This window comes from Anastrepha ludens, chromosome 5 (genome assembly GCF_028408465.1).
Source record: "Anastrepha ludens isolate Willacy chromosome 5, idAnaLude1.1, whole genome shotgun sequence".
Taxonomy (NCBI): Eukaryota; Metazoa; Arthropoda; class Insecta; order Diptera; family Tephritidae; genus Anastrepha; species Anastrepha ludens.
Window position 1 is genome coordinate 60,446,426 of NC_071501.1, and position 142,491 is coordinate 60,588,916.

General features: G+C 39.8%; 4 protein-coding genes and 1 long non-coding RNA gene across 9 annotated transcripts; 3 read left to right on the plus strand and 2 right to left on the minus strand.

Moving 5' to 3' along the window:
- Positions 1-5,303: 5,303 nt before the first annotated feature.
- LOC128865188 (uncharacterized) lies at positions 5,304-11,729 on the minus strand. Its single transcript, XR_008454768.1, has 3 exons — positions 11,279-11,729; positions 11,029-11,214; positions 5,304-5,494 (listed from the first exon to the last, which is right to left on the minus strand). It is a non-coding gene; the product is annotated as an uncharacterized LOC128865188 (long non-coding RNA).
- A 1,186-nt stretch (positions 11,730-12,915) lies between these two features.
- On the plus strand, positions 12,916-112,934 carry LOC128863599 (electroneutral sodium bicarbonate exchanger 1). Of its 3 annotated transcripts, none has more exons than XM_054102830.1 (12): positions 12,916-13,629; positions 35,646-35,749; positions 52,206-52,340; positions 55,419-55,895; positions 69,465-69,699; positions 69,766-70,576; positions 70,642-70,776; positions 70,843-71,345; positions 71,425-71,737; positions 87,480-87,788; positions 104,889-105,163; positions 112,553-112,934. In XM_054102830.1, exons 2-12 carry the CDS (start codon positions 35,656-35,658, stop codon positions 112,650-112,652), a joined length of 3,387 nt encoding a protein of 1,128 aa, XP_053958805.1. In that variant the 5' UTR covers positions 12,916-13,629; positions 35,646-35,655; the 3' UTR covers positions 112,653-112,934. The 3 variants fall into 3 exon arrangements, with proteins under 3 accessions (XP_053958805.1, XP_053958806.1, XP_053958808.1); XM_054102831.1 differs by having other exon boundaries at positions 87,480-87,722; XM_054102833.1 differs by lacking the exon at positions 104,889-105,163.
- Positions 112,935-127,495: 14,561 nt separating this feature from the next.
- Positions 127,496-128,517, minus strand: LOC128863240 (serine/threonine-protein kinase Nek7). 3 transcript variants are annotated; one of them, XM_054102314.1, is made up of 3 exons: positions 128,327-128,517; positions 128,163-128,265; positions 128,014-128,104 (listed from the first exon to the last, which is right to left on the minus strand). In XM_054102314.1, exons 1-3 carry the CDS (start codon positions 128,489-128,491, stop codon positions 128,040-128,042), a joined length of 333 nt encoding a protein of 110 aa, XP_053958289.1. In that variant the 5' UTR covers positions 128,492-128,517; the 3' UTR covers positions 128,014-128,039. The 3 variants fall into 3 exon arrangements, with proteins under 3 accessions (XP_053958288.1, XP_053958289.1, XP_053958290.1); XM_054102315.1 differs by having other exon boundaries at positions 128,016-128,104; positions 128,185-128,265; XM_054102313.1 differs by having other exon boundaries at positions 127,496-128,265; positions 128,327-128,515.
- Positions 128,518-130,059: 1,542 nt separating this feature from the next.
- On the plus strand, positions 130,060-132,340 carry LOC128864118 (protein MCM10 homolog). The gene is made up of 3 exons (XM_054103627.1): positions 130,060-131,012; positions 131,230-131,514; positions 131,577-132,340. The coding sequence occupies exons 1-3, from the start codon at positions 130,148-130,150 to the stop codon at positions 132,224-132,226; spliced, it is 1,800 nt and encodes a 599-aa protein (XP_053959602.1). The 5' UTR covers positions 130,060-130,147; the 3' UTR covers positions 132,227-132,340.
- A 3,107-nt stretch (positions 132,341-135,447) lies between these two features.
- On the plus strand, positions 135,448-138,640 carry LOC128863869 (receptor-type tyrosine-protein phosphatase kappa). Its single transcript, XM_054103248.1, has one exon. It carries the CDS (start codon positions 135,568-135,570, stop codon positions 137,596-137,598), a length of 2,031 nt encoding a protein of 676 aa, XP_053959223.1. The 5' UTR covers positions 135,448-135,567; the 3' UTR covers positions 137,599-138,640.
- The last annotated feature ends 3,851 nt before the right edge of the window (positions 138,641-142,491 follow it).

The following is a 142,491-nucleotide window of genomic DNA, read 5'->3' on the forward strand; positions in this document are numbered from 1 at the left end:
TGTTTCTGCGAATCATCGGTCTTATATTAACTTTAACAAAGCTAATTGGGCCGGCTTCGCGGAATTCACCGAAGACACCTTCGCCGCTCTTCCCATCCCTACTGATGTGCGCGTAGGCGAACGCGCATTCCGCAAGGTGCTCACAGCTGCTGCGGCTCGCTTCATCTCTGCTGAAAGGCTCTGGGACATACGTCCATTTTAGCCGACGGTTCACACTGCATGCTCCGGCCGACAGATCCAAGCGTCGTGCCACCAAACGGCTGCACACACCGACGAACGACAGTGCGCCACTTACGTTCTCCAGTGATGAGGTTCAGGGGGCCATCAACAAATCCAAATCATCAAAATCCATTGGCCCTGACGGACTGAACATACTGATTCTGAAGCACCTGGGACCTTTGGGAGTAGGATTTCTCTGTTCTTCGTCACTTTTATTATCGCTGACAAGTGGAAAGCAGGGAGAGTGGTTCCGCTACTGAAACCCGCCCACCAAGGCGAATCTTATCGGTCGACAACTCTCCTTTCCCCAGTAGTGAAGACACTTGAATTCCTCCCACTCCCACTCTTCACGAAATACCTGGCTCCAGCCCCACATCAGCATGGTCACAAGCACTGGAGCTGAACCAAAACCGCCCCTGCGAGAGGACTATCCTACTAGTAGTTTAACTTGAAGAAAGGAAAGGAGGTCAAACTGCAACTTACGGTAAAAGTCGATGATACACCAATTCGACCGTCAACAATCCCAACACTTTAGATGTACCCTTCGACAATTTGTCTGCGCATACAACCGCAATTGCCACTAAAGACCAAAATCGCAAAATGGTCCTCATGACAAAGCACTGTTGCTATCGATATTTAAGGCAATTGGCCGGCCGGTTCTAAACTATGCTGCGCCTGTCTGATCGCCTGGAACTAGTGACACACAGTGGATAAAGCTTCAGACTTGCCAAAACACTGCTATTCGGACAGCGACGGGTTGTCTCCTGATGTCCCCTCTTCAACACCTTCAAAATGCGGCACAAATGCTCCCTGTAATGGAGCATAATAAACTGCTCAGCAAGCAATTCCTGTTAGGGTGCTACTCCAGGTTTCACCCTCACAAAGACTTGCTTGAGTCAGAGCCGCTTCTCAGCCACGTTAGTAGATACCTCCTCAATTACGCCGACGAGATCCAGGATAAAACGAACGGACAACTACTGCAACAGACAGTGTTTATACAGGCTTCCTAAGCTCCCGACTACCGAATGCGGTAATCGGAGTCCAACCACCACCAACAGCAGATGAAGAGCTTCAGCTTCCCCGTGAGAGCCGGGTAACACTGGAACAATTGCGTTCTATGTATTGTAGCAGGTTAAACTCCTACTTATCCAGAATTGACCCCGACATACCAAACGTATGTCCTGCTTGTGAAGGCACGACAATCGGCACTAACCATCTTTTCACATGCCCCTCAAAACCCACTCATCTAACACCCCTTTCCCTCCATTCTACGATTATCGAGATTGAGCGGTGTCTGCAGCGAGAAATTAAGAACAGTAGGCCAAAGGAATTGCCTTATATTCCAGTCGATCGATTTAACACAACAATTCACTCTGTAACAAAAAGGAAACCCAGCGATATTTTTTTCAATAGCACAGAAACAATAAATTCTCAAGGTCAGACTGATTTCCAAAGTAGAGTCCACAAAGAAAAAATAATAAAAAAAGAAAAAATAATAATAATAGCATTTAATAAATAGAAATAATAAAATTGTGTAAATAGAAATACTAAAATTTAATAAATATAATAAAGTGTAATAGGCAAAATAATAATATTTAGTAAACCTTGCGCAATAACTTTTCGATAGGCGAAAACTAATCTGAAATATTTTAAATTTTTTCCAAATCATTATAAGACAGATTAATTTTTATAACGGGTGTAAGTGGCCTCAATGTCTACAATGACGACTCTCCTACGGTGATGATCGGACATGGGCGTGGTTGGATCCTGAATGTACACTTCAGGACACTATATGAATGGACACTAATTCAACAAAGCATTGAAGAAATTGAGCGAGTCAACGCAACTCGATATTAACAAAAAAGCTGTGCGAGCGGTGCTGCAATGTCACCTGAATCAAATAGAGCTTCGCCTAGATGAGCTACATATGAGTAGATCAAGAGTAACGCGCTCAATCGATTGGATTGGTTCAGCATTTGAGTGAATCGCTCGGCCCCCATAGGCAGCCGACTGGCACTACATTTTGCGAAGTATGAGCGATTTGGTAATCAACAACAACCATCGGTACCGCATCAACGAGAAAATATTTAATGATCAAAAAAGGGGGGTAGCTAACACGGTAAATATACTCACTATTTTAAATATGCTGGCATCGCCCTTCAGAAATGAGAAATAAACCTTTTAGGCGTTAAGAAACAGAAATAAAAATTTCATTGCATTTAATCTAAATAGATTTGGAAGCGGAATTAAATGGTAATTGTATAATTAATTTAGTTTTAGTTTTTCACTTAGAAAGGACCAATCGCCCTGCAGCCCCCAACTCTAATTTTTCAGGAGGTGTCCTGGTTGCTCGTTAAGTTACATATCGATGGTTTTCGAGAAAAGAGACACAACTCAAAATTAACTCAAATTCGGAGTTTTGCCGTTAAAAGCAAAAATCAACTGAGAGATGGCGTTAGTGTCGTTTTGTCGGGTGATCGAATTGGCGCGTCACTTATCTAGAAAACTGACCCAACTCAGTGTTTTGTATTTTTGAATTATGTCACTTTCTCGAAAACCATCGATATATCCTTTAGCAATACGAGAATTCGTAACTCAAGGAACAAAAACTCTGCTGTGAAACGGAATAATTAGACCATCTCCATCAGTGCATATTTAAATCTTCAGAAAATTATACGTTTCTAAAGAAAATAAATATAGACCAGTCATTGGAAATTGAGCGCTATCGCGAAATCCGACAAATACTACTAATTTGAAGTTAATCTCTGTTCTCGACCTGAAAAGTGTATTCCACCAGCTTCCCGTGAAGGAATCTAATATTAAGAAAACCGCTTTGCCAGTCAGCAATGGGAAGTGAGAGTTTACCAGACTCCCATTTGGTATTGGTAATTTCGCTCCACTGTTCCAGCGAGACTTATACGAGTATGTATACCTAAAATGCAAGTGCAATGCCCTTGCCCTTGAAATTGCTAATTTATAATTGCTTAAGCATAGGTATGTATAACCAAACATAATATCTACGCACATTTAATTTGTATTTCTTTGTTGCAAACACAGACACAGTATCGTTCAGCAGAATAGTTTCGCCAATTTTAACAGAAATAATTAGATGTGAACCTAACTGGTAAGTTCTAATCAGTGTGCGCATGTAAGTGCTTAACTCATGCAAGAATAAATTATTTTAGTCGAATCCTTGCACATTTACTTTATTTGATGTCTTGCACTAATAAAGCGCTATTAAATTTATACTTTGTTTTATTTGAAATGCTACCTCAACTGTTTCGTTTGAGGATGAGACTAACCTGATTCTGTATTTTCTTTATACAATTTTTATACATGTTTGTCAAGCTTTTTATCAAGCAAAAGCTTTATTGGTATTCTGTGGCAACCTTGATAAATTAAAAAGCTGCATAATTTCACCATAAGGTTAACAGTTAATAGTTATCAAATTTGAAAAAGATGGATGACGAAAAAGAGTAAGTTTACAAATTTCATTGAATTGTTAATGAATGTTAATTAAACACACAAGAAACTTCAGTATTATATTAATTCCAATATATGAAAAACATGAAGTTAATAAAATGTACGTATATATAATTAAGTGTTTGGCCGAGCTCCTCCTCCTCTTTGTGGCCTGCGTCTTGATATTGTTTCTTAAAATATGCTCACTGTTTTTTACGCTAACATTGCTTCGTTATTTTTTTTATATTTATATACATAGTTTGTACTATTCATATAAAGGGTGGTTAAGTTTCGAGGGCCGGTGTTGATTTTGAATGAAACACAATTTTTTTAGGAAATTATTATTATTTCTCTTTATTATGATAATATTGGTATGGCTCACACCTCCATCCGATGGTCCAAATTTTCGATGACGCTGAGGCAAAGAAAGAAGTCCAACGGTGTTGTTGACGTTTAGGTGTGGTTCACACTCAACATCGGTCCTTGTAATTTAACCACCCTTTATAACAAATACCGTGGAATTCAGAATTTCAAAGATTGTACGAAAAGTATAGAAAATCGGCATCTGAAAAATAAACCTGTCAAAGAGAATCTTTTTTATTTTTCATACATTTAAAGCATCAAAACATCGCTTTTTTGCTCTATCACCCTCCTTCGTATATTGTGAAGTTTGAGGTTGTCTGTAAAGTCAGTTTACTGACGATAGTTTAACGTGACAACGTCATAAGAAAATTCTGATGTAATGGTTGCAATTATCAAAATAAAATTTTAATTTTATTTGTTTGATAGATATTTTGTATGAATATAGAGAATGAGGTAAATGGAATCGCAATGGAATTGATCAAGTTACATTTACACAAACGTGAAAAATGACGAAACATTTATCATTTTCATGAAAGATATGTTCAATTTCGATTGTGCATCAGACGTTAATAAGTCAACAACACTAAGAGGCAACATCATCGATTTGACTTTTTCAAGACACTTTACACTCGAAACACTCCTTTTCATATTTCCTACTTTTCCTCTCATCGTCCTATTCTCAACAGAGAAATGGTTCATTACAATGCACACAGGAGGAAGGCATATGCAAATACAAGTATGTGAATTTATATACAAATGCGCATATACATCCATATACATACATATATATGCTCACTCAAGTAGGAGAGAGCCAGATGTAGAACGTTGCCGAACGCGGGGGCCGATTGTGCTCTTTGTCGTTCGTTCCGTGTTCTCGCTTGCAGTTCATGCAAGGTAACGACCATGAGCAAGGTAACGACGATTGAGCAAGGTAACGACACATTTTTTCGTGCATGCAGCCGGCTAAATCGAATTATAAGACGTTATCACGTCAGAAAACTAAATATTAATAAACTACGTTTTGAAGTATATGGGTTTTTTGTCGTCAATTTAATTTATTTTAAAGTAAACTAGGACTAAGTGTAATATAAATGATTAATTGCTTAACTTTTTATTAAAGTTTGTTACAAAATCAATGTTTCTTATTTTATTGTACACATGTAAATTATAATTTATAGAGGAGTACAACAGTATTATTGTTTCATACCAACAATGGTCTTTAAATTTCACTCTTTTGACCACTGTGCAGTTCGATTACTCTGTGCTCACCAACACACTGGCAAAGTCAATTTTGCCGACCTCTGATTTGGATTAGCAATTGCTGTTAATAACCATTGCGCGAGAGGAAAACCTTAGTCTCCTATCAACCAACTGTCATGCCTATTGTTTGATCTGGCAATATGACTACGCATGAGAAGAGAACGAATATCAGATGAACGAATATCGAAACCTAGAAAATAAAGGCATTATGATTAGTTACGGCTGTTACATCGATTCATCAATTAAATTCTTATAGCTTCTACATCGATACTGTAGAACCCTTTTCTGTTCACATATTATTGTTGTTTCATGTTCTTTATTTCATATTAAATTCTGATAACAGAAAGTACGACTATAACATAAGTTGTCAATTGGGAGTATAATATGTAAATAAAAAGATTCGTTTGATTAGTTAATTTTTTTTTGTTTCTTCAACATACTTATTCACAAGCTAACCCTAAAATAAAAATATTAATTTATCAGTGCACAACAAATAACAAGCGATTACGAGAATTAGCTCGTTGAGAATAAGCTCGCTGTATTTGGGCGATGGTTCTGCTGAGCCATGGTCTAACCGCCACCTTGACGACAAATCGAACTCAGCTGTCAGCCCGGCGAAAATTTCGTCAGAGGAGGATGGCGAGCTGGATCTTCGCCCGAGCATATCGAAGGGTTTGGCCAAGCCATCCTATAGCGAGAAGGCTCGCGGCCCACATCCAATGGCTGTGATCGGAAAACTGGGGCGTGACTATCAGCTGACTGATGAAAAAATTAAATACTGCAAAAGCCAGCTGATGAGTTGGGTTGTTGCCTCTAGCCCTGAAGCCTACGCGAAGGGCTATAAGACAAAGGACGGCACCATAAGGGTAACGTGTGCGTCTCTCGCCAACTTCGAGTGGAGCAGAACCGTTGTCATTAAGGTGCCCCCGATGGGGACCACTCGCTTCGGAAGAGCGTATCCCTCAAGGAGATCATCTACTGGACTCCGGATCCAGACTAGTCTACGGCGGATGTCCTGTCCTGCCTGCGTGCCCAGAATCGGGACATCACCACGAGGTTTTGGCGAATCCTCTCGCACACCAAGAGTAGCAACCGGGAAGGAAAGGAGGGGGCTTCTCTTGTGGTGCGAGTGGATAAGGCCAGTGTTGTTGTCATAAGCTCTCGGTACAGGAACCGTCTTCTTTGGAAGTGTCACCTTCCACGTCTATCCCAAATGAGTAGCTCAGACTGTGGTTCCTGTAGTTACCGTCCCCTGACCGTTACACAGATTAACTTGCAGCATTCCAAAACCGCTACTGCACTCTTAAGAAGACTGCTTACCCACCTCCTATAACAACAGTGCAAGAGCCCTGGGTCTTTAGGGGCCGCCTCTGTGGCTTAAGCGCGTTGAAAAGGGCCACGGTATTATATAACAGGAGTTCGAGTATACCTAGGACCGGTCTTATAAATATTAAGGTTAAATGAACTTATTATTTGTTAATGTTTTCGTTGATGTTGCTGTTGTTGTTGTGCATAAGAAATGCCTGGTATAAGGATTTTATTTGTATTTGTGCCAAGGTTTTTCTGGTGCTGTTCATTATTGTTTTGTTCTTGTGCAACGTGAATTTCGTACCTCATTCCGCATTGAACATGGTCAATGGCAACCAGGTGAACTGATTTTAATTTTCTGCTTGTGCTTTAGCTATTGCTCGTTTTATCTCACCGCGTAATTGAGCAATCTATTTGTCCATGGTTTCCCTTTCCAAATTTACTATTATACAGTTATCTTCAAATTAATTTCGGCAAATTAACAGTTTGTTTCTGATGTGGCTTCTCGTGTGTCGCTTCTACGTCGATTTTTACAACAGGTATATTGAAAAAATTCCCACTAATGGACATCCCAGCGCTCTAAAACCTGTTGTCAAGAATGAGAAGTTCTATGTTCTCAAAGGAGATGCCACCTACGCAGACGTTAGCTCTACAGGATTCATCGGTCTTCATATTTACTGCTATTCCATTCAAGGAAATTCGACAGTCATCATATGGCATGGATGAATTTTGCTCAGAAGCCATTTCTTCAGAGCGCATACATCATTCCCTGTCCCGACCAACCCACAAAGCGTGACACCATTTTAGATTACTGTTTGCTTTTTGTAAAATTTCTGTCCGTTTGATGTTCGGAGTGTCTAATCGTTTGTGACCGAATTGGTTACATCCATTTTTACAGTCGTCGTACAAAATGCTTTTACTGATCACCATGTTCCTAATACCCTCGAAGACGTAGTGGCAAATCGAAAAGTTGTTAACGTTCCCTTGACTAGCAATATCAAGCATTCTATAGAGGTGTTTGCGGAAAGTCTCTTCCCGAATTTTATTGATTTCTGTCTATTTTTAATGTACATCACTGTTTGTTACACTTCGCATTGAACAAAAAGTTTCGCGGGTCCCGAAAGAAGCTTTCTGCAAAAACAAATTTTCGCATTTAGTTCCAACGGAACGGAATTGCATAAGCCTCGCATTCTTCGAGCCATGCTGCCACTGGCACATTACTTTTACCATAGAATTTTCTAGCCATGATTCCCCTATCGGTCATGGTAAACTTCGTAGTACTGGGATACCATCAATACCACACTTCACTTCGGCGTAGTCCTGTAATTTTAAGCCGACATGATTCACTGTACCAGTTTATTTTTTATTTTTTGTCGGGACAACTAGCAAATGCAGCATTCAGACATTAATTAAGTCCATTGTATTACACTTGGATTCCCTTTTGATTTTCTTTAAATCTACCCTATCTCCGAAGAAATCTGCGTAGATCTTGTGGTGCCAAGGAGCCAAGATGGTCGGTTCTTAACACATCAGTACCAAAGACCTCAAAACCTAATTCGAGCGAATGCGGGGCAGACACACAGGAAGTCGTCCGCCGTCTCATCCTCCTCTTCACAAGCTGGGCAGAGTACACTGTCTGAGATGCCCACCCTTTCCATGTGCTTCCCCACAGAAAGTGGCCCGTCACCAGTCCAACCAGCTGTTGCACTCCCTTCTACTTAATGACAGCAGGGTTTGCGAAAGTCGATCGGACATGACAGGTAATATCAGTTTATCCCATCTGCAGCCTCTCTCATCCTTCCAAGCTCGCTTGTGGGTTGTAATAACCCATTTGCTAACCGTGGCTTTGTGGACCGCAGAAGGGAGTGGCAAAACGGGCTCTGGGCCAAAGAAATTGGCCTCAGAGCCCATCTTAGCTAAGGAGTCAGAGGTCTCTTTTCCCACGATACCCACGTGTCCCGGGACCAATGTTAGCATCAGGCTGTTATGTCTACCGACATAGTTCAGCCTAAATTTACAGGACTCGACTACCCCTGATGTGGTTGGGGGGCTGTCTAAGGCCATGAGCGCAGCTTGGCTGTCGCTGCAGACACATATAGATCTGCCTCTCCATCAGTTTTCCACAACAAAGTTTATCGCTTCTTGAACTGCATACACCATGCTTGAAACACAGATGCATTCATTCCAAGAGCAAAGAGCAGTTGCTATTGTGTTCCGTACTAGTTCCTATTGTGTTGCAGCCTGCAGATGGTCTTCAAGGTCTCTCCTTGGATGAAGGCTCAAGTGGTGGTAAACCAATCAGAACATCTAATGCCGGGTCTGAAGTAGTCGGAAAAGCTCCGGTGCAACAGATGGCCACAGTGCGTTGTAGTCTCGATAAAGTCCTCCTCCCCAATTCACCAACACCCGGTCTACACCATGGGCAAGAACCCTCCCGTTGATGGCCTGCTCTATCCTAGCAACAAGGTTTTGCAGTGCCGACTCGCAGGATTTTCCGGTTTGATAGGCATAGGGCATGAAAGAGGTCATGCTGATAGGTCCAAAGCTTTTGGGGCTGGTGTAGTCATCTCTCCCAACCTTAGGGAGGAAAGCGACCCTCACCATCTTCCACGAGCGTGGTATATAAGCCAGTGCCAAACATGCAGTGAAGATTTTCTTCAGTGCTGCAGTCGCAGACTCTATGCCTTCCTTCAGCATGGTGGGATGAATGTCATCTGGCCCGGGAGACTTATAGCCGCTAAAAGATTCAATGGCAAATCGAATGCCGGCTTCATTCACCACAAATCTGGCAACGTACCAGTCACGCAGAGAAGGTGTAGCAGCTCTGACAGCAGCCTCTTTCGTTAAAGGCTGTTGCCGGCCAATGCTTATCTGATTGCTTGGAAAGTGGAAGTCGATCGGCAAGCTGAATGTCTCACTTTGTTTCTCCGTGAAGGAGCCATCAGGATTCCCAAGTGACCCCGGCTTTACGGTTGGATCCCTTTTCTGGATCCTAACTAATTTTGGCGTGTAACTCAGAGATTCAATACCGCCGCAGAACTCCCATTTTCGCCTCACGAATTAGCTTCTTGTAGTTCCTCTGAACATCACGGTATCGCTCCCAGTCCTCAGCAAGATTAGTCTTGAGGGCCCGGTTAAGAAGTTTTCTCGACTCACGCCTCAATGCTTGAAGCTCTCGGTTCTGATAAAAGAGAGGTCGAATTGGACAGGCTGACTCAAACCATTCAACTAAGGCAGCGCTGAGTTTCTCAACTGCCACCTCAATCCCCTATTCTCTCCGAAGTCTTGGTGGCGTCACGTCAAAGCCCCGCAACGCCCCCCTAAACTTCTGCCAGTCTGTTTTCCTGGGGTGTCTGGAGGGCAATGACATGTGTGCCTCCTCGCCACTCTGAAACTCAATATACCTGTGGTCCGAGCACGAGTCTTCGGCAAGGACTCTCCAGTTCCTGATTGATCACCCAAATTTTGAATTTGATAAGATGAGATCAATCACCTCCTTCCTTCTAGCAGTAACAAACATGGGCTGTCTGCCCTTGTTGTGTATGTTTAGGCAAGAGGAAACGATAAACTCGAATAGCCGAGAGCCCCGCTTATTGTATGCTGGGCATTAGCATCGCAGCAGAGGACGAGGCCCAGACTGCGCCGCTCAGAAAACTTTACGAGACTGGTAGCATCCCCAGGTGATGGCCCTTCCAGGGCATCATCAAGAAAATAAGCAGATGCAATCACAAATCTCAGCCATCCGCTTCTACCCTTATAACACACCTCAGCAGCTACCAGGTCCTGACAACAGAATTGTTTCAGACTCGTCACGGTGAGATCGGATGATACTCATCTGGGATAGACATGGAAAGTGACAGTCCCAAAGAAGAGACTCAGGCGATTCCAGTATCGAAAGCCCATGACATCAATACTGGCCTCATCCACTTGCACCACAAGATAAGCCCCTTCCTTTCCTTCCCGGTTGCTACTCTTGGTGTGCGCCAAAGCCTCGTGTTGATGCCCAAATTCTGGGAACGCAGGCAGGACAGGACATCCGCTGTGGACAGATCGGGATCCGGAATCCAGCAGATGGCCTTCCTGGAGGATACACTCTCCTCGCTGTAGACCGCGAAGCGAGTGGTCCCCATGGGGGGCACGTTGTTGGCACAAGGTGATTCATCGCGGTCCAAAATTTCACGAGCACTGCTCCAACTTCAACACCACCTGGTGGTAGATTGTCTGGTGACATGAAAATATACAGCCTGGTGAAACTAGGGTCTTCAATAAAATTTTAGTAGATATTGGTGGAGCAGTCGTTTATGCTTTAACTAATGTCATGAGTACTGAGGGAATTCACGATGAGTTAAGTAGATCGGCATTAGGTAAATATAATAATTCAAATGTGAATGAAAATTAATTAATTTTTATTCTTACCATACTGTAAAAATTAAAGTCAGCGTCGATCATAACATCGATGCTTCTGCGATTGTCTTACTCCATCACGCCTAGCAGTCTTATGAGCTGAGTACCTTGGCTATTATATGCCATATATTAGGACCCTAGCCAGATGGTTCTCCCTTCCAACTCCGTACTTATATGCACAGTATGTTGTCATCATCACTGTATTGAGTGATTTGAAAATTAGGAAGGTTATACTTAATAAGAATATAGGTTGTGGTCCTACCTGCGGCCGTTACCGCCACTTCCTGAGAGGCTTCAGAATTAACCATGCTTCTTGCTACCAAGGATTCATGGTTAAAAATAAGTTCATCAGCCATCTTGTATAGACGCAGAAAAAAAAAGTTGGATCTAAGCTGTGCCCAGATGCGACGCCTTTTCCCGTGCTGGTGTTTGGGGCTTTTTTGTTTTCGTTATTCATCATGAATCTGTTTCGTTAGCCCCTTACTTCGATAAGCTCTTTTCGTAGCAAGTCCTCCATTAATGCCGAAGGTGGACAGGTATCCGGGAGACCTCGTTAAAGTACAGTGTGACTGCAAACTATATAGTGGGTGTCTAAAGGCATGACGCCTTGGATTATGGGAAAGAGTAGATTTAACGCCTTCTCTCATTCCAAGGCGAATTGAGTATTGAAGGAAGCGCTGTTAAAAAACAGTTAATTTAATCTGACGTCAGCTCCCTTTGCAGTACAAAACAAACAGAAGTAAGAGAAATTGCATGTTTGTGAAAATTCAGTGAATAACTTGGTAATATTATGATTTGTGATATTAAAACTAAACAAACTAATGAAAACATTTGTGAAACAACATTAGGACGCACGCCACAAATAGGAGGAGGAGCTCGGAGCTCGGCCAAACACCGAAGAAGGGTGTACGCGTCAATTATACATATATATGTTCATATATAATGAAAACGAAGTGCCGCGTATTAAATTGTGAAAGCACAAATGAATATAAAACCTCCAAATGCAGTTTTTTGTGTTTTTATGCGGCAGACACCGTTGCTAGAAAGTGTGTGTACGTGAGTATAATTTCTTGTGTTTGGCTGTTTCCATTGCTTTCGCCTACTCTTCTTTTTCACAAAGAAGTAGTTCGCCTTCCTCTTCTTTGTTTATTGATGGACTCTTACGACACGGCGAATTTGGAAGGTGCCATTTTCTCCTCTATCATTCTTGCGTTCATTCACACTCTACTAGTCACTCAACCTGCTTACATCATTGGAAACAGAAAGGAAAGCCCAAACAAAGAAGTTTCCCGTGGCTCCTAAGTGGACATAGAGAAGCGCAAAAGTTTGATAAAAGTTTTCTAAAAAATATGAAATAACTGTTTACCTTACTTTTTAATATATTTTTTTAAATATTGTAACTTTTATCAAACTTTTGCGCTTCTCTATGTCCACTTAGGAGCCGCGGGAAAGTTCTTTGTTAACTTAATATCTCTTTTATAATATTACGACAAATTTTAAAATAAAGTCTTAGTTTCTTAAGAATTTTATTTTTTCTAGAAGTAGCATAAACGAGCATGAGGTTATGGCGCCATTTTTATTTTCAACAACACAACAGCGGCTCTCTCACATTAGTAAATGTAGAATAAAAAATTACGGAATTAACAAAAAGATAACAAGTACTTAATATTTATTATATGGCGGTACCGTTGTAAAATGAATGGCCAGAGATGCCAACGCATTCTGTATTACTGTTATACAATTGCCTTACACGCAACCAATTTATTGCTGGGGGGTGTAAAGTAGAAAACAAAACACGAATGTATCAATACACATATGTATGTATGTTAAGATATTGATATTATTATTTATGTTAGCGCCTGCGCGGTGTATAAGACAGTGGTCTTCTATCACTTTTGCAAAACTTTAATTAGTACAAAGAAATATTGTTTAAATTTTGTGGTTATAACATTTGCATAATAAATACATCGGCGTACTGTTATCTAATGTACATTACTGAAATATACACATAGTTACTATAGTTGAATATATATTACTATTGCGTTCTTATTTCGTCAGATGTATTCATGTGCAATATTGTTAACTCAATAAAATACGGTGGAATTTTGTTTAAGTAATTGTGGAATGAGCCATCAAATTAACTAATAATAAAAAAATTATTTAAAAAGTACAAATTTGTACAAGTCAAATGGCCAAAACGAGGCTGTTATAACGAATTAACCCCGCCATCCAAGAGTTTTACGAATCGATTTATACAACAAAAAAGATTTCTACTCGGCACGAATTTCAAATACTAACAAACCGTATACACAAACAGAAAAATTTTAACGGTATACTAAGACTTCATCAACCATTATGCATAATAGCACAGTGATACAGTGAAAACAAATCTCAGGAAATATATTTGTATATAAAAGCAACTTCACAACAATTTCAACTTCAGAAGTTGTACTTTTAATTAGTAGCTAATAACAAAATACCTGCCAAAAGTAAATATCTAACACAACAAATTTTACTCATCAGCCGGATGCCCGAGTAAATTTAATCTCAAATTTGTTGAAATCGGAACCAAATTTAGCAGTACATCTGGGTTTAAGCTTTGCTTATTTATACGTGAGTATAATCATTTTTATTTGGGGTTTATTAGAAAAATAAAGAAAACAAGTGCAAATATGTCTGCGTTTGTGCTAAATTTGTTACAACGACTTTTAAAGCCAAATTAAGATGAGGTCGGAAGCAATACAATTATGTAACACACGTTTGTGTGTGTAGCTTCAGCGCTTTTCAAAGTCGAAATTTGCGTTTAGACGTTCCCATCAGTGCAGTGGAATTTCGCTGATTTTGGCTGAAGAAGATATTTCGAAAATTGGTATTTAAAATTCGACTGAATTCATGTTCAAAATAAATGTATATAGATATATGTATTTACATACACATATCGATGGTTTTAGAGAAAAGTGACATAATTCAAAAATACAAAATACTGAGGTGGGTCAGTTTTCTAGATAATTGACGCGCCAATTCGATCACCTGGCAAAACGACACTAACGCCATCTCTCAGAATTGCTTCAAGATTTGCTTATAACGCTTTTCCAGAGAAAAATATATAAACTCTGTAGTTGATTTTTGCTTTTAACGGCAAAACTCCGAATTTGAGTTAATTTTGAGTTGTGTCGCTTTTCTCGAAAACCATCGATATATTAATCATTCCCATGATAAAGACCGTGTTTATGAGAAAAGATGTCCACACTATAATAGAGAAGAACTATTTAGAAAAATTATTTTGATTTTGATTTGATTTTATGTTTCCTACAGATTTTATATGTTCTTGTTAAAAGTATTTAGTTTTAAATGAAACTTATTTTGTTCAATGTTGATTTATATACAATGAGCTTTTGTCAAATTTATTCTTAGTAGATGACGGCGGCCGCCGTAGCCGAATGGGTTGGTGCGTGACTACCATTCAGAATCCACAGAGAGAACGTTGGTTCGCATCTCGGTGAAACACCAAAATTAAGAAAAACATTTTTCTAATAGCGATCACCCCTCGACAGGCAATGGCAAACTTCCGAGTGTATTTCTGCCATGTAAAAGCTCCTCATAAAAATATCTGCCGTTCGGAGTCGGCTTTAAACTGTAAGCCCCGCCATTTGTGGAACAACATCAAGACGCACACCACAAATAGGAGGAGGAGCTCGGCCAAACATTGAATCGTTGAAGAGGCGGCGATAAACAATACTGTGAAGTCGTAACCTTGGATTTAAAAAATGCTGTCTACTCAGCAGACTGAAGACATATTCTTACCGCACTTAAACAGCTAGCTATCCCAGCCTAGGTATATTTACAATATGGTCAGAAATTATCTGAGCAATCGAGTTTTGGAATATGAAACAGAAGATAGAATAAAGAAGTATGAGGTTACAGCAGGGCGTCACGCTATAGAACATTATGTACGGTGAAGTGTTTAGCCTGCCATTCAACCACAGATCATTGGCTTTGCGGATGACATATATATCTACATATGTACTATATATAATTGGCGTATCCACCCTTTTTGGGTGTTTGCCTGAGCTCCTCCTCTTATTTGTGGTGTGCGTCTTGATGTTGTTCCACAAATGGAGGGACCTACAGTTTTAAGCCGACTCCGAACGGGAAATATTTTTATGAGGAGCTTTTTCATGGCAGAAATACACTCGGAGGTTTGCCATTGCCTGCCGAGGGGCGATCGCTATTAGAAAAATGTTTTTCTTAATTTTGGTGTCTCACCGAGATTTGAACCTACGTTCTCTCTGTGAATTCCGAATATTTAAATATTTTGAAAAATAATTTAAAAGAAAGCGCTACGAAATTGGGCCTTGGAGGATCGTTTATCTTCCAGCAGGATAATGACCCCACGCGCACATCTAACATTGTACGAGAGTGGCTGTTATACAATGTGTGAAAACAGCTGAAAACACCGCCACAATCCCCGGATACCCCGGATACCAACCTTCAAGACGAATGGAATAAAATACCACCTGTAAATGAAAAATTGGTGAAATCAATGCCATCACGACTTAAAGCGATTGTAAAGTCTAATGGTTATTCTACCAAATACTAGGATTTGATTTTAATTATGTTTTTGATTTCACAAATTAATAATATGATGAAGTGTATACTTACTTTTGAGACATGAATTTAATAATTTAATAAAGTTTAATATAAAAAGCTATAATTTGTTCCTTTTTAAAATTTTGTCCTTATTTGGATTAAATATGATTTTTGTATATCATTCATGTAAATAAAACTTAGGTTGTTAGAAGGTAGCGAAGGTAGCAAATTGAAAACGTGTCCGGTGTATACTTACTTCTGTTACTAACTGTAGGTCCTTGCGACGTCTACAACAGCTGCCATGTAAATGAGCGCAAATTCGGTGTCGGATTTGTTGTGGGAGAGAGACTTCGTAGGCAAGTACTGTCGTTCACTCCGTAGGACGAGCGTCTCGTAATAATCCTTATCAGTGTGGCTTTAGAACTGGAAAGTGTAAAGTGGAAAGTGGAAAAGACGCAAGAAAGAAGAAACGACACTCAAAGCTGCATTCGACAGTACGAAAAGGGCTTACCTATATGCCGCTATGTCTGAACTTGGTATATCGTTGCTCAACACCAGCAGCGCCGTCAGAATTGGAAAGGACCTCTCCGAGCCGTTTGATACCAAACGAGGTTTCAGACAGAGTGACTCGCTGTTGTGTGACTTCTTTAACTTGATGTTGGAGAGGATCGTGCGAGCCGCAGAACTTAATCGCTCAGGCACAATATTTGGCGTATGCCGATGATATTGACATCATCGGCCTTAACAACCGCGCTGTTAGTTCTACCTTCTCCAAACTGGATAAAGGGGCAAAGCGAATGGGTCTGGTGGTGAACGAGGACAAGACGAAGTGCCTCCTGTCATCAAACAAACAATCGGCACCCATGTCACTGTTGACAACTATAACTTCGAGGTTGTAAAAGACTTCGCTTATTTAGGAACCAGCATTAACACCTATAACAATATGAGCCTAGAAATCCAACTAAGAATCTCTCTTGCCAACAAGTGCTACTTTGAACTGAGTAGTAAAGTCCTCTCTCGAAGGACGAAACTAAAACTCTGCAAGACTTTCATCATGCCCGTCCTAACGTATGGCGCAGAAGCGTGGACGATGGCAACATCTGATGAAGCGACGCTTGGAGTATTTGAGAGAAAGATTCTGCGTAAGATTTTTGGACCTTTGCACTTTGGCAATGGCGAATATCGCAGGCGATGGAATGATGAGCTGGAATGGATACAAACGATCCGGCTCTGAAAGTATTTGATGAGGTACCAACTGGTGGTAGTAGAGGAAGAGGAAGGCCTCCTCTGCGTTGGAAAGATCAGGTGGAGAAGGACTTGGCTTCACTTGGTGTGTCCATATAATAGTATGGCACCTACGACATCGTTGTGAATACCCGAATAGGGTAATTTTATTATGTAATATCTTTGGAGTTATTCATATTCACATGATTGTTTTAGTTACAACATTTATTTTAATTTTTAATTTAGGACATTTTAGTTTGATACCGGAAGTGAATAAATTCTTAAAGATTTTTTAAGTGGGGTGTTTTGCTAAGCAACTTGCCTTTTCCTCTGGAATTCGAGCCAAAAACCTTTATCTCTTGTTAGTGGCATTTTAGCGTCCACTGGTGGATTATAGCTTATATTCGCTTTCTATAGAGAACAGCGTTACGCTTTTATTTGAAACATTTTTAAGTATTGCTCCTATTTGCTTTTCAGAGCTTCCTTTAACTTATTATCCGCATTTCTATTTAAACTTTGCCGCAGGAGCTCTGAAGGTGTGCAATTCTATCCGAAATCTTCTTTCTTCAGTGACAAGACGCTCAATCTGACCGTAATAATATAATATATTTATGTACACATATAATTGCCGTTTTCACACTTTGTTGGCAATTGGGCCGAACTCCCCCTCTTATTTGTGATGCTCGTTTTAATATTTTTCCACAAACGGAGAGGCCTACAATTTTATGCCACCTCCGAACGGCAAATGATTTTTTATGAGGAGCTTTTTCACGGCAAAAATGCTCTCGGAGGCTTGATATTGCCCGCCGAGGAACGACAGCTATTAGAAAAAACTTTGTTTATCATTTGCAGCTTCGTGTCGGCGGTTTCGAACCCGTGTACTTTCGAATGGCATTCACGCACCTACTCATTCCGCTACGGCAGTCGTTAATAAAAAATAAAATAAAAACATAATGCACGAATATCATGGAACAAACCACATTAACCAGTTGACGATGATCGATATTAATTCTAGTTGATTTTATGCACAAATATTTTCTTCAAAAAATTACTCGTTAATTACAGTAAAGGTGTTAATACGGATAGTTAATGCGAATTAAAATATGATGGAAAATCACAAAATATAAAACTGGTGTTCAGCAAATATATCTCTGTGCCATAGTCTGCAATCAGCAAAGCAGTCGCGCACACCAGCTATTTAGTTTACATTTCGCTGTTAGTATTTAATTTTATTAGTCCAGGTATAAGTAAATATATACAATCACCACCCGAAATTATTATAAACACACCTTATATTGGCAAGTTTTAACTATTTACTTATTTATTTTTAATTTCAATAATTTTTGTTTTATAAAAATTTACATAGTTCAAAAATGTTGTACATTCGTTATGAGGAGTAAGTGCTAACGCTTTCAGGTGAAAGATTAACACGAATTTTGAGTTACTTCAGGTTCTACTTCTAATTTTATTATACCAACATTTGATGGGATACAAAACTGATTACCCAAATTTTTTTCCAAAAAAACTAATTAAAAAAAATTAGAATTTGTTGGAAATTTGAAGAATTTTTGTAAATCTTGTACAAAGCTTGAAAGACTAATGTAGTATTTTTATAAAAAAAACTAATTGAAATTAAAAAATAAAACGTAAATAGTCAAAACTTGTGGTACCTTTCTAATACTTTCAGGGGTGTATGAATATATCTATCAAACATTAAACTCTTCGTGAATAATAGGTTTTTGGTTGAATAACGAAGCAATTGGGATTGAAGGTACTGTTTTAAGTTTTAAGTAAGCACATATTAGTTGTATACTCGTATTTCATTTCTGTTAAAAGAGTATGCAGAATGAACTCTCACATAAGTTCTCGTATTCATCTCGATCATAAATCTTTTAACAAAATCGTGGCTAAAATTGTTTATGGTTTTTTTTAATAAAATGTACACAATGTGAACTCTCAAAGAAACATTTGACTTCTTTAATGAGTTCTAATTAAAACCTTTTGTGTATGTATTAATACCGTAATATTTACGAAAATATCCACATGTATAGTATATGTATACCGACCGCCGTAGCCGAATGGGTTGGTGCGTGACTACCATTTGGAATTCGGAGTACATTGGTTCGAATCTCCGTGAAACACCAAAATCAAGAAAAAGTTTTTTCTAATAGCGGTCGCCCCTCGGCAGGCAATGGCAAACCTTCAAGTGTATTTTTGACATGAAAAAGCTCCTCATGAAGCATCACAACATCAAAACGCACGCCACAAGTAGGAGGAGATCGGTCAAATACCTAAAAAAGGTGTAAGAGCCATTTATACATATATGTACATCGATCAATGTATGATTTGAAAACTGTCTATGTAAAGGGGTTTCCAATAAGAGGTGTTATTTTGATATTCAAAGAAAAATGCTATTTTTTAATATAAATCATCGGAGGTTTATTTCATTATAAAGAGGAAGGTATGCCGTTAATAGTGGGAAATAACATCAGGCAAATGACAACCACGCCCACGCTTACAGGACAATATCCTTTTCATGAAATTTTCCATAACCGAATTTCAAAGTGGCTGCCCTATGTTCTCGATAGCCTCACGAATTCCATCTTTGAGCACATGAACCGCCCCTGGGCTGTTGGCGCAGACCTTCTCTTCACGTGGTCCCAAAGAAAAAAGTCACAAGGTGTTAAATCACAAGATCTCGGTGGCCAATTGTGATCACCTCTTCGAGAGATAACACGGTCCGGAAAAAACAGACAAGAAATGCGCAATCAGAGAAGCAATAAGAACACATAAATTGCAAACTCCACCTCAACTCAACGAGTACTCCACTTCTTTTTCCACTGTAACTAAACGTTCTCTTTTTTATTCTCCTCTCCCTACTACAGCTACAAACTTTTTCTTCTTAATTGGCGCGATAACTACTTACGCGAATTTCGTGGAGTTTAACAAAGTGCGCCAGTCGTTCCTTTATCGTGCTAACCGGCGCCAATTGGACACACCAAGTGAATTCAAGTCATTCTCCACCTGATATTTCCAACGAAGAGTAGGCCTTCCTCTATCAGAAATCAAATACTGCAAAAGTCAACTGATGCGTCAGGTTATTGCCTACGGTCCTGAAGCCAACGCGAAGGGATATGAGACAAAGGACGGCACCATAAAGGTGACGTGCGCGTCTCTGGCCAACTTCGAGTGGATCAGAACCGAGGTCAATAATGTGCCCCCTATGGGGACCACTCGCTTCGCAGTCTACAGCGAGTGGAGTGTACCCCTCAGGAAGGCCATCTGCTGGATTCCGGATCCAGACTTGTCTACGGCGGACGTCCTATCCTGTCTACGTGCCTAGAATCCGGGCATCAACACGAGGCTTTGGCGAATCCTCTCGTACACCAAGAGCAATAACCGGGAAGGAAAGGAAGGGGCTGCTTTTGTGGTGCGAGTGGATGAGGCCAGTGTTGATGTCATGGGCTCACGGTACGGGAACCGTCTGAGCCTCTTCTTTGGGACGGCTTTCACGTCTTTCCCATATGATTGGCTTGGACGGTTCCTGTAGCTACCGTCCCTTGACGGTGACGCGGATTAACTTGCAGCATTCCAAAGCCGCTAGTGCACTACTAAGTAGAAGGCTTACCCAGCTGCACACATTACCCCACATAACAACAGTGCAAGAGCCCTGGGTCTCTAGAGGCCGTCTCTGTGGCTTAAGTGAGTTGAAAAGGGCCACGTTGTTATATGACAGGAGTTCGAGTAGACCTAGGACCGGGCTTTGACGGGTCTTAAGCAATTCTGTTGCCAAGACCTGGTAGCGGCTGAGGTGTGTTACAGAGGTAGACGCGGATGGTCGAAGTTTGTGATTGCATCGCTTATTTTCCTTACGCTGCTCTGGAAGGGCCACCACCCGGGAAGGCCACTAGTCTCGTGAGGTTCTGCGAAGGGCGCAATCTGGGCCTCATCCTATGTTCCGATGCCAATGCCCAGCATACAATCTGGTGCAGCAGCAAGTGCAATGGACGGGGCTCTCGACTATTCGAACTTATCGCGTCCTCTTGCCTAGATATACATAACAAGGGCTCACAGCCAACGTTTGTAACAGCTAGAAGGCAGGAGGTGATTGATCTCACCCTATCAAACTCAAAACTTGGGTGGTCAATCAAGAACTGGGGAGTCCTTGCCGAAGATTCGTACTCGGACCACAGGTATATTGAGTTTCAGTGTGGCTAGGAGGCACAATGCCATTGCCCTCCAGAAACCCCAGAAAAAAAGACTGGCAGAAGTTTAGGGAGGCGTTGCGGGACCTTGACGTTACGCCACCAAGACTTCGAAAAGAACAGGCCATTGAGGCGGCTGTTGAGAAGCTCAACGCTGCCCTAACTGAATGTTTTGAGTCAGCCTGTCCAATTCGACCTCTCCCTAACCGGACTCCCGTTACTTGGTGGAATCGAGAGCTCCAGATGTTGAGGCGTGAGTCGAGAAAACTTCTAAACCGGGCCCTCAAAACTAACCTTGCTGAGGACTGGGAGCGATACCGTGATGTTCAGAAGAACTACAAGAGGCTTATTCGGGAATCGAAAAGAGCCTCATATAGGGAATTCCGCAGCGGTATTGAATCTCTTAGTGACACCTCGAAATTGGTTAGGAGCCTAAAAAGGGACCCAACTGCAAAGCTGGGTCACTTAGGAAATCTGATGGCTCCTTCACGGAGCGGCAAAGTGAGACACTCAGCATGCTGATGGAATCTCACTTTCCTGGTAATCAAATAGGCGTCAGCCGGCAACAGCCCTTATTGATAGAGGCAGTTGTCAGAGCTGTTACACCTTCTCGGCATGACTGGTTCGTTGTCAGATCTGTGGTGAATGAGGCCGCCATTCGATTTGCCATCAAATCTTTTGGCGGCTACAAGTCGCCCGGTCCAGATGGCATATATCCTGCCATGCTGAAGGAAGGCGCAGAGTCCGTGACAGGAGCCCTGAGGAAAATCTTCTCGGCATGCCTGGCACTGGCCTACATACCACCCTCTTGGAGGATGGTGAGGGTCGCTTTCATCCCAAAGGTTGGAAGAGACGACTACACCAGCCCCAAAAGCTCTTTTATGCTGAAAAGTCTCGAACGACTAGTGGAATTGCGCATACGTCAGAAGTCGCTGAAGGCTCACCCTCTGTCTCCATTTCAGCATGCCTATCAGTGGGGAAAATCCTGCGAGTCGGCAAAACCTTGTTGCTAGGGTGGAGCTTGCCATCGACAGGAGGCACTACGCTATGGGCATCTTCTTAGACATAGAGGGGGCGTTTGATAATGCCACTTTTGACAGTATGATTAGCTCTGCTAGTAGCCACGGCGTAGACCGGGTGCTAGTAAATTGGATTCATTCGATGCTGGCCCAAAGAATCGTTTCGGTGCGAGCAGAGGAAGATCTGCTGGTGTCATCTGGGGTTAATAGAGGCGGCCCCCAAGGCGGTGTGCTGTCTACATTGCCCTGGTGCATGGTAATCGGTCCTCTACTCACCACCTTAAACAATTCGGGAGTCTACGCACAAGCATATGCGGACGATGTTGCTTGTTTGGTAATAGGCCCTTCGCTTATGAACATCTACAGGAAAGTGCAGAAAACTCTGGATCGGATTGACACTTGGTGCTGTGCGAATGGGCTATCGGCAAATCCCGCCAAGACTGGTATTGTCCTCTTCACCAGAAGGAGGAAGTTTGATGGACTCGTTCTGCCTAAGCTAAAAGAAGTCACAATCCAGATATCCAAGGAAATTAAATATCTTGGAGTAGTCCTCGACAGTAAGCTCCTATGGAAGTCAGACGTTGAAACAAAGACATCCAAGGCACTGACAGCTTTCTGGCAATGCAAAGGTGTCTTTGGGAAAACGTGGGGTCTTTCTCCTAGTAAGGTCCTATAGATCTACACGGCTATGATAAGACCTATTACCACCTATGCATCAGTGGTCTGGATGAGTAGACTCTCTCTAGTGGGAGTCAGGAGGGCCTTATCCAGACTACAACGCACTGTGGCCATCTGTTGTATCGGAACTTTTCCGACTACTTCAGGCCCGGCACTAGATGCTCTTATTGGCTTACCAAAACTTGATGCTTTCATCCAAGGAGAGGCCTTCAAGGCCATCTGCAGGCTGAAACACAATGGGAACTTGTACGGCCCCTGTCCGGCATTGGAACGCAGAGAAGGCATGGACGTCGATCCAGCGATTCTCTCTATGAATTGGGGTATTGGGATCTTCACATTCTCTCTGTTATGCGCAGCTGTCACAGGTTCGAGAGGTGTTTCCTCCATAATTTAAGTATGCTCTGGATGTCAGGCACCAGATCAAACAGCATCTTAGGTATTCAATATATAACACGAAAAATGTAACCCTCCTTGCTTCAGCCTTTAACAAAATTCAAAAAAAGCAATACCAAAGTGACAGAAAAACCTCAAGTAATCAGCAATAATACAAAGCTGTTTTCAAAATCTCTTTCCATGGTGACAAACAACAATGAAAACAATCAACAAATCTTCAACACAAACAACATTTCAAGCCTTAATACAGAAAGCAAAAGTCACGCTTATAATAGCCTTAACTTCTCAAATCAAGCTACACCACCAATAAATTCAGTCGATGACTTAAAATATTCGAACCCTTCTTCATACAATATTTCTATTGTACATTAAGTAAAACATCCCAATCCGATTATATATAAGATAATATCGCAAATAAGTTTATGAAATTTTTGCAATGGAATCTAAATGGACTACTAACCAATTATCCAGACCTTAACATTCGCATAAAAGGATTTTCTCCCGATATTATTGCTCTGCAGGAGGCACACTTTCACATAACAAAACAACTTTTTCCAAGTTCCAAACAAGTACAATATCTATTTCCACAAACTCCCCCAAAATTCCACATGCAAACAAAGAATTTCCCTTTTTGTAAAAAAAATCTTTCGCACATAATTCGCACTTCATCCACTATCTCCGCCTTAGCAGTTGAAATAGACATTGGCTTTAAATTGTCAATTATAACTTGCTATATTCCGCCCCATCAGGCTTTTAATAATAGGGAACTTCAAAATATCCTAATTTTATTTGCCTACATCTTTCCCGGTGATGTCAATGTCTGGAACCCACTTTGGGGTTATCCATCATCAGATCGTAGAGGCGAAATAATTGAAGATATCATCCTATTCAACAACCTCATCGTCCTTAACGACGGTTCACTAACTAACTTTTCCACTCAAGGTTCCTTCCTCCACCTCGATATTAGCGTAGATTCTGCTTCACTAGGACCCAAACTGTCATCCCACATACTTGACGAACTCCATAACAGATCACTTCCCTCTACTTGCTACAATCAACCTATTTAGAAGGTTTCGTTGCTCAATTCATGAACATTTATAAAAAATTTATTCCCGAACCGATGATGATGGAGAATTAATTATTTTTTTTTTAAATATAAGAAAGAACATTCGCTTCCAGCTTCCAACATTGCGTGTGGTAATTCGGTAACCTGACGGATTCTGTTTTACGAACAAATACAACAGCTCTGGATAATTCGCCAACTGTTGGTATACATGATTTTAATAAATGATATACAACGTTTTTATAGCAAATTTCATACCTTATAGACATTATATATCCATTGCGGGATAAAGGCGTTGAGACTTAGCAGCTTGTTTGCCACATATTTACGTATGGTAGTAGAATTTTCTAACTCACAGTCATAAATTAGTTTTTGCCCTATCGGCAGCTTTATTGCGATGAGGCAAATCTAAATCATATTAGGTGCGCAACTAAGTTATAATCTGTTTTTTGATGAAAATACAATTTTATTCTGAAAAAATAATGCAAGTGAATCATTGAAAGTATTGCCCATCGCTGGATACTAGCCTTCAACCTTTCTGGTAGATCTCGTATACCGTCGCGGTAAAACTGTTCATCTTTTGAGGCTATCCACGGATGAAGCCATTTTTTGATGTATTCATATGAATAGAACTGCTGGTCAGCTAGACCATGTGCCATCGATCGGAACAGGTGATAATTGGATGGCGCAATATCTGGAGAATATGGCGGTTAGGGTAGAATCTCCCAGTTCAGTGTTTCCAAGTAGGTTTTTGACAACTTGAGGCCCAGCGTTGTCATGCTGTACAATCACTTTTCATGCCTCTCCGCGTATTGCGGCTGTTTCTCGCGCATTGCTCGCATCAATTGAACACGGATCTCATGAGCAGTACCTCCAATTCAGCGTATTCGAAGGATTTAGGTCTTCCATCACGCGGACGGTCGTCAACATTAAAATCACCGTCTTTGAAGCGACGGAACCAACCTTACTTAAAGCAGCACCTCCATAAACTTTTTGTAGCTCTCGATGCGCTTCAGCCACCGTTTTTTTCGAATGAAAGAGGAAAATCAACACTTCTCGCAAATTGCCATTATACGGCACAAAATCAGACATTTTCTCAAAACCAAAAGTATATGATACCAAAACAAAATCACTAATGTGTCGAAGCAGTTTGTTTACCATATGTCTAAGCTTGGTTTATGACGTTTTGGTTATGTTACAATAGAATCGACTAGCACACGCACACACTACTAGCGGCATCTATTGACCTTAGTTCCGTACCTAATAGAAAAAATTCTATAGCAAAGAAAATGTTTGTATAAAAACTATTTATTCTCACCAGCCATGTCATTTACTTGTAACCACCATAAGCCCATGCTTCATTAGCGCCTTCCTCGGTAATGCGGCTTCCCCATTTATGAAGAGCTGATAATTCGAATCCAGTAATCCGGTCCAATGCAGCAGTATATAAACCACTGCCAGATAAAATTATTCCTAATTCTTGTGGACCTATGCTTCTACGTCTTTTCAATTATCAGCGAGTCGAACCAGTGCTTTATATGATTCACCTCGGTCTAGCAATCATACGCCACAATAAATTATACTCAAATTTTGAATGAATTAAATAAATAGATAACCACGAGTTAATCAATTGGCACACATGAATAAATGTTCCATTTGCTCAGCAAACGTACATAATATTGTATTATAATGTGCTGGCAAGTACCAAATAACCATTCACCCAATATAATATTGAACCAAAAAGGTCAATAAACTGTGAAATAAAAATAAATAAACCATTAATACGTAGAAGTATTTGCAAGCACACAAATGAAACACACGAATATGAACAAAACAAGTCATTTTGACGTTGTTCATTACTACGGCGAAAATGTCAGCTGGGTGAATGAAATCACTTATGTATAATAGATCCACCTTGATTTAACCGTTTTCGATTTGTAGCGGAGTAAGAATTTTCGTCTCACTTGTGGATCGGGCGAAAACGTAACACACTCGTGTAATATATTTACTTTATTAGCTACTTTGCTTGGTTTGAGGTTTTCTTTTTTTTAATGTAAATATGTGTTAGCTTATCCAGTTTAACTTGACGAAGCACTTTACTGTTTCTATCAGCTCAGTCCATAAGTTCGTGCGTTTTTTAAAGATGGTTTTAAAATTAATGAAAAAGATGTTTAATGTATTTATTATTCAATAATATATTTTCCTTCATTATTTACAATGTCTTCCCAACGTTTAGGCAAATTTTTAATTCCCTGCTCAAAAAATTGTTTTTCATTGGAGGCAAAATACGCTTCGATATCCCTTTTTATAGATTCTTTTGAGGAGTAATTCTTGTTACTCATATGGGAGTAAAGTCCACGAAAAAGGTGATAAACACAAGAAGCAATATCCGGAGAGCATGGCGGATGCGGCATTAGCTCCCATCCGAGCTCGTTCAGCTTACCTAATGTTTGCCTTGCGGTATGAGGTCTTGCGTTGTCGTGGTGAAACAAAACTTTGCGTCGATTCACTAAAGACGGTCGATTTTGTAAAGTGCCTCATTCAGGTTTGATAGCTAATGGGAATAATAATCAGCAGTTATCGTCTGGTTTAGTTCGAGAAGTTCATAATAAACAATACCGGCCATATCCCACCAAATAGACGGGAGAATCTTCTTGGGGTGAAGGCCATCTCTAGGGGTCGGTTCTGGTGTTTAATCTTTATCTAACCATTGGCGTTTGCGAACAGAATTATTGTAAAGGATCCATTTTTTATCACCAGTAACGATACGGTTCAAAAAACTTTCATTTTCAAGCCGTTGCAGCAGCTGAGAACACACATTCACTCTCTGCTGAAAGTTGGCGATGGAAAGTCTATGCGGAACCCATTTTCCCAGCTTTGAAACCTTTCCCAACTGAACCAGGTGCCTGTGAGCTGTTCCATGCGATGAATTTAACCTCTGAACTATCATATCAACTGCCAATTTGGCTCAGCTTCCACGAGATCGAGCAAGGCGTCGGACTTCAGGACAACCAACGGGCGGGGCATCCTCCAGTTGCAGTTACCACTTCGGAATTTTGAAAATCACTTTTGCGCAGTCCTTACACTCACGGTATCCTCTCCGTGAATAGTGTTTATTTCTGCAGCAGCAGTTGTTGCATTTTTACTACTTTTATAAAAAAAATACAAAATATACCTCTTATACGCGTTCGAAGATTCCATTTTATTTTTTAACAACACGTGCTTCTATCCGCGATTAAAATCACTTGTTGAATGCACAATATATCAAATAAAATATAAATAGTTGCGTTATATTTCGCGAATAATTTTTTGTATGCAAAAATCGTACAAAAGTGAAATTATTATTTTTTTTTTTTTTTTATTATTATTTACATTGTAACTAGTTAATAAATTATAAACTAACGAACAATTTGGATTTAATTTTGTACAATACAACTAAATTTAAAAATACTCTGCATCAGGCTTGCAGGGAGATGGGCTACTGCGTGAGTTGGTGCGGTTTTTTTCGTTTCAGCCTTTCTTTCCATTTAACGGGGTCAATTAGGGCTGAGGCTTCGCTATTTACATGGTGGCGTAGTCTTTCCATATGAGACTTAGCGTTGATGTTGATCGAAGTGGCAACTGATTCGATGCCAAGGTGTTACGGACGTACCAAGGTGCATTAACAGCGCATCGTAGTACCTTATTTTGGAATCTTTGTATGGATTTTATGTTGGTTGAGCTTGAGCAGCCCCATAGCTGGATCCCATATGTCCAAATTGGTTTAAGCACCTGCTTATATAAAAGAATTTTATTGTATAGGGATAAGGCTGATTGGTTGCCCATAAGCCAGTACATATTTCCAAATCTGATATCTAACTCTTCTCTTTTCTTTTTAACGTGAGCATTCCATCTAAGCTTGGTATCTAGTGTCATACCTAAGTATTTGGTGGTGTTGTGATGCGGGATTTGTACGCCGTTTATATGTAGTGGCAGATATTTGATTTTCTTCTGTGTGAAGTCTAAATGAACCGATTTTGTTTCGTTTAGTTTTATGCGCCATTTAATGGTCCACTCGGAGATTTTATTTAGATAAATTTGAAGGTTTTTGATTGAGTCAATCTGAGTTTCTCCTACCGATAAGATGGCTGTGTCGTCAGCAAAAGTTGCTGTGGAGCAATTTATGTCAATAGGTAGATCACACGTAAAAGGAATATAAAGAATGGGCCCCAGCACGCTGCCCTGTGGGACGCCAGCTTTAATTTCCTTAAGTTCGGAATATGTGTCTTCGTATTTTATTCGGAGAAAACGATCGGATAAGTACGATTTTAGAACATTAAAATATTGTATTGGTAGAAGCGCATTTATTTTGTTGAGGAGCCCAATGTGGCAAAACTTTGAAGTGAAATTATAGGTAAAATACGCACGGACTTATGGACTGACCTGATATGCAGTTTGCTATGAGTCTCTATCTCTTTTTAACAACACGTCCGATACGTATAGTGTAATAAATGTAAAATATTTAACCGTGCTTTTGCTATTTGTACTTGGCATGGTCGGTATCCGAGCATGGACTTCGTCTTCCACGCCTGAGAGACCAGGTTCTTCATTGTGTTCCTCCCACAATTTAAGATTAGTCAGAAGATCCACAATCTTAACGAGGTCATGATACACCAAATCATAGAAAAAATCTAACAGCGGTCGCCCCTAGGCAGGCAATGGCAATCCTCCGAGTGCATTTGTGTCATGCATAAAATCTCATAAAAAGGCGGCATAAAACTGTAGATATCTCCGTTCATAGAAAAGCATCAAGACGCACAAGCGTAAGCGCCAGTTATATACATATTGTTACGAATTTTCTTACGCTAAAATTCAAATAAATCTCCTACAATAATTCCTCTGAGTTCGATCAATAGACTGTCAAGTAAAAGTCTCAAATTAATGGAAAGATATTTGCTTTACTTTATTTCCAACATATTAGTATAAATGTACATGGGTCTCTTCAATCTTGGGAACAGGAAAAAGGCACAGGGGGCCACAACTGGTGAATACAGTGGCTCAGGCATGATAACGTTGTAGATTTTGGCCAAACAATCTCTCACAAGCCAAGATGAGTGAGCAAGTACATTATCATGATGCAAAAGCCATAGACTTTTTTTGAATAAAACGCGTGATTTCGTGAGAAAGAACAATTCGGTATTTTATTTGTAACGGCACAAGCAAGACTGATATGCAAAGCCTACTTGCATGCATAAGAGTGAGAAAAGACTTAAGGACAGAAGGTCTAAAGAGAATGAAATAAAGTTGCCATGTAACTAAAATATACAAATTATTTCAACACTCCCACTTTTTAGTTACATTTCATATTTATAATTAAAACAAAACAAACTTTCAGATACACAAAATTTGATTTCTTACATGAATCTCAAACCTAGTTGTTCCCTAAAATTAATAAATTTATCTTTTGGAAGCGCCTTTGTTAGGCCGTCCGCCAGTTGATCAGTTGACGCAACATATTGTAGTGCAAAAACTTGCTCCTCATACTTATCGCGTATGTAGTGGTAACGCACATCAATATGTTTTGTTCTTTTGTGAAACTCCGGATTCTTTATGAGTCGAATGGCGCTTTGGTTGTCAACACAAAACATTGTGAAGTCTGGACCACCAAGACCAAACCAAAAACGCTTGAGCCACACCAGCTCTTTTACTGCACCAGAAGCAGCAATGTACTCGGCCTCTGTAGTCGATAAAGATACGCACTTCTGACGTTCTGAGCACCAACTCACTATGCTATCGCCGACCATGAATACAAAACCTGACGTTGACCTTCGCGTTTGAATATCACCCGCGTAGTCTGCATCGCTATAACCACGTAATTCAAGATCGCTGCTATTTTTATAAAATATACCCATGTTCATCGTTCCATTGAGGTACTTCAGTATACGTTTCACTGCTTTAACGTGCGCTGCCGTCGGCTTTTCAATATACCGACTCACGTTTGACACAGCAAAGGCTATATCCGGCCTTGTACCCACCGCCAGATACATAAGACTCCCGACTGCCTCTCTATAGGGAAACTTTATTAGATCACCATCATTGTCAAAATCGCTCAAATTGGTAGAACTGTCAGCCGGAGTGACTGCAAAAGAAGAATCTTGCATATTAAACCTTGCAATTACCTTGTTGGCATAAGCATTTTGACCGATGAAAATTGAACCATCAGCGTCGCGGTGAATTTCAAGCCCTAAAAAGAACTTTGCCCCGAAGAATTGTACTTTAAATTCTTCCTGTAGATGCTTCATGGGCTCCGTAATGAGCTCGCTGTTTGTTGCTGCAACTAGACCATCATCAACGTAGATTACCAAAATCAAACACCCATCTTCAGTATTACGCGAAAAAACACATGGATCGTAATTTGACATCTTGAGCCCAAAATGTTGAAGAAAATCTGTAAATGTTTTATTCCAGCAGCGTGACGCTTGCTTAAGTCCGTATAAACTTTTTGCCAGTTTGCATACACGGCCACTTCCGTCGTCATACCCTTTCGGCTGTTGCATAAAAACGTTTTCGCTTAGATCGCCATACAAAAATGCCGTCTTTACGTCAAACTGCATAAGATGCATTTTACGAACTGCTGCCATAGCCAAAATGCATCGAATTGAAGTAAATCTTGCCACTGGACTAAAAGTTTCTTCGTAATCAACGCCATACTCTTGAGTAAAACCCCGTGCAACCAAACGTGCTTTGTAGCGTTCAACTTTCCCTTCAGTATCTTGTTTGAGTTTATAAACCCACTTGTTGTCAATGATTTTCTGATTTGAAGTTTTTTCAACCAGTGTCCACGCTCCATTTTCGATCAATGAGTCAAATTCATCATCCATGGCTTGCTGCCATTTCTCGCGTTCGTTAGACTGCATAGCCTCCGCAAATGATTTAGGCTCCTGACATATCATAATAGCCGCCGTATGTTGTGCAGTTGTTCTGCTGCGTAGACGACTAGCTATACCACTTCTATCGTTGTTATTTTTGTTGCTTACATTTACCGCGTCATCGTTGTCAACAAACCCAACGTCGTTATCTTGTGTGTCTTCTTCTTGACACTTCTCAGCGTCATGCAAGTTTTCAAAGCGTTCTTCTTGCATTTTATCTGTTTGCAATTTAAACGTCACTGTTTCCGGAAGGAATTGCACATCACATGAAATTTCAACTTTTTGATGTTTTGGGTTCCAAACTCTAATAGCTTTGTGATTGTCAGCATACCCGATGAAAATTCCCTTCCACGATTTTGCATCCAACTTGCGCCGCTTTTCCTTAGGTAAATGGACGTAAACTTCTTCACCAAAACTTCGCAAATGATTAAATTTTGCAGGCTGCCCATACCATAATTCATATGGCGTTTTCTGTGCCACCGTACTGGTTCCCGTACGATTCAAAACGTATACTGCCGTATTGACTGCTTCCGCCCAAAATTTAAGCTGAATTTCTTTTGCGTAAAGCATCGTCCGTGCTAGTTCCATCACTGTTCGCATTTCTCTCTCTCCACCACCATTCTGCTGCGGCGTGTACGGTACTGTGAGTTCATGTTTAACTCCAAACTGATTAAAAATCTTAGTCAACTTATCATTGACAAACTCAAGCCCATTGTCTGTCCGCATTCGCTTGATCATTTTTTGATCCATTTTCTCAGCTTGCATCAAAAAACTTTTGATAGCACCAGGTGCTTCTGATTTTTCTTTCATGAAATACACGAAACGTAGATGTGAATAGTCATCTTTAATAAGCAGAAAATATCTAGCCCCGCCGATCGATTTTTCTTGCATTGGACCGCATACATCCGCAAAACAGAGTTCTCCACAGCCTTTCGACTTCACTTCACGCGATTTAAAGCTGCCTCTATGTTGCTTGCCCAGTATGCACCCTTCACACGTAAATTCCTCTTCAATGAAATCTACATTGGAGCTCTTGAGGAACTGCCTAACATGTGTCGAATTCTGATGACCCAGTCGATTATGCCACGTACGCAAAGCTAACTTCTCACTTACCGAAATATTTGCCATGCTAATTTCCGGAACCTTGATCAGCATTTGAAACAATTTACCATGACGAACTCCCACTGCAACAGTACTTCCGTCTTTTCTAACGAATTTGCAGTTACCGCTATCCGATCGAAAATGAAAACCACGATCTAGCGCCTTTGTTTGTGAAAACAAATTATATGTAATGTCCGGCACGTAAAGCACATTTGTCAAAACTTTCTGCACCCATTCTTGACCGTCATTAACTAAAACATTGATGTCACCTTTTCCTGCTGCTTTAATAGCACGCCCATCGCCAACTTTGACAATATCATTGTACTGTTCAAACGTAGTGAACCAATCTCGCCGCTTGCTCATGTGATCGGTTGCACCCGAATCAAGTACCCAGCTGTCTTGCTTACCCGTTACACTTTCTCCACACACCAACGCTTCGACATTTTTACGTAGAGTCTCATTCTTTGCGGATTTTGCCATTTGCGGACAGTCCCGTTTAAAATGTTCTTTAGAACCACATTTAAAACATGCGCCTTTTGTTGTTGTTCTGCTGCTTTTACTTTGTTGCTTCTTCGTATTTTGCCGATTCTGATGCCTGACTACAAACGCCTCTACTTTATTTTTTTCTTGAGCGCTCAAACGAATTTCTTCAGCCATTAGCCTGGCTCTTAAGGTGTTCAAATTCTGATCAGATGAACGCACCGATTCCCAAGCACTATGGAAATGATTGTATTCCGCCGGCAACGAAATTAAAATTTTTGTCATAATCATCGAGTCTGATATGGTTTCGCCCTGATCACGAAGATGCTGTACAATTTCCATTAACTTTGACAGAAAAGTCGCAATATCATCTTCTGTATCTTTTGCATAACTGTAATACTTCTGCAGCAAAAACAAAACACTCGCTGTTGATGTTTGCTCGTATACACTTTTGAGTGTATCCCACATACTCTTCGCACAAACACAGTTAAGAATCTGCATAAGCGGTTGTTTTCCCAATGCTGTACTTATTGTCCGGCGAGCTCTAGCATCAATTTTACGCCAATTCTTTTGTTCTTGCTCACCTGTCCTGGGCAATAGCTCTTCTCCGTTGACCACACCATACATGTCACCAGCTTCCAAAATTTGTACCATTTGAAACTTCCATGTCAGCCACTGTGAGCTATCTTGCAGTTTTTCAATTTTGATGTCACTTTCCGAAGACATTATAATAAAATAATACGTTTTCTTTTTTGTTAATTATTAATATGAACCAATTATTGATATTTAGCAATTCGCGCAACCTGCGGGATCTGGGCCCATAACGTTTTGAATAAAACGCGTGATTTCGTGAGAAAGAACAATTCGGTATTTTATTTGTAACGGCACAAGCAAGACTGATATGCAAAGCCTACTTGCATGCATAAGAGTGAGAAAAGACTTAAGGACAGAAGGTCTAAAGAGAATGAAATAAAGTTGCCATGTAACTAAAATATACAAATTATTTCAACAACTTTTTTCCACAATTCCGTGTGTTTTTTCGTATTGCTTCACGCAAACGGCACATATATTCAAGGTAACACTCCTTATTCACCGTACGACCTTTTGGTAAGAACTTTTAGTGCGTTACGCCATGGTAATCGAAGAAACAGTCAGCAAAACCTTGACATTTGATCGAACTTGTCGTGCTTTTTTTGGTCTTGGCTCTCCTGGACTCTTCCATTGAGTCTATTGGGCTTTGGTGTCGATGCCATAGCTATATACCCATGATTCGACCCCAGTTATGACACTTTTAAGGGGTTAGGTGGGTTTCAGAGGTTGCAAAAAAGGAGGTTTTGACTATTTTTTTTTTAGTATATAAAATCATATATTTTATTTAAGCAATTCACTATATCTAAGATACATACATATATAAACAGTATTTTGTGAAATTTTTATTTAAAAATTTCGAAAACTCAGCCGTTGGTACCTCATTTTCCTTAACGTCTCAAAAAAAAATCTCTTGCTGTGGACAGCATAACTCAGTATTGGTTCATCTAAAATCAGAAAACCAAACGGATTTCGTTAGTACATGGATAAATCTCGTTGTTGTACGAAGCAAAAAACAAAATAATCAAAATTTGAATTTTTGACAGGCTTTGAACCAAAAAAACACATTTTTTAGTGAAATTTTCGACATACATACATTGGCTCAAAAAAAATAGTTGTAATTAAAAAAAAAAAATCCTTCGTTCAATAACTAGATAATGTTATTTCAAAGATTTGTAGAAAATTTGAATTAAATCGCTTCATAACTTTTCGAGATATCGTGTCCACCGACTTAAAAAATGGAGTTTTGAGATAAACACGTATACCTGCGAAGCGTTCAACTGACGTGGCCTAATGGGCGGAACTTCTGAAACGTCTATCTCTTAGAATTTTACTCGGATTGACTTAAAATTTTAGGAGAGTATTTTAAGCGTACTGTACTATTTAATGAGATAAAAAAAAATTCGATTTTTTGAAATTTTCAAACCCACCTAACCCCTTAAGCAAACTTGGATCATCGTTGTCATCATTCAAAAATTGTTTTTTGTGGCCAAAATTCAGCAATTGTGGAACGAACTTCGCTAAAACACGCTTCTTGCCTAAAATTTCCGAAAAGATTGCATGGCATAAGCCAACCGATATGCCGACATCCTCAGCAACTTCTCTAATTGTGATTCGATGATTCTCCATAACCATTTTCGTCACTTTCTCGACATTTCCATCGGTTGTCTCACGTCAATCTTCTCGAATTTGTGTGAACAACTTGTACAACTTGTACCACTTGTACCATTTTTTTGACTCAAAGTACTCTCAGAGAATGCCACTGCCATCATTTCAAATGGTTTGGGCACTTAATTCCATTTTTTACACAAAATTTGATGCAACTTCTTTGATGCTATCGCAAAAAATTGCTGAACACACAAAACACTTGTCTCATTTATGCCTCTCACAAACAAACTAAACATGCTACATATGTACATATATTGCTGTAACCGTATATATATCTTCGAGGCGAGTGTACCAACATAAAAAATAATAGGAATCGAAAGTCAAATGTACGTAGCCCGGGATATTTGAACATTTACCTTATTTTTTGAACACACCTCGTATATAATAATATAAATATATAATAAGATCTTAAATTTTATAAGGCTTATATATTTTTATGTTATAAAATTTGAATGGCTTTCCTTAATAAGTAGGTAGGTATATTACAAGATAGAAGGTAATTGTAAATTATAATTAAGAATCGACTTGGTTATAACACTTCACAGGTTTCTACTCTATTCAATTATTTATCAAAACATATGCACGACTTTTATCTTTTAAACATTTAAAATATGATAATGTGAAATTAAACACATAAAACGTATGAATTTAAGAAATTTCTAACTTTATGGAGTTCAGAAATATTTTATTATGCACCTTATTTTTATTGCAGATTAGGAACCATGCAGCCAACTATAGAACACGGCGAGGCGCCAAAGGATCCAAAGATTATTGGGAAAGATTTTTCACAGCATTTTACTGAACATGACTTCGAGGGTAAGGATGCCCTTATATAAATAATTTAATCGAATTAACATAATTCAATATAATTCAGCTTTGAAAAAGTTCGCGACTGTCAAAATATTAATTGTTTAATGGTCCGAGTTCATGTAACACTCGGACTCTAATTCGGTCATGAATCGTCACAAGTATATAGAAATCTTTTCGTAATCAAATACTTTACAAAAACTATTGGCATCTCAATTAATTGCAACAAAAATTAGCCTCTCACATACATCTGTCGGGAACGTATATATTCCTATATTTTCTCAAATAAAACGTCCCAATAAATTTTTCTGAGTTCGATCACTGGCTTGATAACTAAAACTCATAAACTAATGGCAATACCACTTTCTTGCTTTAAATAATTTCAATGTCTTAGGGGGCGTCCATAAATTACGTGAAATGTTTAAGGGGGGGGGGGGGGGGGGGGTCGAGTCAAATCTCATCTAATCTTACGTTGGAGAGTGGGGGGGTCTCGGCAAATATCACCCAATTTTTTTCTGATTGAAACAAAAAAATTGTACATGCTTAAGATTTAATCTCAAGTGTAATCGTAGTATGATTAAGATCACTCACTAATTCGTTCGAAAGAAAATAATTTCATTCATACTTCGACGTTATACATTACTACTGTCAAACCACCATATTTGTTTTATACCAAATAGCTCAATTTAATCTGAATTTGCGGTACAGTGTAGCCCGTCGGTTGTTTTCGCGCCACTATGAGCCGAACGCCCTATCACTCAGGTTCACGTTTGACAATTCCGGACTTTAAAGAACATGACGGAAAATCATTTGCTCCATTTCTAATACGCGTACCGATTGAACCGCTGAATGCCTTCATCAGCACGCCTATTGATCTCTATTGCCCAAGTATACGTGATGATTTAGAGAAAATATGCTGCAGTACATGCGGTATTTACTTCGCATCTATCACAAGAGCTGCAGAGCACAGGAGAACAGCTCACATTGCACCAGCTAAGCAAGCGCGTATGTTCCGCAATGTGCGACCCTCACGGATTGTCACAAGGCGAGCTAATGAGTTACTGTGCGCAAGCGTCAACGACTTAGAGTGGCTAGATTAGAACGAAGTTGAAGGAGCACATGATTTTACTGAAAATCATATGGACATGTTGGTCCCAATAGTCTCTCTAGAAATCGCGCATGATTCTCCATGGACTGAATTAGAGTAGATATTATTTTTTTAATCGCAGTAGTTACGATTTAAGTCTTCTATTGTTAAATTTTTATTACACTTATAACTCTCAGCAATATTGATTACTAGTCTTAACTAGTCGTAAATAAAAGCACGAAGCAAATTTTTTTTCTTTTTACAATAACAATCCAACGCGTTTACATAAGAAACCCACATTTTGAAAAATCTCACGTGAGATTGGGGGATGGGGGAGGGGGTTGAATAAAATCTCACGACATCTCACCAGGGGGGGAGGGAGTTTCAGAAAATAGAAAAAAACACCTCACGTAATTTATGGACACCCCCTTATGCTGGAAACAGTCAGGGACGTAAACGCAGTCCCCTATCAGCTGTTACGATCAAACTAATGAGAACCCCATGTAAATGAAAAATTACTTCCTTCCGTATCGTAGTATCGTAGATTTTATCCCAGGATTTTTGAAAATTCCCGTAGAACCCTGTCAGCTGATTGCTCTCTCACCACACAGTGTTGCCAAGCAGTGCATTTCGAAATCATTTACAAAATAAACTTAGATATATTATAATTTTTATTAAAATAACTTAAAAACACTGTTGAATAATGTTAATTATAGATAATTGAACTATTTGCATTTGTTGGTTTTTGCCTTTGGTTTATTAAACAATGAAAAATGGTAACTGATAACGCGGAAGTGTGGAAAAGTGTGTAAGCAAAAACATCAGTGGCAACATTGTGTAGATACAACCAAACACATACACACACAAACCGATGTATTGTGTAAATATGTAACTAAAAGAACGCAGTTGTTCTCTACGGGATGAGTTTTGCTCAGTTTTGGGCTCGTTTTGGGCTGCGGTAAGGGACTACGTATATCGGTCACTGTTTTCAGCATTATTTTATATTACTTTGTATGTTTACACATTCAACTTGAGACTGAATTCCTCGCGCTGTGAAAGATGGGTTTGAAATGGGTTTGGATTATGATATTTGGGTTGAATTTATAGTGTTTTTTTTTTACTTTGTGCTTAAACACGTTAACGGCAGCAAACCTAAAACTAAACTGTGGTGGAAACGTTATATTATTGTATATTAGGGCGGGTCGATTTAAAAATCGCTCATTGCTCTGTGAAAATCGTATTCTAGGGATCAAAATGAGAAACTTTGCCGAAGAAACCATACCTCTAAAACGAGTTCTGAGGTCCCCCAATTTGGGTCGAACGAAAAATCCCACTTTGACCCATTTAGAGTGCTCCAATCGAGTCCAAATTCATGACCTACCCCCACTAACTTTGGACGGCCGATCCACCCATGCCAGTGGCACACCCCCCGGAACTCCCCTGGGGGTTCCCCATACAATCATTTCAAAATATCACCATTTTTGGCCTTTACTTGAAAAAATCAGCTAAATGGCTATGTTTTTTCTTTATTTTTATTTATTTATAATAATATCTAATATATTTTTTCTCTTACGAAATTTATTTAGTCGGAACATATGTAAATGAAAAAATTAATTTAAGTGAGTTATAGAAAAGAAACTAAAAAGTTCGACCCAAATTGGGGGACAACAGAATTCGTTTTAGAGGTATGGTTCCTTCGGCAAAGTTTCTTATTTTGATCCCTAGAATATGATTTTCACAGAGCAATGGGCGATTTTTTTGCCTCCCCACAAATCGACCCGGCCTATTGTATATATATATATTAAGGTTGTATAAACTGCTTCATGCTGCTGGTGAAGTTCATCAAGTGGTTAATATAAAAGCCTGCTATATCAGCAGGCGTAGCAAGGAAGACAAGATACCTAAATCATAGCGAAAGCAAGACAGCTAAGGAAAAAATGCTCAAATATTTCCACCTCATCCTCCATACAGCTGTCAAAAAATTACTCGAATAAATGCACACTTCGCGCTTAATATCCTATGAGGGTACCCACAATATTCGAAAGTCGAGATTTTGTTAGCTTTAGCAGATCTTCGAGTGCCTCCTATCCACACTTGGCCAGAAAGATATCGGGATCTTACAAGTTTTTATATTCAGCTCTAGCTGAGTTGACGTAAAGCTCCCCATTCTAGGAGTAGCTCCAGGTAGTCAAGGGGATCTCAATCCTTTCCTTTGCGGGAACATAACGGGAACACGTACCGAGATGGGCCTTCATCAAAGAATTCAAAGAACGAAAGAGAAGAACCATCATCAAGCTCAAAGTCCGAATGCACTTCCGTGAGTGTTGTTACACAAGTGAGTATAGAATCAGCTTTTTTGTTTTTTTGTTTTTGTTTTTTTTGTAGAAGAGGAAAGCAGTGGGAATTTAACCCTAATTAAAACCCCCTCTTGCCTGAACGGTTGCTCCTCTCGGAACTTTGCCGTTAAGTAATACGTCAGAAGGCCGTTATGGAGTATGTTAAGTCAAATCAGTCAGTACGAGAATGTGTTCTGTGCTCGTCTTACAACGACTCTTCAGCATTTCTATGAGCCTGGAAACCAAGCTGTAGTTGGCGCAGGCTCGCCTTTCGGACCCATTCTTCCTCAGGCAGCGTTTTCATTATACGCGCTGCTACACCACTCGCTATAACGCTTGCCAAATTCCAGGTTTATCCCACATTTGCATAATAAGGTTTGCCTCAGTGAGATGTTCGACAAAAACCCTGCAAAGGGCTTCACTTTCGGTGTCAAAACGCGGGCACCGGAATAGCACATGTCTTGCACTCTCTGGTTTGTCAGGGCAGACCGGAAAAAAGAGCTCGTCTTCCAAATTAGAGCGGTGTAGAAATCGCTCAGCAGTTGCGTCACGTAGAAGCCAACTTCCCCGTGCTTCCTTCGATACCATTTCGCTGTCTGGTATCAGTTTGTGCGTCCAACCGCCTAATAACTTATACAACTTCTGCATCTCTTTCACCGAGAGGTCTATAGGGATTTTCATCGATATTACTGCTATGGCATCAACTGAAACCGTGCGATAAGCGCTTGCTACTCTAAGCGCACTGTGTGTGGTTCTTATTTCTTTCATACGCGATTTTTTCGCATTTGCCCAGATCGGCGCTGCGTATGTTTTCACGGATGTGGTGACAATTGAAAGCAGCTATCGGTTATCTTTCCGAGGTCCTCTTATATTTGGCACAAGTCTTAAAAGGGCATTGTGTTCTAGCTGCGCTTTTTTGCTGATCGTTGACCTTTAATCTTGAGTATGGCTTCAAGTATGGCTGAGACCGTATGGAGTGCTCGCCTACCATTATCACGATATCTCCACGTACCCTCCTTTTGCTTAGTAATACTACTTCCGTTTTCTGCGCTGCAAGTTCTGGTTTTGCTACTATCAACCATTTGCGTATACGTGAAATTGCGTCATTGCATACGGCTGTAAGTGGCTCGAGACGTTTGTCTACTACCACCAGCGCGATGTCTGCAGTGAACCCAATAAGTGTTTCTCCTGCGAGAAGGGCCATTTTAAGTACGCCATCGTACATTAGGTTCCATAGCGTTGGACCAAGTACTGAGCCTTCTGTTTTTTTTTTTTTTGGTATGCGGACCTGGGAGGTGGAATCTTCTAAAGATACGTATGAGCCGACTCATACGTATGTCCTATTCACATGCAATATTCCCCGGCTCTTGTTGAACTAAGTTTCGTAGTGCCTGCGAAATAAACCACCCCATCACATCGCTGTAGGTTATTACCAGTTCAGTTATTCCTTCGAGCAGGCAGGATGAATTTATTCACTCATTTGTCTGCGTTCATTATCATCCTGTCTCAGCCTTCGCAGAATTGTTGAGGCTACGTTACAACCATGGTTCCACGTTTCTTCAGATTCTAGCATATATTGTACTAGGCTAGCAGCTGTCATGCTCTCGCCGATATTAGAGTGCCACATGCTTCGTTCCCCATCAGTTCCAATGTTGTCCAATTGAGGTGTATATAAATGGAGTTAAAACTCCAAAAATAACCTTTTAAAAATCGATTTATCTTTAGCAACAGAACGTCATCGGAGAAGTGATGCTGTTGAATGTTCTGTTAGTGAATGTTGACTTCTTTCTGGATGGGTCATGAAATCTTAATAACCAGGCGACTAGGCGTAAGCAATGGGGGTACGACCTGATGCGGCTGATGATATCGAGAATGTAGTTTGTCTCCTTCATCATGGTAAGCGTCGTTTGGGCTTTTCCAAATAGATGACGTTTTCGTCGAGGTAAACTGGTGTTCGGCCATTTGATCTGATCGTAACGCAGAAAATCTTGACCGGAAAACCAATTCGACGCTTTGAGTCCTGATTTCTGGAATTCTCGAGATACAAGGACCGCAGTTAACACTTGTATATCAGATACTCTGTTTCCTACAAAAGTTGATAGCGTTATTGAATGCTGTCGAAGCCAATGCAGCACTAGTTGCGAAGTTGTCCAAAAGTAACTACTTAGATGTTGGCCAGTAAAAACATCCTTTATCTTTGCATAGAGAAATGCAAGAAGATGCGCAAAGTTCAAGTTTGGGAAGTGACTGCTTTTTAACTGGAGTGACTCTTGATTTTGATGTAAGTAAATGAACTGCGACATGTCTATCGAAGTATATAGAGCAGTCGTATACCCGAATTGATGCGTATCAAAACCCGTGTACAAGTGTGTTGCATACGGTTGACTACATGCAATCCAGCTTCAATAACCATAGCACTTGCAGAATAATCTTGGCAGCGATTATCAGCGGTGACAACAAACCAAGTGGATTGAACAGCGATGAGGCAATATACATTGTTTTTCGCTTTGTAACCGAATCATATTGTTGTTTCGGGCTAAAGCCGAACGAAAATACGTCGCTGAGTTGATGCCATGTTACTCCTAATGCATTATGTAGTCACAAATTCGTCGCTGATATGAAGCTCCTTTGTTGCTTCACCTTCCTTAAAGTCTGGGTGATTTGAGTGTCATTTCGATATTGGAAACTGTCCACGGCGGAGTACTTCAACACCTTTATGCTGTAGCGCCGTTCGAAAATTCTGTCATATGTTGGTCTGCCAGACAGTGTAGGCTGCGTATCGCGAGGTATGAAGCCGAAGATGTTCCATATGTCACAGTGTTCAGCTGGTAGGTGCGGAGATCTGAATCTGGGCAAGCTCGCCAAATTATATACTGGAATTGTCGTAAATTATTTTCTACGAGTATTTGCCTGTACATTTTATTTATAGCCGCTGTGATGGCGAATCGATACAGACAAAAACGTAGTAGAAGCATGTACTATATAACTCTTGTGGGCCCCACTAGCAAAATGGCGTTCAATGATGTTTGTGTAGAGGTGCCGCAGGAGGCATCAAACAGTACTCGCAGTATCGTTGATGTGCTGTTAGGTTTAAGCACGCGCTGATGTGGCATGTAATAGTGTAGTTCCTTCAAGTTGGGTTGTGCTAGCAAGGGTTTGTGATAGCAAATGACGAACTTTCATTCCGATTGCTTGCACTATTTTGCTTGCCAAACTCGAGTTTGCGCTGTAATGATGACTCGCATGAGTGTAGGAACTGGCAATGCCGTTCTACGACTCGAGTGCATTGTGAGAAAGTTGGAAGTGATTTGCGGTCCAAATACTCGTTCCATTTGTTTCTAGTTTGCTGATCACACTTGCTCCTCACAATGTAGATTAACATTGGTTGTGCGATGTTTGCAGATGTTCCGACTGACTCCAACGAACTAAAACTTGCCGATGGCTTGTCCACTAGGTTGCGTAGCTGTTGAGCGTTCAACTTCTCCCGTGCCGGTATTGTAAACAGTGAGGCAATTCCTTCCAAAAAAAACAAAATCAAAGCCTTCGGAGAACTTTCGCTAGTGACTTGGAACGCCTTAATAGTTTCTAGCGTAGGAACCTTAAAGCACGTTAAAAGATAATTAAATTTCTCGATGTTTGACAGCCTTGATGACGTTTCGGGGTAGTATACTCTAGTGTTGACGTCTTCTCCAAGTCTGCGCGACCGTTGTCAGTGGGATCTAAATCTTCAATATCAGTTTGGACGGACAAGGCCTGCTTAAAGTATGATTTAAATAAACCTAGCCGACACTGATGCTCAGCATTGGAGAGTTTATCATCTGACCCCCTTATCGCTTCGACTATCGATTTAATACACGAAATGTTGCGCTTTATGTTGGAACAAGAGACATGGCTGCTAAACAACAAAAATAACTACCTACTAGTTGCAGTGCAATGTACTTAAAGGTGTACCGAACTTTCAGAAAATCAAAACAAAAACTGTATATATTTTAATGATACATACATACGTTTCCAATGAGCAGTGTACCCTTTAGAGTGACGAGTTTTTTTGGTGTGCTTGCAAAAAATAAGAACCAAAAGAATCCACGGTGGGAAATAACTGCTAGCAAGAGGTTAAATACAGCAACAGTAAATGGAGGTGATGCATAGATGCGAATGGATTGATTGCAAAATTCGAATCCAGCCGTTGGATAATGACGAATTTCGCGTCTCACTTTATACAGGTTGGTCGCTAAAATGTTTGATCCAAGAAGTTTTTTTCTTGGAGGACGAAACCGAGAGGGGTGTATATCCAGTGCACAAAAGTGAAAATTGCCGAAATCCAAATAGATGTGTACATGCAAAACCTTTGACTTTTCTCAGGAAGAAGGATTTGCCTGAAAACCTTATGGTGCACTTGAAAGCTCTTGGCTGCCTTAAGTACGAAAACAACAAGATCTCTACAGCCTTGGTATATATGTTAGTATCTGTATATAATGTGCAGATTTCGCCAGTTGTGCAGGGATGATGCCATTGGAACCAGGCTGTCAAGCAAATAGATACAGAAACGAAATGGGTTTTTGGAGACTTCCCAGCTGGTGTTACTATATGCGTAGGTGGGATTCGTTGAAAAATGTCTGTTATAACACTTTAGTGACTCCTCATCATCCCACACCCTGATTTATCTCTCAAGTACCCCGAAGACGTCGCGCATCCCGAGAGAATTCGCCTGAACCTTGCAGACTCAGGTCAGCCTTCCATGACTCACTCTTAGTCTTCCTAACTTCGGACATAAAGATTCTTAGCTCCCATCTTGACTGAGACTTGATTAATCTAATCGCATTAAATAGGGATTAGTTAATTAATTGATTAATCTAATCCCACAAATCCTTAGTTCAGACAGCTCAGCTGTCTACCAAGGCGAGTTTTCCTTCTTAGCGAAGGAGCGTTCTAAGTGGGCAAGAAATTTTAAGAGCACTATTAAGAGCTGCGGTAAATATCGCCACAAATTCATCGACCGATCCTTCGGACACATCCCTGTTGTTGTTGTTGAACAAGTTTACTAAACCCTGCCCGTGCAGTGTAGTCACAGATCGTCATTGTCTAACACATCTCACGGTAAATCTAGGGAACGTACAACACAAACAGGTGGGCTTCTTATGGAGTTGGAGTTAAAAAAAGGGGGGAAGGTGATTCTACCGATTACCACAAAGCTTTCGAAAAGGCGCGTGAGAAAACCAGATAAAATAGCCATCAAAAGTGTCCGCCCTTCATTTGGATGCACATTTTACTCTAGGCTGAAGATGCTAAGAAGTTACTAGCGCTTGGATTTGTCAAGGTCGGCTGGGTAATGGAAGTTATATCGCCAAAAAGTGTTTTAAATGTTGGGAATATGACCATTCTGCGACAACATACAAGGAACCACATCGCACAAAGCTTTGCAAGCGATGCAGCAAGGATGGGAATCAGGCAGCAATTTGCGAAAACGCTGAAAAATGCGTACTATGCGAGGGATCACATGCGGCAAGTAACGCAAAATGCTCACGTTATCAAGAAGCAGTACGCAAAACAAGAGCATGATGATATAACAGCTAAACATCAAACGCTGTGAGGCAGCACATGACTTGCTAAGGCACACGGTTGGAGGAAACAAAGTAGATGTGGCTCTCCCCTGGGGAGTTTTCATAGGCATCAAGTCGCACAATTGGATGACCATTTTTGCCAAGTTAGCAACAATCTGGGTGGTGGGCAGTAAAACACCCCAGAATGGGATATCTGTTGCAAATTCCGGATTCACATGGGCGAAGCTAGATGGATTATATATTGCGTGAGCTGATATGCACCACCAGTGTGGAGTTCATAAGATTTTTAATACTTGATGACAGAACTGGAATTTGAGGAAAGAGGAAAGTGGCCGATTCTCATCGCAGGAGAGTTCAATACCTTGTTGAGGACATGAGGTAATCGGTACACAACTCCGAGAGGGCGATTATTAGAATAAATTATGGCAGCAATAGACCTTGTCGCACCAGCGGGCGATCAATAATCGACCTCGCCTATGCAGATTGCACTACAGCAAACCGCGCAAAATGGATGGTAGATGAAAATGTATACACTCACAGCGATCACTTGTTTATAGTGATTGAGATAAGCAACGCTATATAACTGATAGAAAAACAACAAAAATGGGTGAGGCTTCAAGCCTGTAGTTGAGTGCGAAGAAAAAGGCATGACATCGTCCAACATGGACAGTGATGCACGCCGAATACCGCGAACGGCTGAAAACAGTTATTAAACAGAGCAAAAATCGATGCTTTGAGGAAATGCGGACAATGATCCATGGGGCCTTGCCTACAGAACGGTTATTCAGAAAGTAAAAGGACCGCGAGCACTGCAACCTCCATGCCGTATCCTGCTCAGCCAAGTAGTAATTGAGCTTTTTCCCCAACAGGAGGAAACTAGTGAACGACATCAAATGGTGACTGGCAACGCCTACATTCCGCCAGTTACAACAGAAAAGATAGCAAAGCACCAGGCCCAGACGGCGTTCCGAATATCGCCTTTAAGGCAGCAGTGTAGGCGACGCCAGAAATCTTTGCGAATATGTATGAAGTATGTCTTAATGAAGGTGGAAATTGCAACGACTAGTCCTGTTACCCAAAGCAGACAAGCCCCTGTGAGTGCTTAGCTTAAATTGCCGAATAAAGCAACACTTGTAGGCTATGCCGATGACATCGCTCACGTGGCCACGCACAAGAAGCTGGACCACTTTCCGGAGGTGTAATGATGCAGCAGCTAGAGTCCAATTATAACGTTGCAAAGGGGTTAAAGTAGGCAGTACAAAAAACAGAAGCTGTCCTCCTAGCTCCGCGAAATACTGTCGCAAGAAGCAATTAAGTATCTAGGCGTAATGATTGATGCACGGCTCAGCTTTAAACAACATTTAGCAACGGTGTGTTCCAAAGCAGCGACAGGCATCGTTGCTGTCACAAGAATCCTTCCAAGCATAGACGGACCGCAAGACGCCAGACGGCACCTCCTGTCAAGGGGGGTGGATTCAGTCATCTTGTATGCTACTCCTATATGGGCAGGAGCTAAACCATCGAATGTTAAACCCGTAGCTCAGGTGCACCGACGAAATGCGCTAAGAGTCGCGTGCGCATACAAGACCGCATCAGATGATGCGGTTTGCGTCATCGCTGAAAAACTCCCAATAGATATACTTGTAGGACAACTTTATACAGGCAAGGGTTAAGGCCGACAACTGAAGAGAAATCTGCAGAAAGTCTGCATTCGTTAGAAAACTGGCAAATCGGATAGGATTTGTCTATTAACGCACGTTAGACCTATGGACTTATCCCAAAAATTAGCGAATGGGAGACCGTACTACACGGACACGTTGAACGCTATTTAACTTAAATATTGAGCGGTCACGAATGTTCTTGGAGTACCTCCATGGATTTAATATGGAATATTTTCCGTTCTGTCCAAAATGCAACAATGCAATAGAAAGCGTGGAGCACGTATTCTTCTTCTGCGATCGATTTAACGAAGAACTCCGAACGCTTGAGTTATCCTTGGGTGAACAGCTGAGCCCAGACATCTTAATCAATAACATGTGTGCATCAAATGAGGATACGACGAAATAATATTATCGCAACATCTTCCGATGCTTCTGTTTTGCTGCAGATGAAAGAGAAACTATCGATAGCGTATAACACCAATACGCCCATGTGAGAGTAACCTAGGAGCATGTCCCACATACCACTGGTATGAAGCCTATAGCATGAAGCTGGCTACAACTGTGGTGGCCCCAGACGTGGGTCAATAGTGTTGGTCCGTTTCATGGACGCCGTTCTGGGCCCTCCCGAAGTAATGCATAAAGTAGTTCCGGGAAGGGAGTCTCCCCAGTTCCAAGAAGAGGAGGAGGGATTGTTTTAGAGGCTACACGTCGCTATAAGTGCGAAGGCATTTTGAAACCTACCTCACCTACCAAAAAAAGGCGTAGAAAATGTGCTGTTTTGACAGATTGGGTCCAGAGAGCGAGGGGTGTTAAGTTAGAAGGTTTCAAAGGACATATGTTTAGGTGATTACTATCATTGGATGTGCCTTCACATGCCTGACAGCTACTACAATATCCCGAATGTAATTGAGCTGTATATATACGGTCTGATCCAGTAGTTGTGGTTTGTCCTGCATATCGTTTGTGTAGTTGAATAGATGCCTTCTGACATGTCTGGGATGTGGTTCAGTCTCTAGTAAATGCCTACTGCGGTGATACCTTCGGTCTCCAGCAGAAATTGCTTACTGAGCATTTTGCTTAGCTATTTAACCGGGAGCATGGAAGCCTTGTTGTGAAGGTGTTGTATGGGGGACACCAGGAGGCATCCCGTGGCTAACCTCATTTCGGTATTTTGAAATGTCTGAAGCTTTATCCATTGCGAAACACAAGTGCCAGGCGACCAGACAGACGCAGCATAATTCAGAAACGGTCGGACAATTGCTTTAAATGTCGGCAGCAACATTTCTTTGTATATGTCCCAAGTGCTACCGGCTAGCGATTTGAGCACCTTGTTTCGGTTTTTGATTTTAGTGGCTATTGCGATTGTATGCTCTGAAAAGGAAAACAAACTATCGAAGGTTACCCCCAAAATTTCGGGGTTGTTATCACCAATCCTGACGGTGGGCCATCGATATTCACCTTTATCTGTAGTTTGACCTCCTTCATCCTGGTCACCATGTATTTAGTGGGGGATAATTGTAAATTCCTTGCAGAGAAAGAGTGAAATAGACGTTCGGTTTGGACCACAAGTCATCAATGTCATTGCCCGACGTCATTATCGAAAAATCTTCGAAAAATGACCTACGAACGCGCCGACCACTCAAATAGTTCGCAGATCACCCATTCCATCCCGACAGGAGGGCAGATTATAGAATATTATCTAGTAGTGTGGAATGGCTGACTGTGTCGAAAGCCCTCTTTACGTCTTACGCTACTAGGACAGTCCTCATGCAAGGGCGGTTTTGGTTAACCCCATGGTTTATCTGGACAATTGTGGCGGTGAGGGCTGTGGTGGTACTGTGCACTCTACAAAATCCATGCTGATGCGTGGCTGGAGTCAGATGTATCGAAGAAAGACTCAAGTCTCTTCATTACAGGGGGAAGCGAACGACGCTTGGATCTATCGATTGCAGGTTGCAAAATGAATTGCCGGCTAAAAAATCTCCTGCATCCCTTCGAGTCCGACGAAGTGCAAAACTAAAGATGATTGCTACCTTGACGTTGTGCATCGTCGGATTCGATAGAGACTTTACGGTGGAGCCGTGTTTGTGCCTTTTAGACACACCAGAACCTGCGTCCAGATTCCTGTCCTAATTGCATATGGGGGTTATAACTTATCAATAGCCTCCTTTACTTTGTGACGAATGGGGAAGTGGCAAAAGCGTTACATATACGGATTGCTGCATCACATGCTGCCAGTAATCGTTTCGCTTTAATTTCTACTTTCACCTCTGCCGAATAAGCCTCTAATTCGCAGTTTTGCCATACTTCGCAGAAAGCGCTTTCGTTGAAGGACCTTCTTTTCCATGCAAGCTGCTGGACCTTTATACCTATTTTATTTTGGTTTAATCTTGAAATCATTGAACTAATTTTTTAGTTTATTTAAAAAGTAAATAAACGTACAAATAATATATAAAAGTTTATTTTACTTTTCATTTTTAATACGTATGGATAATAATTAATACTGCCGACATAATTCGTACTAATGGCTAAGAGCTTCTGCTTCTTTATATATGTATATAAGAACTTGGAGTTCCTTCTGTTCCATTTTCAACGGTTAAAGGATCATTTTTACTTGTGCTTCAACGACCAGATTTCCGTACTCATCAAAGCGATTGTCCAATAATACTTTATAATTGGGCTTTTTCGTCGCTAAAAAGTTATGTAGCGCATAACAAGCTAAAATTATACGCATAGTTTTATAAGCATTAAGCTTTATAGGACGAGAGCGGACTTCGAATTGCTTCATAATAATCCCAAACAAGTTTTCAACTATTCGTGTATTAGTTTTGTTCGTCGAGAAAACTTTACTACTCAATTGCCTCCTTGGCCCAAAGTACCACTTATTGGCAAGAGAGATTCTCCGTTGGATTTTAAGGCTGACATTCTTATCGGCTGCTGGTTCTTAAATAAACGACGTCTTTTACAACCTCGAAAACATGAATATCAGCAGTGACGTGGGTGCCTATACGCGAGCTCGCCGGCTGTTTGTTTAATGGCAGTAGGTACTTTGTTTCGCCCTCGTTCGCCACCAGCCCCATTCGCTTTGCTTCTTTATTCAGTTTGGAAAAGGCAGAACTAAGAGAGTGGCTGTCAAGGCCGATGATATCAATATCTACGACCTTCTCCAGGTCAAAGAAGTCACACGACAGCGAGTCAACCTGTCTGAAACCTTGTTTAGTATCAAAGGGCTCAGAGAGATCCTTCCCAATTCTGCTGGTATTGATTTACGTTATTTTGCATAGCCGTATTAGTTTTCCGGGGATATCATCGCGGCAAATAAGCAACTCCTTTGCGTGCTGCCGAAAGCAGCTTTAAAATCGTCAGAAAAATGGTGTGTGTCGAATCTCCATCCATGGATCTTTTCTAAGACCTGGCGTATTGTGAATATCTGATCGATAGTAGATAAGGTCCAATCGGCCGGTTGATGGTGGCCTTCAGTCTTTTCCACAACACTCTCGCTAGAACCTTATAGGCGATATTTAGAAGACTAATCCCGCGATTATTGGAGCAGATTGTAGAATCACCTTTCTTATGGATTGGGCAAAGCACACTTAAATTCCAATCGGCAGGCATGCTTTCATCCTACCATATTTCTCATAGAAGCTGATGTATGCACCTTACTAGCCTTCGCCGCCATGTTTGAATAGCTCAGCCCATCATCTCCCTCGTCTTTGTTGTTATTTAGCCTCGTAATTGCTTTTCTCACCTCGTCATAGTCGGGTAGCGGAATTACAACTCTGTCGTCAACGATTAGTGGATCTTCACATTCTCTCTGGCATGCGCTGCTGTCACTATTTAACAAGTTTGACAAGTGCTACCTGGATATCAGTCATCATATCGCCGTCTTTGTTCTTATAGGAAAATGCACCGGTCTTGAAATCTTCTATAAGCCGCCAAACTTTCCGGAGAATTTTTGAGCGTTGTCCCTATTGGTCAGCACATCAAGCCCCTCACACTCACGTATTTCGCCCTCCCATTTCTTTTCTTCTTTCTCTTCCTTTCTTAGTTCCCAATAGCGATCGCACACGGCTCGCGTTGCGTCCGATCGCAGCTTGGCTCTATAGGCAGCATTCTTTCTTTCTGCTGAAGCACGAAATTCCTCGTCATACCCACTGTTTTTTCGGGCTCCCGAAATCCGATTTCTTCTTTGACGGCGATACGTAGAGAACGAGAAATGTTGTTCCATTGCTCGTGCATGCCGGTTTGTTGGGCAGTACTCTCTGAGAGCAGGAGTGAGAGTCATGTGGCGAATCTTCTGGCTATCTGTTGTGACTGCAGCTTTTCGATCTCGAACATTCCAACAAAAAATTTAGAAATATCTATCTTTCACATATACTAAACTGTTGCTAATGGGCAGTACATATGGCCTGACCGCGTTTAGGCTAAGACAATCGTGGGCCCATTGTGAAATTGCAGACAACATAAACATGGACGTTAACAAACTGGCACACAGAGTATATATCATTCACAAAAAGGGAATAATATAGTACGAAGAACAGAACAATGCGGCGAACCGAAGCCGACAAAACAAGACTTGTTCCACTCTGTTGGAAAACATAAAGTTATGAAGCAGTGATTAATAACATGTGTTAGAGTGCCTAGAATAAATGGTAGCACAAGCTTCACACATTTCAAAGGTACTCCACCCCCTCCAATGGCATTCAACTTGATACCCTTCACAGATTTCAAAACTTCTGATTCCGATATCCCATAAATTTTAAATTCATCTTTTGAACCAAAACTGCTAATAAAATTTTGAGCTGGAGAACTATTGTTGCTTTTGCAGACGCTAGTAAAATAGTCATGAAGTATATCCAGGGTCAATTTTATACCCAGACTTACTATAAATTTTCCATGTAAATTGAGTTTTTTTAAATTACACCTAATTCTTTAGACAGTAGTGAATAATCGCTTTGCATTTCTTATAATGGCGTTTGCATTATTTCTTGCATTCTTCTATTACGACCAAGCGTAGTCAGTGATGGCTCATCTCCAGTTTGGATGCAATTTATTTCAAATTTTTCTTTTTCTTTTTGTACCATGAAGAAAAGCTATTCATAGCCCGAACATATCATGATGATCAAATAGTCCAGTGAGAGTTTTATTTAAAATGTCAAGTTTATCGTCAACAGTCTTATAGAAGCAAAATTTATCCCAGTTAATAGTTAATATTCGAGAGATCAGCGAATAGAACACTTACAGATTTCAAATCACGATATATATATAAAAGTAACACAATCAGCAGGACAGTTAAACGACACATCTAGTGCACAAAACATCAAGTTATGGTCAGAGATAAAAAAACATTTGGTTAAATTTGGGAATACGCTCAGGACTATACTTTATAACGAGGTCTAGCAAGCTAGTATTCGAATAGTTTGCGTATGTTGTTATTGCTCGAATGCTACCACCTTGAATAGATTCACCTTCGAACTTATATCTTTATATTCAACGCCGCAATTGAGACATTTTAGTGTGTTTCAATTTTTTGGTTTTATTAACGAAAATTGTTTGGAAAATGTTATTTTCGAATTGACCAAGTTAGCTAAATTAATTGTCAAGATACACACGATCAAATATGGCTTCCTAAACTCTTGATGATTGCCATTCAGAAGCAATTATTAACTGAATTAAGGCGTTCATGTATTTTTACGAAGATGAAAAAAATAAACTATTCCAACTTGATTATAAATATATGTATTAAATAGTAATGTATGTTTTACTTATAATATTAGCATTATTACTGTACGTTAACGACATTTCTTTAATATATTTTAGGACATCGCGCTCATACCGTTTATGTTAGTTTACATGTGCAAGGAGGCCGTCGTCATTTAACACGACGTCGTAAATACCATACTAACAAGGAAAACAACGGTGAAAAGCATTTAGGGGTACCTGGTGAGATAGAAAGTAAGTTGGCAAATGCGCACTTTCCCTTATAATAGAAATAGAAAACTAGAGGGAATAACTCAAGAATGTTTACTTTATACATATATCAGGCCTCTTCTTATCGCCAAGCGTTAACAATTGGTGAATAGATGAAACAACTGGTATAAATGATTATATGATGGCAACGTAGGAATAGAGTTGCTTTAAATTACATGTGTATGTTCGACAGTGAGTTATACCAGTTTAATGCGCTATAGCCATACTCGCTGGCGGCGAATCTTACTCGATAACTTTGTTATTGCTTTCGCATGAAAATTTTCTTTCAAGTTGATCGAGCATAGAGATAGCGAGCAGGGAAATGGCGAATAGAAGAGGCCCATTATTATTTACAGTAGTTTACAGCCCAAACACCCCAAGACCATCCATTCGTATGTAAAATCGGTCGATTAGTCCGAAAGTCCAAATAATTTTTTATCTGTTTTGTTGTTTTGAGGTACATATAGTCAAATAACGGTTTCGTATTAAAGAAAATACGATAGACGATACGAATTTCGAATGTCTGGAGAATCTGTTAACAAATCACAACAATTGAATCACAGAACCGATTGTTCGTTTTAGGTGAACGATAAATCTATTTGTTTCATTTGTTGGTGGAATTATTCGCCATGTTCATCACTTTTAAATTCTGCTATGGTATTGTAATACAGAGAAATTCCATTAACAAAGGTCAGAACAGTAAGAGCGCATACAAGGATCAAAGGCTCGCACCTGTTCTCATAATCGTGTCAATGTCAAACCGCATTATAAACAACACTAAACTTCCTTCCACGGCCGCGATAGCTGAATAGTTGGTGCGTGACTACCATTCGGAATTCGGAGAACGTAGGTTCGATTCTCGGTGAAACACCAAAATAAAGAAAACGATTTTTCTAATAGCGGTCGCCCCTCGACAGGCAATGGCAAACCTCCGAGTGTATTTCTGCCATGAAAAAGAACTTCATAAAAATACCTGCCGTTCAGAGTCGGCTTAAAACTGTAGGTCCCTCCATTTGTGCATTAATATCAAGACACACGCCACAAATAGGAGGAGGAGCTCGGCCAAGGATGTAAGCGCCAATTATATATATACTTAGTCTTGCACAAATTCTGTGACAAATTTTACAATGTATACAGCGAGAAAAAATTCGCAGAAAAAAGTTCCGTTATTTTTGCTTTTGTTCGTATGCATTTTCTACTTATAAATTATACTCAGTTTCGCGGCAAATTTCACTTGTGGGGATCTAAGGAAACTGGCATTGCAGTGATTGAATTACATAGGTGTGGTAAAAGTGCAAGTGAGGTTTATGAATTGCTGAAAAAACTTAATATTTCGAGAATGTTTGTTACCGCACGATCAAGCGTCTTTCCCAAGCTTCCTGAAGAAATGTTTAACACGTTCGGGCCGGCGCTGTTATTCATGGTCTTCGCCCACAGATGGGCAATGTTTACGCCTTTTCGCGGAAGCGATTGCAGGTCATAAAACGAAATTTTTTCGTAAGGGTAGTCGTTTATGGCATCTCATCTCATAGGTACCTTCTAATAAAGTACCATTGGTGGTACGCGCTGCCAAAAGACGCAATCTTGTGCGGGCCACCGCTGGTACACGCCGCCTCATGAAGCAATCTTGTGCGGGCCACCGGTGGTACGCGCCGGCGTGAACGCGTTAATGAACAAAACGACAAAATCTATGCTAAAGCTTCTAAAGATGCAAAAAATCGATGCTATAAAACCCGAAATGCTTGACAAGAATATGACAAACGCAGAAAGAAGATCGCAGTTTGTGATTGCTAATTAAGGTGCGCCATCTTTTACGTCGGTCAGGTGGAAGGAATTCATAGTACACCACACCACGAAAATAGAAAAAAACTGTCATCATGACCTTTATTTTTGAACGACTTTGACGTGCTCTTTTCGGTCTGGCCTCGCCTTTAGCACGATATTCGTTTGATTGGTCGGTTGTTTCAGGGTCGTAAGCATAAATCCTAGTCTCATCTCCCGTAATGATGCATTTGAGCTTGTCCTGATACTCGTAGTCTGAAAGCATTGTTTCACACACATCAACGCGACGACTTTTTTCCAAGAAATTGAGAGTTTTCGGTACCAAACGAGATTTGACTTTTCGTATGCCCAAATGGTATTTCAAAATGGTTTTCACAGATCGTTCTGGTATTCCGATCATATCAGTAAGGTCTTTAACAGTCAACCGACGATTTTTGAGCACTAACTCCCTCACTTTATTGACGTGCTGGTCATCTGTTGACGTCGATGGTCGTCCGGAGCGCTCCAAGTCATCAACACGCTCTCGACCCTTTTTTGAAGTCTTTGTACCACTTATAAACATTTTTCTGCGACATGGTTGAATCACCAAATGCCTTCTGCAGCATGCTAAACGTTTCCGCAGCCGAAATTTCATTCCGCAAACAAAATTTGATGGCACTTCTCTGCTTAATCAAATCAGACATTGTAAAAATCGAAAAATACACTCTTGGTCGTTTGGTAAACACAAGCGTAAATATATTACTGATAATGACATTCACATGAAAGTTGGCCCAGATGTTATTAATAGTGCTGCCAACTCATGAAAAATATAACTAGAGCGAAGTTTTAAAGTTTGACAAATAAATTCACCTTACTTTTTGCCCGCAGTATAAATATGCTGATTTGCAAAGTCGGTGTATTAGACACCGTGTTAACTTTATCGTATGCCATTACAATGTACTGTTCCAATAATTTTTGTCAATGATCGACTAAGGCACCACCTATTGCTTTAAGCTTTTGGTGTCCTTTCTGGCACCCGACCTTTCTATGTTATGAATATGAATCGTTTTGCTTCGTAAATATTTAATTTGTCAATAACTCATTTTTTTATAATAATGTGACTACGCCGTCCTAAGTACAAATAAGTTGCTAAAATTTCATCGAAATCGGATAAGCGGCGGCGCATGAGTTATGAACAAGCAAACATTAATTTTTATATATGTATTATATTCGATTTTTAGTGAAAGAATTATTATTATAGTAAATGCTTTAATATATTTATAATACCTACCATTTTTACAGCTACTCCACCAGCGCAACGAGTACAATTTATACTTGGAGAGGATGAACACGATGGCATTCGCGAAATACACCCTATCTTTTCCGAAATGGAAGTTTTGGTCAAAGAAGGTGATGATTTTGAATGGAAAGAAATTGCGCGCTGGATAAAATTTGAGGAAGATGTGGAAGAAGGTGGTAACAGATGGTCAAAACCACACGTAGCCACGTTGTTTTTGCACACATTATTCGAACTTCGCAGTTTATTGCGGAGGGGATCCATTATGCTGGATATGGAAGCCAGTAGCCTAGATCTTATTGTTGATTTACTATGTGACAATATGGTAAATAATGGAATGTTTCCAATAAATTACCGTACGAAAATTAAAGATCTGTTGCTCAGACGTCATCGTCATCAGCACGAGTACAGTAAAAAGAACAAGGGTTTGCCAATCATTCGTTCACTTGTTGATATTAGTCGCAATCAGCCATCTTCCAAAAGTAAGTATAAAATTAGAAGTAACACCCCAATAGCTTCCAAGTTTTGAAAAATGTATTTTTATGTATAACTAGCGTACCCTCGCCCGCTTCGCTACGCGATAAATTCAATGATTTGCTGAAAGAGAATAAAATTAATACGAAACAAAGCAAATTCTTTGATACAATTTCATTCGAATTTTATTGTAACACTTTTTGGTAGACAACGTTTTTGGTTTTTCCATCTTTTGCGTAAATGAATAATGACGATGGTTTGTCTACTCGTGAGCAAGCTACATACGTTTGTCTATGAGAAAAAATTGGGTATTTTAAATTAATACCGCACATTTGTAGAGACTGTCCTTGCGCCTTATTAATTGTCATAGCGAAGGCAAGGCGAATAGGGAACTGCAAACGTTTGAAATCCAATGGTAAATCCGTCGGAATCAGTGGAATTCTGGGTATCACAACGTCTTCTCCTTTGTACTTCCCTTTCAAAATTGTTGCTTCGATAACGTTACCCATTAGCTTTTTCACAGCGAGTCTGGTACCATTGCAAAGTCGTGGCACATTAATGTTGCGCAGCATAATAATCGGTGCTCCAATTTTTAATCGTAAATTATGAGGTGGTAGGCCTGGCAAATCGAGTGAGTTTAAGAATTCAGTTGGATAATTTGCGACAACATCTTGATCAGTAATAGTGTCCATTGACTTACTTATATGCAACTATGTATGTCACCAGGTATTTGATCCAAAATAGCAGCATTTATATCATTGACGTCCTTATTTTCCCCAGCTAAAATTGCTCTTTCGCTGTGCCAATCATGGTTTTTGTAATGTTGAACTATGTTTGGAAATACACTCTGTATCAATGCCTCTTTAGACTGTGCAAAAGTGCAGAAATTGTTAGGCAATGTAATCATTCCTGTTGGATCGACAGACATTTGGCCATTTCCGATATTCAGTAATTGGTGTGAAAATTCAGCTGCTGACGGATCGTTCTGTAGTTGAACACGTACGTTTGTAGCAAGTGTAAGCGTGTTTACATGTTTTCATAAATACGATGATTTTAAGCATGCATTGATTTCATCTGCAGCCGTAGATTTTGGGATCACAGGTAATGTTTGCCTGAAATCTCCAGCCAATAAAATCATGGCATCTCCAAAGACTGTTTGGCTTCCTCGTAGATCTTTCAAAGTTCTATCAAGTGCTTCCAATGTTTTCTTGTGTGCCATAGTACATTCGTCCCATACGATGAGCTTACATACTTTAAGAACTTTTGCCATTCCAGATGTTTTCGAAATATTACATGTTGGTGTTTCATTTACCTGCATATTCAAAGGCAACTTTAATGCAGAATGTGCTGTGCGACCGCCTTCCAGTAATGTAGCCGCAATTCCGGAAGAAGCGAGTGCCAATGTAACGTTATTATCTGATCGAATTGTTGCTATTATCAATGAAATCAAAAAGGTCTTTCCTGTTCCCCCAGGAGCATCCAAGAAAAACAATCCACCAGTTCCATGGCTAACATTATTCATGATTGTATCATAAACATGTTGTTGTTTATGTTTACTCTCCGTCGAAACAAATTTGCAACTTAGCAACACGACACAAATCGTTTCACAATAACGAAAATTTCGCATATTTATTCAAAAAACGTTGTACATATAAAATGAATGTTAATTTGAAACTTAATCTGCGGCAATTTTCACTAAAAACACAATTTGTACAATATTTTGATTTTTTCTTTTTTTATATGAAGAAAATATTAAAAAAAAATTTTTTTTTGCTAAAAACCTTCCCCTAGTGGATCCCTATAATATGAAAAAAGAACGAATAAAATTGGCCTCGTATCGGCCCAAAAAATGCGTCCAAACGAACATCATTTCATTTATATATATATAGATAATATAGGCAAACAAAAATTTATATTCCTTGCAAAAGCTTTTGAAATATTTATCTTTCCATTATTAAATGGCAGACACTAAATAATATACATATACAATACGTACGTACACATATTTAGAGCTTAATAACCCTGAAAAGATGCATATACTTACGCATACGACAAAATTATATTTTGTACTTACACAATCGACAAACCTTTGCTGAATAAATATGAAATAAACTGTCCATTTCTACGGTAGTTAATACTGTGGGGTTAATGTGGGGACTATGACTAAATACCTGAATGCTTTACTAAAATAAGCAAAATATTTTGACTATTAATCTTTTATTTGTTACTAAATGGGTCGTGGGATTATATTGTATGTACTTAGCAGTAGCTGAGAAGATTAATTGAATCGTATCAGACATGCCGGTCTCAAGCTCCTGACAGCAAGCGATTTGCGTAAGTTTACTGGGTAACCTTTTCACCCAACCTAGTACTAGCATTGACTTGATTTTTTTTTTGTTTGTTTTTTTACGAGGTGTAAAATCAATCGAAAGCCTTAGTCAGTGTGGGACTTTAACGCCACTAAAAGCACCTCAAGTCCGACGGTTCATCCTACAGGGATACCGTTTTTGTAATTACGTCTGGAGGCCGTCGTGAGCAATAAGCAATATTCGTCTACTGTTCGTCTTGCTGCTTTTTATCAATGCGACAGTTGTGGTTGCTGCCGCATTTGTCTCGCGTCGTTCCTTCGCCTCCAATGAATGTGGCGAAGTTCCACGATAATTCGAGTTGCAAAAACTTGCACTGACCTCCATTTTTCATTCGACCCAAGCATTTATGGAACTAGGTTAATGGGCGTCAGAAACACACCAGTTGTTCTTGCTAGGTCCTCGCGTTCCTTAACGAACCTGCTACAATAGAAGGTCACATATTCGACCCTCTCCTCTTCGTCCAAACATTCTGGACAATACGGGCTACGTCTAAGCGATGCAGATATTTTCGGAAACATCCGTGTCCACTTAATAGCTGCGTTCTATAGGCACATGAGGTCCTCAACGCACTTGTTCTACTGACCTGCAGTAGTTCTTTAAAATGGTACTTTTTTGCTCCAGCCCAGATTTGAGAGGCGTACAACATTATGGAGTATGTCACAGTGGAAAGAATGTTTCTCCTGGCACCCTGTAGTCCTCCTAAGCTCGGTAGCATGCCCATAAATGCGTTGTTAACCTTTGTCGCCTTCACACTAACAACTTTAAGATGTTCCCTAAATGTTAGTCTGGCATCAATGTACATGCCAAGATATTTTATAGACTTCTGGGATGCTATATCGTGGCCACCAACTGATATTGACAGCTTTTCTTCCTGCTTGCTTCTGCTGATCAGTGCCAGTTCTGTTTTTTGGGCAGCTAGTACCAGGCTTGCGTTATTCAACCAACTTTGTATTCTTGTTATGTATCTATTGCATCAACAGTAGATCTAGCTCTACGAAAACCGAACTGATTGTCTGAGTGACCTCCTGGCTCCTCCAGATACTCCCGCAATCTTTCGCCTAATATTCTTTCGAATACCTTCCCAACGGTATCGAGCATACACAGCGGTCCGTATGACGATGGCTGATCCGGCTGCTTTCCCGGTTTTAGCAATAATACTAGACGCTGCTTTTTCCACCTCTTTGGGAATGTACCTTCGGTCAGGCACAAATTATATAGGTTTATAAACACGGCCGGATTTGAGTACACCGCCGCTTTAAATACCGCATTCGATATGCCATCGGGCCCAGATACTTTGTTGTCATTAATTCGCGCCAATGTGATTAACACTTCTGGCACTGTAACTGCCTAAATCTCATCATTTTCTCCCACTTGCGTATAAATTCTGCTGCTTTGATGACCACCTTTTCAAGTAGATCTGGGCAAGTTGGTTGAGGAGCTGGGGTCCTTTTACTTTGGACATGACTGTCTTATAGGCAATACCCCATGGATTGTCATCCGCGTCGTCGATCATTCTTTTAAAGCATCCCTTTTTACTTGCTTCTATAGCTTTCCTTAATTTCAGTCGGTGTGCTCTAAAATATACCGGTTTTCTGTTGGCCGGCAATAATATCTAAAGTGCCACCGGTAATTTTTAATCCTTCCCATTTTTCGTTGAAGGCTTTTATGTTAAAAGACCTGGTCTTCCATGTTTTCGCTTGTACTCTGTGGCAACTTGGCTTTTTAATAGTCTTGCTGATAACTATTGTGATGTGGAGATGATCGCTATGCGGGTATAATTTGTCTTCCCGTTTCCATTTGACGTTTATCGCCGTAGCTCGGTCTGCGAAAGCGATGTCAATCACTGACTGTCCGTTGTGGTTCTCGAAAGTGTGAACTCCGTGCTCATTCAATAGCACCAGCTCCAGGGAAGCGAAGAAATCTTCCAATAACCGACCTCTCGCTTTTGTTTTCCTGCTACCCCATGCCAGTGACCAAGCATTAAAATGTCCAACGACCAGTATTGGGCGTTTTCCACTGAGCTCAATTTCCATCAATGATAACATGCATGCAAATTGTCCCTGTGGCCATCTCCTCCTGCTTACAGCTCGCGGCATTGTGCCCCGTTGTTCCACATCTCCTGCATTCGTTTGCTCGATCCGGCTCTTTACATGCTGTGGCCATATGACCATATCCCCAGCATCGGAAGCAGTACTTTGGGGTTACAACTTCTGACACTCGGCAGCGTATCCAACCAATAGTCCATTAACTCAAGCGTCCGTAATTGTTCTCGGTATGTCTGAGGCGGCCGCCGTAGCCGAATGGGTTGGTGCGTGACTACCATTCGGAATACACAGAGAGCACGTAGGTTCGAATCTCGGTGAAACACCAAAATTAAGAAAAACATGTTTCTTATAGTTGTCACCCCTCGGTCTCTTAGTTTTTGCTTGTTCGGTCAGCGTATCTATTAGTTCTTCAGCCGTGCTCACGTCAGTGCGGAGATCTCTGAATTGCACGGTAACCATGCATACGTAAATCAACCGTTGCCATGTTTGCTAAGACTTTTTGGATAGTTGCTTGAAACTTTGCAGTATTGGCGTCTTTTTTACACCTGAGCTCTATCAGCAAACCACCTTTTTGCGTAGGTGGCATAGTTCTGACATTTTGACTGAGCTCTTTTAGCTCTTCATTTGATTTTACTTTTCTCAGTATGTCTGCCCCATCACCAAAGCATCTGCCCTGGGTGTTATTGCTTTGACCACTCGCTTGTGATTTCGTGCATTCTTGTCATTTTTGTTTTGAACTTTTGCCCATTCCTGCTTCTTACTTGGTGTTGTTGTCATTTTCTGTGGGTGTAGGTTTCCTGGGGTCGTTGCCTCCCTTTTCTTTGCCTCAGGCGTTCTGCCCGACCCATTTGTAACGTCCTTTGGGCTAGCTTTACCTCTCCACCTTTTCGCTGATTGTGGCGTTCCGGGCGCTGCTACGATAGGCTTGTGACGTGGGTCGTTTCGCTTGGATTTTCTTTGGTCCGCCTCCAGTTCCATAGTGATTTTCGTGTGACAGTTTCCTTAAGGCTCCATGATTATCTATGCAAGTAGTGAGGTCAGGCGAGGGTTGACCCTGGCCCTTATGGGATCCAGAGTTCAGAGCCAAGCCCCAACTGGTACAAATAGGGAGTCGTCTCAACCTAACCTACATAGCCTAAGTCCAACACAACGAGTATTAAACGTATCCTAAGACCTGCCAGGTTTTATTAGGACGGAGAGTTTGCAATTCTTTCTGAAAGCCATTTCTACGGTGTTTCAAGCCGCATACTCATGTAACGGGGAATTACAAGCCCAGTCCAGGTTTCTCATTTCCAAATATGTCCAGTATTTCAAAGTCGGAAGGTTACTGGTCTCCATTCTGATGACTCGCCAGCCAAATTACGCGTAAGTTACAGCCGCTCCTAACCTTGAGACAGACGCTGACCAGAGAAGCCGCTCACTATGAGTCAAACGCTCCTGGATGTTTGTATAGTTCACCATACGTCAACTAGTCAAAATTTTTTCATAAAATTAAGTTATTTCGCTTTGCTCTTAAATTCGAAAGTGCTGGAGGAGCGGCCCCCATTAATACAGTTTTAAAAATTTTTAAGTCGTCTGCATTTAAAAGACACTCAGAAAAATGGAAACATTCAGATATGTCATTAAGAAAAATTGCAAAGAACAAATGACCCACAATGGTGCCTGCGGGACACCGGAAGAGGCAATAAAAGGATAAGAGGATATATTATCGACAACACATTCACGATTGAAAAGGTAAGACTTAATCTATTTCAGGAAAAAAGACTGAAACCCAAAACTTATTTGTTTTGAGATTAAGGTTGAATGGCAGACTTTATCGAAAGCCTTGGAATAATCTAGTCTTTATGGGTTGCTCCCAGTGTGCTGGCATGCCTGCCTATACGACAGTGCCCAGTTAGAATCCCAAGCAGATTTCTTATGTATTTTCTGTTCAGTTGTAACAGTCAGCTTGTGCGGCCTATGTACCATTCTGGCCACGTTCTCCTACTTGTTGTACAGGGACTGAGATCATAGTACGTTGCTTTTTTTTGTTTTTTAGTTTTTTTGTGGGAGGGGAGGATAAAAATATCAGAAACATTCAATTGATGCCGTCGCGAGAATGATATGTGGAGCACGTTCCCAATAAAACAGACCTCCGCTCTTCGACTAACTTCCACCCCGAGACCGCATTTGCACCACATCTAGGGTGGAGCTGTGATTGTGGATAACAAGCACAAAAGAAACCTGCGTCCAGGGTCTCTACCTATGATGTATGTAGGCTATACGTCGGTAATATCGTGTGCATTACCGTCTTGTCTGCGTATGTTATGGTCGTGAGCCATTAACTCAAGCGTCCGTAATTGTTCTCGGTATGTCTGAGGCGGCCGCCGTAGCCGAATGGGTTGGTGCGTGACTACCATTCGGAATACACAGAGAGCACGTAGGTTCGAATCTCGGTGAAACACCAAAATTAAGAAAAACATGTTTCTTATAGTTGTCACCCCTCGGCAGGCAATGGCAAACCTCCGAGTGAATTTCTGCCATGGAAAAGCTCCTCATAAAAATATCTGCCGTGCGGAGTCGGCTTGAAATTGTAAGTCCCTCCATTTGTGGAACAACATCATTTGTGGACGCCATAAATAGGAGGAGGAGCTCGGCCAAACACAAAAAAGGGGTGCACGCTCCAATTATATATATATTTATATGTCTGAGTCGACGTCCTCTGGAATTTCATGTTAGCTTTAGCACTTGTCGGGAAGTTCGGTGTGATCAGACGTGGCTCAGGGCGTTAATATTATTTTGCTCTAGCTGCCGGTACTGAAACAGCTCTATTGTTCGCCTTTCTTCACCCTGCTTGTGTAGCGTACGCAATACTTGCTTGGAAAACTTGCATGCAGCATCCCAGCAATGTTTTGAAATGCACATACTGCCAGTTTAATTAATCTCACTTGGCTGTCTTCCAAGGATAGTGGCTAGCTCCCCACGTTCTCTTGCGAATCTTTGACAGTAGACGAGTACGTGTGGTGCGCCTTCAACATTCTATGGGCAGGGAGGGCAGAGTGGTGAAGCGGAGAGACCAAACCTATGCAGATGGCACGGAAAGCACCCGTGTCCGCTCAGGGGAGAGGAAGTAATCCACTTCTCCGTGTCTTCGCCGTAACCACGTGTTAAGGTTAGGGATAAGTTCGTGCGTCCAGCGGCCTTTAGAAGAATGATCCCATCTTCGCTGCCATTCGTCAAGTGACGCCATTCGCCGTGCCAACATTTGGTCCGTTGTAGGTTTTGCTCCTTGTCTTGGATAGAGACGGTTTAGTTCACGTGCTCGGATATCCAGTGGAATTTTCCCCGCAATCACGCAAATTGCATCATCAGGTACTGTCTGGCATGCACAGGCTAAACGCAAAGCGCTCACTCTATAAACCTGTCTGGTCCCTCGTAGGTGTATTTCTCGGGCTTGGGACCAAAGAGGAGCGGCATATAACAGGATGGAGTCTGTCACAGTAGATAGAAGTCTCCTTCGTGCACCTTAGGCTCCCTCAACGTTCGGCAGCAACCGTGTTAGAGCATTTGCATCTACGGCGCCTTTTGTACTGACTTTCACCGTGTGCTCTTTGAAGGTCATGGGCGAGTCAATCATAACCCCTAAGTACTGAATAGCCGGCTGGGACTGGATGTTGAGACCTCCGACATTTACCGTCAAACTCTCCCTCTTCTTCTTTTTGCTCAACAAGACTACTTCAGTTTCTCTGTCACTGTGTATTTCTGAGGTCCGTCATCTGTGTCGTATTCAAGAAACCTGCCATCGAAATAGCTCTGGATATTCCGAAGCAGGTAAGAAGGCCGTGCAAGACCACTCAGTGCTGAAAGGATTAAAGTCCAATTTGCTGAGTTGAAAGCGTTCTTTATGTCCAACCCTAGGACAGCGCAATATTTTATAGAGCCGGATGCCCCACCTGTCCTGTTACCTCGTTACCTTTACAGGGCTCTGGGGTGGAAAAGGTAAGGGACCACCTTTCCCTGTTGCAATGTGCGTCGGGCTTCTTTACGAAGGGCCTGCTGAGCAGAATAAGATGGCCGGCGACGCGCTCTTTGAGCTCTTCTGCGAGATTTGTTTCATCGTTTTCGAAGTTTCGCGATTTCGTCTGTCCACCAATATACAGGCTCTTGGTTTGAAGTTCCTCTGGGTCTTGGCATCGCTGCATCGCAGACTTCTTCCAATCGCTTTGCTACTTGGTTTGCTCGCCGTTTTGTAGGTTCAGTAGCAAAGTACGACCCGTTCCAGATCGCTAGGAAAGATTCTGCGTCAAAAGCATTCCTCTCCTTGCACTTTCCTTGTCGGTTTGGGCGTGTGTACAGGTCCATTATGACTGCATGGTGATCACTGTGGGTGTACATGCTTGAAATATGCCACTGCACGCGAGTTGCCGTGGATCTATCGGCGAAGGCAAGGTTTATGGCTGATCGTCTAGTACCTATATCGAACGTGTGGCATCCTGGTGTATTTAAAAGCGTCAGATCCGGATTAGCAAACGTTTCTTCCAGTATTCTTCCTCTGGGGTGGGTCCGTGGGCTTCCCCACGTGGTCGACTACGTGTTAAAGTCAACTGCAATGATGATAGGTCTTCTTGTGAACCATCTGGCTTGCGGTAATATTTCCCGGTATCCAGATCGCAGCCCCGTATATTGCATCAGGTAACCAGTTATAGGTGTCAATAACAGAACATGGTTCGGAGATTAGAGCGAAGTCAGCTTTAAGCTCGCTCATATTCCTCCACAATATATCTCGAGCAGTTCTGCAATGGTTGAGGTTAATTTGTACTATCCTCATGCGTGCTTTTTATTAACTGCCTCCTGGAATCCAGAACATTTTCCCCTCGTTGTGTGCACCACAGCGAAGTGCACATCTTTCCAGGTTCTTGCATGTTGCACCCTGTGGCCATCCTCGCCGTATCTTCTGCAAAGATTTGGTTTATCAATTCCTTTACATTTTGTAGCTACATGTCCATACTCCCAACATTTTTAGCATATAATTGGGAATGTTGGTTCCGATAGCGAGCACCGAACCCGTCCTACATGGAGAGTTTTAAGTCTAGAACCATCATGGCGTCTTCTGCAGGGAGCGATATGTATGCTATCTGCGCACCTCCATAATCCATTTTTGCCAATCTTACAGCAGAGTCTTCTGGCCTCCTGACTTAAGCTTGTGCCTCTAGGGCATCCAACAGCTTTTCCTTGCTGCTAATAACCGTTACCAAGGCTTTACAGCGAATAGTCATAATGTGGGTCTTCAGTTGCACCGATGCGTCTTCCTTAAGTACGCCCTGTATTGCTGCTTGTAGTATACGGGAACTAGTGCTTTTTGTTCTGCTGAGCTCAAGCAAAAGCTCTCCTTTTTGGGTATGCCTCAATGTATGGACCTCTTCAATCAGCGACTTTATGGCATCATTGGCTTTGACCGCCCGTAGCATATCAGCATATGACATCTTTTTTGATTTAGTCGTAACGAAGATTGCATCAGTTTTCGTCCGAATTATTTTGTGCGAGGGTTTCTGTATGGGCCTTTTTTGAACCTTGATCCACTCCTCCTTCTCATCCCTGATCCTTATCTTCGTCCCCGCACCAAGGGACTTTTGCTTCTTAGCAGCTGGGGATTTAGTTTTTCCTGCTTCCTTAGGGCTAGATTTTGTCCTGACTCTCTTAGTGGATTGGCTAATATCCACTAGGCCTTGTGCAAGCCGAGTCTTCATCTCTTGGGTTGAAGGATTCTTTTCATCCAACCCCCTCCGCCTTTCCTCTTTGACCATCTCCAGCATGACTTCAGTATGAAGTCGTTTGATGATGATGCACCGCCTGAATACATCTTTATGCATATTTCTCTGTGCAGAACTTCTGAAACTCAATAATTTCTCTTCCAAGAGACATTAAGCGTACTTTCATCAATTGGGCTGCTGGGTCACCGTCTGTGGTTAAATAAGACCTGCACCCCCTACTGGTTGTGCCGTGGTTGTGGATGCACCACGTTCCATATCTTGTTGTGTTCCCAATTCAGCTCTGACGTCCATAGCCGACACAGTTCCAAAAAAGCTGTCAATGAGCGTACTCCTTGGCGTTGTATAGCATTCTCTAGTGGAGGCAGCAATCGTCTTCGGTGTCTCCACGATGAAAACCTCCATCTATGGATTACTTTTGATTACACGTACTGGGGATCTCGCTGTTTTTGTGCCTTTTTGAAGTGGTGACGGTTTCTCGATGTCTTTAGTTAGGTGCTCCGTTGTTTGCTTCAGAGGATTACTCTTGTTTGGCTAGCTTAAAATATTCCTAATTGTTGGATCCCCCCTTGAGGCCGCTATCCCAGTTCGTTCGTACAGTCGCCTTTAAGACCCGTGGTTATCTTTGCAACATGACCTTATGAGTGCAATTAGCGCGGAATTAGTATTCTAAATAACGCCTATAAGCTTCGCCATAGAACCTCGTGTCTTAGGTACATTTTTCATTAGTCTAGTCCTAAATTGATTCCCACCAATAATTTAGTAACAGCTTCGGAAAAAATTTAGCAAATGTTGAAAAACTAGATAGTCCAGTTGATCGCTTTAATACACTTTTTGACCAGTCTAAATTTTATGTGCAATGGCGGTAACAAAATGTTGTAGTGACCTATAATGCGTTCTTCTCGTAACAGAAAGTATTTTTTAAAGTACATTTTAAAGAGAATCAACATCCCGAGTATTTGATGTTCACAAAAAATGTGTTTTGTGTAGCTGGCTTGCAAACCACTAACAATGCCTAATATCTTCAAATCGCCACACTAACTCCACTCGTATCATACTTAATCGTGTGTAACAAATGTGCAAGATTGTCTTTATTCTCAGCGATTTGCTTCGAGTATAATATTAGAAAAGCCGAATATTAATTGCCGTTTTGCAATTGCAATTTGTGCCGTTTTATATTCTAACGGTTGTCCGTAGCCAATAAAATTACTCTCCCAACCCAATAAATGCTCAAGACCAACTGAATACTGCAGGTAGCGCCTTCCCAGTTACTTTACTACAGTTACTTACTTCTTCTTCTTCTTAATTGGCGCGATAACCGCTTACGCGATTTTGGCCGAGCTTAACAAAGCGCGCCAGTCGTTTCTTTCTCGTGCTAACCGGCGCCAGTTGGACACACCAAGTGAAGCCAAGTCCTTCTCCACCTGATCTTTCCAACGCAGAGGAGGCTTTCCTCTTCCTCTGCTACCACCAGCTGGTACCGCATCGAATACTTTCAAAGCCGGAGCGTTTGTATCCATTCGGACGACATGAGCCAGCCAACGAAGCCGCTGGATCTTTATTCGCTGCGCTATGTCTATGTCGCCGTAAAGCTCATACAGCTCATCAAAAATCTTACGCAGAATCTTTCTCTCGAACACTCCAAGCGTCGCTTCATCGGATGTTGTCATCGTCCACGCTTCTGCGCCATACGTTAGGACGGGCATGATGAGAGTCTTGTAGAGTGTTAGTTTTGTTCGTCGAGAGAGGACTTTACTGCTCAGTTGCCTACTTAGTCCAAAGTAGCACTTGTTGGCAAGAGAGATTCTACGTTGGATTTCAAGGCTGACATTGTTATCGGTGTTAATGCTGGTTCCTAAATAAACGAAGTCTTTTACAACCTCGAAATTATAACTGTCTACAGTGACGTGAGTGCCGATACGCGAGTGCGCCGACTGTTTGTTTGAAGACAGGAGGTACTTCGTTTTGTCCTCGTTCACCACCAAACCCATTCGCTTTGCCTCTTTATCCAGTTTGGAGAAGGCAGAACTAACAGCGCGGTTGTTAAGGCCGATGATATCAATATCATCGGCATACGCCAACAATTGTACGCTCTTATAAAATATTGTGCCTGAGCGATTAAGTTCTGCGGCTCGTACGATGCTCTCCAACATCAGGTTAAAGAAGTCACACGACAGCGAGCCTGTCTGAAACCTCGTTTGGTATCAAACGGCTCGGAGAGGTCCTTCCCAATTCTGACGGCGCTGCTGGTGTTGAGCAACGTCATCTTACATAGCCGTATTAGTTTTGCGGGGATACCAAATTCAGGCATAGCGGCATACAGGTAACTCCTTTCCGTACTGTCGAATGCAGCTTTGAAGTCAACGAAAAGATGGTGTGTGTCGATTCTCCTTTCATGGGTCTTTTCCAAGATTTGGCGTATTGAGAATATTTGGTCGATGGTAGACTTTCCAAGTCTGAAGCCACACTGATAAGGTCCAATCAGTTGGTTGACGGTGGGCTTCAGCCTTTCACACAATACGCTCGCTAGAACCTTATAGGCGATATTTAGAAGACTAATCCCGCGGTAATTGGCACAAATTGCAGGATCGCCCTTCTTATGGATTGGGCAGAGCACACTTAAATTCCAATCGGCAGGCATGCTTTCATCCGACCATATTTTGCATAGGAGCTGATGCATGCACCTTACCAGCTCCTCGCCGCCATGTTTGACAGTTACTTACAGTTACTTAATATTTCGCGATTTTGACAAAGTTGACTTCAGGCTCCATTCCAATACAAAACAAATGAACAAAACAAACAAACGGAAGAGAACTAGTATGTTTGTGAAAATTCAGTGAATGGTTTGGTAATATTGTGATTTTTTTGTGACATTCAAACGAAGCAAACTAATGTAAACGAAGTGCTATGTAATGGTTTCTAACTCTATCTCACGAATGATTTGCTCGACATTCTGAATCAATATTGGGTTATTAGCGTAGCATCGTTTCTTCACAACCCACACAAAAAATTCGAAGGCTGTCAAATCGCATCTCCTAGGTGGCCAATTAACAGCGCGGAAACGGCTGATATCACGATTACCGAAAGATCGATTGTGGCATGGCGCGCCATTCTACTGAAATCTTTAATTTCCGGCTACAAAAGTCTGTTTAAACGAATTATTTGGCATTGGGCAATTGGTCAATGTCTAAAATTTTAGAAATAAGTTTGCAATATGTATGTATGTAGTACTATGTAGCGCATACTATGTACAAATGTCAGCCTTGTAACATAACTAAAATGATTGCTTTTCCGGTGTTTTAACAAAAAATATTTAACCGCTTAATATATTATAAAATTACATATTTAAAGATCATGTGAGCTCTATTAAAAGAAATATTTTTTTAAATCGTTCAATGAAAATACTTTGAAAATAGGGGAAGATATGCCTAAGAGCCCTAGTAACGCATGTATACAATGTAACAATAGCTCAAGCGATTTCAACGAGCATGCCACCAACACAAATTTCATGCGGAAAATCCCATCCGGCGCTGAGGCAAGTAACATCCTTATCGGCGAAGTGGATTTCCTGGAAAAAACTTTAGTAGGATTTGTTCGATTAAATAAATCATCATTTTTGGGTGATTTAACTGAAGTTCCAGTACCAACACGGTTTGTTATCAAAAATACTCGTACTAATGTAAATCAAAATTTCATTAAATGAAAATATTTCTTCAGTTTCATTTTTGTTGCGTTGGGAGGACCTGGCAGTCAAAATAATCTACAAGAAATCGGCCGTGCCATCGGAACTCTTATGTCTGATGAGATATTCCATGAAGTTGCATATCGTGCCAAAAAAACCGACCACTTAATTGTCGGTATAGATGAATTTTTAGATTCAGTCACTATATTACCTCCAGGCGAATGGGATCCAACTATAAGAATTGAACCTCCAGCTGTTATACCTTCGCAAGAGGTTCGTAAACGACCACCTGAAATATCGAAAGAAGAAGCAGATGACGAAGAAGAAGAACAACGGTTACGTCTAGAGTCTGGATTAGTGCGTACCGGTGACCTTTTCGGCGGATTAAGGAATGACGTTAGAAGGAAAATCAAGTGGTACTGTACAGATTTCAAGGACGGCTTTTCAATGCAGTGTGTTGCCTCCTGGATCTTTTTGTACTTTGCTTGTCTGTCTCCGATTATAACATTTGGTGGCTTACTAGCCGAAGCTACAGGAAAGAATATAGCAGCTATGGAGTCATTGGTTTCCGGATTTGTTTGCGGTATGGGGTACGGTCTATTTTCGGGACAACCACTCACAATTTTAGGATCCACCGGACCAGTCCTAGTATTTGAGACTATTGTTTACGACTTTTGCCAAAGTCAAGGTTGGGAATATTTGACTTTTCGATTTTGGATTGGTACTTGGATAGCTGCAATACTGCTATTTTTAACAGCTGTCGACGCCAGCGCTTTGGTTTGTTATATTACACGCTTCACCGAGGAGAATTTCGCTACATTAATTGCATTCATTTTTATATACAAGGTAATATTTTTCTCCATTTTAATGAAGAACTTAATAATCCTGAATAAATATTTGTTTCGCTTTAGGCTGTTGAAAATGTTTGGATGATAAAAAGCAACTTTCCTTTAAGTAATCCAATTTATGATTGTATTTGCACACCACCACCTAATAGTAATTACACAATTCTGGATTATGCAAAATATGACAAATCAACTTGCTTAGTAAGTAGATATCAGACCATATATATACATTTTCTAATCTTGTCTTTATTTACAAACATCCGCCAGCTGAACAATGGAACTCGTGTCGGCCCTGACTGTTCTCATTCAAGCACCGAAAATGTCTTCCTTATGTCACTTATTCTCTTCTGCGGCACCTTTATAATGTCTGTCATATTAAAAGATTTTAAGAATGCGTCGTATTTTCCGTCCTCTGTGCGTCAATATATTAGCGATTTTGCCGTTATTATTGCAATATTATCAATGTCATTTTTGGACTTTACTATGAACATTGCCACACCGAAGCTCGATGTACCCCATGAATTTAAACCGACCTTGAGCTCACGTGGTTGGCTTGTACCACCGTTCACGGCAAATAATCCTTGGTGGACGGCAGTCATTGCAGTTTTTCCTGCAATATTGGGAACGATTTTAATCTTTATGGATCAGCAAATTACATCGGTCATAATAAACCGTAAAGAAAACAAACTTAAGAAGGGATGTGGTTACCACTTGGATTTATTTATACTCTCGATCTTAATACAAATATGCAGTATAATGGGTTTACCATGGTATGCAATTTTTAATTTTAATAGTTTTCTAATTTTATTTGATATGCATTGTGTATACATTTGGTTCTGTGTCTATTAGGTTTGTTGCCGCAACTGTTCTTAGTATAAATCATGTTAATTCATTAAAACTGGAGTCGGACTGCTCTGCCCCAGGAGAGAAGCCAACATTTTTGGGTGTTCGGGAGCAACGCGTAACACATGTTTTAATATTCTTAACAATCGGACTGTCAGTTACTTTAACTCCACTGCTTTGTCATATTCCAATGCCTGTACTCTTCGGCGTTTTTCTTTACATGGGTATAGCATCATTAGCGGGTTTACAATTCTTTGATCGAATACTCATAATGTTGATGCCGGCGAAGTATCAGCCCGACTTTATGTTCCTTCGAAAGGTAAGATCCTACAATATAATTATATACTAATATTATTGCCAGGAGAACCAGAGCATCTACTTATCCAACTTACTTACTATACGATTACATTATTATAGAAAGTCTTTAAAATAAGTTAATAATGTTACAGACAATATTTGTCACCTGTCCTAAAATTTGAAACGGAATGGCTACAAGGATTTCAACTACGTTGAAAAACTAGTGGTGGCTACCTAAAATTAAAACAAAAGGCATAACATAGACCTCAACAATTATGATCAGTACAAAGTACCAATATGTTGCTTAGGTTTATGTATGTATGTATAATTACATTACCGCGCAGTGAAAGTCTCCTAAAAAATTATTAATCTAAAGCCTATCTATATTTTAATCCATTTAAAGTTCCTCGCTTAGCGCTGAGCGCCTGAGTAGAAGACGATCGCGCTAGCTTCGTTATTAGTGCGGATTATTTAGTCACAATGTCGCAGCGGACGGGTAAACAACATACCCTCGTATTCGAAACGTATTTCAAGGCCAATGATACGTGTGTAGCTCGTCGTAGATTTTGAAATTTTACGTTTACGTGATGCCCCAAATAAAGATTTGATTAATTCTTGGATGCCAAGTATCCGGGCGGTAAGTTCGGTGACAAACAGCCCACGGACTGAGCCCAGTCGGATATTGAGAACAAATCAAAATATTCCACTATAATCCGCGGCAATCCGTGGCCAGACAGCGGCTGCCCTGAAACTGCCACAAAGTATTGTGCATGAAATATTGGGGAAAGATTTTAGGCCGCATACCGTCAGACAGTTTATGGCTATACTACGTGATTTATTCCGTAACAAACTGATAAGCCGTGACATATCCTTGCCACCCAGGTTACCCGATCTTACACTTGGGTTTTTGGAAGCATGGACTTTTTCTGTAGGGGTGAAAAGAAAAATATATGAAACAAACACAGCGACAATTTTAGCACTAAAAACAAGATTGCCCGGAAGGTTAATGGTATCCATACATCATTTCTCCAGCGAGTGGCCAGAATACGGAGGCCAGATTCCAATAGTGTATCCGACGCAACTGTCAACATTTATAGGAAATAATTTTAAAAATCAAATCCGCACTTGTCCTCTTTTGTAATTTATTGACATACATTTTTATCATTAGTAATTAATTTTTAATTCTGCCACCGAACACCCTGTATGACTGTTATATAATACGTATGGAAATATGCATGTATAAGTATATATAGCGGCTGCCGTAGCCGAATGGGTTGGTGCGTGACTATCATTCGGAATTCACAGAGAGGTCGTTGGTTCGAATCTCGGTGAAAGCAAAATTTATAAAAACATTTTTCTAATAGCGGTCGCCCCTCGGCAGGCAATGGCAAACCTCCGAGTGTATTCCTGCCATGAAAAAGCTCCTCATAAAAATATTTGCCGTTCGGAGTCGGCTTGAAACTGTAGGTCCCTCCATTTGTGGAACAACATCAAAAACGCACACCACAAATAGGAGGAGGAGCTCGGCCAACACCTAACAGAAGTGTACGCGCCAATTATTTTTTTTTTTTTTAAGGTAAAGTAATTTTAAAGAAAGTAAAGCAACTTATTTAAAAACCTAATAAAGAAGCAAAATTTATAACATTCACTTTTGGGATATATAATAAGTAAAACTCGCACTATTCAATTTCGTATTAGTATATATGCCCGTTTGGTGCGACAGTTTTTCTGCGATACCAATAAAAAACAAATATGGATTTTCCCTGCAGGAGAATGAGAAAGAGTAAGGGTCCCGTATCGGCCGTCGTAACCGAATGAGTTGGTGCGTGACTACCATTCGGAAGTGCGTAGGTTCGAACCTCCGTGCATGGAACAGCAAAATGATACACTACCACGTATAAAATATAGATAGTAAAATTCACAAATTCAAATCGGGGTATGATTTGGTACGAGCTATGAAAACCAGGTGAAACAGTTGACGGTGCACGCTACCAACGACAATTGACCGATTTTAACAGCGCTATACACCAAAAACGCCCAGAATATGCCGATCGGCGTCACAAAGTCATTTTTCTTGATGACAATGCACCGCCACATCGAACAAGAGCGACCCGGGAATTGGTGGAGACGTACGATTGGGAACAGCTGGTGCATGCGGCTTACTCACCAGACTTCGCGGCTTTCGATTATCATTTGTTTGCATCGATGGGCCAAGCGCTTTCCGAGCAGTGCTTCAATTCTCACGAAGAAGCCAAAAAATGGCTCGATGATTGGTGTGCGGCCAAAGACGGCCAATTTTTTTGGCGCGGCATCCACGAATTGCCTGAGAGATGGGAAAAATGTGTCGCTAGCGATGGCTATTATTTTGAAGATTAAATTTGTAACCATTTTATGTTAATAAACGTTTGAAATTGAAAAAAGTCTCATTTCATAGATATACACCTGGTACGCTAATTGCTCAAGCATCACCCTTCCTCCGCTAACACCTCCTCCTCCACCAATACTCCTTTCACACTTTTTTTAAAAATTATTTCTCTATATGCTCACACACCCACTAACAACAATTCCACATTAGCCTCCACAATAACAAAAACCGTCTGAAATGAACAAAAAAAGAAATTCACCTAAAATATTAACAGATGTTTGCACCTCATTAAATGACACTTCAATTCTCACTACCTTGCAAACTCCTCTTCACGTGCTTCTACATCGACCACAACAACCAATACATACAAATAATTCAATCACCAACTCACCTTCCACAAAATCCTTCTTCCTCCCAAACCATACCCCAAGCAACCATTACATATTTCTCCCACCACGAAGTAATGACTGTGGTGGTCTGATGCTCTTCGACTCAGTACAGGCTGAGCCTGAGGACATTGCTGAGCACTTATTGGCTTCGAAATGTAATGAATACATACATTTCTCTCTGTATGTGACTACTTGGCCTCTGCTTGTAGAATAACACACGTAGTCACATCCGAGGACGTGTGTTTGTATTTATCCTCATACTTTCTTCCACATTCCATATTTCTTGCTGTTTAACATGTTATCAATCTTGCAATAGAACATGAATGGTTATCTCAATAACGATTACCAACTGGAAATACTCATTAAACATTGTTCAGCTTCTATATATTTTTTTTTATTGAAACTAATGTACATCAAAATCTACCTCAGATCACTAACAAAAAGCAAGGAATTGCAATATTAGTAAAAAGAAACATCCCACACAAACCTTCACCTATTCGAACGAATTTCTCAACAATAGCAATTGAAATAAACACTGCAACCAAGCTAGAAGTAGTTTGGAAGTATATGCATTCTAGAGAAATTTTCTCGATATCTGATTTTTCACAACTTCTTAACCAACTCAGTGGTAACTCTATCAGTGGTTCTGATTACACGAATGCTAGGGGACAAAAATTGGAAGGTATTGTATATTAATCTTATTTAACTTCATATGCCTAAATGATGCTTCGCCCACTAATTTTTCGATTCACCACACCTTCTCTTCTCAAACGATGTCATAACACTTTGCTCTGCAACCCTAACCCCAAACTGCCAATGGAAAGTCTCAGACTCATTGCATGGAAGCGACGACTTCCAAATTATAACGCAAGCAAACTCAGTGCACAACCAGTAATCTGTTAAATTCACAACCAGATTCCCTTCAAAGCGGACTGGAAGAAATTTGGTCAAACCTGCGATGCAATCAATGCAACCTCTCCAGTTGCCTCTAACATAATCTCATTTCATCATACCACAAACCAATATTAACAGATCTAAAAGAATAGTGCCATGGTGGAACTATGAACTATCCACACTCCAAGGAACCAAGCGGAACTTGTGGCGTCCATACAAAATTGTCCGCTCAACAAAAAATGTATTGATATACAAAAGGGCAAGCGCACAATTTAAGCGAAATGCCAAATTTGCGAAACGGAAAGCATTTGATCACTCCCGGTATCAGTCCCTCAACAAGTCCTAAAAAATATGGAATGATATAAATTATTGAGTGGCTCCCAAAGACAATCGTCCTTTTCGTTCATCAATTCCACAAGCAGACCACTTTCTGCCCCGTTGCTATTGCTAACCATTTCGCTTCTCACTTTTCCCATTTCTCGTCTGACACATCGTTCTCAAACATGTTCGCAACTTAAAAGCTGAGTAACTAAGCCGGGAATCATCCAACTTACCCTCTAAAAGGGAAATCGTCCGGTCTTGACAACATCTCCTACCCATCATCATCATTCAGAATCTGCCCACCACAGTCGAAATTTGACTTCTCAATCCTTATAATCGAATCTTTGACAGCGGTTGTTATCCACAATATTGGAAAACTACGTGCATTATTCCTATATTAAAACCTAACAAAACCCAGGTTAGGAAAATCAATCAGGTTGCCTATCAAAAGGGACTCGGAACTATCGACGCTCTACTGCACTTTGATTACTTTATATAAAATTCTTTTTCTTCCAAAAACCCACCTACAATACTTGCAATTAATTTTCAAAAGGCATTCCACCTATCGGCATAATTTGTCTTAAGGCAACTTGACACTTGGAAAGTGGGTCCAAAGATCAAGAACTTCGTAGAAAACTTTCTTTGTCCCATGGAATGTAAAGTGAGAATGAATGCCTTTCTTTCCAGTCCAGTCGTTGTGGAAAACGGCACTCCTCTTGAGTGAGCCTTGAGTCACCATTATCAGGTTTCCTGTTTATTACCGCGTTTGATGAAATAACTCTAGTCTTATGACAAAGTGTTTTGTACTAAACACCAGAGTTTAACACATGTCAAGTCAATGTGTGAGGATATTTGAGCTGAATTGTCATCGTGGTCCCACTCTTTTGGTACTACCATATCCGAAAAGAAAAATAAAAATTCACATATATGTAAAAAACACAATTTTTCTGATTTAACCAACAACTTCAATAATCTTAACGCATTACGTCCCGTGTGCCCACATTTGTGCTTTTCATTGAACTTGAACTTGTTGAATTTGAACTCAAACGTCTTTATAAAATAAGAGAAAACGCCTTTATAAGATAATGAGCGAGGTAACGGTTAATTTCAAATTGTTTTCATCTGTAAAGTTAAATAATCTCGTCTGATCTCAAATTTCTCAAGAACTCTCTCATTTGGCCGGTATGATCTTCCTTTGGCTATTATATTGGGTAGTCGAAAAAGTCTTTTCGAATTTCTAATCACACTTTAACTCTTTTTTTTTTATTTATAATGAACTTTATTAAACCAAATATGTACCATTTTGGTCGACCACCTTTTGCCATTTTTCTTCTAGAGACATTATTCCATCAGTGTAAAACTTTTGTGGTTTCTCGGCGAAAAACTGCGACAAGTAATTTTCACAGGCTTCTCTTGAAGCCAACTTTACTCCATTAAGGGAGATCTGCATTGACCGAAACAAATGGTAGTTCGATGGTGCAAGGTCAGGGTTATATGGTGGATGCATCAAAACTTCCCAGCCAAGCTCACACAGTTTTTGCCGAGTCATCAAAGATGTGTGTGTCCTAGCGTTGTCCTGATGGAAGACGACGCTCTTTCTGCTGATCAGTGCTGGCCGTTATTTTTTCGATTGCTTGCTTCAATTTCATCAGTTGTTGACAGTAAAGTGTAGAATCAATCGTTCGAGCAGGCTGGAGCAGCTCATAGTGGATGATTCCTTTCCAATCCCACCAAGCACATAGCATAACCTTTCGAGGCGTCAATCCTGGCTTTACGACCATTTGTTGAGCTTCACCACCCTTGCACCATGATCTTTTTCGCACATTATTGTCTTATCTGATCCATTTTTCGTCTCTTGTAACCATTCGCTTCAGAAATGGTTCGATTTGATTTCGTTTCAGCAAAGAATCGCAGATGTTAATTCGGTCCGTTAAATTTTTCACAGACAATTCATGTGGTACCCAAACATCGAGCTTCTTTTAGTAACCAGCCTATTTCAAAACCGTTTGATGATGAATGTTTAGTGCTTTGGCGATGTCATGGCAGCTTATGTGACGATCCTGGTCAATCTTTTCCATAATTTCATCGACTTTTTCAACGATAGGTCGACCGGAGCGAGGTTCATCTTTCACATCGAAATTTTCAGAACGGAAGCGAGCGAACCATTGTTGTGCTACACGAACTGATACAGCATCGTCTCCGTAAACTTCACTAATTTCATTGGTGGCTTGCGTGGCATTCTTTCCTTTTGTATACAAAAATTTCAAAATATAGCGAATTTCTTCATTATTTTCACTCATTTTTGAACAGCTATAACTTTTTTTCAACTTCTCCGAATTTAATTTTTTTGGTTAAATGAAGCCTAAAATGTCACCTTTCTAACACCATATGATATGACACAATGTGATTGGTAGCACTGGAGATAGATGACTCCAACGTCATCTATTGACAAAATACGAAAAGACTTTTTCGACTACCATATTTATATTCTCCCATGGCATTTCGCATAGTTTAGCACATATTTCAAATTTGGTTAAAAAAAACCGTTATGTGCTTTATAAGAACGATTTATTTATTCTGCCTCATTCATGAGCTGCATGTCAATGTCACTAACACCACTAGGGCCATCAAACGTATACCATTCACTCGGCTCATTCATAATGTGGATGCTATTCACCAAAACCCATTTACTCATAACCTCACCCAACGGTGGCTCTGACATCCAGCAGAATGCCTGGATACCATGCTTAACCACATCAGGCATGAGGGCATGATAACGGGAATGCTACTCTCACGTAGTAACACCGCATCAATGTATCCAAGATATGGCTCCAGAGGCTCGCTAAACTTACAATACACGCTAGCGACTAACATTACCCTTCAACACAGACACATACTCCCCACTGTGATAAGTGAATAACAATCCCGCTTCACCCTACACTCCGCCACCCAATGGTCGAACCCTATACAGCGGAAGCAGCCGGGCGCCGCTGGTCAGGCCGTACCAGGTAGGAGAAGCGGGCATTACTTTGTCCGTACCCTCAAAGACAACAATAGTTACTGCATCTGGGCTCACCTTCCAAAGACGACTGATCATCCTGACGTCCTTCCCAAGGCACTTAGAGCTGAGCTAATGGAGGTTCAACCTGAAGAAGTCGCCCACGAAATCATCAGGGGAGATCTCAATGTGGTCCCTCTGGACCACAATTCTAGGTTCCATCATCCGCCGTACACTCACGTCGAGCCCCACCTCCGAAAATTTGCCATCTCAGCAACAGAAGGAGTCCGCAACGGCGCCTGAGGCGCTGGCATCGAAGTTAGACAAGCCGACATAGCCCCAGCCATCATCCGAAGTTCCTCGAACTCCGAGAAGTAAGTTAACAGTTTCTTCGCGCCGACCTTATGTTGTTCGGCAGCACTACCGAACGCACACAACCCTTTCCGAGAAGTAGGCAAATTTCTCCTTAAATCTTCTAAGTGCTTCCCGGCTCGCCCCGATTTCAGCCCTGAATCCCCTATCTTGGAAATGCGCTCGCTCCCTCTTACCCCTAGCTTATCTTGAGATACCTTATGCGGTACCTTCTCGACTGCCCCTGCTGCTCCTCTAACAGTCATCTGCAGACTCCATGGAGGGGACCTGAAAACGGATGTCACTTCTTCCATGGCCGAGGTCGACACCGCACTACCGACCGGAAGAGGAAGGAAAGTCATTGGATTCGCGGATAATGTCGCGGTGGTAATAGGGACAGAACACATCCAAGAAATTGAGTGGATTGCCAGTGAATTAATAAGTAGGATCAAAGCTTGGTTGGCGTCCATGAACCCGGAATTAGCTGAACAAAAAACTGATGTGATTTTAATAAGCAGCAGGAGGGCAATAGAATCCACGAAGGTAAAAATTGAGATTGTAAGTGTCAATTCGAAACCCGCCATTAAATACCTAGGGGTGATGATTGATAGTCGTCTAAATTTTAAAGCGCACCTAGAATATGATGTGAAGAAGGCATTGAGCGTGCATTCCTGTCTGGCACGAATAATGCCAATGAATGGTGGCCGTAGTCATAGCAAAAGAATTCTGTATAGTAGTTTTGTCAGCTCGGTCCTTCTGTATGCGGCACCGATCTAGGCTGATGCAATGAACATCAACAGCTACGCAAAAACGCTAATACCCTTCTATCGGCTAAGCGGTTTGCTGACTATCTGCGGCTACCGCACAATTTCTGATGACGAATCGTTCGTGGTAGCGGGTCTAGTCTCAGTTGACATTCTGGCTAAAGAAATTCAAAGAATATATATTATATATAAGGCTATCGGAACTCGACAGAGAGCAATGCGTAAAGAAATCGGTGAAGAAGGAAGGCGTCGCTCTATCCCCCACTGACAGGGCCGGTGGCATAGGTTACCCAAGGGTAGATGACCGCCCCCTCACAACGTGGCTGGAAATGAACCACGAGGAACAAACTATCACCTAACTTAATAAATTTCGGGGCTCGGGATGTTTAGAAAATACCTCCAAGATTTGGTCATGCCCAATCTGCATGGAATGGGAAAAAGATGTTGAACACTTCTTGTTTTAATGTCCACGCTATGCTTTCGAAACCTCTAAAATTTTAAACGGTGAAAATATTATGGATTTTATGCTGCTAACTGGAGGAGAATCAGATTCATAATGATCTAAGGCGCGTAAAGTTTCGGAGGCGTCAACAATAATTAGGAATAATTAGGAGACTTTGAACTAACCAGCCTCGTGAGGTGATCCTTTTTGGCAGTTACGCAGAGAGAGTGGTAGATTATGGAGAGGTATTTAGTATGTAGATGTCATCCCAGAAACAAAAAAAGACAAACCACCACCAGCCAAAGATCTTCCAAAGGCCACCACCAATGCCCTGCCGGGCCGAACGCTGTTCCCCATACAGGAATGGGTCAACCAATGTGGAGCTAACGCCGGGCTTGAACTGAAGGTCAAACGCGGCACGCTGTGGTCGAAACACCTGCACAAGATATTCACCCCTCGCGCAGTACATCACCCACGCACGAAAAGATGCGCTTTTTTTACAGTTATCAAGGACAGACAATATAGTGGCACGACGCACCGGAAAGCATGCGGAAAAGCCCCGCCAAAAAATCAACGACACACGCGTACAAACAATATAACGCGATTCCGCGAGAACAACGGTCTCCAATTTTACTTTACACGCTGTACTATAAATAATACAGCCACGCTAAATATTGGGTTGGGGAATAAGTTGGTAGCGTTTTTACCCTAGACTTTTATTTAAACAAAAAACAATAATTATACGACTATCAATAAGTTAATAAATTATATACTTACCGTTGCTGTTTAGAACCTCTTCCCACTTGGTCCACCAAAAATCGCCTGGTCTAGCACCAAAAAAGTTGTTGAGCCAGTTTTTAAGCACTTCTTTGGTGCGGAATAAATCGTAATCGGTCAGTGCAAGGTCAGGAAAATACGGTGAATGCTGAAGGTCCTCCCATTCGAGCTTTTTTCACAACTTCCCTAACATTAATAAGGCAGTGGAAAAGTACTCCACAAAAGAGTCAACGTGGTGTTGCTGTCGGATTCAATGTTAAATATGCAATCACTGTAATTTCCGTATACATTTTCCCAAATAAAATATTCTCTTAGACATGTTGCAGCTTACATTTTAAATAAAAGTAATCCCATAATTATATTTTCTTAAAGCTATAAATATTTTTCAACTTATTTATATATATATATATAATTGGCGCGTACACTTCTGTTAGGTGTTTGGCCGAGCTCCTCCTCCTATTTGTGGTGTGCGTCTTGATGTTGTTCCACAAATGGAGGGACCTACAGTTTCAAGCCGACTCCGAACGGCAGATATTTTTATGAGGAGCTTTTTCATGGCAGAAATACACTCGGAGGTTTGCCATTGCCTGCCGAGGGGCGACCGCTATTAGAAAAATGTTTTTATTAATTTTGCCTTCACCGAGATTCGAACTAACGACCTCTCGGTGAATTCCGAATGGTAATCACGCACCAACCCATTCGGCTACGGCGGCCGCCAACTTATTTAGTCTTATAATTTATATTTACTATCATTTGACTAAGCCGATAGCCCTAGTAGCTTCGATTGCATTACATTAATCTGTACTTTTAATTAAATTTTAATAAATAATAAGAAAATCAATTGATGGAGTTTTGCATCGCGTGTGGGAAAGCGAAGATGGAAATCATTTCCGTTATCTGATTAAGTTCCTAAAACTAGAATTGTATCTATGTTAGGGGAATTCCACAATGGGCCGAAGAATGGAGGTTATCTGGGTATCACTAAAACGCTGGAGAGGATTAAGCAGCAGCTTTATCGGATAAATTGCAAAGACACAGTAGCCGAATGGATACGAAATTGCGCGGAGTATATGGCAGCGTTCTCTGCTGCAATGCTAATGCCCAGTATACAATCTGGGGCAGCAGCAAATGCAATGACCGGTGTTACTGCTAGAAGGCGGGAGGTTGATCTCACCTTGTCAAATTCAAAACTTGGGTGATCAATAAAAAACTTTAGAGTTCTTGCCGAAGATTCATGCTCGAACCACAGGTATGTTGAGTTTCAGTGTGGCGAAGAGGAACAAATGCCATTGCCCTCTAGAAGCACAGAAAAACAGACTGGCAGAAGTTTAGGGGACATTGGGGGGATTTCACGTGACGCCACCAAAACTTCGGAAATAGCAGGGTATTGAGGTGGCTGTTGAGAGACTCAGCCTGTCCAATTCGACTTCTCCTTGATCGGACTCCCTTCCGTGGTGGAACCGAGAGCTCCAATCACTGGAGCGATAACGTCATGTTCAGAGGGACTATAAGAATCTAATTCGGGAGCCGAAAAGGAGTTCTTTTAGGGAATTCTGCGGCGGTATTGAATCTTTAAGTGACATGGCGAAACTGGTTAGGATCTTGAAAAGGGATCCAACCGTAAAGCTGGGCTCACTTAGGAAATCTGATGGCTCCTTCACGGAGAAGCAAAGTGAGACACTCAGCTCGATGATGGACTCTCACTTTCCAGGTAATCAGATAAGCATTGGTCGGCAACAGCCCTTAACGAAAGAGGCTGTTGTCATTGCTGCTACACCTTCTCGGCATGACTGGTAAGTTGCCAGATCTGTGCAGAATGAGGCCGCCATTCCCCGCTGCTACAAGTCCCCCGGACCAGATGGCATTTATCCTGCTATGCTGAAGGAAGGTGCAGAGTGCATAGCTGCAGTCCTGAAGAAAATTTTCATTGCATATTTGGCACTGGCTTATATACCACGCTGGTGAAGGATGGTGAAGGTCGCCTTCATCTCTAAGGTTGACAGAGATGACTACATCAGCGCCAAAAGCTTAGACCTATCAGCATAACCTCTTTCATGCTGAAAAGTCTCGAACGGCTAGTGGAGTGCATATGCGTCAGAAGTCGCTGAAAGTTCACTCGCTCTCGCCATTTCAGCATACCTATCAAAGCGGAAAATCCTGCGAGTCGGCTCTGCAAAACCTTGTTGCTAGGGTAGAGCAGACCATCGACATCGGAGGGACTACGCTGTGGGCATCTTTTTGGATATAGAGGGAGCTTTTGATAATGCCTCTTTCGAGAGTATGTGTAGCTCTGCCAGAAGGCATGGCGTAGGCCGGGTGCTCGTGAATTGGATTCATTCAATGCTAGCCCAAAGAATCGTCACGGTGCGCACAGTCGTCTACACACACGCAATTGCGGACTACGTTGCCTGTTTGTTAACGGGCCCTTCGCTTATGAACATCTGTACAAAAGTGCAGAAAACTCTTGATATGATTGGCACTTGGTGACGTGCTGTTCTGCGTAAGCTAAAAGGAGTCACAATCCAGCTATCTAAAAAAATCAAATATTTGGAGTAATCCTCGGTAGTAAACATCTTTGGAATTCACACGTTGAAACAAAGATATCCAAAGCACTGACAGCTTTCTGGCGGTGCAAGGGTGTCTTTGGGAAAAAGTGGGGTCTTTCTCCAGCAAGATCCTATGGATCTACACGGCTATGATAAGACCTATTATCACCTATGCATCAGTGGTCTGGATGAGGAGACTCTCTCTCGAGGGAGTCAGGAGTGGCCATCTGTTACATCGGAGCTTTTCCGCCTACTTCAGGCCCGGCATTAGATGCTCGGGTTGGTCTGCCACCACTTGATGCTTTCATCGAAGGAGAGTCCTTAAAGGCCATCTAAAGGCTGAATCGGTACGGCCCTTGTCCGGCATTGAAAAACAGCGGAGACATGGACTTCGATCCAACGATTCTCTCCATGTCCTTTGATTCCATGCCATCCAGATTCGTACTTGAAAAGAGATACAGCGTGGTACTGTCGGAGGCTCAATTGTGGTCAAACCCTGAAAATGAGCCCGGCAAACACTGTTTTCGCATTTTCACGGATGGCTCCAGGACCGAGCGCGGCTCCGGCATTGGGTTCTACGTGGAATTCAGCGGGACAAAACTGCACTTTGCTCTTGGTGTGCATGCATCTGTGTTCCAAGCGGAGGTGTATGCTGTTCAAGAAACGATGAACTTTGTTGTGGAAAACATATGAGGAGGCAGATGTGTCTGCAGCGACAGCCAAGCTGCACTCATGGTCTTAGACAACCCACCAACCAAAACAAAGGGTAGTGGAGTCCTGTAAATCTAAACTGAACTATATCGGTAGACATAATAGCCTGATGCTAATATGTTTCCCAGGACCCGTGGGTATCGTGGGAAATGAGACCTCTGACTCCTTAGCTAAGAGGAGCTCTGAGGCAAACTTCTTTGGCCCGGAGCCCATTCTGCCACTTCCTTCTGCAGCCATCAAAGTCACGGTTAGCAAAGGGATTACTACAACCCACAAGTGAGCCTGGTAGGCGGACATGTCCAAATCCTCCTGTCATTAAGCAGAAGGGACTGCAGGCAGCTGATTTGACTGATGACGGGCCACTTTCTGTGGGCGATGCACATGAGAAGGGTAGGCATCACAGACAGTGTACTCTGACCAGCTTGTGAAGAGGAGGATGAGATGGCGGACCACTTTCTGTGCGTCTGCCCCGCCTTCGCTCGAATCAGGCGGCCACCTTTGCTCCTTGTCACCACAAGATAGATCTACTCAGATTTCTGCGGCGGTAGGGTAGATTTAGAGAAAATTAAAAGGGAATCCAAGGCCAGTACAATGGGCTTAATGTTGTGTGAGTGCTGTACTTGCTAGTTGTCCCGACAAAAAAAAGGTGAGCTGAACATAAAGTAGAAAGATATATGAAAACATATAACCGATTATCTTAGTGGAGATTTTTTGGGATATTTATGTACATACGAGTAGGGGGCTGAGTGACCCTATCCATGTAACCAAGGGTTAATATAGAGCCACATTTGTATTAGGTGGCAGCACTTCGTCCGATAACAGGTGCTTATCCCCATTACTTGTATCTCGCCTTTCACAACGGTAAGGCTTAGTAAATTTCTAGTGATAAAAGGGAGAACACTCTGTCTTGTGGAAGATAATTGATTCCGTCAAGGCATTTGGAAAACTAATTGTATTTGATATGAGTAACGGAAATCATATAGTTTTGGTGACGCATTCCTTGTTGGTGTTAATGACAAACTCTTCCTCCGACGATTCAAAGAATCGGAGCCTGGCTGGGTTCCACTTTGTGAGGTTTAAACCTGTTCACTCTAAAATTATTTCTTTGCAATTCTTATTTCAACCCCTAACTTCAACCCCTACTACTTCGATGAGAAGTACTCTTGCTCTCAGACTTGTGGGAATGGCGGTTGTAAATCAGATTATCTTTATTTTGCAGATCTCAAGAAGTATTTGCTCCGAATCTGGTACTTTGATAATTCGTTAGTTAACATTTCGGTAAAGCTCTTAATTCTGAAAGAACTTTTTATTAAGTTTCGGAAAACTGCTTGTTTCACAGCAGAGGTAGCTGTTGAGAAAATTAGGGCTAAAAATAAGTTTTTATAGATAAAGTTATACAGGGTCCGGCACTCGAAGTGTAACCAACTTCAGACCGCTCGCGTATCTAATACCCGTATATGACTACAAGGCAGCGTATTGGGACCATTTTTGTATATAATTTACACATACTTATATGACATTCCCTATCTAAATGACGACAGCATGATTGCTACCTTCGTCGACGACACAGTATTAATTACGTCTGATAGGAATATACATAAATATCACTTCATCGAAGTTACAAAATCGAATTGACAAAATGGGGAATCCAAGTAAACGCAGACAAAACGGTGCAAGTAATACATACCAATCGCAAACATGACCATCGTACGCTAACAATTAATAACACAGTCATCACTCAAAATGCAAAAGCTAAATACCTGGTAATGATCATTGACGCAAAACTGACCTGGAAGGACCATATAATCCAAAAAAGAAGCGAAGTGAAAAACAGATTCAACTGTATTGGCTACTCAACAAGAACTCAAAACTGTCAGTATACAACACACTATTATGCTAATGTATAAGACCACGATAATAGTGATCAAAGTGATCACCTCTTCGAGAGATAACACGGTACGGAAACTTTTCCCGTGAAAGGTCAATGGTTTCGTTGCTTTTGTGGCACGTACCGCCGTCTAGTTGAAAATAAAATCGTTAATCATCTCTCGATAGCGCAATCCATTCATTCATAACACCTGTTATTGGAAAACCCTTTACTATATGTCCCACCCTAGCTATAAAAATTACTAAGTGTGCATGGACAGATGTAATAAAATTGGGATAAAAACAAAAAAAATGGCGAAAAACTGAAAATATCTGACCGTAAAAACCGCCACATACTGAAAAATGATCTCAAAGTCAGGCCTTACAAAATCCAAAAGGCGCATGATCTCACACCAAAGCAGCAACAAGTCAGACTTAAAAGAGCGAAGGAGTTGCTTCGCTTGGCCGAAAGCGGTCAATTTCCGAACATTGCGTTTTCTGACGAGAAATTTTTTAAAATTCAACAATTTGTAAACTCCCGAAACGATAGGATTAATTTGACCGACAGTCACATACGAGAATTTGAGCCATCGATTGGCCACCAGGGGGCAGCACCCGCCACATGTAATGGTTTGGGCCACTGTAACCGCAGATAGGCTCTCTCCAATCGTTTCATCGAGCCCGGCGTCAATGCGAAATATTATCGGGGATGTATTCTGGAGGTTGCTTTGAAGCCGTGGACAGACAAACATTTCGGTGGCAGATCATGGACGTTTCAAGAGGACTCAACACCGTCTCACAAAGCTCGAGTGAACCAAGAATGGCTAAAAAACAATGTTCCGAACTTCATAACGTCCACATATTGGCTCTCAAAATCACCAGACGCGAATCCGATGGATTATTCTCTTTGATCCATTTTGGAGAGAAAAGTCCGAACTAAAAGAACTTGAGGCGCTGAAAAAAGCCATTGTCCGCGAGTGGGCCAAAATACCCGCAAGTCACATTCGGGCAGCTTGCGATTCGTTTCGTCTCGAGGCCACAGTCAAGCCAAAAGGTGCTCATATTGAGCAAAAGTAAATTGATTCTTAATTTTGTATTATCTTCACAAATTTTTTACTTTGAATTGAATAAAAGTAATTTTCCAAATTAAATTTATGGCCTTTTTAATTGGTTACACTGCGAGTATCGGACCCTGTATATACATAAATTAGCTTGGGATACCTAGTTTTCTAAATGTATGTAAAATTATAAACATTTTTTTGGTAATAAAATCTACTAATTAATTTATTAAGATATATGTATTTAACTTTTTTACTATAACCAAATTTCTGTTATTACAGGTTCCAATTAAAAGGGTTCATCTCTTCACAGCTATACAACTAGCCTGTCTTATAATATTATGGCTTATAAAATCTTTCTCGGAAACATCCATTCTTTTTCCTTTAATGTTGGTTGTTATGATCGGAATACGTAAGGCCTTGGACTTAGTGTTTACCACCAAAGAATTGAAAATACTGGATGATATTATGCCTGAAATAAAGAAATCAGCTGATAACAATGGTGCACATCAATCGGATGTCGAAGTGGGTTGCCTAACAAAACTTAAGAGATGTTGTTTGGGTGAATCGTCTACATCGAAACAACAAAAAGTAATTAAAATCAACAATGATAAAGAATTTGAAGCGGCAAGCAGCTTGTTAAAATAAAACTTTATATTATGGTTTTTCCCATTCAAATTAGTTGCAAATATAAAAGCACTCATTGTTTTACACCTCAAACTTTTCATGATTACCTACAGTCAATCTAAAAATTCGTAGAAACTTGTGGGTGCAATAACCGACTTAATGTACCTACTTAGTATATAAGCACAATAGGTTAAACTATCATTTCTTCTATGCGTTCCAAGTCGACTTCATTAGCAAAACATAGCACTCTTTATTTATCTTTGATTTCTTTTTGTACTGATTCACATTTATTCACTGCATTAATAAAAAAACTTCAAATTCTTTGGAAAGAGCAACAAAAACAAATAACACAATATTTTGACGCTGTCAAAAAACTGTTTTTACAAACTTTAATGCAGACTTTTTAATGAAATACATAATTCTTTGATTAATTTAATATCTAACTTCAATAACATTTTGCAGTGGCTTTTTCATGGAATGAACCTGTTTGTTTATGCCGTATACGTTCGGTATATTCAGCCATTCCTCTATTATTGCAGTTTTTAATGCAGCTGTGCTCTTTGGATGTCTCTTAGCGACCCTTTTCTTAAAAAAGGCCTACAAATTTTCAAACACGTTTATTTCGGGACTCTGGGCTGGTGTATTTATAACTTTACCGCATTTGTAGAGAAATCACATCTGCACATTATGTTCCTTATGCTTTGGATCGTTATCTTTGTAAAATTTAATATTTGGTTTATTGTCAGTGCTAAAGCCAAATTTATTAGCACTGCCGACTAAGTTCTTTTTTTCAATTGTGCATTTTAAAAACTCAATATTTAAATTTTAAGTCTTAATAAAGCAAAAATTGTTCACTGAATTGTAAAACGAAAGAATCAAAGTGGTCATTGCAAGGCAGAGATAACGGTAAATCGTAGTAATCGCGCAACACCTTCTAAAGAAATTGAAAAGGCAGAATGTAAAATCAGTTCATTGACAGCGTCGAAATAATGTGTTATTTGTTTTTGTTACTTTAGTTGATGCTTTTTTCCATGAATTTGAAGTCTTTTGACGTGATAACGTCTTATAATTCGATTTAGCCGGCTGCACGCACGAATAAATGTGTCTTTATCTTGCTCATTCGTCGTTATCTTGCTCATGGTCGTTACCTTGCTTGAACTGCAAACGAAAGCGCGGAACGAACGACAAAGAGCACAATCGGCCCCCGCATTCGGCAATGTTCGACATCTGGCTCTCTCCTACTTGAGTGAGCATATGTATGTATGTATATGTATATATATGTATGTATATGTATGTATATGCGCATTTGTATATAAATTCACATACTTGTATTTGCATATGCCTTCTTCCTCTATGCATGGTAATGAACCATTTCTCTGTTGAGAATAAACGATGATAGGAAAAGTAGGAAATGAAAGGGGGTGTTTCGAGTGTAATGAGTCTTGAAAAGGGCAAATCGATGATGTTGCCTCTTAGTGTTGTTGACTTATTTACGTCTGATGCACAATCGAAATTGAACATATCTTTCATGAATTTGATAAAAGTTTTGTAATTTTTCACGTTCCATTGCGATTCCATTCACCTCCTCTATATCCATACAAAATATCTATCAAACAAATAAAATTAAAATTTTGTTTTGATAATTGCAACCATTACATCAGTATTTTCTTATAACGTTGTCACGTTAAACTATCGTCAGTAAACCGACTTTACAGACCACCTCTTTTTATTAATTACCTTTACTAATGCCTTTAAATATGGATCAGTACAAAAAAGAGGTCAAAGATAAATAAAGAGTGCTATGTTTTGCTAATGAAGTCGAAAAATTGAATTTAGTTTCTATTTCAAAACACATTCTGGACAAACTGTATGTCCGAGTATTTAATTTGTTACTACGTGTTTAAAAGTGGTTGAGATTGTACGTTCTCTTAGGCAAATTTTAAATTAGGGTCAATTTCATACAATACATTCATGTGTACATAAGTGACAATGACAATTTTGTCGGTAGCAATTCGGCAATTTGGTATTTGTTTCGTTTTATAAAAATGATTGTGAACATGATACAAAACAGAAGGTAGTATCATGACGAAATTATTTTATTTCAAACAAACGAAAGAATAATGCGTGGCATACAACAAAACATTAATCTCAGAGAACAAGTATGGTAGCTCATTTTTTCGATTTATTTTATATACGAATATACAAAATGAAAGGAAAGTAAAATGTATTTCAAAAAACTTGCCTAGATGGTTTAAAATAAAGCATGTTTAGAATTTAGATTCTTTCAAAATGCACAATTTTTAATCAAAATAAATGTTTAATAAGATCATTTAAATGCCTACAATGAGCAAGTCTACAGGTTGCCATACGAGAATTCAAATTTTCAAGGACTTGCACACACATTGTTGTATTGAGTTCAGTAATCCCGATCCGAATGTTTTGTCTGAACTCTAGAATTGTTCTTGGCTTATTCACGGTGAGTTTACTTTTCAAAACAAAAACTCACAAAACATAGTCTAGTGGAGTTAGATCGCATGATCTAGGTGACCAGTTTATTTCACCATTACGTGAAAGTAAACCACCGGGAAACTAAGGTAACAATAATGGAATGTTTTCCGGAGTTATGTGACTTGTGGTTCTATTCTATTGAAAATAAAGATTGTCTATTTCTTCAAGCTTAGGCCACAAGAAATCATCATCTTGATAGTAACAACTATTTTACTTTCATCTTCCAAGAAAAACGGGCCCATTATTCCACCAGCCCAAAAACCACACCACACAGTACATTTTAGTGGATGGCGGCCGCTTTAGCCGAATGGTTTGATGCGTGATTACCATTCGGAATTCACAGAGAGAACGTAGGTTCGAATTTCAGTGAAACACCAATATGAAGAAAAACATTTTTCGAATAGCGGTCGCCCCTCGGCAGGCGATGGCAAACCTCTGAGTGTATTTCTGCCATGAAAAAGCTTCTCATAAAAATATCTGCCGTTCGGAGTCGGTTTGAAACTGTAGGTCCCTCCATTTGTGGAACAACATCAAGACACACGCCACAAATAGGGGGAGGAACTCGGCCAAACACCCAAAAGGGTGTACGCGCCAATTATATATACATATATAATGATTTTTCTGAAATTACTCAGGGGTTTTCTTCGCTCCAGAAGACCCCCAATATTAAATTGGCGACTGATTCGATTTTGATTTCCACCAAAAAGTTCACGCTTTTACGATATTTTGTCTTTAAAGGTCGACCAAAACGGCCAACATTGAGAAGAAATTATGAAAAACAATTAAATTACCACTTATCTTCTTTGTAACAGTTATCGAAATAATTATTTTTTTTAGTTCCACTTAATGACTTTAGCAGTCATGTTAGTTATTTGACTTTTGACATCTTCAGCGAAATATAGCTACCGGACATGATTCCTCTACAGAAGGTTAAGTAACTAATGACAAGGGAATTTTGACACTCCCTTATAAATGGTTGCACTAACGAAGGATTGAGAAAGAGGGAAACATTTTTTCTCCTTCTTGCCTAAAGCTAGTAAAAAGTGCTCAAAGTAGCTAATTAGTACTGTATTAAAAAATTAAGGAAAAACTAAGTACATTGGTTATGTAATAAACAAAAACTATAATTTTAATACAAATGTAAAAGCATTTATTAAATTTACGTTTACTAGATGAATGAATAAAATTAACTTTTTAATAAATCGATCAGGAATATTTTTTGATCAATGCTCTCAAATTTAGGGTGCATGACAAATCAGATTTTACAGGTTCCGGCACTCGAAGTGTAACCAATTAAAAAGGCCATGAATTTAGTTTGGAAAACTACTTTTATTCAATTCAAAGTAAAAAGTGTGTGAAAATAACCAAACTTAGGAATCAATTTATTTTTTCTCGATATGACTGTCACCAAGGCCTTGACTATGGCCTCAAAATTTTGGAAATAGTCGATAGCGTTGAAATAAACCTAGAATTTCTAACGTCATTTTTACTGCCACTCTTAAAGAAGGCCGTACTGAAAGAGAGCTTGCATCCGTCAATGAAATGTCCCTACGATAAAGATTTGTTGAAAATAATTTTCAAAGGATAGACCACTCCCGGACAATTTGTTAACGAAACTGCTAAAAGTCCATCAGCATCGGCCTGAGAGGATGTTTTCAATTTACATAAAGCATTACTAGTATCCTCAGGAAAAAAGCTAAGAGCTCCAAAGTTCAGCGCATAAACTAAATCAGAACAAAAGTCGCACGAAAAATCAAGTTCTTCAACAAAATTAAATTTAAAAAAACTCAGCAAATAAATTTGCCGCTTCACTTGGGCTTCGCGCTTGACTATTATCTAAAAAGATACCAGTGGGAAAACTGGCATCCCTCCTTCTAGACTTCATGTATTTCCAGAAGGTTTTAGAATTTGCTTAAATGTTTATCTCCATCTTATTAATACACATAGATATTGTATTATAGAGAGATTTATTTAAATCGTTGAAATCCTCTAACGTGCGTTTATATTTAACGAAATAAAAATGATTCTTAGTAGATTTAAACTTCTTGAAATAATTATTTTTAAGATTTTTAAGCTTGTTTAAATAATACATAATAACATCACTAAGAAAAGTAGATAAATGCAATGTATATGATATTCGTATACGCTTATAGGCTTCGCTACTGCAGTGGTTGCTCCGCTTAGCAGCTCAAAATCATAAGACTAAATAAAGATAGCGGAAAAAACTTATAGACAAAAATGTTCACAAAAGAATGCTCTATAAAAAAGCTTTGATGTAATATATATTTTCCATAAAATCAATAAAAAAAAGTTATTACGCTTGAAAACAATTCATCCCTTAATTTTTCACGTAATTTTGTTTATAACTCTTTTATTATTAATTTTACAATAAAAAATCTTGAATGAAAGTTGTAGACAATATTATTATCTCACAAAATTTTCGTAACTCTCGGAATTCACCAGATAAACACAAAAAACCAGTTGCACCCTTATTTCTAAGATGGCAGCCGCGGGACACAACTCCCGACCCCGAAAACTCAAACTTAAGTTCACAGTGATGGGTTTTACATAATAAAACCGTAAACTCGCATACTCCTAAAATTACTTACTTGGCTATTTTTTTGGTCTCTTTTTACTGGACTAATTGGTTAGCCGGTTCTGAACAATGCTACTCCTGTCTGGTCGCCTGGAACTAGTGACACGCAGTGGATAAAGCTACAGACTTGCCAAAATACTGCCATTCGGACAGCGACCGGTTGCCTCCTGATGCCCTCTGTTCAACACTTTCACAACGCGGCACAAATGCTCCCAGTAATGGAGCATAACAAACTGCTCAGCAAGCAGTTCCTGCTAGGATATTACCACCGGTTTTACCCCTGCAGACACCTGCTTGAGCCTGAACCGAAATTTACTGGACCAGACAGTGTTTAGACAGTCAATAAACGACATTCACCTGGAGACCGTCACCACCTTGTTAAGCTCCCGTCCTGTGAATGCTGGAATCAGAGTCCAACCAACACCTATTGCAGATGAAGAGCTCCAGCTTCCCTGTGAGACACGTGTAACACTGGCACAATTACGTTCTGGATACTGTAGCAGGTTAAACTCGAGAACCTTATCCAGAATCGACCCCGACATACCAAACATATGTCCGGCATGTGAAGGCACCCCGCACGACACTAACCACCTTTTCACATGCCCTCTAAAACTGACTCACCTAACACCCCTCTCCCTCTGGACCCAACCCGTCGAAACAGCATGTTTCCTGGGCCTACTTTAGATGAGCTAGACAAAGACGATCGGTGATATGACCTACACTGGTGGGGCTTCTATTACTGTTAACAAAAAAACAAACGGGCAATGGGCGCGAACAAAATCGGAAAAAGCGACTATTTTAACTCAACATTTTAAAAATCAAATTTTCAATATGAAAATAACACCGACTTCGATTTGATTCATACAACAATCAAAAAAGACGAGCAAGTCATTAGAAAAAACCTCACGAACGGGAATAAAACAAATAATTCCGACATTAAAAAACAACAAATCTGGCGAAAAATTGCCAGCAAAAAGCATATGCCCAACAAAGCAATAATTTATCTTAGGAACGTTTTCAACGCTGCTATAAATCTCAAATAATTCTCAAAGACATGGAAAATTGCCGAAGTCATTGGGATTCCAAAGCCCAATAAAGACGCTACGTTTGCATTGTCGTATCGACCGATAAGTCTGCTGCGAACAATGTCAAAAATATTTGAGAAGCTACTTTTTAATCGCATAGAGTCTATCATAACAAAAATAGATTTAATTCCCCAACATCAGTTCGGATTTAGACGAAAATATTCGACAATCCAACAAGTGCACAGAATCACTCACAAAATTAATAAAGACTTCAACAATAAACAAGTATGCGTGGCTATATATTATATATTGACGTAGTTAACGCCTTTGACAAAGTGTGGCATGCTGGATTAGTGCTCAACCTTCAATCTTGGTCGCCAAATGACTACTTTGTAATGCTCAAAAGTTTCATCCAAGATAGAAAATTGTATGTTAAGTATAAAGACGCATGTTCATGCATTGAACCTATGACCGCAGGAATTTCGCAAGGCAGTGTATTATGACCCACTCTGTATCTCATCTACTCCGCTGACTTACCGGAACCGTCTTCAGGAAATATCATGATTGCAACGTTTTCAGATGACACTGTACTAATGGCATCTTATAGAGACCCGAATATAGCATAAACAATTTACAAAAGGACGTAATCAAAACACTGGATTGGTTGAAAAAATGGAATATTGAAATTAATGGCGACAAAACAATACAAGTCAATTACAGCAACAGAAAGGTAACCATAGACTCATTAATGATTGGAAACTCTGACGCGAATACTGATACGAAAGCTAAATACTTAGGTATTACAATTGACTCTAAACTAAACTGGAAGAACCATATTATAAAAAAAAAATTTAATTAAAAATCGCTTTCGGCATCTGTACTGAATAGAACCTTAGACCACATAAACTTCTAAAGGTAAGCATAATTTACCCTTAGTCGTCACACTCGACTTTTACTGTTTTGCTACTATTCCGTCTGATGCCACGTTATCATTTAATTATTTTTTATGCGATTTTGCCAATTTCAATGACTTATTACTTGACATTAATGGGATATTGTATTTCCTGAACTTGACACATCTAGTCGTTTTTCTGCCTTGAAGTTCATTCTGTCTAAACTCTGCTTGGATTACATTCCGCTCAGAAAGAAAAAGCCTTATAAATTACCCTGGTATTTTAAGACTTTAAAAAAGCTTAAAAATCTTAAAAATAATTATTTCAAGAAGTTTAAATCTACTAAGAATCATTTTTATTTCGTTAAATATAAACGCACGTTAGAGGATTTCAACGATTTAAATAAATCTCTCTATAATACAATATCTATGTGTATTAATAAGATGGAGTTGAGCATTTAAGCAAATTCTAAAACCTTCTGGAAATACATGAAATCTAGAAGGAGGGGTGCCAGTTTTCCCACTGGTATATTTTTAGATAATAGTCAAGCGCGAAGCCCAAGTGAAGCGGCAAATTTATTTGCTGAGTTTTTTTAAATTTAATTTTGTTGATGAAGAACTTGATTTTTCGTGCGACTTTTGTTCTGACTTAGTTTATGCGCTGAACTTTGGAGCTCTTAGCCTTTTTCCTGAGGAAACTAGTAATGCTTTATTTAGATTGAAATCATCCTCTCAAGCCGATGCTGATGGACTTTCAGCTGTTTCGATAACAAATTGTCCGGGAGTGGTCTATCCTCTGAAAATTATTTTCAACAAATCTTTATCATAGGGGTATTTCATTGACTAATGCAAGCTCTCTTTCAGTACGGCCTTCTTTAAGAGTGGCAATAAAAAGGACGTTAGAAATTCTAGGTTTATTTCAACGCTATCGACTATTTCCAAAATTTTGAGCACGTGGTCAATGCAAAGCTGAGCTTTACGGTTAAATCTTAAACAGATGGGACCTCTCACCTAAAATAGTTTTTTGGCTCTATAATACCAGTATAAAGCCAATTCTCTATGAAGTCGGTGTCTGGTTGGTTGGTTTAAGTGGTGATTCTTCCAGAATCCAACTAGCGCTTCCGCACCATTTTGTTGCCAAATCGTCATTACCAACTTGTTACCAGTTATTTACAGCATGACTATATCCAGTCTGTGCGGTTTAAGAACCTTATTAGGTTGATCACGTCTAAGCCAGATAGTTGTTCGAGATTCTCGAACAGCGGTTTACCCAGAGTTAACATTCTGTCCTTCCATAGGGCAGGGCATTCGCAGAGGAAATGGAAGATTGTTTCTTTTTTCTCCGGTTGTTTACAACTATGACAGTATGTGTTGTGAGGGATGCCCATTTCGGCGGATTGTTCTCCCACAGACCAAAAGCCAGTTATGACTGCCGTTAGTATCCAGGTGTCCCGTCGTTTCATGTTTATCAATGTTGACGATTGTTTGAGGTTGTAGGTGGGCCACAACGTTGTGCTAATTTTGCACTTCGTCTGGTCTTTCCACCTACAATCCGCGATTCGGAGGTATTTTAGAGAAATTGTGCTCTTGACTGCACCTAATGGTGTGAATACCGATTCTGCAAGAGCGTTATTCATGGCAGATCCCCCTCTTGCCGGTTCATCTGCTTCTTCGTTACCTTCAATGTTCCGATGTCCCGGGACCCAGATTAAGGTAACTTTATGGTTTTCACTCAGGATGGTGAGGCTATTCCTGCTTTATTCCACCATTTTATAGGCTGTAGTAGCCGAACCCAGTGCCTGGATTGCAGCTTGGCTATCCGAAAGAATAGCGATATTGCCTTTAAAAGAGAAATCTGCGATTGGTAGTCTACAGGCTTCCCCAATTGCCTGTACTTCCGCCTGGAAGACACTGCTGGTATAAGGGAGACGCACAGATTTCTCAATTTTAAGTCTGTGAGAATATATACCAACTCCAACACCGCAGCCCATTTTACTGCCATCCGTATAGACTGTAGTGTCGAAATTGTTTAGAGAAAATCCCTTATTCCATTCTTCCTTAGATGGAAAGAGAGTGGCAAAATTCCTATTGAATGTTACTGTCGGGACGAAGTAGTCAGTTCTCACCGAGATTAACTGAGTTTGTCGCAATAATAGACTAGCATGACCATAAGTTTTTTCTCTCCAGCGACCCGCTTCATTTAACCTAAATGCACTCATGGTTGCTGTCTTTTTAATATGTAGGTCAATTGGAATAACGTGTGTCAGTGCATTGAGAGCCTCTCTAGGACATGATCTAATTGCCCCGACCGTTATTGCACAGGCTGATCTTTGTATTCTGCCGAGTAGTTTGGTATTGTACTCTATCTCTAGAGCCTTCCACCAAACTAACGATAAAATAGGTCGTATAACCGTCTCATACAGCCATAATGTATGCTTAGGTCGAAGACCCCATCTTCTTCCAAGCATACGTTTACAGGCATATAAAGCAATTTCTGCCTTCCTTACCCGTTCTTTGAAATTTAATTTCCAGCTAAGTTTGGAGTCCAAAATTACCCCTAAGTACTTTGCGTTGGGTGATAGTGAGAGAGTTTGTCCGTTAATATTTGGTAGGGTAAAAGTTGGTACCTTATATCTGGTGGTGAAAAGCATAAGTTCTTTTTTACGCGGGTTTAAACCTAGGGTACAGCCTGTGGCCCAAGAATTAAGCTCGCCTAATGCCCTTTGGATGATCCCACTGATTGTATAATATTAGGGCACAGTCCTGACGCCATTAACACCACATCATCAGCGTACGCCTCCGCTTTTACCCCACCTCTATTAAGTTTTGTTAAGACTTTGCTAATAACGCATAACCAGAGAAGTGGAGACAATACTCCCCCCTGTGGACCTTCTTGGTTATACTGATATTACCCATATTAGCTTTGATGATCCTGGTTTCTAGCATAGAGATGACCCAATTACTGATGCAATTGTCCACCTCCAAGTCTATCAACGCCCGTTGGATGGCATCTGTACTAACATTGTTAAAAGCGCCTTCTATATCCAAGAATGCCGCCATGTATAATGTTTGTTCTCTGTCTCCGTAGATTTGCCTTTAAGGTACGAATGTTGTGCAGTTGATATACCAGAGCTTCTGAGATATATATCCAAAAGTCTTTCAAAAGTTTTTAACAGGAAAGACGAAAGATTGATTGGCCTAAAGTCGTTCGCTGATTCATGTCCCCTCCTGCCTATTTTTGGAATGAAGACGACCTTGACTAGTTTCCAACTATCTGGAATATGACCTAGGTTTAGACGAGCTTTAAAAATTTCCTCTAGCCATGGTAGGATACAGTCCAAGGTTCCCTGTAACATCTTTGGGCTGATCCCATCTAGCCCCGGAGATTTAAAAGGTGAAAAAGATTTAATTGCCCATGCAACTTTCTCCTTTGTAATTATTTCGTTTACAAGATGCTGTGGATTATATTGGCTCTGCCTGATATTTCCCGGATCCTGGTCAGGAAGCGTTCATTGGGCGAAAAAGTAGTAGCTTTCTTTGCTCCCGGCGAGCGCCGGTCCGTCCGTGTTTCCAGGGTCGGTAAAACGTAGGTCAGGCCTCAGGGAACTGGGGTAGGAGCATTGCCTCCGAGGGTACACCCGCTCTTGATTATTTCGGCCCGCCCCTCTGCACACGATGCGCAGGTTAAATAAAAAAGTATGGAAAAAATTAAGGAAAAAACACAAAAAGAAGACAAACAGCAGAAACTAGTAATGGTGGTGATCTAGAGCAGAGCCCTTTCCTAAGAAACAACGATTGCTTCGCTCGCCCCCACAAAAAACGAATACGCCCCTTATGAGCGGATCATTGCCAATTATAGAATAATCAAAGACGGCCAATGAAGGAGCTGAAATGACGCCTCAAGAATTAGACGTAAGAGTAACGTCAAAAGAGGCTGAAAATATTGCAAATACGCCCAATGCGCCGATACAAACCCCTGTAACTGCAGAGGACGCAAACACAGAAAGGGAAGAAACTGCATCTCCGCGACAAGAGTTTATACTCAAAATGCGAGCTGAAGAAGAGGAAGCCGTAGAGAAATCTTTCAGAGTGCTTAGGAAGATGAAAGCAGTCCTAATGAAGAGTAGGAATACATCCACAGAAATAAAGACCGGAGTCTCAGAGCTCGATGAACTATTCGACGTCATGAAAAACTGCAGAAGAGGTTGGATTCGTGCAGAGAAAATTGGCAAAGGACGTCTCTTGCCGGACTTATCAACGAAAGAAATCGGAGGTGACACCCTCGCAAAAGCTCGAAAGTGTTGTCCAGGAGAGTACTCCCTTAACCACAAAACGAAATGCACCAAGTCCTGTCGCACCCGACACTTCGAAGAAACTAAGAGTTCGAGAGCCTGAGAAATGGCAAGTGGTAAGCCGGCAAAACGATGGAGCAAGGAAGGCTAAAGCGAACGAAAAGAAGAATGAACGAATACCAAAACCAAAATCGGAGGATGGGCTGGTAAAGCCGGTAGAGGGCCACTGTTATGCTGAAATCCTCAAAAACATCCGAGAAAAGACCATGCCAGATGAAACCACAACGGTGAAAGGCATGAAAAGAACCAAAACTGGCGCTCTTTTACGTGAATTAGAAAAGGGGAAAACAGTGAACGCTGATTTTTTGAAACAATTAGAGGAAACCGTAAAAGCGGTCGGTTCCGTTACAACCCTCACACCAACTTCAACTGTAGAGATCAGAGACTTGGATGCCGTCACGGAGAAGAAGGAAGTTGATGACTCCGTGAGAAAAATGCTAGCTGACACTAATGAAAATATCGATGTTAGGATCACAAAACGGGCTAATGTTACTCTCGCTATTGAAGGCGCGGAAAAGCTGCTCAAGCAAAATAATATCAAAATCGGATGGGTTAGTGCAAGGATGAGAGCTAGCACATCTCTGAAGCGGAGCTACCGGTGCTTCGGTGTCAGACACCTTCAATCAAACTGCAAAGGACCAGACAGAAGCAGGAAAGGAATATGCATCCGATGTGGAGAAACCGGGCACAAGCTCGGCGACAACGAACTAAAGAGGTAGACGAGTGCCAGACTAGGTTTAGTGGTGCTCAACACAAGAACGACTACGCACCGAAAGCCAGGTTGCGAAGGCACAACACCCGACATAACCCCAGTATCGGAAAGCACCTTTGCTAAAAACTGGAGAGTCTTGGAAGATTACAATGGGAGTGACCATCAATACATCACGTTTTGCATTGAAATGGAAAACCAACGAGTGCCTGAAAATCGAAATAAAAGTACACGCAAATGGAACATAAACAAGCTAAACCCAGCGACGCTCCTTACAACTATTGACGAAAATAAAACGACGATCTGTACGAATAGTACAGCAAACACACTAGTCAAGACAACAATGCAATGCATTACGATGGGTTGCAACCCATCTATGCCTAAAATAGATAAGAACAAAAAAAGAAATGCTGTATAGTGGTGGGCACATGAGATCGCAGAGCTTAGAGATATGTGCATCCATAAGCGTAGAAAGCATAGTAGAGCCAGAGGATTGGGCCCGGCGATAACGGAGTCCAAAGAATACAAAAAGAACAGAAAAGAATTGAGGAAAGCTATAAGCCAAAGCAAAAAAGACAAATGGGAAGAGCTAAGAAACGATCAAAACAATAACCCATGGGTTTGGGCTACAAAATCGTAATGAAAAAGCTAGGAGCCAAATCCCCTGCTGCTGATATGGAAACCGAAGTGGTAAGCAAAATAGTCGACACACTCTTCCCAACGCACTGTGCTGAGACGGAAGAACTCGAGTATGAAGTAATAGAACCTGTCCCATTCACAGAAGAAGAACTAATAGACGCTGCAAAAGTAATGAAATGCAATAAAGCGCCAGTACTTGATGGCATAGTTGCGGAAATATTGAAACTATTGGCAATCAAACGCCCTCTTTTGCTGCTAAACATGTACAACGCATGACTAAAAGAAGGAATTTTTCTAGAAATATGGAAAACACAAAAACTAGTGCAAACCAGGAAGGCAAAGGGAGACCCAACATTAGCGTCCGCTTATAGACCGCTATGTATGCTGGATAGCGCAGGAAAATTCTTTGAGAAACTGATAAAGCATAAGCTTAGCGAGCCCGTAGAGAACAGTGGCGGCCTGTCTGACAGGCAGTATGGTTCTAGAAGAAGAAACGCAAGAAGGATGTAAGACTAAACAAATAACAGAAATTCGATAGGAATGCCTGAGGATGTGCATCTAGTGGGATACGCAGATGACTTTGCAGCTGTAATCATCGCTCGAAACACTGACAAAGCCAAAAGGAAGTTAAATCACGTGATGATCATTCAGACATGGCTAGAAGGCTATGGATTAAAGCTGGCCACAGAGAAAACATAGCTAATCCTTCTAACCAACAGACGTATCCCACTAGAAGTAGATATACAAGTACTCGACGCCACTTTATCGACAAAAAGAGTGGTCAAATACATAGGAGTGCAATTAGACCCGAAGCTAACTTACTGGGCGCACATAATTCATGTTGCCACAAGAGCTGCTAAAGTCAGCGGCATGTTAAGTAAGCTCATGGCAAACCTTGGAGGTCCAACGCAGAACAAGCGAAAACTTTTAATGGACACAACGAACTCGATTCTTTTATACGGATGCGAAATATGGGCAGATTCGCTAAGGGTGTTATGCTGGCGGAAAACACTGTAATCTGTGTAACGCACCTGCACTCTCAGAGTGGCTTTGTCATGCAGAACAGTATCTGAAGCAGCGATTTTAATTATCAGCGGAACCATCCCTATAGATATTCTAGCACAAGAGCGCAAACGAAGATGGGAGTCAAAAATCACGCTTCTTCGATATTAGAGTTCAAGCGCTCACACTTTGGCAGGCAAGATGGAGCTCTGAACGGCACGGTAGATGGAAGCAGTCTCGGAGTGGAGGGAAAAATCCAATAGAAGAGGAGTAGCGACGGTTACTATATGTTGCGAAGGCATTTAAAAAAAGAAATTCAAGGCCCAAAAATGAGGTTAAGATCTCAGGCCGAAGACGAGACCAGCAACAAAAGAAATTTCTTTATGAAGTTTCACGACTAGACAAATAGCAACTTAACAAACTCATAGTACTATTGGATGCAGCTAACGAGACGATGCATATGAGCAATGCCAACGAAAGTTCTCGTAACTCCTCCTAATATCACCTATGACCCAACCGACAACGGGTTGAACACAAGGTTGATGATCAACGAGTTACTCAGCAAATTCCTACCAAACTCGGAACTCACCAGCAGCAGCACATCCGGCTTCATGATGAACCAAACACAACCCGAACCTAAAAATTACCTCAAAGTACCTGCTTGAGATACTGAAGTCTTTCATGGCGGTTCCGAAAACTGGCTATCATTTAGAGACATGTTCACAGCAGTGTACCTACATAAATCGCCCCAAATTATCTCAGGTCCAAAAACTATACCACTGGAAACAAAAAACTCGGGGAAGGGCTAATTACAAAACATTACACACTTAACGATATTAATGTCGAACTCGGGATGCCCTCAAATATCGCTCCTACGAGATTGTGATTGACAATCAAATAAAAACCCTCCAGCCCGCAAATACTGGAAATGGAGTTTCACTGAAAGTTGGAACCCATTGCTAATATATCTCTGCTCCTCGAAACTCCCAGACAAAACTCTTGCGTTATGGGAGCAATCTCTTAATTCCAGGAACTAATTACTCCTCTGGTCCAAAATGAACCAGTTCCTCACCACTCGATATGAAGTGGTCGAACGGCTAGGCATATAAAAGCCGGACAAACAAAACCCCCCTCAACCCAGTTTCCCATCACGAATCTCAGAAGTAGCCCTTCAAAAGGCCAAAAAGTCTTGCGGTATTTCCGCAAGCTTGTCTTTGCAAGCGCGTAGTTCTAGTTGTATTCGTCGCATCGGTTCACGCTAGAGCTTTTTGGAAAGCTCTTTTCACGTGCTAACACGTGTTTGATTAATTGTCGTTTGCTTTTAGTCGTTCGTGAGTTAAAGCGTCGCAAACATGGAGCAAAATAAAGAGAAAATACGGCATATTTTACAGTACTACTACGATAAAGGCAAAAATGCATCTCATGCTGCCAATAAAATTTGTGCAGTTTATGGACCCGATACAGTTTCCATTTCCACCGCACAACGATGGTCTCAACGTTTTCGTTCTGGTGCAGAGGTGATCGAAGTTGCGCCACGGTCCGGAAGGCCTGTCGTCGAAAATTGCGATAAAATCGCTGAATTGATCGAAAGAGACCGGCATCGTAGCAGCCGTAGCATCGGCCAAGAGCTGGGCATAAGTCATCAAACCGTTATAAACCATTTGAAGAAGCTTGGATTCAAAAAGAAGCTCGATGTATGGGTGCCACACGACTTGACGCAAAAAATCATTTTTGCCCGTATGGATGCATGCGAATCGCTTCTGAATCGCAACAAAATCGACCCGTTTTTGAAGCGGATGGTGACTGGCGATGAAAAGTGGGTCACTTACGACAACGTGAAGCGCAAACGGTCGTGGTCGAAAAGCGGTGAAGCTGCCCAGACGGTGGCCAAGCCTGGATTGACGGCCAGGAAGGTTCTTCTGTGTGTTTGGTGGGATTGGCAGGGAATCATCCACTATGAGCTGCTCCCCTATGGCCAAACGCTCAATTCGGACCTGTACTACCAACAACTGGACCGCTTGAACGCAGCACTCATGCAGAAGAGGCCATCTTTGATCAACAGAGGCCGAATTGTCTTCCATCAGGACAACGCCAGGCCACACACATCTTTGGTGACGCCCCAGAAGCTCCGGGAGCTCGGATGGGAGGTTCTTTTGCATCCACCGTATAGTCCGGATCTCGCACCAAGTGATTACCACCTATTTCTGTCCATGGCGAACGAGCTTGGTAGTCGGAAGTTGTCCACAAGAGAGTCCTGTGAAAATTGGCTCTCCGAGTTTTTTGACAATAGGGAAGCGAGCTTCTATAAGAGGGGCATTATGAAGTTGGCATCTCGTTGGGAACTCGTCATCGAACAAAACGGCGCATATTTGACTTAAATCGCATTATTATAACCAATTTTATGAACAATTGAAAATTCAATAAAAATACCGCAAGACTTTTTGGCCAACCTTTATATATAAGTCGAGGGAAAGCTAAGATATTTTTGCGAGGTTCTGTAAGGAAACAAAGTAAGCTCGTATTAAAATCAACGAAACGACATAAGTAAGCGACATAAATATTATTAAGATCAGATAATAACTACATCCACTTTTTATATATTAAAACTAAGTTTCCGTCCGTCCATCTGATAATATTTAAATGGACGCGAATATACAAGGCTCGGCCCGAACGGAATTTAGTACTTCTTTACTTGTTACATACATACCATATATTAAACTCGTTTATGCACTTTAGTTACGCAAGCGCTTTGTTATTTTGCCTTACACACTTGCATATTAAAGTACAATCAATAAGTCATTAAAATCAATAATCAGGGTTAACTTTTAATACATACACATATTATGTAAAATCTTAAACCCCTACAAACGCCGTTAATGCCCGTAATTTATCATATATATGTATATATAATTGGCGCGTACACCCTTTTTGGGTGCTTGGCCGAGCTCCTCCTCGTATTTGTGGTTTGCGCCTTGATGTTGTTCCACAAATGGAGGGACCTACAGTTTTAAGCCGACTCCGAACGGCAGATATTTTTATGGGGAGCTTTTTCATGGCAGAAATACACTCGGAGGTTTGCCATTGCCTGCCGAAGGGCTACTAGAAAAATGTTTTTCTTAATTTTGGTATTTTCAACGAGATTCGAACCGACGTTCTCTCTGTGAATTGCGAATGGTAGTCGCGCACCAACCCATTCGGCTACGGCGGCCGCCATTTGTCATTGCAGTAACTAAATATTATATTTTCTGAGGATATCAAATTAATATTATCCACATCAAATGGCAGCATAGTCACTAACTCTAAATGATACTTAAGGCATATCACTTTCTTATTAATTTAAGGGTCTGCATCAATTACAACATAACTATGATAAAAAGACAACTGAAAAATCCACCTGCTATAAAGAAGTAAGTTCGGTATATGAAACTAGCATGCCTCGTATTCATTTGTGCACTGATGACGGAACCACACAACAATATTTCAATTCCTCATTTAGAGATGGCACCAATATAGACGTCAATTTAAGAACCTCGGCACAGCAGGCAGAAAAGATCGAGAGAACATATCAGCTTACTATTCCAGAGTCTGCCAAAGTAAGACATATCAATCGTGGAAAGTAAGTTATTAAACATGAAATATTTCCAACAAAACCTCATTGGTCAAAATTTCACACTTTCGGAAGATTGAGTTTTGAAATCTTACACCGGTGTTCAGTAATCTAGTTTCGGAAATTCTATCCGCGGGGAAACATGGTAGTCTGCTTCCCCAGATTCCAGTATAAAAAATACACCATCGCGAAACCATATCATTCATGTAGGTAGGTGAATTGGTTGGAGTACCACCCTTGCACTCCTCCAATGGGCATATATCTGCAGCCAGCCATACCTGTTGATGTAATGGAGAAGATTGATGGGACTAAGTTGGGTTACTGTCCCTGGCTGTCGAAGAAAGGAGCACCCAGTGACTTTAATCGCCTAGCTGCCAAACCTGGACATTTACAGAGAAAGTTCGCAACAGATAAACACAGCTGCGTGTTTGGAAATCAAAGGACGTGGAGTCTCCAGGACTTTCTAGGTCCTGCGCCTATTGTGCTGGAGCTAAAGGGTTTTCGAAATAACACATGAAGAAATTGAACTGCGCTTTTCTAAGAAATAAGTTATGCAATTTGCCCTTAACAGCTGTTAGGGAGATGACGATGGCCGGGTAGGAGGTCTCTGAGACCAATTCAGTACTCTTCCTGGCGAGGTAGGCAGGTAAAATGGCAACAGTGCCACAGGCACACTTCAAGAAGCACTTACGTGCCGTTTTGATACCATAATGTGGACCATTACCTGTGCAAAGAAAAATTATTGGGAAGAGAAAACCTTCTACAGCCATTCAGTGCTGTTGATGTAGTGGAGGAGAGGAAAGGGATCTAGGCTGGAGAATTTCTTCAAGTCATCCCCAAAGGGCACGCTAAGGAATCTCAAGCGCCTAGTCGCCAGAGCCGGACATTTGCTGAGAAAATGTTCAACAGTCTCTTTCTCTGTAGGATCCCCACAGCTTCAGCCATAAGGGTTGTACGGAATTCCAAGCTCATGGCAAACTCATTAGCAAGATTATTCCCCTCTGTATCCCTATATCCTGGAACCCAGATCAGAGACATGTTACCTGCACACCCAAGAGATTTGATCTCTTACAGCAGTTTACTGGTTTGGTTCTGCCCCATAGCGTCGTCAGAGCCTTGATCGCGGCTTGACTATCGGAGAAAATGCTAATATCTCCCTTGCTTCCACGTGCCTACAGGATCGCAAAATTTCTGCCTAAAATACACTAGCAATATTCGACAATTTTAAGGAGATGGATGATTTAGAGAAAACCGCCCGATTCCATCTTGGAGCCGTCAGTGAAGAGAGAGGTGCAAGCTTTTCTGTGCAGATTTTCCCCTCGATCTAATCCTGCCTATTTAGAAAGATTACCTTGCGCGGCCCTCAAACTCCTGTTTGAGGATAGAGATATCTTGCGAAAGATTAGAGAAATACTGTGTTAACTGCCAAAAAATGCTGCCTTGTACCTTGAGAGATTGTCCCCAGAGGCTAACCTCCTTTAACCTGTTTGCGTTGGGTGTGAAGTGGATAACTCTGCGTTGTGATTGTCGTGTAATTAGAGCGCTCCTATAAAATTCTCAATTTTACCACGGATATTCGAAGAAATAAAAAAGTTTCAACAGTGGAAGCGGAAGTTGAATTGTTGGTGATTGCTGTTGTGGTGTGGCAAAACGGCTAGACGTGCTGAAACAGTGTAAAATTATCATCTGGGATGAATGTACTATGGCACACAAACATCCGCTTGAGGCGTTGAACAGGACATTGAAAGATATTAAAAACAACGACAAACTAGTATTTTCCACTCTAAACACAGCCATATCACTGCCTTTATGGACATACTTGCAAATGTATTTGATGCTCTTCACAGAACTGCAGAACTCAACATTAATATGAGCATTGTATGCCTTGCTCAGCAGAGGCGAATATGGCACCACCCACCGGTTGTCAATATCAATGTCTGTGTTGCTGATATTTTTAATAAATGATTGGAGTTTATGAAATTATAGCAAAAATATATGTTGTAAAAAATTAAATTCTACGAAAAAATTGTCTCTTATAATTTTCTCATACAATCAATATTTCCATCGATATTTCAAAATAAAGATTCATAATGATTGGTTCAAATTTTTGGAAATTATGAAAATCTTAATTGTTAAATTACATTTTTTAATAAACTTAAATTAAAATTACATTTTTATAAGATCAATATATTTGCCGTAATGTCAGAAACTTGAGAGCATAAATTGTAAAATATTAAAATGAAATCGGCAAGAATCCTGGCCCTAGTTATAATGTAATACAGTGGGCAAAAAGTAAGGAGAATTTGGTTGTAAAATGAAAAATCTTTATTTATTCTTGTAAATCAATTTCAACCCCTTCAAAGTAATCCCCTCTCGATGAAATACACTTATGCCAACGATTTTTCCAATCCCCGAAACATGCCAAATAGTCCATTTCCGGTATAACCATCAGCACCTTCTTCGATTCAGCTTTTATCTCCTCAATCGACTCGAAGCGCGTTCCCCGGGGTAGTCTCTTGAGTTTTCTGAATAGCCAAAAGTCACACGGAGCCAAATCAGGCGAATACGGTGGTTGCGGAATTGCGGAACGATATGCGTGGAATTTTTGGCGAAATGGTCGCGAAGAACGAATGCAGTGTGAGACGGTGCATTATCGTGATGCAAAAACCAAGAGTTGTTGGCCCATAATTCTGGTCTCTTTAGACGAATTGCTTCACGTAAACGACGCATAACGCTCAAATAATATTCCTTATTAACAGTTTGGCCACGTGGAAGGAATTCATAGTGCACCGCACCACGAAAATCGAAAAAAACGGTCATCATGACCTTTATTTTTGAACGACTTTGACGTGCTCTTTTCGGTCTGGCTTCGCCTTTAGCACGATATTCGCTTGATTCGTCGGTTGTTTAAGGGTCGTAAGCATAAATCCAAGTCTCATCTCCCGTAATGATGCATTTGAGCTTGTCCTGATAGTCTGAAAGCATTGTTTCACACATATCAACGCGACGACTTTTTTCCAAGAAATTGAGAGTTTTCGGTACCAAACGAGATTTGACTTTTCGTATGCCCAAATGGTCTTTCAAAATGGTTTTCACAGATCCTTCTGATATTCCGATCATATCAGTAAAGTCTTTAACAGTCAACCGACGTTTTTTGAGCACTAAATCCTTCACTTTATTGACGTGTTGGTCATCTGTTGACGTCGATGGTCGTCCGGAGCGCTCCAAGTCATCAACACGTTCTCGACCCTCTTTGAAGGCTTTGTACCACTTATAAACATTTTTCTGCGACATGCTAAACGTTTCCGCAGCCTAAATTTCATTCCGCAAACAAAATTTGATGGCACTTCTCTGCTCAATCAAATCAGACATTGTAAAAATCGAAAAATGCTCTCTTGGTCGTTTGGTAAACACAAGCTTAAATATTATATATTACTGATATTGACATTCACATGAAAGTTGGCCCAGATGTTATTAACGTTGCTGCCAACTCATGAAAAAAATAACTAGAGCGAAATTTTAGTCCCGCGAAGTTTGACAAATAAATTCACCTTACTTTTTGCCCACAGATATTTAATATTTCTAATGCTTTTTAATTCATTGTGATTGTAATTCATTACTTTTCCAATTTTTAAATAAAAAAAACACAAAATAAAAAAATACATATTCATGTAAACATGTAAACATGAATATGTATTTCCAAAAGCGAAAAATTATATTTTTCATAATCATATCAAAAATATATTGTTAGAAAAGGTAAAAAAAAAAATTAATACAAAAAAAAAGTTTATCCAGTTTTAATAAAAACTAGCGAAAACCCGCCCGTTCCGCTGGTCGTCTTTATAAAAATCTAGATTAATTAATTAAATTAAGCCGAAAAATACTGTGTGTTTTTTATAAAAATTCTCGCGCATGAAGAGTAATGAAAGAAGTTTTGAATAGTAGTAGCAATTAAAAAACGTTTGATGTGATTTACTTTATTACTTTTTTTATTGTAATCCTCTTTGGTATACAATATTCTTCTTTCTTTTCCGGCTTTATCGTGGCAAATAATATTTTGAAACAATTTTGCGTGAAAAATTTTAAATATTTCAGTAAATCTTCGTTTCCTATCAAATAGATGCAAAATATTCTAAATATTTACTCAAATGGTTGTTTTTATCAGAAAACAATTTTAAAAACGTGGTTTTCTCTGGAGAAAAAATACTCACTTGTTGCTTGCTTGAAAATCAGATCAGAAAGAAAGTTTGAGCGCGTCGTTGTTCCGTTCTGCATTTGCATAGATGCGCTCCCCTTTACACATAAACAACAACATCAATCTATGATACATACACTTCGTCGTGTACGAAAAAGCAGAGAAGGAGAAGAGAACTGTTCTATTCCCCTCCGCTTTAACCCAGCTATGTGTTCAGGTGCAAATGACTTTTTTGCGTGAAGTCTGATATAAAATAAGTTCTATTTACTCTTCTTAAATTTATATAAACTTTTCCAGGCGAAGTAAAAAAACTGACATATATTTGCTTCAACCGTATATTTGTGAGTACACAGGTAATACATATTTACAAATTAAGCGCAAAAAACCGATTTTTACCTACATCAGGAGCATCGCCTTATCATATTTCATGCAATAATTAGGGAGTAAATATCCGAATGATCGAATTCCTGCCTAACAAATGCTAAAACAATATTCTTCTGCATATGCGTTCAATTGATCAAATCAAAAAATTCTTTATATTTATATAGAAAACGCTTCATTACCAGGCACACAGGAAGATGGCATATGCAAATTCAAATATGTGAATTGAATTCAAGCAAAACAATGCTTATTAGTATACACATCCAAATGCATGTACATACAGCCGCACACACGGGCCCCTCATTTTATTCCTGTAAATGCGTATGTCGCCCAAAGCAAGCTAAAATTCAATGCCTAGCGACTACAAGAACAAAATGCATTAATAGGCGCAGGCGTAGCGGCCATCATTCTAGTTGCCATGGTGCTGAACAGCTTAAATATTCCTGTAAATGCGTATGTCATCCAAAGCAAGCTCATATTCAACGATGACAAAAATTTACTTCTAATATTGAAGAAATCAAATCAAAATAGTCAATACTAGAATATTTCCTATAGAAATATTTGCCAATATTTGGTGAATTTTGAATTTTTGTCAAGTCGAGTGGCCATGGCTCCGTACTTACATATGTATGTATGCATCAATATATGTATGTAAATATGTCTTCTAAATGCTCGACAACCGCAGCTGCTTGCTGGTCATGGGCCCACATGAGCATAGAGTAAAATTCAGAAGACAGTAACAAGTAACTTAAAAAAAAGTTCTGTCCCGGACATTTCGATACTAGGAGAACATTTCGAAATAATCATTTTATGTTCTCTGATAGTAGGTAACTATTTATTAGTACATTACTTTATATATGTATGTAGTTCTCTAATTGTTAAAAAGTGCACAAGAACATATGCATATATCTGCAAAGTGAGAAACGTACTCCGAAATCAGAATGCGGCTTATTTGGAAGTACCAAATATTTAATATTGAAGCGTCTGTGAGCTGTGCTATGAATTTGCCCTGGATTTCTTGAGAATTTTTAGCGAACCGTAATATTTTTTGCTGTTGCAAGTACACGCAGTTTATATCCATGCCTGGCAATGAAGCAATACTCTATGAAGGATTTGATTTGGTGAAGGGAATTCAACAAAGTTTTCACAGAAGATGCCTTAGACAAACATAATATGTACATATTTTTGGTTGATTTGCTCTTTACCTTAGGATATTTGTTTTTTATGATAAAGTGCCTGTAGCTAGCCTACAGCGTTAACATTCTGTCTTCCTACATACAAACGAATTTTACTCAACTGCAGTTCAATTCGACCAGTTGAGCATATTTCTGTTAACTTTTGGTGAAATATATGTCTGTGGTGAACCACGCGCGCAAAACGAATACCCCTCAAAATTCCTTGCATTCCCGTCATTGAGACTTCTCAATACATTAACGTTCTTGCCTTCAAATTTGAGTCCAGCATCGCAGAGTAATAGTGGCCGCTTTTTGGCTTTCCAATAATTAGCCACTGATTTGAATAATCTTGAGCGATCAGCAACAGATGATCATTTAATTATTATAGCAGACGCAGTAGAGTTGCTCTGCTTACCCAGTCTAAAGGCGGAGCAAATTTGTGGCGCTGGCATATTAAATATATCAAAAATACCAAAAATAGTGTCAATATTATCACCATCCATGTTCGGCAGGCCGTTGATTATGAGATCGGTGGAGACAGCTTGGCACTCATCCAGCTGAGTCTTTAGTAGCGCAATTACACCCTGTATTTGACCATTCAGTTCAATTTGTGCTTCAGCTTTCTCCACACGTTCTTCCATTATTTTCATGGCTTTCCGCAGATTCGGCATCTCAGCCGCCAAATCGCTGAAAGAAATAACTGCAGCGCTAAAAAAAAAAAACGTCTACTCAGCTTGCATGTATACATAAAGGGTTTTCCAATAACAGGTCTTATCTATCGCTATCGAGAGATGATTAACGATTTTTATGGCCGGAATTAGATGGCATTGATCTGGACAACGTTTATTTTCAACAAGACGGCGCTACGTGCCACACAAGCAACGAAACCATTGATCTTTTACGGGAAAAGTTTCCGGACCGTTTTATCTCTCGAAGAGGTGAACACAATTGACCACCGAGATCTTGTGATTTAACACCTTGTAACTTTTTTCTTTGAGGCCACGTGAAAGAGAAGGTGGGCCAACAGCCCAGGGTCGATTCAAGACCTCAAAGATGGAATTCGTGAGGCTATCGAGGACGTAGGGCAGCCACTTTGCAATTCGGTTATGGAAAATTTCATGAAGAAGATATTGTCCTGTAAGCGTGGGCGTGGTTTTCATTTGCCTGATGTTATTTTCCACTATTAATGGCATACCTTCCTCTTTATAATGAAATAAACATCTGATCATTTATATTAAAAAATAGCATTTTTCTTTGAATACCAAAATAACACCTCTTATTGGAAAACCCTATAGATATCCTTTGCGGTTTTGGTTTACAGTTTGTGTTCTGTTTTCACAGTTTTCCTTCAGGCTCCTTCTCTCCTTCAGGGATCGTTCTCTTCGTTGTCTAGACTTAGGCACCGTGGTTTCGTCACATCCATGATCACCCATCGGAGGATCCTTATGACTAGAGTAACCACGGGATTGTCAAGCCCGTCACCTTCTAATAGGAGATGCCCTTGCGTGCATTATTATTATTATATTATTTGTTATTATTTTTTTACACTGTACACTCTAAGTCTGTACAACAACTTTAAAGACAAAAAATAATGATTTTTTTGAAATATAATATCTTATGTTAATTACTTATTTTATTTCTTTTCAGAAAAAAACACCTAATAAGATTAGACAACTGCTCCACGGATTTCATTATGGAAAAACACATGTATACTCTGCAGAAAAGTCAATTAGGGTCAATGTTATAAAGAAAATTTGGCCAATCTTTTTTAATGTTTACGGACGTCACCCTTCAAACTTTTATTTTTAATTCCTTAAAACCAAAAACAAAAAATATTGATAAATAGAACTTCTTAACCGCAAGTGCAAAATATACTGAGGGATGTTGAATTTATTATCTTTCATATATGTAACTAAAAATGTATGTACATTCATGTGGAATATATGTATATGGGTATATGTCTCTTTTTATATTTAATTTTGTCATACATTATTGTAAATAGTTCCAAAAATATTTTAACAGTTTTCAAATAAAGGGTTATACGTATATAACTGTTACTTAGTATTTTAAATATTATACACAACGATCACCCAACGCCCGACTAACCGACTCGAGTGGAGCAGTCTGCATGGCGTATGGATAATTGTTGTTTTGGCGCCGGGCCAAGAAAGGCAGAAGTTTGTAAGTGTGGAGATGTAAAACCGTTGAGCTACAGAAAAAACGCACCATCAAAGTGTGCAGTATTTTTTCCATTTTTACAATAACTTGACCTTATCGAGTAAGGGGCGATGAAAAATTTATAATAAATGGTATCAGGCCCTCCACAATTTGTTTTCCAATAACGTTAATTCTATTGTCAATCATTTAAAACTTATTTAAAAAAAAGTTAGTTGTTTATCAATAACACTAGTTTACGAATTTTCACTTTCAAAAATGGTCCTCGACCAAAAAGCGTTTTTTAGACTAATTTGAGGTCGCTGAAACCAAAAATTAATTTTTTTTTTTTTTTTTTTCAAAGAACGGTTTCCGAGATATTCCCAAAAACCAGTGCAGTTATTACCTGCAATCTCGAAAACAGTGCGCGCCATTTCTTTGAAGTGCATAAATTTCGAAAGGCACACATATAACCTACATGGCAATATATAATTCGTGTCAATGGTCGTAGTCGTAGTGTTCGCAAAACAGCTGTTGAAAGTAAAAAAAAAGGCATTTTTGACGTTTTTTACTAAATTATCAAAGTTTATTCACTTTTTTCTGGAACAAAAAATTTTTTCTATATCGACATAAGATAGGTTTTCTGAAAGACACTTTTGTCACCAACATTTTAAGCCTAAGTTTGTCTGAATCGACGAAAACTTGTAGAAGTTATGACCCATAAAGTCAACACGTGTGATTTTGCAGCTTTTAACTGGGCTATGTTAGAGGTCGAAAACACGTTTTTACTCTCGAACTTCTTCTTTTATGTTGCACGGAATCTTCATGAAGTTGCATCCAGCAGTAGTAGCTCATCATTCCTTGATCCCAAAAGCCCTCATAACGCTTTTCAATCGCAGCAATATCTTGATGAAATCGCTCGCCTTGTTCATCACTTTCAGCCCCCAAATTCGGAGGAAAAAAATCCAAATGACTGTGAAGTAGGTGCATTTTTAACGACATGCGAGCACCTGTTAACAGAAACAAAGTTAATTGTGAATTTTCGAATAATTTTCCAATCAATTTATATATATGATAAATATATTTTGGAGTATGTACGTTTTACAATACTAACCAAAATGCATACATATGTATATTATTTCCCTGTAGTAAAATGTAAATTCAAATAAAGTTAGGTCATGGTTGCTGCAGTGCGTAAGCACATACTATGTAACACTATAAAAATTGAAGATGCAATTGAACTTTTGCACAAAACATAACTCACATAATATATGTATATATATATATATTGTTAATTTCGACTCCAAAAATTAGTACAAATTTTCATCAAATTTGTATGAAGTTTTAAATTTACTAAAACGCACACAACAAAACGTGAGGTCGTTTTATACTGTATTTTGTTTAAATTTTGCTTTTTAAATTAAATCAGAAAACATTAAAGTTACTTTGATTTTAAATGTTGGCTAATTCAAACTTCTAACAGATAGAACTCAATTCGTTTAAATAATATAAAATCTGATACCATCAAAGTTACCTCAGGCTTACCTCAAGGTACATTTTGGGTCACTATTGTTCTTAATATTTGTTAATGACATTGCAAATGTTTTTGAGGCATCTCGGTGTCTGATGTACGCAGATGATCTGAAAATTTACAGTCGGATAGAGGACGTAACTGACTGCATAAGACTTCAAGAAGACTGAGCAAGATTGGAAGCTTGGTATGATGAAGAAGTTAAACTCTTAATGCTGGTAAATGTCAGCACTTGTCCTTCAGTAGACGTAAAGTTACGATTGATTTGGATTACAACTTGGGCACTAACACCTTCAAAAAATGTATGAAAAGAAAGACTAGGGGGTCATATATACATCGAAAATGTCGTTTTTTAAACAGATAGACTTTGTGATTGCCAAGATTAGATCTACGCTTGGCTTTGTAAGAAGGAATTCAAAGGAGTTCCAGGATATTTCTACGCTAAAGAATTTGCATATTTCTCTTGTTAGTTCAAACCTCGAATATTGCAGGATTATTTTGGGTCCATTCTATATGGGTTCATCTTTAAGAATTCACTAGATTTACCATTCATTCCCTTCGTTGGCCTTATAGTTTGCCTGCACATAAAAGTAGATTTCTTTAGTTAGCATTGCCAACTTTAGAAATGCGAAAAAAAATTTCAACGGTAATATTTATAAGGGACATAACTACGAGTCATATCGAAAGCCACTTCTTGGTGGAGCTAATACTTTTTAATTGTCCCATTCGTAACCTTAGACTCAGCAATATTTTCCATTTACCTTATCACAAGACCAATTTTAGTCGTAATGAACCGCTTGCACGTTGTATAAGCCAGTCTAACCAATTTTGTAAAAATTTCAATATCTTCTCTAACTCACGAGAGACTTTCAAGTCAAAACTTAATCTGGAGATGCACTTTTTGAATTGTGGCGAAGGTATCTAACCACATTGGTGACCATTTATTATATTTAAGCTTTGGTATTAGTAATCTATTTGTACTTTAAAGATGAAAGAATGAATAAATAAATAAATAAATATTTGTATTTTTCTTAGAATAACATTTTAAATTACATAAATTTTTTCTCAAGATACAGCTTATCGGACGAAAAATTAGTTGTTATGTGAATAATTTTGTCCGTGTGTGTATCTAGAAGTAATTATTGGCAAAGAATCAGAATTTAAAGATCATATCTTGCATATACTCGTTTATTCAATGTGGTAAAAAATTAGCATAGTTTAGAAGAATTCGCAATATACCTATCTGCTTTGACCGAAAAAAAAATATATGTACATATGTATACCACATTTTGAATATTATTCAACAATCACATACATATGTATATGAGTACATGCAGTAATGTATACGGTTCACCAAGAGGAGGCATTCAGAAACATTTAAAGTACATACGTAATGTAGAAGAAGGGCGTGTGCAAGGCAAAGAGGTTCAAATTGTTTCCAAGGTTCGATTGCTTCAAAATTCTAAATAATTCATCTATGCGTGATGCAGAGAACGTTAATGAATAGAGAAGTCTTAATGACTGGAAAGTGTTCATTTTCGAGGGGTACTCGTCTCGCGAAGACAATTTCACCACAGACACATTTTTCAACAAAAATTAACAGTAAGGGGCTGAATTATGTAAATTTAGCAGCAGTCGATAAGGATTGTTGGTGATTAGAAGCAAAGAATGCTAGGTAGCTTTTTAATATGACCTATATATTTGAATTTCTCCAAATCATCCAAATTATGTACATATGTTATGTCTGTCTGTCTGGTGTCTGTAAAACTTTGTTGAATTCCCTTCAACTGAATCAAAATCCTCTATAGCAAACGCTTCATTACCAGGCGCACAGGAAGATGGCATATGCAAATGTAAATTTGTGAATTTATATACATTTGTGAATTTATATACATTTGCGCATATGTATATGCTGTGTGTATGTGTGCTCACCAGCCACAGCTCAAGATAAAACGGTAAAACTTCGCAAGAAATCCAGCGCGCATTCAAAGGCGCAGCGCACATTCATAGGCACAGCATTGTATGTACAGTAACCTTGACATGTTTACAGGCACCTACAAATGCTCTGATTTCAGAGTAAGTTTCTAACTGCAGATATATGCATATGTTTTGTGCACTTTTTATCAATTGAAAAACTACATACGTAAAGTAATCTACTAATTAACTATTTGCCTACTATCAGTTAACATAAAATAATTGTTTCCAAATTTTATCTTAGTATTAAAATGTCCGAATCAGACCTTTTTTTTAAGCTACTTGTTTTCTTCTGCAACTTACTGTATGCTCATGCGCGCACTTGACGCACAGCAGCTGCGGCTGTCGAGCATTTAGAAAGACATATTTACATACATATATTTTTGCATACATATGTACGATGCCGCGGGCACTCGACTTGACAAAAATTGAAGATTTATCAAATATTGGCAAATAATTCTACGCGAAATATTCAAATATTGACTATTTTCGAATTGTCGAGAAAATTGGCATATGGGCGGCTCGTTTTATGAATGAAAGTTCTTGCTCTTAGAACTATGAGCTCGAATTTATCAATGAATTTTTTGAAGATGAGTTTTTGTTGCACAGTACAATAGTTGAAACTGTTCGGCGCCGCCGCGACTGTTCAGCGCTATGGCAACTAGAATGATGGCCGCTACGCCTGCGTCTATGACTGCATTTTGTTCTTGTAGTCGCTAGGCATAGAATTTTAGCTTTGAACGGCATACGCATTTTGAGGAATAAAGCGAATGCCCTGTGTGTGCGGTTGTATGTACATGCATATGTGTATATTAATAAGCATTGTTTTGCTTGAATTCAATATTTATATTTGCATATGCCATCTTCCTGTGTGCCTGGTAATGAAAATGTAATGAAGCGTTTTGTATACAGAATTTTTTGATTTGATCGATTGATTGATATATAGATATAGTTAGGGATCAGGTGTGCATATACATACGCACATGCACATGCGTCGATGCATATGCAGAAGAAGTTGTTTTAGCATTTGCAGGAATTCGATCATTCGAATATTTACATCCTAATTATTGCATGAAATATGATAAGGCGATGCTCGTGAGGTAGGTCATGTTGCTTCAGTGCATGTGCACATACATACATTTCTAACACTATAAGAATTGAAGATGCAATAGAACTTAGTTGTCCCATATATGTATGCAAATACGTTTCTTTGAAGTTTTCTTTTATTTATTTTAAATTTTAAAGTTTTGTACTATCTATAAAATGCATACATATATGAATTATTCCCTGTAATATACATAGGTAAATTTAAAAAATTTTCGTTTGGCACAGGACCAAAAAATGCATATTCAAATGCACATAAATATGATAAGGCAATGCGTCGTGAGGTAGGTCATTGTTGCTGCAGTGCATGTGCACATACATACATTTCTAACACTATAAGAATTGAAGATGCAATTGAACTTTTGCACAAATATAACTAACAAAATATATGTATGTATATATAGATATATTGATATACATACATATATTCAATGCTCTTTGAATTTTTGTCTAAAATTAATTTCGACTCGAAAAATTAGTAAAAATTTTCATCAAATTTACTAAAACGCACACAACAAAATGTGTGCATTAAAGTTACTTTGATTTTAAATCTTGGATTTTAAATCTTTATTTGGTTGTATTTGTTTGAAAATACAAATTGAATAAATTTTCGTTTACCAAGGGAACATAAAAATGCACAAGCAAATGCCTTGCAAAATGCCGTCGGCATTTGTCAATTTGATTTCATACAGAAACCAAAAACTGAGCAGAGCCAATGTACTTGTACATAATTCACTGTAATCAGCCCTGTTAAGAACTTCCCCGCTGTCGAGTTAAGCGAGGTGAAATAGTGTTCGCGGTTTCACTTCATTTTTGACAATTCACACTATTCGTAGCTCGTGAGACCAGAGAACGTAAATTCATAGAGAAGGCGCAGGAACGAATGGACAGGTTAAATGTCAAAACACATCAAAACGAGGGTAGGAAGTTAACAGTAGAGAGTTAACATAGCGGAGCGTAGTCAACATAGCGGAGCGTAGTCAACAGAAATAAATATAGCGTTTGCATTGAAATGTAAAATGCCATGATTTGATGTTAGGGAAAAGAAAATAACAGCAGACTTGTACATTTTTCTTTCATGCTTATTTGCCGTCGGCATTTTGCATGCGCAAATGGATTATTTCTTGTGAGATGAATAAATTAATTCTAAGTAACGCAATAGCACCGTAGGCCTAAGTAGCTAGAGTGCTCTATCAGTTAGTGTTATATTTCATATTTCTCTAATAAATAATAATAATAATAATTCTAAGTATATGCATGCACGAATATGAAATTTTAAGTATCTCATTGACTAAATTGTATTGAATTTAGGTCTATTATCAAAATTATTCAAATATCATAACACAAAAAATAACTTTGTAAACCATTCATTTACATCAAGGTTTATTATTCAGTAAAGTGTTGAATTAATATAACATCTACCATCCATATTCATGTGGGCAGAAAAAAACATGACTTGCCTCAAAAGCCAGCTCATACACCTCTCATACACATCTGCATATAAAGAATTCAAATCAAATAGACAAACGTATGCAAACATATTTCTAATATACATATGTATGTATGTATGTATGCAAAAATCACATTTATTTTTCATGCTTATTTGCCGTCGGCATTTTGCATGCGCAAATGGATTATTTCTTGTGAGATGAATAAATTAATTCTAAGTATATGCATGCATGAATGTGAAATTTTAAGTATCTAATTAACTAAATTGTATTGATATTAAGTGCATTATCAAAATAATTTCAAAATATTCACATAAAAAATTGGCTTTGTAAACCATTCATTTGCATCAACGGTTATTATTCAACAATATGTGTCCTTTTTAAATTTTTATATCCATATGTATGTATATTCATATACTACAAAGTGTTGAATATATTATATATACCATCTATCATCCATATTCATGTGGGCAGAAAAAAATCTTGACCTGCCTCAAAACACAGCTCATATGTATCTAGACTAGAATGTATCTAGAAAGATAGGTCTTTTTTTTTTTGGAGAGCTCTTGCTACGGTGTTTTTGCATTGATTTTGAAAAATAAGCAAGATTTTGAAAGGTTATTTATCTGCTAACATTTTGGTTATACTGACTTATGTTTGGCTAAATATTTTTTGGAAGCTGCATTCAATAAGACAAAGGTACTTTTTTTCGATATTTTCAAAATCGGGGGGCACGATAGGTCACTATGTGTGAGAGGAAAAGAACAATGTACATGGCTTGGAAATTAACGTTTTAACTTTTATTTATAGAGTATGAACACTGCACATGTTATAAAAGTTAGGAATTTTTCTTTAATTCATCACGCGAGCACGTAATGTTTCGAACGCAATTTTAAATTGTTTAGAGGCTGATCGAACACTAGCGCCATCTCGGACTGTCGCGATTGCGTTTTTTACATCCTCTTCATTTCGTTTCGGCGTTTTTCGCACATAATTACGCACCATTTTGCTGCAAAAACAATTAAAATTTATTTTATTCAATTAAAAGTAGTGACCTATAATGCCCCCAGACGGCTGACCTATAGTGCCCCCAAGCACATGTTTTATGTTAGTGTCGATATTTTTTTTTAAAACAATAATATCAAAAAACTAACACATTATTCGTGTTCAGCCTTATTTTCTACGTAAAATAAAACTCACCTGACAAATATTTACATACATTAAATGCACTGCACCGTAGAATAAAAAAAATGCTATGTCGGAGAAAAGCTCACAAAAAACTAAACGACGCCAGAACTAGGATAACTAATGAATGGTGACGGCCGAAATGACAGTCGCAAACGTTGTTCCCCACCACGTATTCAATTCACATAAGACGAGTGACCTCTGCAAAAACAGTGCGACGAAAACCCCACCTACCTATTGTGCCCCCATACCTATCTTACCCCATTCTACTCTACATATAAAAAATTCAAAAGCAAATAGACAAACGTATGCAAACATATTCCTAACATATGCAAAAAAACTCATCTAAACGGTATTCGCGTACATATACATATGTATGTATGTATGCATATACATATGAATACATATGTTGGGACAATGTACATATGTACGTAAAAGTTCTAAGCAAAACAATGAATATTCGTATATACATACATATAACCGCACATACTTACTTTATGCCTCTACATGTGTATGCTTCCAAAACTAAAATTCTAAGCCTAGCGACTACAAGAACAAAATGCAGTCTTATGCGCAGGCGTAGCGGCCATCATTCTAGTTGACATAGCGCTGAACAGTCGCGGCGGCGCCGAACAGTTTCAATTCTTGTACTGTACAACAAAAACTCATCATCAAAAAATTCATTGATAAATTCGAGCTCATAGTTCTAAGAGCAAGTACTTTCATTCACAAAACGAGCCGCCCATATGCCAATTTTCTCGACAATTCGAAAATAGTCAATATTGGAATATTTCGCGTTGAATTATTTGCCAATATTTGGTAAATCTTGAATTTTTGTCAAGTCGAGTGGCCGCGGCTCCGTACATATGTATGCTTCAATATATGTATGTAAATATGTGTTCTCAATTCTCGACAGCAATAGCAAATCGAAATATTTTTTCTGTCGCAAGTGCTCGCAGACTCATATGTATGTATGGCTATGGAAGTTTGTATGCATGTATTTATGTATATGCGTGTTTGCTTTTGCACGTCCATATGAACGATTTTTCATATGCAGATATTCATTTGATTTAGCTGAACGAATATATTGATTTTGTAAGGAAATCCTGTCGAATTAAATTATTGTCGTGATTAAGTGAAAATTGTAGTGGTTTAAAAATCTAGGCTCAGGTGCTACCTGAAAAATAAGATAAAAGGAAAACCTGAAAGATAGAGAAAAATCTGAAAGACGGAGAAAACCCTGAAAAATAAAATGTTACTCATTACAATTTGATGTAACTCTGTACCATTAAAACCATTCTTGGAAATATAGTAGGAAAATACATACTTCCACTTAGAGCACAACCCTTTAACCATAAAAAAACAACATTTGTTCCCTATTCTGCTTTGACGTTGACCTTCCCCATGGTCCACAAACCCATCAATTATATCCCTACTTTTATTATAAGTAAGATCCGGCTTGATGCTAATTTCATCAAATAATAAAATGCATATGCGTTCTGTGCCGGACATTTTGCTAGCAATTTTGCTTAAATTGTTAACGACATTGGCATTGAAACCTGGAACAACATACCTGATGGGGCGCCAACGCAACGCGATGATTTGTGTGGTAAACAAAAACCTACATCGTCACGCATAAAAGTATATGCTTTAGTGGACATATAGTTCAAATTTTGAGCCAATGTCTTTTCGTCCTCATTATACCAACCTTTTTTGGTACTGACGATCATTTTTGCAAAAGTTGATACAACTTTCTTCCGCAATTATTGCACGTTTCAACAACTCAGAATATTTATTTTTTAGGTCATTATTTTCTTTTTCAAGCTCCTCAATACGTTTATTGAATTTGACCGCGTTGCTCTGATAATAGCGAGCAGACTGAGCAAACCGTTCGCGAGTGATTGTGGTTTCTAAGTCCACGCAGATCTGATTACTATAACTAGCCTGCCTGTTTTCCTCTAATATCGAATATTTCTCAAACTCTTCCAGAGTTAAATCTTCTTCTACTTGCTTAACTACCCTACAATAAGTTGCAGTGACGGGCGGGCAAGCCCAATCAGAGGCAGCACTAGGCGAGCGACTTCTATTTACTGGCTCTAAATTGAAGCAAGGAAAAGCCCCTTTCAAGAGTTTATATTTTGTAACCAATGTGGGTTCAAAATGGCGTTGGCAAATAAAAACCCTGTCAGTGCTTGACACTTGCACGTTGCAAGCCAAGGCCCAATTCTTACGGGTATCTTCGTCCCTAGGAAACGCAAAAAGTATAACTTTATCCTTAGGCACGCAGCTCTCGATACATCAGCTCCTTTTTTTCTTTTTTTCTCCACTTGTTCGGTGGGACATCATCATAGCCTAATTAAAGTTTTTATTTTATGAATTGAAGTGAAATTTAGAACAACATACATACATAGTTGTATTATGTACCAATTTATAAGTGTATTGTATTAAAATGCGTGTAAATATTGAAAGATATAAAAGTTGTTCATGAGCCACTCCCTTACATCTCAACCAAGTTTCATTAAATAAATCATTATACTTGGCTTCAAATTACCCATACGGCATTATCCTACACCCGATCCTTTAAATTCAAAAGTTTTTTATAAATATGTAAATAAAATAATGAGAATGTGCGCATTCAAGTTCAATTGGTTACAAGCAATCATAAGAGCTTTTCAATATTTGGCGCAATTTTCATATATGTAAACCTAAAATAAATATGTCCTTTGCTAATATATGTATATAAACATACATACATAAAATTTCGCGCAATTTTCATAACTTAATTACATACATATGTCCTAAATTACGCGCAATTTTTATAAAAAAAACCAAAAAGAACAAATCTGTAAACATGCATACAAATCATATGGACATATCAAATGAACAAATCTGTTCTGTACGCAAGCAAATGTAAGCTAATGTAAACTACATTTTTTCACACTTGCGTATCACTCTCTCCCTCTCATTTCTCTCCGGCAGCCATATTAATTAATTTCCTACTGTTAACTTGTGCTTTCCTACCCATATTTTGTTAGGAGGAACGGGCCGGGACTGCGCCTTCTCTATGAATTTACGTTCTCTGGTGAGACTTCTCTATATTTAACGTTCTCTGCGTGATGTAGATCAAAACTAGAAGACACCGATAGCAGTAGACAGTAAAATGGAGAGAAATACTAATTTTTATGTGATTGATAATGGGTGCCAGGCACTGTTGGAATGCGATACGGCCATACAGCTGGGTGTTTTAAAACTAGGATTGAGCGTGAATCGGGCGGAAATAGAACAACCATTCACGAAGATGTTAGGTGTGGAGGTCAAATTATCGAATAACCCTTCAGTGAAACCCGTACAACAACCGATGCATCGCATAACTCTGGCTTCAGAGTAACAAATAGGACAGAAAACCAAAAAAATGAATCGTGGGTTTATGGTTATAACGTAGAAACCAAAGATCGATCGTCTCAATGGAAGCTGCCGCACGAACCAAGACCGAAAAAAGCGCGCCAAGTTCGGTCGAATGTAAAAGTTTTTCTTACCGTTTTCTTCGAAGAAGGTGGTAAGTGTTTCCTTAATATCGTTTATTGCCTGTCTAAACACTGTCCGGCCCAGTACTTGTCGATTTGTTTTGTGCTGGTTCTCGTCGGAGCAATTGAAGAGGTGTCTCCTGACGTGCCTGGGAGGCGGCTCTGGTTCAAGCAGGTGTATAAGTACATGGGTGTAACCTGTGCTGACCAGCTTGTTGTGCTCCTTTACAGGAAGCAACTGTAACTCGTTATGTAGGTGTTATAGGGGGGACATCAAGAGGCAACCGGTCGCTGTCCGAATGACAGTATTTTGGCATGTCTGAAGCTTTGTCCACTGGGTGTCATTAGTTCCAGGCGATCATACAGGCGAAGCCTAGTTTAGAACCAGCCGGCCAATAGCTTTAAATGTCGCCAGCAACATTTATTTGCCCTAGCCCCAAGTACTGCCGGCTAGCGCTTTGAGGACTTTGTTGCGGTTTGGGAGTTCAATAGCGATTGCGGTTGTGGGCGCGGAGAAGGAGAGCAAACTGTTGAAGGATACTCCAAAATTTTGGGGTGCTTGCAGTCGGTATTGATGTGCCATCGACTTTGCCCTTGAGCTGTAGTTTGACCTCCTTTGACCAGATAGTACAGAGGGTCGCCGCGGACTTATTGGGGGCAAGTTGTAGATTCCTCGCAGTGAAAAAGCGACAAAGACTGGAAAGGTAATCGTTTACTTTGGTGCACAGGCCATCAATATCATTGCCTAACGCCATTATCGTACAATCGTCCGCTTAGGAGACAGGGAGACTCCCTCTGATGGCTGCGGGAGCTTTGAGATATATAAGCAAGGGTGAAAGGACACCACCCTGCGGAGCATCTTGCTTTATCTTCCTCTGTTTAGAGATTTGATCTTGAAAAATTACTGACGAGTGGTGACCACTTAAATAATTTGCGGACCACCTCGTTCACCCTGGCGGGAATGTATAATGTCATCTAGTAGCGTGGAGTGGCTGACAGTGTCGAAAGCCTTCTTCGGGTCCAGCGCAACTAGGACAGTTCTCTCGTAGGAGCGGTTTTGGTTAAGCCGCAGTTTATCTGGGTCTTTATGACGGTGAGTGCTGCGGTGGTATTGTACACTCCATGCTGATTTGATGCTGGAGCCAGATGTTTCATGTGGAGTAGGAATAGGAGGGCTTCAAGAGTCTTCGCTGCTGCGAAAAGGAGAGTTATCTGACGATAAGATTCCCCTTGGTTGGCGGGTTTAGCAGGTTCTAGTACTGGCCCACTCTCCCTGATTGCCACTTGTCAGGAGTTATGAGAGTGGCCATAGCCGCATTGAAAAGCCTACTCCCAATTAACCCAGGCTTTTCAGCATCAGCATGTTAAGTACGTCAGGGCCAAAGACTTTTGATGCTTTTTTGATGGCCACCTGAACCTCATCACTGGAGAAAGTAAGTGGCGCACTGTTGCTCGGTAGTTTGTGCAGCCTTCTGATGGCTCGACGCTTGACTCTGTCCAAGGATGCAATATAAGTTGTCGGTTAAAGTATCTCGTGCATTTCTTCCAATCCGACGAAGACCATTGAAGATGCTAGCCACCTTATCGTTGTGCTTCGTCGGGTCGACAGGGGCCTTACGGAGGACCAGAGCTTACTCACACCAGTGGGGAAGTTGCAGGTCTTCAGGTGCTCTTCTCTTTGGTCCGTTTATGTTAGGTGACCAGTTGCCGAATCTTCAAATTGAAATCCTTTACGCGTGGATCCCCCCGATCGGCCTGGTGTAGGTGTTGTTTTTCACCTCTAATGAGCGCACCAATTTCAGGGTGATATCCTGCCGGGCAGCAGGTGACAGGTGGTATATATATTGTATACTTCGAGCTCAGCATCGCCTGACCGGACAGCTATACCTTGACATTCAAGGTGCTGTTCTTACTGCCGATGCCTTCATCGATAAGACTATACTGCACTGTGTGGTCGACTATGAACTCTAGCCCACCACCACTGCCTCGCTCGCGATCTTCCCTATGCACGTTATAACCGTCCTGGTTACCAAGGAGGAGCTAGCCTGCAGTTTTGTCTCTTGGATCGTAGCTACTGTGATTCCTTGCCGCTCATGAGGTCAATTATCTCACCGATCCCGCTCATGAGTCCATTGCAGTTGAATTGGAGAAGCTTGAAACTCCTCGGGAGGACTGTCGTAACGCGGGGTAGAAGGGATGTGTGAGGTTGTCTACGTTGGTCCTGCTGTGCGATCCGCTGTTGTTGTGGCCTAATGGTGTTGGGTGGCCGCGCCACAGAGGGCGGTTGCGGATGCAGGGCTCTACAGTCGCGTGTCCACTCACGAACGGTGTGTAGACCAGAGTATCTCCGAAAGTGGCACCAGTCATTGCAGGAAATGTATTTGACTGATGTCAGGTTCTGCGGTACTCAGGTCTGAAACACGGAACAGACTGGGCCCGGTTGGAGCAATATAGTTGGTGTGGGTCGATGTTGAGGGAGTTGTGTTACCCCAATGAGCTCCTAACCGTTAAGGTTTGATTTGTGGTGACTGTTCGTGGTACCGGCACATTTGAGGATGTATTGGCTGTTGAAGCTGGGGACGCCTGGTGGCGGCAGCAATACGTGACTACATACCGTCTGCACCACTCCCTATTTGTCTTAAGGCCTGAGCAGGTCTTAAGGCGGCGCTCAAGTGGAGCCGTTTATGACAAACGTAGCAAAGTAATACTTCTGGTCCAGGGTTCGATCCCAACCAGCCCTGAAGAGAAGTATTTGGAGCAGACTTGATGCATAGGTTTGCTCCTGTGACAATAGGTGAGGGGTAAGGTACGGTACACTAGACAGGGCTAGTTTACTGACGCTGGAGCCCTTGGTCAGGAAAACCCCTCAGAATCATTCCGGTAACGTAGAGCCGTTGTTGTTGTTGTAGCAGCATAAACATTCCCCATACTTGCATACGGGGACTGCTGCTGAAGGGACAGTTCTTGGCCGGATATAAATCCGGGTCGTTTCGGTAACGTAGAACCGGCTGTCGTGGAAAACGTAGAGCCGTCTGCCATGGGAATGAATGCACAATGTCACACCCCACAGTGCAACAGAAACAATGTTAAATCGCGTAATTCGGGATAAGATCCCGGGGATTCCAGATTTAACAGACGAGGTGTTGGATTCAGCTGCAAGAGATTATGATATGAGAAACAAATGGAAGGGAAAAGAGTAGGCGGATATGAAGAGGGGAGAGAAAGAACGCAATACTGAGGTAGGGGATAAGGTCGTATTACGAAACATCGTTTTTCAGCACAAACTCACACTAACGGTTTCAAAATAAGAGAGAAAAATATAAACGAGGTGACAAAAGCCACTGAACGAAAGATGTTGAAGGAACATAAGCCATATAAAAAGAATGCCGCCATCCGTTAGCCAACGGAGAGCCCCAAAGATGCGAGGCGCAAAATACACAGCTTCCAGTTGATACGATTCCAGAGATAGGGACTTCATCCGAGAATCTGGAAAATAATATGGAGGTTTCGTAATTTCCAAAAATACTTAAAAATAAGAGAGGGATGTAGAGAGCAGAATTTGAGGGATTAATTAACGTTACAACTAGCGAGTAGTTGGCAATTGTCGTATAGAGGTGAGAGAGTACCGAATAAATTCCAAGCCGGAAAAACGAATAATACATTGTCTATATTGAAAAGGCGAAATAGTGAGTTTTATTTGGAAAACGGAAAACATATAAAACGGTGGGTTATTACAGCTTTTATTCAAATAGTAAAATTACTGTATTTAAAATAATTGTTATAAAATGATATTGCGACTTTTGGATCATGGGTCACTATACTGAAAATTGATATACGCTTATTAGGATTAACGTTCATCATTTTTTCACAAAGGCAGGCCCACTCATCTCCATAATAAGTACTTATCGAACATGTGTTAATTCCATGTTTTGCACTGTTCTGTATCAAATATTTTAGATCAAATACATTTTTTGCGTTTTTGAATGGGCTCTCTCCATTGCACATTTCATATAATATACATCCTAATGACCAAATATCTGACTTAAATCCATGTTTTTCTCCCAGCATTACTTCTGGTGCCATATAAAGATATGTGCCAATGGGACTATGTGTTGGTTTATTGCTACTGTGTATTGTTGAAATACCGAAATCCGCTATCTTAATTTTATTTTCACCGTCTAAAAGGATATTTTCCGGTTTAAGATCTCTATGAATTATATGCCGAATGTGTAAATACTCGAGCCCCAATATAATTCCAAATACAAGTGAATTAAAGAACCTTTTAGAAATAGAAGGGCGCAGATTAATATTATTATTTATTGCATCACGCACAGTACCATTTGAGGCATACTCCATTACAATATTTATACTGCTCTCGAAGACAAAAGCCCGGATGAATCTTACAATGTTTGGATGTTTTAATTGCGAAATAATATATATCTGTGTGTGGAAGCAAATTATGTTCAACGTTGGCAATACATCATTCAAAGATTTAGTTTACCTCATCCATCATTTTTATTTCCAGCTTTGGCTGACGAACTCGTATGCGTTTTACACAAACATATTCCAGGACACCATTTAATATGGACTTACAAAGATAGACATGTCCAAATCTCCCTCCACCCAGAACACACACGGGGTGTAAACTTGAGTCTCCTATACTCATGATGATAATTAATTAATAATGTTAACGAAAAACCGTTATACTGGGGAGAAAACTAATATTACATTTACATTAAGTCCAATTGCATAATTTTAAATGAGTAATTTAAAAGTGTCTACACTGCCTTATTCGAATTTCCTTTGACATCTCATTAAACCATTTGTTGTTAATTAATTTGGCCTTTGGGGATATCTCCACTATAAAAAAATAATTCAGTCATATACCTAAATGAACTAATTTTAAGCAAATGTACCTTTTTTTACTAAAGTTAGATATTTACGACTACAACGGGGTTATAAAGGTTTTACAGCAAATCATACCAAAATTTATTTCTGAAGTGGTATTCTTAATCCAGGATATAATTACGCCAACGTAAAAAATTCAATTCAAACAGAGATAAGCAACTGCCATCGCATATAACGACACCATTTGCATTTGAAGATCGTTGTGAGTTTGATTAATCCATATTCTTATTTTCTACACAAAAGATCCAACTAGATAAAAGATCCCACTTAAGACGCTGGAACTGGATGTAATCGGCAACTTGGAAGCCGTTTTGATCGTCGTTGTAACCAAGAGTGATAGTGTACATGGTTACGCCTTCCGAAATTGCTGTGCCCTAAGAGTCCAAGGTGAATTGAGTACTGAAGGTGGCGCCATTAAGCAACAGTTACTTTAATCTGACGTCAGTTCCCTGCGCAATACAAAACAAATGAACAAAACAAACAAAAGTAAGGGAAATTACATGTTTGTGAAAATTTAGTGAATGGCTTGATAATATTATGATTTGTGAGATTTAAACTAAGGCGTAATCTTATATTGTATCATTCTTGCCTCTCCGGAGGGCTTCCTATGTCTCCATGTGCGGTGACCAAGGAGGATAAAGAGGAAATAAGAGACAGTCTAATATTATCCCCATATTATCCGCCGGCTCCCAAACCCACCCAAAAGGCACGGTTCGCGTTACACCTTGGGTCTTCGACTTATGTGGTTCGCGGGAAATAATTATTATCTTACCCCCAATTTTGGGATATATTCCTCTATCCACTATCTGGGGATGCGCCCTCTAGAGATAACAGGTTCCCCGGCCTTCGACCGTGCTTCAAAGAGATGAACATTACATAAACAAACGTTGTTACTATCGTTTAAAATTGAAAAATGAAGACATTGATATATGAATTTGCATTTTTTTATTGAAATTTGAATACAGGTATTAATACCGCGCAATTGACTATTTTTTTTTATTCTACTAAATGTCAACAATACATGAAAAAAATTTCAGCCGGTATAAAATGAGTTGCTAGAAATTTTTTTTCGACACGTTTCGTACCCTCCCACAATCACTCCCTAACATCTTAACCAAGTTTCAATAAACAAATCATATTACCGTATTAAATACTTTGTCTAAATTATTTATGCGGCATTACACTTAACCCAACCTAGAAGGAGTGCTAACAAAGTAAATTACGAATGGGCCGTGGAAACAGTGTAATTCTCGAATTACTATACTTAGCGAATTATGTGTCGTGGGAACATAGCATTAATTTTGAGTTAAATCGATATAAACATCACATCGATACATCGATTACAGCTGTTTCCATTCCTATTCATGTGAGAATTTAAATTGCGCTATTATTATATTTTGATTATTATACCATAATGAATGAATCGGTTAATGAAGATATTGGTGGATATGATAATGAACTTTTAGCTTTGGATGCACTTTTGGCAGGCGTTGAAAATGAAGGATTAAAAACGAAGGGACTTGAGAAGGATGTGGTAAATAATATCCACTCGAACGATACGGATAAAGTTGAATACTACCTTGAAAGCAAATTCAATAAATATGGTGGCAATATAATTCAACCTGTATCCCAGCCTTCTGAAACAAGTGGCTCAGACCTGAAAGATTTCAAATTAAGCAAGAAAGGATCATGGCTCAGTGGGCCGGAAGTGTCAATTCCTACTGACTCTATATTTGGTTTGCGAATTATGAATCTTCAAATTTCGATTGCACTGCTAACGGAGAGAATGGCTAACCGGAAAGCTGTTACGTTCAAAGAATTACCCAAGTATATATTAAAAGGTTTGTCAAGCGATTGGGTGATTGCTGGTGTTATATTATCTAAGGAAACGAAGTGTACTTCTAAAACTGCCAATCATTTTTCAATTTGGAAACTCTCAGATTTGCAAGGAGACATTAAAACGATATCGGTTTGTTTGTTCCAAAATGCACACGATGAATTGTGGAAAACTCCAACTGGAATGTGTGTAGCCATTCTAAACCCTTCCTTAAGTGAAAAAAAAAATTATAACAGGGAAATTGCTAATCTGTCTATTGACTCTTCAAAAAAAGTCCTGATTTTAGGAAAGTCTAAAGATTTGGGTGTATGCAAAACTATAAAGAAAAATGGAGAGCACTGTAAGAATTTCGTAAACGTCAGCGAATCTGATTTTTGTATTTTCCATATAGAAAAAGAATATAACAAAAATAGTTCCATTAAGAAAAACGGAAGACTGCTAGGTAAACAACTAAATGGGGGCATATTCCAACAGCATCGATTCAGACTATCCACCTCTAAGTATATTTAAACTAAAACTAACGAAATTAATTGATCACATGGACATTTTTATCTACTTGGTTTGCTATGGTGGGATGGTTTGCATGATGATTTTAGAAATCGCCCTGTATTTTATTTATATACATAAGTACTTCGTTGTTTATAACTTAATGTTTTTAGCCTGTAGTATTAAATCAACTCCACGTTACAACACCGGTAAACTTTGTCAACGGGATAAAAGAATAATGGATTCCTTAAACACAGCAATTAAACCATTGACAATCATCGATAATACACCACTAACTGCAAATATCGCAAAACCTGTTACAGCCAATGTGTTAGATCAAAGGTTCAACTCTAAGATTGCTTATAGCGTTGAGGCAGGAGCGAAACAGCGGTTGACAGACCTAGACCGTATAAAATCCTTTAATTCGTCAGCGACTAAAAGTAGTATACAATTTAAGGGTGAGATCTTTGTAATTAATATTTTTAAATTGGAAATATCTTGATTTTAATTAAACTTGTAGGACTGGAGACAAACGCATCTGCCATGCAAAAAGCTATTAATGTGCTAAGGAAATGTCCTGTTGAAAAAGTAAATCCTAATTCAATTCGCGGAACAAAAGAAGGTAAAAAACGGGCAATGGAAGTTCTTCACGAAATGAATGAACCAAAGAAAAGAAAAACTGAAGAAACCTCTAAGATTCACTTGACGGATATTTTAGAAACCAATTCAACGCACAAGGAATTGATAGATGTTCGACAGAGAGAAGAAGAAGATAAATATTTTAATAGACTTGAAAAAAAAGAAGCAATGGAAGAAAAAATGTTAAACACATATAAACTGCCTTGCAAAGCTGTTATATGTAAAAATTGCAAGTATGCCGCGTTTTCCGCGGCTGATCGCTGTAAAGAAGAACGGCACACTCTGAAAGTAATTGATGCTGTAAAGCGTTTTTTTCAATGCAAAGACTGTGGAAATCGTACAACGTCTCTTTTTAAAATTCCAAAGTTGAGTTGTACGAACTGCACTGGTTCAAGATGGGAATATTGCGCCATGATACGGGATCGGAAAGTACATGATTCCTCCAAAGAACTTTCTGTAAGAGGGGATGAAGAGACATTTTTGGGAGCCACATCGAAAATTAATATCAACTTGCTACTGCCAATAGATTAAAAATAAATATTTGTAAAGTTATTGAGGAATATGTTTAATCAAAATTGCTTGTTGTAAAATACATTAAACCCGTCGTTGTACAACTTTCAATAAATAATGAAATGCATTTATTAATTGTGAAGACTTGTTTGTATATATAAACATAAATCACCTGAACGAAATCTTTGATTTCAAAGTTTGTACAATTGACGGGAAATATATTTATTAATAATAATATAATATATTGTAAATAATATATATAGGGTTATTCAAAAGGTGCGCTTCAACTTTTTTCCGATAGGGAGTGCGAACGACGCAATATTTTTTATTTTTCGCTTGTCATTTGTAAACTTCATTAGTATACATTTCATCATGGAACGCTACACACTTGAGCAACGATTGCAAATCGTGCAAATTTTTTATGAAAATATTCGTTCTTTTGCTGCTACTTTAAGAGCATTACGGCCATTTTACGATCCATTTAACAAGCCGTCCCGTTTTGGGGTTATGTGAAGTCATTGGTCTACAGTAACAAGCCGGCAACGATTTGTGAGCTCAGAGCCAATATTGAACGCGAAATTGCTGGAATTTCGGCCGATTTATGCAAAAGAGTGGTCGAAAATTGGGTTCAACGATTGGACTTCGTAAAACGTGCACGCGGTGGTCATGCAAAAGAAATCGAATTTCATACCTAAATGTATATGTTCAAACTCGATAATAAAAAAAAAAATTAGTTAAAAAAGTCAAACCGTTTGTGTTTTATTCAAAAAAGTTCAAAAGTTGAAGCGCTCTTACTGAAAACCCCTATATAATTGGCGCGTACACCCTTTTTGGGTTTTTGACCGAGCTCCTCCTATTTGTGGCGTGCGTCTTGATATTGTTTCACAAATGGAGGGACCTATAGTTTCTAGACGACTCCGAACAGCAGATATTTTTTGTAAGGTGCTTTTTCATGGCAGAAATACACTCGAAGGTTTGTCGTTGCCTGCCGAGGGGCGACCGCTATTAGAAAAAACTTTTTCTTAATTTTAGAGTTTCGCCGAGATTGGAATCTACGTTCTCTCTGAATTCCGAATGCTAGTCGCGCACCAACTCATTCGGTTGTCTGTAAAGTCGTTTTGCTGGCGATAGTTTAACGTGACAACGTCATAAGAAAATACTGATGGAATGGTTGAATTTTTCAAAAGAAAATTCTAATTTTATTTGTTTGATAGATATTTTGTATGGATATAGAGAAGGAGGTAAATGGAATCGCAATGGAATTGATTAAGTTACATTTACACAAACGAGAAAAATGTCGAAACATTTATCAAATTCATGAAAGACATGTTCAATTTCGATTGTGCATCAGACGTAAATAAGTCAACAACACTAAGAGGCAACATCATCGATTTGACTTTTTCAAGACACATTACACTCGAAACACCCCCTTTCATTTCCTACTTTTCCTATCATCGTCCTATTCTCAACAGAGAAATGGTTCATTACCATGCACACAGGAAGAAGGCATATGCATATGTGAATTTATATACAAATGCGCATATACATACATATATGTATATGCTCACTCAAGCAGGAGAGGGCCAGATGTCGAACATTGCCGATTGCGGGAGCCGATTGTGCTCTTTGTCGTTCATTCCGCGCTTTCGCTTGCAGTTCAAGCAAGGTAACGTCGATTGAGCAAGGTAACGGCGATTGAGCAAGATAACGACGAATGAGCAGGATAACGACGATTGAGCAAGATAACGACATATTTTTTCGTGCGTGCAGCCGGCTAAATCGAATTATAAGACGTTATCACGTCAAAATGTAAGGGTTACATTTAATACAACTTCGACATTTTGTTGTCATATGATATGCTCTATTTCGACTGCTTTCAGCTAAAAAGTTTTAGAGTCCAACGCTATTGCATGGTTTCGAGTGATACACTCATTGTTGTTGTTGTTGTTCATTTCCACGACAGTCGGTTCTACGTTACCGAAACGACCCGGATTTATATCCGGCCACGGACTGTCACCCCAACAGCATTCCCCGTATGTAAGTATGGGGAATGTTTATGCTGCTACAACAACAACAACAACATCGATTTATGTGTTAAAAATATTGTCGTTCGTTAAACTTAGCCCTGATGAAATACCGTTGCTTGGTATCTGAGCTTCAATACAGTGTGTTCTGTGTCCGTCTTTGTAATACCCTACCCCAAGTCAAATCTATTAAAGGTAGTGTGGGTAAACCAACTGTACATCCGAGTGTTAGCCATTCGCATCATCTTCGTTTACTTCTAGCTCTAACTGGCTGGGCAACACAGTTCGTTCTGTTTTCTTTCAATTCTACTTTCTTTTGTCGTGATATTCTATGTACAAAACATTGTTGAATATAAAGTACTCCAATATTTTTTCCAATTTTTGAATTAATTCCAATTAATCCCCACCACTACTACTACTAATTTTTTTGAGAATTGTGAGTGTTTAGTGGAAAAGTGTGAGTCAACAATGATAAAATAAGATATTTATACAAACAAAAGGAAGGGAAATTACTTATTTGTGAAGAGAATGGAAAACAAAAGTGATAGAAACACGGTGGGGATATTTTTTATTTTTGCTATTTGTGCTTTCACAATTTAACACACGGAACTTTGTTTCATTAGTTTGTTTAGTTCAAATGTCACAAATACAATATTACCAAACCATTCACTGAATTTTCACAAATCCCCCCTTCCACAAATTTCCACTTTTTTATATGTTTTGTTCGTTTTTTTGTATTATTAAGATGACCGACGGCACACTCACCAAAATCGCGAAAAATAAAGTAACGCTTTTGGGAAAACACCTCATTCTGTATTAAATTGGCCTTGGCTCATTATAAAAAAAGGTACAAGTGAAAGCACTCTTCTACTTCCTATTTTTTGACGGCTACTCTTTGATCTCAAAAATGTACAATAACAAATATTTGAAATATATTTATATATATATATGTATATAACAATGATTTTTATTGAGAAATATCTAAATTTTTACGTAATTGTTTTTCACTTTTTTATAGAACCTTGTTACATAAAACAGATTTCTGAAAACAGGTGTGGCATTTTTCGGCAACAAGCTTAGAATATTTTTACTTATGTCCTGATGTGAATGCAATGCTATTTTCTTTGCAAAACTGTTGCGTGTAAGCCTAAGTTAAGGCGATGAGCTACATAGTGCGAACAGTCGATATTCTCGAGTTTGATACTTTTTCTATGTTTCTATTTACAGACAATAGTATCGACTTAAATAATTGTTCTGTTTTTCTTGGTTTTAAGAAGTTCGCTTTTACAAGTGAAAAGCGTTAAAGTATAGCTATAAAAGAGTCATCTACTTTTAACTATGCCAAACTTAAAGGATAAATCGCATGCTGTCAAAGGAAAGTCACATAAATACCGATCTAAATCATCTTCACGATATGCTGATGTGGATGGACGAAAAGTTAATTTCGTTTCAATACCAAACACCATAAAGCTTAGCATGTTGAATAGCGGGCTTCTATCGTTTGAAAAAATCAGACTGGAGGCGAGAGATGAAAACAACTCTTTATCAAAAACAATACCACATTTTCCAATAATTAAATCGTATTTTCTGAAACTGTGTGACTTGCGTCGAAAGTTTCCTGTGCTGTACAAATTAGAGTTTCAAATTGCGACCAGAGTAGAGACAAACATGTGTAGACACGCTATGAGGAAAAATAATCATGAAAAAAACCAAAACCCGAAATGTATTCCTTATGATTACAACCGCGTCGTTCTTAAAAAGTCATCTTTTGTTCGTGATTCAGATTATATTAATGCATCCTATGTGGACAGTCTACTCAAACCAAATGCTTATATTGTATCCCAGGGGCCTGTGGAGGAAACTGTAAATGAATTCTGGCAAATGGTTTGGCAAGAAAATATTAGTGCTATCATTATGCTTACTAAAACGTTTGACTTCGCGAAAGTTATGTGTGTTCAATATTGGCCTCCAAACATGGAAGTACATGAAACATATGGCGATATACACATAAACATTGTACGAGAAGAACAGCTAGCGAATTTCCATATCAGAACATTTCATTTATATAAAGTTAATGAAGCTAAGGAAATTACAGACGAACGCCTTATACTGCAGTTTCATTATACAGAATGGTATTCTCATTCCTGTCCTTTTTCTAATGCACTTTTAGAGTTTCGACGTCGAGTTCGCTTGGTTGTTGGAAATATAATTAAAGGTGACGATTTGAAAGGGCCGATGTTAGTTCATTGTAGTGATGGAGGTGGTAGATCCGGTGTCTATTTGTCTATTGATGCAAATCTTGAGCTGGCAGAGGAGGAGGAGTGTTTCAATGTTTTTGGTTACCTGAAGAAATTACGTCAGTCTAGAAAGGGTCTCGTAGAAAATGTTGAACAATATAAATTTATATACGACACTCTTGAGGAGCATATAATATGTGGGAAAACGTGGTTTCCTGTATCCGAACTTTCTGATCGCCTAAAAGTAAAAGCTCGCAGAAATGCATTAACCAAGATGAACGAATACCAAATGGAATATGAGCAAATTTGCAAACAGACACCTCGATTTACGATAGGAGATTGCGCTGGAGGCCATAGAGCTGATAATCGGGATAAAAATCGGGATGTTTTATGCGTGCCTCCTGATAATTTTAGACCGTATTTAACATCGTTTCAAGGAAACGCTTTTACCGACTATATAAATTCTGTTTTTGTCGACGGATATACTAAACCACGAGAATATATTGTTACGGAATGGCCACTGAAACACACGTTAGGGGAATTTTGGTCTCTCGTGTACGATCAAGAATGCTCTGTAGTTGTAGTGCTTTGTCAGCCTCCTTTAAATTCACAGAACTTCCCTTCTTTTTGGCCACACAAGCTGAAAATGGAAAAGTACGGACCGGTATTCTCGGTACATAGCGTTTCTTCAAAAAACTACACTAATATAAAGCAATGGGAATTTAAAATTAATAAGAAAATTGTGTCTTTAACGGAAATGATGGCAGGTGTTAAAGCGCCTACGAAAACTGTTCAACTATTTCAACTTACATGTTGGCCTATGGGGCATAAAGTACCGACTTCCACTAACTCGCTTGTATACCTTATGAATATGGTTGAAGTTTGGAGACAAAAAGTAGATTATGGTCCAGTTTGTGTTGTCTCTCCAGATGGTAGGAGTCGTGCGGGTGTATACTGTGCAGCTAATGCCTGCATTGAACAAGTGATTCAACATGGAGAAGTTGATGTTTTCCAGGCTGTAAAAACTGTTCGTCGACATCGACCGCAGCTTATTGAAAATATGACAGAATACAAATATTGTTACGACTTGGTCCTGCATTATGTTCTTCATTTTCTAAACAAAACTAAATAAGTGACTCATAAATTGATCAAATATTAAGCTTGGTTTGGTAATTGTATTATTTTAATAACATAGTTATACTATATATATATTATTAATTGTATTAAAGGTGTACAAAAAAATTGAATATATTACCCTTGATAAGAAAATTCGTGAGTTATATTTATAGCACTTATAATACAATAAAATACATTCCATGCACAGACGATATACAAGTGGCCGATACAAATAAAATATTGGGCCTTATCGTGAATTGCGTGTGAGCAAATGCAAAAAGTGCAATACTATACAAGAGAAATTATTCTCTGTTTTTTCTGTGTACTAAAATTTTGGGAACGATTTGATCATATAGCAGTCTTCGAGTAGTACAAAAATTTGATAAAACCAAATGTATGATTGTATGCAAGGTTTGAAACAAAGAAAAACTAAAAAATTACAACTACCTAGGAAAACGACTAATGAAATAGCCGGTAAAAAAGAATCTGCTATGGCATGAAAGTTAGTGAACTACTCACGCGTCAGAATATATCAATTAAATTAAGAATACAACTTTGAAATTCTCACGTATGGTCGAAACTTTTATATTGATGCGAAGTCTGGTGCTTCAGAAAAGTGATAGCAATAAACCACTGTTAAATAGGGGCATGCCACCATTACTGTTAACAATCAAACAAGGGGCATGCGAATGTACATAAAAAATTATTTCGAACATATTACAAGAGGCAACAAATGCGAAGGCGAAGAGTAATTCACAAAAAAAGGCTTGGTTTGAAAACATCCGAAAACATACAGGTCTCAACACAATTAACGAACTAACAAAACAGCGAGAAACGTACATAAATTCTATGATATTGTATCAGAATAAGGAACTTCGCGAACCGACTAGCAATTACGGCAATACAGAGCGAATGAGGTACTGAAACAAAAACATGAGTTCGATTGTTACTAGATGGCGAGACAGGAGTTTCGCCGGAACGACCCGGATTTACTATAATTCATCCAAGGACTGTGACTCCAGCAGCAGCCCCATACATGTATGGGGAGTGTTTTTGTTGCCACCACAACCACAGAAGATGCGAGTTGCCAAGTGTTGAAATTACGATTTAATAATAAAACGTTCACTCACAACTTAAATTTGACACTCCTTAATCATTGTTGCATTTTGGTAGTTTGGAGAAAGAGGAAGAGTGTGATAGCCTTCTGCGAAAATTGGAGTACAAACTTATGTAGTATAAATAGTACACAAAGTAAACTATACGTAAGTAATTAGTCTTGCCAAAATTTTTGTGACAATTATACAATGCATACGGCGACAACGAATTCGAGTAAGATTGACGAGATAGTCGACTTAATGCGCCGACATGGAACCGAAATAGCTGCGATCCAAGAAACAACACTGCACCTAGCTCCATCCTTATTACCAGATCGCGAGTGAGACAACGGTGGAAGCCTAGCGTTTAAAGTCTACCACACAGTGCAGTATCGTCTTATTGATGAAAGCATCGACCGCAGAGACAGTACCTTAGTCCGGTCAGGCGATACCGAGATCAAAATCTTTAACATTTATATACCCCCTGTCTGTCACCTGTGGCCCGGCTGGATATCACCCCGAAATTGGTGCGCTCATCAGAGGTGAAAACCGATTGGTAATAGGTGATTTTAATGAGCATCACGATTTTTGGCATTCAAGCCTACCAAATGATCGTAGGGGACAGCTATTGGCAGAGCAGATTCAGCACTGTTAACGACGACGCCCCCACTAGGGTAGTGGGCAATTGCAGCAGCTCGCCTGACATCACAATTGCTAGCGCAGGTCTGATAAATAGCATAACCTGGCGACCTATGCTATCGCTTGCATTAGACCACTTGCCCATTATCATCTCGATCGAGAAACCTACCGACTTTTTTTCCGGGGATCACCGGTCATATACTAACTTTAACAAAGCTGATTGGACTAGATTAGCGGAATTTACTGAAGACATCTTCGCCGTTCTCCCCATTCCTACCGATGTGCGCGTAGGCGAACGCGCATTCCGTACATACGTCCCGATTTCCCAGCTAAAGCAGCTGTTCAGGTGAACAAGCGTGATTTCCTACGCCAGGTCGATCCCGGGGCTCCTCAGATAAAGGATCTCAATTCGGAGATTCGGCAACTGTTAACCTAATATAAGCGGACCAAGTGGGAAGAGCATCTAAAGTCCTGCCACTTCACCTCGGGTGTGAGCAAGCTCTTTTCCACCGTAAGGTGCCTGTCGAGCCCGACGAAACACAATGACAAGGTGGATATCACCTTCAACGGTTGTACTTCGTCGGCAGATCCGAACGTAGTGCCACCAGACGGTTGCACAAACTGACATACATCAGTGCGCCACTTGCTTTCTCTAGCAATGAGGTTCAGGCGGCCATCAACCATACGAAACCATCTAAAGCCATTGGCCCTGACGGACTAAACATGCTGATGCTGAAAAAGCTGGGTCCATTGGGAGTAGCATATCTCACCAAGGTGTTCAATCTGTCTATGACCCCTCTCATAATTTCTGATAAGTAGAAACTAGGGAGAGTGGTCCCACTACTGAAACCTGGGAAACCCGCCAACCACCCTTGCCTTTCAATTTCTATATCTCTAAACTACACCAGCCACCAGATAAACAACCCCAAAATATTGAGAGATACCTTTGACAGCTTGCTCTCCTTCTCAGCGCATACAATCGCAGTGGACGAAGCTTCAGACCTGCCATAAGAACCGCGACATGATGTCCTCGATACAACACCTACACGACTAGGCCCATATGCTGCCTGTGAAGGAGCATAAACTACTCAGCAAGCAGTTTCTGCTAGGGTATTACCGGAGGCCTCACCCATGCAGACATCTGCCTGAGCCTGAGCCACTTCTCAGGCACGTCAGGAGATCCAGGACAAAACAGACAGACAGCTACTGGATCGGACAGTGTACAGGCAGACCATAAACGACATTCATCGGGAGACCATTACCACCTTCCTAAGCTCCCGACCCCCGAATACCGTTATCGGAGTCCAACCACCACCAATCACAGACGAAGAGCTCCAACTTCCCTTACTTATCCAGAATCGACCCCGACATACTAAACATATGTCCGGCATGGGAAGGCATCCCGCACGACACTAACCACCTTTTCACATGCCCCATTAAACCCACTTATCTAACACCCCTCTCCCTCTCGACCCAACCTATCGAAACAGCTAGTTTCCTGGGCCTACCGTTAGATGAGCTAGACGAAGACGACCGGTGATTACACTACACTGACAGGGCAAAGTTACTGCTACAATAACAACAGAACGAATTCGTAGAAAAAAGTTGTAGCAGCAAAACATTCCCCATGCATGTACGGGATGCTCCTGGAGTGACAGTCCTTGGCCGGATATAAAGTCGGGAGGGAACGTTTTTTTTTTGCTTTCGTATGCATTGTCTATTTATAAATTATTCTCAGTTTCGTGGCAAATTTTGCTTGTTAATAATGAAGTGGGGAGATAAGAAAAATCGCATTACAGTGATTGCATTCGTAGGTGTGGCAAAAGTGCAACTGAGATTCACGAGTTGCTGAAAGAACTTAATATTTCGTGAATGTCAGAAAGCAGAAAATTATATCCAGGGAAATGAATGTATCGACCAGATCCATGTCAATACTAATTTGAGGTGATCCCCACATGAAAGCCTTCCGTCGCTCAACTGTTCATCTCTTGACAATACGCTTGAAAAAAATCGACTCGACAGATGCAAGCAGCTTCTTCGGTGGCACGGGGTCAACGGTCATGAAAATATTATTTTCATAAACGAGAAAATGGTTAGGAAGAAGTTTTATAATATGTAAAACGACAAAATCTGAGAACAAAAAATAATCCTTCGACATGTCCAATAGTATCGAAATTTCCGGGACAGAACTTTTTATAAGTTTCTTGCCGCTGTTTTTTGCATCTAAATGAAGCTTCTGCGCAGATTTGGTGCACAGCAGCGGTGGCTGTCGATCATTTAGAAGGCATATTTACATATGTACATATAAGGGTGCAAATATATATACGGAGCCGCGGCCGTTCGACATGAGAAAAATTAACAACCTCCACATATTGGCAAATATTTATGCAAAATATATTCCAGTATTGACTATTTTCGAATGGAGCATGGTCAGTAATTTCTTAGCTACAGAATTTTCCCACCGTTGAGAAAATTTGGCACATGGGCGGCACGTTTTATGAATGAGAGTACTTGGCCCTACCAATATGAGATGTAACTTATAAATAAATGTGTTTTTGTTGTACTTCACAATATTTGAAACTTTTGAGCGCCGCTATGACTGAAAGAATTATGACCGCTATGGCTGCTTCTATGAATGTATTTTTTTCATGTACTTGCAAAGCCTAGAGTTTTATCTTTAGACAGCAGAGGAATAAAGTGAGTGCCCTGTTTTTTTCCGGGATGACGCCCGTAAAGAAGAAACTCTCCTGAGTACTGCTATACCGGCGTAGCTGTATGCACGACGTGTAGCCTCACAGCTACACCTACATAATACATACTATCTATCACTCTCCCCGTAAATGTCCAAAAAGGTATTACTTCACTGTGCTGATTAGCTCATAAGCTGTTAGTTATTTCGTCTACGAACCTCCGCGCGTCTTAAATTATTATGGATATGCTTTGCATCCGCGCAGATTCGCTTCCAATCATCACCCGATTTTAGCATAAAATCTAGAATATTTTCTCCGTTTAAGATGCTACAGGTTTCAGAAGCATAGAGTGGGCATTGGAACAGGACGTGATCAGCGTCTTCTTCCCTCTCCGTTCAGATTGTGCTGTTTGGAGAACTGTCATGACCCAATCTATGGAGGTATTTTCTAAATTATTATTATTATTATTAGGATTCTGCGTACTGC

Excerpts from the sequence above, each read along its gene's own strand:
- LOC128863240 (XM_054102313.1), bottom strand. The coding sequence starts at position 128,491 with ATGAGTATAGGAGACTCAAGTTTACACCCCGTGTGTGTTCTGGGTGGA. Across the intron at positions 128,266-128,326 it reads AAATAAAAATGATGGATGAG|ATATATATTATTTCGCAATT; the intron begins GTAAACTAAATC and ends TTCCACACACAG.
- LOC128863869 (XM_054103248.1), top strand. The coding sequence starts at position 135,568 with ATGCCAAACTTAAAGGATAAATCGCATGCTGTCAAAGGAAAGTCACAT.
- LOC128863599 (XM_054102830.1), top strand. The coding sequence starts at position 35,656 with ATGCAGCCAACTATAGAACACGGCGAGGCGCCAAAGGATCCAAAGATT. Across the intron at positions 70,777-70,842 it reads ATGACAAATCAACTTGCTTA|CTGAACAATGGAACTCGTGT; the intron begins GTAAGTAGATAT and ends AACATCCGCCAG. Across the intron at positions 105,164-112,552 it reads AGACATATCAATCGTGGAAA|AAAAAAACACCTAATAAGAT; the intron begins GTAAGTTATTAA and ends ATTTCTTTTCAG.
- LOC128864118 (XM_054103627.1), top strand. The coding sequence starts at position 130,148 with ATGAATGAATCGGTTAATGAAGATATTGGTGGATATGATAATGAACTT. Across the intron at positions 131,013-131,229 it reads GAAAAACGGAAGACTGCTAG|CCTGTAGTATTAAATCAACT; the intron begins GTAAACAACTAA and ends TAATGTTTTTAG. Across the intron at positions 131,515-131,576 it reads AAGTAGTATACAATTTAAGG|GACTGGAGACAAACGCATCT; the intron begins GTGAGATCTTTG and ends TTAAACTTGTAG.